The 144,179-nt window shown below is 45.8% G+C and overlaps 1 long non-coding RNA gene and 1 pseudogene across 2 annotated transcripts; one reads left to right on the top strand and one right to left on the bottom strand.

The window, feature by feature from the left end:
• Nucleotides 1-42,776: 42,776 nt before the first annotated feature.
• LOC309621311 lies at nucleotides 42,777-45,997 on the bottom strand. Its single transcript, XR_014239911.1, has 3 exons — nucleotides 45,964-45,997; nucleotides 44,854-45,190; nucleotides 42,777-43,660 (listed from the first exon to the last, which is right to left on the bottom strand). It is a non-coding gene; the product is annotated as an uncharacterized lncRNA (long non-coding RNA).
• A 2,392-nt stretch (nucleotides 45,998-48,389) lies between these two features.
• LOC309621317 (thimet oligopeptidase-like) lies at nucleotides 48,390-122,630 on the top strand (annotated as a pseudogene). The gene is made up of 8 exons: nucleotides 48,390-48,413; nucleotides 119,208-119,343; nucleotides 119,544-119,919; nucleotides 119,999-120,194; nucleotides 121,194-121,251; nucleotides 121,358-121,486; nucleotides 122,123-122,261; nucleotides 122,475-122,630. The product of its transcript is annotated as a thimet oligopeptidase-like (transcript).
• The last annotated feature ends 21,549 nt before the right edge of the window (nucleotides 122,631-144,179 follow it).

The following is a 144,179-nucleotide window of genomic DNA, read 5'->3' as shown; positions in this document are numbered from 1 at the left end:
TAAGTGGGATGTAAACTGGTAACGGCCAATAATAGGAACAGAATGGCAGCGCATTTAAAGGTAAAAATTGAGTCACCATATGATCCGGAAGTCCCACTATTGGGCCTTTCACCTGTGAAAGTCAGAATCAAAAAGACACGGGATGGGGCTTCCCTGGTGGTGCAGTGGTTGAGAGTCTGCCTGCCAAGGCAGGGGCCACGGGTTCGATCCCTGGTCTGGGAGGATCCCGCATGCCGCGGAGCAATTGGGCCCGTGAGCCAAAGCTGCTGAGCCTGCGCATCTGGAGCCTGTGCTCCGCAGCGGGAGAGGCCGCGATGGTGGGAGGCCCGCGCACCGTGATGAGGAGTGGCCCCCACTTGCCGCAACTGGAGAAAGCCCTCGCACAGAAACAAGGAACCAGCACAGCCAAAAATAAATAAATAAATTCATTAATTAATTTAAAAAAAAATCTTAAAAAAAAAAAGACACGGGATGGAAAATCGTGTATTGCAGCAGTATTTACAATAGCCAAGACATGGAAGCAAACAAAATGTCCATCAACAGATAAATGGACACAGAAGAAGTGGTACACATACCGAATGGAAGAGTAGCCTCGGGAAAAAAATGAACAATGCCGTTTTCAGGACTACACATGAGCCTAGAAATAATCATATTAGCTTAAGTAAGTCAAGAGGGAATGATAAATATCCTATGATATCTTGTATACATGTTAGCCTAAGATTGCTACCAATAAACATATTTTCACAGAAAAAGACACTCACAGACTTATAAAACAAACTAATGGTTAGCCAAAATGAAAGGTGGGAGGATGGATAAATTAGGACTATGGGGCTAACATAGATATACTAATGTATGTTAAATGTATATAAACATATAACATATAAACCATATGAATTATATACTCACCAATACATATAAAATATATAAAGACAAAACACCTACCAAATACCAAGGGAGGTCTACTCAACTTTCTGTAATAACATACAAGGTAACAGGATCCGAAGATGAACAGACATATGTATGAATCATTGAGCAGATTCTGTACAGCCAGAAAACCACAACACTCTAATCAAATTTACTCCGATAAGAAATAGAAATTAAATTTAAAAAACAAACATAAGTAAGGTGACATAAACTTCTGGGGGCTTGTCCCAGCACATTCCACTCTAATTTACAACCTTGGAACACTACTTTCAGGAAGACTCTTTTGCACTAGTAACAAGCGTTGAGAACGTAATAATGCTGCCGCCTTGTGGTTGTTTCCCATAACAGCAGCTTTAAACCAAGTGCTAATGGTTGCTTAATAGTCACAAGGACTGCAGGGCTGTAAATGACACCTGCCCTCAACAAATGCCCTGGGGTAGGGAATAGGCAAGAAAATTCTACACATTACAACTTTTTCAAGAAGTCAATACGAAGAGGGAAGTTGTAGTCACTCTTTAAAAAAGAAGGAAAAGAAAAAAGAGGACATGCCTAAAGTTCAGTATAAGGAATTATTAGCCACATGCAAATCCAACGTGAAAACGTTTCAGCTCACACCAGTCAAATGACCATCAGCAAAAAGTCTACAAACTATAAATGCTAAGGGCTTTTAGAGAACTCTGTAATTTCTAGATGCTGGTGGAATGTAAAGTGGTAACAGCACTAACGAAAACTGAACGGAGCTGCTTTAAAACGTAAAAATTGAGCTACCATATGATGCGGCAGGGCACCTTTTGGGCCTATAACCTAAGACCACAAGAATCGGAAAGACAGAGGCAGGCAAATGTGCACTGCAGCAATACTGAAATAGCCAAGACATGGAAACACAAAAAAGGTCCATAATCAGATGAATGGACAAAGAAGAAGTGGTAATATGGACAGAATGGAATATCCGTCACGGAAAAAAATAAAAGAATGGCGTATGCAGCACCACAGAGGAGCCTAGAGATAATCACACAACGTGAAGTAAGTCAGAATGAGAAAGACAAATGCCCTATGATGTCCCTTATGTTATCTGAAAATTCATAAAAATGAACATATTTCCATAGAGAAAGGCAATCTCAGATTGAGAAGACAAACTTATGGTTAAGCCAAAGAAAACGTGTGAGGAATGGATAAATTAGGATATTGGGGTTAACACACATATACTAATACATATAAAATATATAATCCCCAAAGACCTATGGAATACCAAGAGTGGTCTACTCAACACTCTGTAACAACCTACATGGAAAAGGACCCAAAGATCAATAAATATAGGTATATGTGTAAATGAACAAGATTCTGTACTCCTACAAAAAAAAATTTTTTTTCAATCAAATTTGCTCTGATAAAAACTACAACTTAAAGAGACAGACAAGAATTACGGAGGTTAAACTTATGGGGGTTTGTCCTGGCACATTCCACTCTAATCTGCAACCTAAAACCACAACTTGCAGCGAAGTTCTGTTTCCCTAGCAAGCAGAGTTGGCAACGTAGAAATCCTGCCACCCAAAAGCCGTTTCCTCAAACAGCAGCTTTAAATCTACTGCTAATGGTCACTAATATTCACAAGGACTGCAGGGCTGTAAATGACTCATGCCCTCAAAAAATGTCCTGGGGAAGGGAATGGCCAAAAAAATCCAAACGCAGCAAATTTTTCAAGAAGGCAGTTAGAAGTTGTACGTTTCGCTCAATCTTAAAAAAAAAGTGAAAAGGACACTGATAAACGCAAAACATCAGGAAATATGAGACGCATGCAAATCCAATCTACACAAAGGTATCACCTCACACCAGTCAGAATGACCATCAGCAAAAAGTCTACAAACAATAGATGTTGAAGAAGTTGTGGAGAATAGCGTAACCTCTCGGTCTAAGTGGGATGTAAACTGGTAACGGCCAATAATAGGAACAGAATGGCAGCGCATTTAAAGGTAAAAATTGAGTCACCATATGATCCGGAAGTCCCACTATTGGGCCTTTCACCTGTGAAAGTCAGAATCAAAAAGACACGGGATGGGGCTTCCCTGGTGGTGCAGTGGTTGAGAGTCTGCCTGCCAAGGCAGGGGCCACGGGTTCGATCCCTGGTCTGGGAGGATCCCGCATGCCGCGGAGCAATTGGGCCCGTGAGCCAAAGCTGCTGAGCCTGCGCATCTGGAGCCTGTGCTCCGCAGCGGGAGAGGCCGCGATGGTGGGAGGCCCGCGCACCGTGATGAGGAGTGGCCCCCACTTGCCGCAACTGGAGAAAGCCCTCGCACAGAAACAAGGAACCAGCACAGCCAAAAATAAATAAATAAATTCATTAATTAATTTAAAAAAAAATCTTAAAAAAAAAAAGACACGGGATGGAAAATCGTGTATTGCAGCAGTATTTACAATAGCCAAGACATGGAAGCAAACAAAATGTCCATCAACAGATAAATGGACACAGAAGAAGTGGTACACATACCGAATGGAAGAGTAGCCTCGGGAAAAAAATGAACAATGCCGTTTTCAGGACTACACATGAGCCTAGAAATAATCATATTAGCTTAAGTAAGTCAAGAGGGAATGATAAATATCCTATGATATCTTGTATACATGTTAGCCTAAGATTGCTACCAATAAACATATTTTCACAGAAAAAGACACTCACAGACTTATAAAACAAACTAATGGTTAGCCAAAATGAAAGGTGGGAGGATGGATAAATTAGGACTATGGGGCTAACATAGATATACTAATGTATGTTAAATGTATATAAACATATAACATATAAACCATATGAATTATATACTCACCAATACATATAAAATATATAAAGACAAAACACCTACCAAATACCAAGGGAGGTCTACTCAACTTTCTGTAATAACATACAAGGTAACAGGATCCGAAGATGAACAGACATATGTATGAATCATTGAGCAGATTCTGTACAGCCAGAAAACCACAACACTCTAATCAAATTTACTCCGATAAGAAATAGAAATTAAATTTAAAAAACAAACATAAGTAAGGTGACATAAACTTCTGGGGGCTTGTCCCAGCACATTCCACTCTAATTTACAACCTTGGAACACTACTTTCAGGAAGACTCTTTTGCACTAGTAACAAGCGTTGAGAACGTAATAATGCTGCCGCCTTGTGGTTGTTTCCCATAACAGCAGCTTTAAACCAAGTGCTAATGGTTGCTTAATAGTCACAAGGACTGCAGGGCTGTAAATGACACCTGCCCTCAACAAATGCCCTGGGGTAGGGAATAGGCAAGAAAATTCTACACATTACAACTTTTTCAAGAAGTCAATACGAAGAGGGAAGTTGTAGTCACTCTTTAAAAAAGAAGGAAAAGAAAAAAGAGGACATGCCTAAAGTTCAGTATAAGGAATTATTAGCCACATGCAAATCCAACGTGAAAACGTTTCAGCTCACACCAGTCAAATGACCATCAGCAAAAAGTCTACAAACTATAAATGCTAAGGGCTTTTAGAGAACTCTGTAATTTCTAGATGCTGGTGGAATGTAAAGTGGTAACAGCACTAACGAAAACTGAACGGAGCTGCTTTAAAACGTAAAAATTGAGCTACCATATGATGCGGCAGGGCACCTTTTGGGCCTATAACCTAAGACCACAAGAATCGGAAAGACAGAGGCAGGCAAATGTGCACTGCAGCAATACTGAAATAGCCAAGACATGGAAACACAAAAAAGGTCCATAATCAGATGAATGGACAAAGAAGAAGTGGTAATATGGACAGAATGGAATATCCGTCACGGAAAAAAATAAAAGAATGGCATATGCAGCACCACAGAGGAGCCTAGAGATAATCACACAACGTGAAGTAAGTCAGAATGAGAAAGACAAATGCCCTATGATGTCCCTTATGTTATCTGAAAATTCATAAAAATGAACATATTTCCATAGAGAAAGGCAATCTCAGATTGAGAAGACAAACTTATGGTTAAGCCAAAGAAAACGTGTGAGGAATGGATAAATTAGGATATTGGGGTTAACACACATATACTAATACATATAAAATATATAATCCCCAAAGACCTATGGAATACCAAGAGTGGTCTACTCAACACTCTGTAACAACCTACATGGAAAAGGACCCAAAGATCAATAAATATAGGTATATGTGTAAATGAACAAGATTCTGTACTCCTACAAAAAAAAATTTTTTTTCAATCAAATTTGCTCTGATAAAAACTACAACTTAAAGAGACAGACAAGAATTACGGAGGTTAAACTTATGGGGGTTTGTCCTGGCACATTCCACTCTAATCTGCAACCTAAAACCACAACTTGCAGCGAAGTTCTGTTTCCCTAGCAAGCAGAGTTGGCAACGTAGAAATCCTGCCACCCAAAAGCCGTTTCCTCAAACAGCAGCTTTAAATCTACTGCTAATGGTCACTAATATTCACAAGGACTGCAGGGCTGTAAATGACTCATGCCCTCAAAAAATGTCCTGGGGAAGGGAATGGCCAAAAAAATCCAAACGCAGCAAATTTTTCAAGAAGGCAGTTAGAAGTTGTACGTTTCGCTCAATCTTAAAAAAAAAGTGAAAAGGACACTGATAAACGCAAAACATCAGGAAATATGAGACGCATGCAAATCCAATCTACACAAAGGTATCACCTCACACCAGTCAGAATGACCATCAGCAAAAAGTCTACAAACAATAGATGTTGAAGAAGTTGTGGAGAATAGCGTAACCTCTCGGTCTAAGTGGGATGTAAACTGGTAACGGCCAATAATAGGAACAGAATGGCAGCGCATTTAAAGGTAAAAATTGAGTCACCATATGATCCGGAAGTCCCACTATTGGGCCTTTCACCTGTGAAAGTCAGAATCAAAAAGACACGGGATGGGGCTTCCCTGGTGGTGCAGTGGTTGAGAGTCTGCCTGCCAAGGCAGGGGCCACGGGTTCGATCCCTGGTCTGGGAGGATCCCGCATGCCGCGGAGCAATTGGGCCCGTGAGCCAAAGCTGCTGAGCCTGCGCATCTGGAGCCTGTGCTCCGCAGCGGGAGAGGCCGCGATGGTGGGAGGCCCGCGCACCGTGATGAGGAGTGGCCCCCACTTGCCGCAACTGGAGAAAGCCCTCGCACAGAAACAAGGAACCAGCACAGCCAAAAATAAATAAATAAATTCATTAATTAATTTAAAAAAAAATCTTAAAAAAAAAAAGACACGGGATGGAAAATCGTGTATTGCAGCAGTATTTACAATAGCCAAGACATGGAAGCAAACAAAATGTCCATCAACAGATAAATGGACACAGAAGAAGTGGTACACATACCGAATGGAAGAGTAGCCTCGGGAAAAAAATGAACAATGCCGTTTTCAGGACTACACATGAGCCTAGAAATAATCATATTAGCTTAAGTAAGTCAAGAGGGAATGATAAATATCCTATGATATCTTGTATACATGTTAGCCTAAGGTTGCTACCAATAAACATATTTTCACAGAAAAAGACACTCACAGACTTATAAAACAAACTAATGGTTAGCCAAAATGAAAGGTGGGAGGATGGATAAATTAGGACTATGGGGCTAACATAGATATACTAATGTATGTTAAATGTATATAAACATATAACATATAAACCATATGAATTATATACTCACCAATACATATAAAATATATAAAGACAAAACACCTACCAAATACCAAGGGAGGTCTACTCAACTTTCTGTAATAACATACAAGGTAACAGGATCCGAAGATGAACAGACATATGTATGAATCATTGAGCAGATTCTGTACAGCCAGAAAACCACAACACTCTAATCAAATTTACTCCGATAAGAAATAGAAATTAAATTTAAAAAACAAACATAAGTAAGGTGACATAAACTTCTGGGGGCTTGTCCCAGCACATTCCACTCTAATTTACAACCTTGGAACACTACTTTCAGGAAGACTCTTTTGCACTAGTAACAAGCGTTGAGAACGTAATAATGCTGCCGCCTTGTGGTTGTTTCCCATAACAGCAGCTTTAAACCAAGTGCTAATGGTTGCTTAATAGTCACAAGGACTGCAGGGCTGTAAATGACACCTGCCCTCAACAAATGCCCTGGGGTAGGGAATAGGCAAGAAAATTCTACACATTACAACTTTTTCAAGAAGTCAATACGAAGAGGGAAGTTGTAGTCACTCTTTAAAAAAGAAGGAAAAGAAAAAAGAGGACATGCCTAAAGTTCAGTATAAGGAATTATTAGCCACATGCAAATCCAACGTGAAAACGTTTCAGCTCACACCAGTCAAATGACCATCAGCAAAAAGTCTACAAACTATAAATGCTAAGGGCTTTTAGAGAACTCTGTAATTTCTAGATGCTGGTGGAATGTAAAGTGGTAACAGCACTAACGAAAACTGAACGGAGCTGCTTTAAAACGTAAAAATTGAGCTACCATATGATGCGGCAGGGCACCTTTTGGGCCTATAACCTAAGACCACAAGAATCGGAAAGACAGAGGCAGGCAAATGTGCACTGCAGCAATACTGAAATAGCCAAGACATGGAAACACAAAAAAGGTCCATAATCAGATGAATGGACAAAGAAGAAGTGGTAATATGGACAGAATGGAATATCCGTCACGGAAAAAAATAAAAGAATGGCATATGCAGCACCACAGAGGAGCCTAGAGATAATCACACAACGTGAAGTAAGTCAGAATGAGAAAGACAAATGCCCTATGATGTCCCTTATGTTATCTGAAAATTCATAAAAATGAACATATTTCCATAGAGAAAGGCAATCTCAGATTGAGAAGACAAACTTATGGTTAAGCCAAAGAAAACGTGTGAGGAATGGATAAATTAGGATATTGGGGTTAACACACATATACTAATACATATAAAATATATAATCCCCAAAGACCTATGGAATACCAAGAGTGGTCTACTCAACACTCTGTAACAACCTACATGGAAAAGGACCCAAAGATCAATAAATATAGGTATATGTGTAAATGAACAAGATTCTGTACTCCTACAAAAAAAAATTTTTTTTCAATCAAATTTGCTCTGATAAAAACTACAACTTAAAGAGACAGACAAGAATTACGGAGGTTAAACTTATGGGGGTTTGTCCTGGCACATTCCACTCTAATCTGCAACCTAAAACCACAACTTGCAGCGAAGTTCTGTTTCCCTAGCAAGCAGAGTTGGCAACGTAGAAATCCTGCCACCCAAAAGCCGTTTCCTCAAACAGCAGCTTTAAATCTACTGCTAATGGTCACTAATATTCACAAGGACTGCAGGGCTGTAAATGACTCATGCCCTCAAAAAATGTCCTGGGGAAGGGAATGGCCAAAAAAATCCAAACGCAGCAAATTTTTCAAGAAGGCAGTTAGAAGTTGTACGTTTCGCTCAATCTTAAAAAAAAAGTGAAAAGGACACTGATAAACGCAAAACATCAGGAAATATGAGACGCATGCAAATCCAATCTACACAAAGGTATCACCTCACACCAGTCAGAATGACCATCAGCAAAAAGTCTACAAACAATAGATGTTGAAGAAGTTGTGGAGAATAGCGTAACCTCTCGGTCTAAGTGGGATGTAAACTGGTAACGGCCAATAATAGGAACAGAATGGCAGCGCATTTAAAGGTAAAAATTGAGTCACCATATGATCCGGAAGTCCCACTATTGGGCCTTTCACCTGTGAAAGTCAGAATCAAAAAGACACGGGATGGGGCTTCCCTGGTGGTGCAGTGGTTGAGAGTCTGCCTGCCAAGGCAGGGGCCACGGGTTCGATCCCTGGTCTGGGAGGATCCCGCATGCCGCGGAGCAATTGGGCCCGTGAGCCAAAGCTGCTGAGCCTGCGCATCTGGAGCCTGTGCTCCGCAGCGGGAGAGGCCGCGATGGTGGGAGGCCCGCGCACCGTGATGAGGAGTGGCCCCCACTTGCCGCAACTGGAGAAAGCCCTCGCACAGAAACAAGGAACCAGCACAGCCAAAAATAAATAAATAAATTCATTAATTAATTTAAAAAAAAATCTTAAAAAAAAAAAGACACGGGATGGAAAATCGTGTATTGCAGCAGTATTTACAATAGCCAAGACATGGAAGCAAACAAAATGTCCATCAACAGATAAATGGACACAGAAGAAGTGGTACACATACCGAATGGAAGAGTAGCCTCGGGAAAAAAATGAACAATGCCGTTTTCAGGACTACACATGAGCCTAGAAATAATCATATTAGCTTAAGTAAGTCAAGAGGGAATGATAAATATCCTATGATATCTTGTATACATGTTAGCCTAAGGTTGCTACCAATAAACATATTTTCACAGAAAAAGACACTCACAGACTTATAAAACAAACTAATGGTTAGCCAAAATGAAAGGTGGGAGGATGGATAAATTAGGACTATGGGGCTAACATAGATATACTAATGTATGTTAAATGTATATAAACATATAACATATAAACCATATGAATTATATACTCACCAATACATATAAAATATATAAAGACAAAACACCTACCAAATACCAAGGGAGGTCTACTCAACTTTCTGTAATAACATACAAGGTAACAGGATCCGAAGATGAACAGACATATGTATGAATCATTGAGCAGATTCTGTACAGCCAGAAAACCACAACACTCTAATCAAATTTACTCCGATAAGAAATAGAAATTAAATTTAAAAAACAAACATAAGTAAGGTGACATAAACTTCTGGGGGCTTGTCCCAGCACATTCCACTCTAATTTACAACCTTGGAACACTACTTTCAGGAAGACTCTTTTGCACTAGTAACAAGCGTTGAGAACGTAATAATGCTGCCGCCTTGTGGTTGTTTCCCATAACAGCAGCTTTAAACCAAGTGCTAATGGTTGCTTAATAGTCACAAGGACTGCAGGGCTGTAAATGACACCTGCCCTCAACAAATGCCCTGGGGTAGGGAATAGGCAAGAAAATTCTACACATTACAACTTTTTCAAGAAGTCAATACGAAGAGGGAAGTTGTAGTCACTCTTTAAAAAAGAAGGAAAAGAAAAAAGAGGACATGCCTAAAGTTCAGTATAAGGAATTATTAGCCACATGCAAATCCAACGTGAAAACGTTTCAGCTCACACCAGTCAAATGACCATCAGCAAAAAGTCTACAAACTATAAATGCTAAGGGCTTTTAGAGAACTCTGTAATTTCTAGATGCTGGTGGAATGTAAAGTGGTAACAGCACTAACGAAAACTGAACGGAGCTGCTTTAAAACGTAAAAATTGAGCTACCATATGATGCGGCAGGGCACCTTTTGGGCCTATAACCTAAGACCACAAGAATCGGAAAGACAGAGGCAGGCAAATGTGCACTGCAGCAATACTGAAATAGCCAAGACATGGAAACACAAAAAAGGTCCATAATCAGATGAATGGACAAAGAAGAAGTGGTAATATGGACAGAATGGAATATCCGTCACGGAAAAAAATAAAAGAATGGCATATGCAGCACCACAGAGGAGCCTAGAGATAATCACACAACGTGAAGTAAGTCAGAATGAGAAAGACAAATGCCCTATGATGTCCCTTATGTTATCTGAAAATTCATAAAAATGAACATATTTCCATAGAGAAAGGCAATCTCAGATTGAGAAGACAAACTTATGGTTAAGCCAAAGAAAACGTGTGAGGAATGGATAAATTAGGATATTGGGGTTAACACACATATACTAATACATATAAAATATATAATCCCCAAAGACCTATGGAATACCAAGAGTGGTCTACTCAACACTCTGTAACAACCTACATGGAAAAGGACCCAAAGATCAATAAATATAGGTATATGTGTAAATGAACAAGATTCTGTACTCCTACAAAAAAAAATTTTTTTTCAATCAAATTTGCTCTGATAAAAACTACAACTTAAAGAGACAGACAAGAATTACGGAGGTTAAACTTATGGGGGTTTGTCCTGGCACATTCCACTCTAATCTGCAACCTAAAACCACAACTTGCAGCGAAGTTCTGTTTCCCTAGCAAGCAGAGTTGGCAACGTAGAAATCCTGCCACCCAAAAGCCGTTTCCTCAAACAGCAGCTTTAAATCTACTGCTAATGGTCACTAATATTCACAAGGACTGCAGGGCTGTAAATGACTCATGCCCTCAAAAAATGTCCTGGGGAAGGGAATGGCCAAAAAAATCCAAACGCAGCAAATTTTTCAAGAAGGCAGTTAGAAGTTGTACGTTTCGCTCAATCTTAAAAAAAAAGTGAAAAGGACACTGATAAACGCAAAACATCAGGAAATATGAGACGCATGCAAATCCAATCTACACAAAGGTATCACCTCACACCAGTCAGAATGACCATCAGCAAAAAGTCTACAAACAATAGATGTTGAAGAAGTTGTGGAGAATAGCGTAACCTCTCGGTCTAAGTGGGATGTAAACTGGTAACGGCCAATAATAGGAACAGAATGGCAGCGCATTTAAAGGTAAAAATTGAGTCACCATATGATCCGGAAGTCCCACTATTGGGCCTTTCACCTGTGAAAGTCAGAATCAAAAAGACACGGGATGGGGCTTCCCTGGTGGTGCAGTGGTTGAGAGTCTGCCTGCCAAGGCAGGGGCCACGGGTTCGATCCCTGGTCTGGGAGGATCCCGCATGCCGCGGAGCAATTGGGCCCGTGAGCCAAAGCTGCTGAGCCTGCGCATCTGGAGCCTGTGCTCCGCAGCGGGAGAGGCCGCGATGGTGGGAGGCCCGCGCACCGTGATGAGGAGTGGCCCCCACTTGCCGCAACTGGAGAAAGCCCTCGCACAGAAACAAGGAACCAGCACAGCCAAAAATAAATAAATAAATTCATTAATTAATTTAAAAAAAAATCTTAAAAAAAAAAAGACACGGGATGGAAAATCGTGTATTGCAGCAGTATTTACAATAGCCAAGACATGGAAGCAAACAAAATGTCCATCAACAGATAAATGGACACAGAAGAAGTGGTACACATACCGAATGGAAGAGTAGCCTCGGGAAAAAAATGAACAATGCCGTTTTCAGGACTACACATGAGCCTAGAAATAATCATATTAGCTTAAGTAAGTCAAGAGGGAATGATAAATATCCTATGATATCTTGTATACATGTTAGCCTAAGGTTGCTACCAATAAACATATTTTCACAGAAAAAGACACTCACAGACTTATAAAACAAACTAATGGTTAGCCAAAATGAAAGGTGGGAGGATGGATAAATTAGGACTATGGGGCTAACATAGATATACTAATGTATGTTAAATGTATATAAACATATAACATATAAACCATATGAATTATATACTCACCAATACATATAAAATATATAAAGACAAAACACCTACCAAATACCAAGGGAGGTCTACTCAACTTTCTGTAATAACATACAAGGTAACAGGATCCGAAGATGAACAGACATATGTATGAATCATTGAGCAGATTCTGTACAGCCAGAAAACCACAACACTCTAATCAAATTTACTCCGATAAGAAATAGAAATTAAATTTAAAAAACAAACATAAGTAAGGTGACATAAACTTCTGGGGGCTTGTCCCAGCACATTCCACTCTAATTTACAACCTTGGAACACTACTTTCAGGAAGACTCTTTTGCACTAGTAACAAGCGTTGAGAACGTAATAATGCTGCCGCCTTGTGGTTGTTTCCCATAACAGCAGCTTTAAACCAAGTGCTAATGGTTGCTTAATAGTCACAAGGACTGCAGGGCTGTAAATGACACCTGCCCTCAACAAATGCCCTGGGGTAGGGAATAGGCAAGAAAATTCTACACATTACAAATTTTTCAAGAAGTCAATACGAAGAGGGAAGTTGTAGTCACTCTTTAAAAAAGAAGGAAAAGAAAAAAGAGGACATGCCTAAAGTTCAGTATAAGGAATTATTAGCCACATGCAAATCCAACGTGAAAACGTTTCAGCTCACACCAGTCAAATGGCCATCAGCAAAAAGTCTACAAACTATAAATGCTAAGGGCTTTTAGAGAACTCTGTAATTTCTAGATGCTGGTGGAATGTAAAGTGGTAACAGCACTAACGAAAACTGAACGGAGCTGCTTTAAAACGTAAAAATTGAGCTACCATATGATGCGGCAGGGCACCTTTTGGGCCTATAACCTAAGACCACAAGAATCGGAAAGACAGAGGCAGGCAAATGTGCACTGCAGCAATACTGAAATAGCCAAGACATGGAAACACAAAAAAGGTCCATAATCAGATGAATGGACAAAGAAGAAGTGGTAATATGGACAGAATGGAATATCCGTCACGGAAAAAAATAAAAGAATGGCATATGCAGCACCACAGAGGAGCCTAGAGATAATCACACAACGTGAAGTAAGTCAGAATGAGAAAGACAAATGCCCTATGATGTCCCTTATGTTATCTGAAAATTCATAAAAATGAACATATTTCCATAGAGAAAGGCAATCTCAGATTGAGAAGACAAACTTATGGTTAAGCCAAAGAAAACGTGTGAGGAATGGATAAATTAGGATATTGGGGTTAACACACATATACTAATACATATAAAATATATAATCCCCAAAGACCTATGGAATACCAAGAGTGGTCTACTCAACACTCTGTAACAACCTACATGGAAAAGGACCCAAAGATCAATAAATATAGGTATATGTGTAAATGAACAAGATTCTGTACTCCTACAAAAAAAAATTTTTTTTCAATCAAATTTGCTCTGATAAAAACTACAACTTAAAGAGACAGACAAGAATTACGGAGGTTAAACTTATGGGGGTTTGTCCTGGCACATTCCACTCTAATCTGCAACCTAAAACCACAACTTGCAGCGAAGTTCTGTTTCCCTAGCAAGCAGAGTTGGCAACGTAGAAATCCTGCCACCCAAAAGCCGTTTCCTCAAACAGCAGCTTTAAATCTACTGCTAATGGTCACTAATATTCACAAGGACTGCAGGGCTGTAAATGACTCATGCCCTCAAAAAATGTCCTGGGGAAGGGAATGGCCAAAAAAATCCAAACGCAGCAAATTTTTCAAGAAGGCAGTTAGAAGTTGTACGTTTCGCTCAATCTTAAAAAAAAAGTGAAAAGGACACTGATAAACGCAAAACATCAGGAAATATGAGACGCATGCAAATCCAATCTACACAAAGGTATCACCTCACACCAGTCAGAATGACCATCAGCAAAAAGTCTACAAACAATAGATGTTGAAGAAGTTGTGGAGAATAGCGTAACCTCTCGGTCTAAGTGGGATGTAAACTGGTAACGGCCAATAATAGGAACAGAATGGCAGCGCATTTAAAGGTAAAAATTGAGTCACCATATGATCCGGAAGTCCCACTATTGGGCCTTTCACCTGTGAAAGTCAGAATCAAAAAGACACGGGATGGGGCTTCCCTGGTGGTGCAGTGGTTGAGAGTCTGCCTGCCAAGGCAGGGGCCACGGGTTCGATCCCTGGTCTGGGAGGATCCCGCATGCCGCGGAGCAATTGGGCCCGTGAGCCAAAGCTGCTGAGCCTGCGCATCTGGAGCCTGTGCTCCGCAGCGGGAGAGGCCGCGATGGTGGGAGGCCCGCGCACCGTGATGAGGAGTGGCCCCCACTTGCCGCAACTGGAGAAAGCCCTCGCACAGAAACAAGGAACCAGCACAGCCAAAAATAAATAAATAAATTCATTAATTAATTTAAAAAAAAATCTTAAAAAAAAAAAGACACGGGATGGAAAATCGTGTATTGCAGCAGTATTTACAATAGCCAAGACATGGAAGCAAACAAAATGTCCATCAACAGATAAATGGACACAGAAGAAGTGGTACACATACCGAATGGAAGAGTAGCCTCGGGAAAAAAATGAACAATGCCGTTTTCAGGACTACACATGAGCCTAGAAATAATCATATTAGCTTAAGTAAGTCAAGAGGGAATGATAAATATCCTATGATATCTTGTATACATGTTAGCCTAAGGTTGCTACCAATAAACATATTTTCACAGAAAAAGACACTCACAGACTTATAAAACAAACTAATGGTTAGCCAAAATGAAAGGTGGGAGGATGGATAAATTAGGACTATGGGGCTAACATAGATATACTAATGTATGTTAAATGTATATAAACATATAACATATAAACCATATGAATTATATACTCACCAATACATATAAAATATATAAAGACAAAACACCTACCAAATACCAAGGGAGGTCTACTCAACTTTCTGTAATAACATACAAGGTAACAGGATCCGAAGATGAACAGACATATGTATGAATCATTGAGCAGATTCTGTACAGCCAGAAAACCACAACACTCTAATCAAATTTACTCCGATAAGAAATAGAAATTAAATTTAAAAAACAAACATAAGTAAGGTGACATAAACTTCTGGGGGCTTGTCCCAGCACATTCCACTCTAATTTACAACCTTGGAACACTACTTTCAGGAAGACTCTTTTGCACTAGTAACAAGCGTTGAGAACGTAATAATGCTGCCGCCTTGTGGTTGTTTCCCATAACAGCAGCTTTAAACCAAGTGCTAATGGTTGCTTAATAGTCACAAGGACTGCAGGGCTGTAAATGACACCTGCCCTCAACAAATGCCCTGGGGTAGGGAATAGGCAAGAAAATTCTACACATTACAAATTTTTCAAGAAGTCAATACGAAGAGGGAAGTTGTAGTCACTCTTTAAAAAAGAAGGAAAAGAAAAAAGAGGACATGCCTAAAGTTCAGTATAAGGAATTATTAGCCACATGCAAATCCAACGTGAAAACGTTTCAGCTCACACCAGTCAAATGGCCATCAGCAAAAAGTCTACAAACTATAAATGCTAAGGGCTTTTAGAGAACTCTGTAATTTCTAGATGCTGGTGGAATGTAAAGTGGTAACAGCACTAACGAAAACTGAACGGAGCTGCTTTAAAACGTAAAAATTGAGCTACCATATGATGCGGCAGGGCACCTTTTGGGCCTATAACCTAAGACCACAAGAATCGGAAAGACAGAGGCAGGCAAATGTGCACTGCAGCAATACTGAAATAGCCAAGACATGGAAACACAAAAAAGGTCCATAATCAGATGAATGGACAAAGAAGAAGTGGTAATATGGACAGAATGGAATATCCGTCACGGAAAAAAATAAAAGAATGGCATATGCAGCACCACAGAGGAGCCTAGAGATAATCACACAACGTGAAGTAAGTCAGAATGAGAAAGACAAATGCCCTATGATGTCCCTTATGTTATCTGAAAATTCATAAAAATGAACATATTTCCATAGAGAAAGGCAATCTCAGATTGAGAAGACAAACTTATGGTTAAGCCAAAGAAAACGTGTGAGGAATGGATAAATTAGGATATTGGGGTTAACACACATATACTAATACATATAAAATATATAATCCCCAAAGACCTATGGAATACCAAGAGTGGTCTACTCAACACTCTGTAACAACCTACATGGAAAAGGACCCAAAGATCAATAAATATAGGTATATGTGTAAATGAACAAGATTCTGTACTCCTACAAAAAAAAATTTTTTTTCAATCAAATTTGCTCTGATAAAAACTACAACTTAAAGAGACAGACAAGAATTACGGAGGTTAAACTTATGGGGGTTTGTCCTGGCACATTCCACTCTAATCTGCAACCTAAAACCACAACTTGCAGCGAAGTTCTGTTTCCCTAGCAAGCAGAGTTGGCAACGTAGAAATCCTGCCACCCAAAAGCCGTTTCCTCAAACAGCAGCTTTAAATCTACTGCTAATGGTCACTAATATTCACAAGGACTGCAGGGCTGTAAATGACTCATGCCCTCAAAAAATGTCCTGGGGAAGGGAATGGCCAAAAAAATCCAAACGCAGCAAATTTTTCAAGAAGGCAGTTAGAAGTTGTACGTTTCGCTCAATCTTAAAAAAAAAGTGAAAAGGACACTGATAAACGCAAAACATCAGGAAATATGAGACGCATGCAAATCCAATCTACACAAAGGTATCACCTCACACCAGTCAGAATGACCATCAGCAAAAAGTCTACAAACAATAGATGTTGAAGAAGTTGTGGAGAATAGCGTAACCTCTCGGTCTAAGTGGGATGTAAACTGGTAACGGCCAATAATAGGAACAGAATGGCAGCGCATTTAAAGGTAAAAATTGAGTCACCATATGATCCGGAAGTCCCACTATTGGGCCTTTCACCTGTGAAAGTCAGAATCAAAAAGACACGGGATGGGGCTTCCCTGGTGGTGCAGTGGTTGAGAGTCTGCCTGCCAAGGCAGGGGCCACGGGTTCGATCCCTGGTCTGGGAGGATCCCGCATGCCGCGGAGCAATTGGGCCCGTGAGCCAAAGCTGCTGAGCCTGCGCATCTGGAGCCTGTGCTCCGCAGCGGGAGAGGCCGCGATGGTGGGAGGCCCGCGCACCGTGATGAGGAGTGGCCCCCACTTGCCGCAACTGGAGAAAGCCCTCGCACAGAAACAAGGAACCAGCACAGCCAAAAATAAATAAATAAATTCATTAATTAATTTAAAAAAAAATCTTAAAAAAAAAAAGACACGGGATGGAAAATCGTGTATTGCAGCAGTATTTACAATAGCCAAGACATGGAAGCAAACAAAATGTCCATCAACAGATAAATGGACACAGAAGAAGTGGTACACATACCGAATGGAAGAGTAGCCTCGGGAAAAAAATGAACAATGCCGTTTTCAGGACTACACATGAGCCTAGAAATAATCATATTAGCTTAAGTAAGTCAAGAGGGAATGATAAATATCCTATGATATCTTGTATACATGTTAGCCTAAGGTTGCTACCAATAAACATATTTTCACAGAAAAAGACACTCACAGACTTATAAAACAAACTAATGGTTAGCCAAAATGAAAGGTGGGAGGATGGATAAATTAGGACTATGGGGCTAACATAGATATACTAATGTATGTTAAATGTATATAAACATATAACATATAAACCATATGAATTATATACTCACCAATACATATAAAATATATAAAGACAAAACACCTACCAAATACCAAGGGAGGTCTACTCAACTTTCTGTAATAACATACAAGGTAACAGGATCCGAAGATGAACAGACATATGTATGAATCATTGAGCAGATTCTGTACAGCCAGAAAACCACAACACTCTAATCAAATTTACTCCGATAAGAAATAGAAATTAAATTTAAAAAACAAACATAAGTAAGGTGACATAAACTTCTGGGGGCTTGTCCCAGCACATTCCACTCTAATTTACAACCTTGGAACACTACTTTCAGGAAGACTCTTTTGCACTAGTAACAAGCGTTGAGAACGTAATAATGCTGCCGCCTTGTGGTTGTTTCCCATAACAGCAGCTTTAAACCAAGTGCTAATGGTTGCTTAATAGTCACAAGGACTGCAGGGCTGTAAATGACACCTGCCCTCAACAAATGCCCTGGGGTAGGGAATAGGCAAGAAAATTCTACACATTACAAATTTTTCAAGAAGTCAATACGAAGAGGGAAGTTGTAGTCACTCTTTAAAAAAGAAGGAAAAGAAAAAAGAGGACATGCCTAAAGTTCAGTATAAGGAATTATTAGCCACATGCAAATCCAACGTGAAAACGTTTCAGCTCACACCAGTCAAATGGCCATCAGCAAAAAGTCTACAAACTATAAATGCTAAGGGCTTTTAGAGAACTCTGTAATTTCTAGATGCTGGTGGAATGTAAAGTGGTAACAGCACTAACGAAAACTGAACGGAGCTGCTTTAAAACGTAAAAATTGAGCTACCATATGATGCGGCAGGGCACCTTTTGGGCCTATAACCTAAGACCACAAGAATCGGAAAGACAGAGGCAGGCAAATGTGCACTGCAGCAATACTGAAATAGCCAAGACATGGAAACACAAAAAAGGTCCATAATCAGATGAATGGACAAAGAAGAAGTGGTAATATGGACAGAATGGAATATCCGTCACGGAAAAAAATAAAAGAATGGCATATGCAGCACCACAGAGGAGCCTAGAGATAATCACACAACGTGAAGTAAGTCAGAATGAGAAAGACAAATACCCTATGATGTCCCTTATGTTATCTGAAAATTCATAAAAATGAACATATTTCCATAGAGAAAGGCAATCTCAGATTGAGAAGACAAACTTATGGTTAAGCCAAAGAAAACGTGTGAGGAATGGATAAATTAGGATATTGGGGTTAACACACATATACTAATACATATAAAATATATAATCCCCAAAGACCTATGGAATACCAAGAGTGGTCTACTCAACACTCTGTAACAACCTACATGGAAAAGGACCCAAAGATCAATAAATATAGGTATATGTGTAAATGAACAAGATTCTGTACTCCTACAAAAAAAAATTTTTTTTCAATCAAATTTGCTCTGATAAAAACTACAACTTAAAGAGACAGACAAGAATTACGGAGGTTAAACTTATGGGGGTTTGTCCTGGCACATTCCACTCTAATCTGCAACCTAAAACCACAACTTGCAGCGAAGTTCTGTTTCCCTAGCAAGCAGAGTTGGCAACGTAGAAATCCTGCCACCCAAAAGCCGTTTCCTCAAACAGCAGCTTTAAATCTACTGCTAATGGTCACTAATATTCACAAGGACTGCAGGGCTGTAAATGACTCATGCCCTCAAAAAATGTCCTGGGGAAGGGAATGGCCAAAAAAATCCAAACGCAGCAAATTTTTCAAGAAGGCAGTTAGAAGTTGTACGTTTCGCTCAATCTTAAAAAAAAAGTGAAAAGGACACTGATAAACGCAAAACATCAGGAAATATGAGACGCATGCAAATCCAATCTACACAAAGGTATCACCTCACACCAGTCAGAATGACCATCAGCAAAAAGTCTACAAACAATAGATGTTGAAGAAGTTGTGGAGAATAGCGTAACCTCTCGGTCTAAGTGGGATGTAAACTGGTAACGGCCAATAATAGGAACAGAATGGCAGCGCATTTAAAGGTAAAAATTGAGTCACCATATGATCCGGAAGTCCCACTATTGGGCCTTTCACCTGTGAAAGTCAGAATCAAAAAGACACGGGATGGGGCTTCCCTGGTGGTGCAGTGGTTGAGAGTCTGCCTGCCAAGGCAGGGGCCACGGGTTCGATCCCTGGTCTGGGAGGATCCCGCATGCCGCGGAGCAATTGGGCCCGTGAGCCAAAGCTGCTGAGCCTGCGCATCTGGAGCCTGTGCTCCGCAGCGGGAGAGGCCGCGATGGTGGGAGGCCCGCGCACCGTGATGAGGAGTGGCCCCCACTTGCCGCAACTGGAGAAAGCCCTCGCACAGAAACAAGGAACCAGCACAGCCAAAAATAAATAAATAAATTCATTAATTAATTTAAAAAAAAATCTTAAAAAAAAAAAGACACGGGATGGAAAATCGTGTATTGCAGCAGTATTTACAATAGCCAAGACATGGAAGCAAACAAAATGTCCATCAACAGATAAATGGACACAGAAGAAGTGGTACACATACCGAATGGAAGAGTAGCCTCGGGAAAAAAATGAACAATGCCGTTTTCAGGACTACACATGAGCCTAGAAATAATCATATTAGCTTAAGTAAGTCAAGAGGGAATGATAAATATCCTATGATATCTTGTATACATGTTAGCCTAAGGTTGCTACCAATAAACATATTTTCACAGAAAAAGACACTCACAGACTTATAAAACAAACTAATGGTTAGCCAAAATGAAAGGTGGGAGGATGGATAAATTAGGACTATGGGGCTAACATAGATATACTAATGTATGTTAAATGTATATAAACATATAACATATAAACCATATGAATTATATACTCACCAATACATATAAAATATATAAAGACAAAACACCTACCAAATACCAAGGGAGGTCTACTCAACTTTCTGTAATAACATACAAGGTAACAGGATCCGAAGATGAACAGACATATGTATGAATCATTGAGCAGATTCTGTACAGCCAGAAAACCACAACACTCTAATCAAATTTACTCCGATAAGAAATAGAAATTAAATTTAAAAAACAAACATAAGTAAGGTGACATAAACTTCTGGGGGCTTGTCCCAGCACATTCCACTCTAATTTACAACCTTGGAACACTACTTTCAGGAAGACTCTTTTGCACTAGTAACAAGCGTTGAGAACGTAATAATGCTGCCGCCTTGTGGTTGTTTCCCATAACAGCAGCTTTAAACCAAGTGCTAATGGTTGCTTAATAGTCACAAGGACTGCAGGGCTGTAAATGACACCTGCCCTCAACAAATGCCCTGGGGTAGGGAATAGGCAAGAAAATTCTACACATTACAAATTTTTCAAGAAGTCAATACGAAGAGGGAAGTTGTAGTCACTCTTTAAAAAAGAAGGAAAAGAAAAAAGAGGACATGCCTAAAGTTCAGTATAAGGAATTATTAGCCACATGCAAATCCAACGTGAAAACGTTTCAGCTCACACCAGTCAAATGGCCATCAGCAAAAAGTCTACAAACTATAAATGCTAAGGGCTTTTAGAGAACTCTGTAATTTCTAGATGCTGGTGGAATGTAAAGTGGTAACAGCACTAACGAAAACTGAACGGAGCTGCTTTAAAACGTAAAAATTGAGCTACCATATGATGCGGCAGGGCACCTTTTGGGCCTATAACCTAAGACCACAAGAATCGGAAAGACAGAGGCAGGCAAATGTGCACTGCAGCAATACTGAAATAGCCAAGACATGGAAACACAAAAAAGGTCCATAATCAGATGAATGGACAAAGAAGAAGTGGTAATATGGACAGAATGGAATATCCGTCACGGAAAAAAATAAAAGAATGGCATATGCAGCACCACAGAGGAGCCTAGAGATAATCACACAACGTGAAGTAAGTCAGAATGAGAAAGACAAATGCCCTATGATGTCCCTTATGTTATCTGAAAATTCATAAAAATGAACATATTTCCATAGAGAAAGGCAATCTCAGATTGAGAAGACAAACTTATGGTTAAGCCAAAGAAAACGTGTGAGGAATGGATAAATTAGGATATTGGGGTTAACACACATATACTAATACATATAAAATATATAATCCCCAAAGACCTATGGAATACCAAGAGTGGTCTACTCAACACTCTGTAACAACCTACATGGAAAAGGACCCAAAGATCAATAAATATAGGTATATGTGTAAATGAACAAGATTCTGTACTCCTACAAAAAAAAATTTTTTTTCAATCAAATTTGCTCTGATAAAAACTACAACTTAAAGAGACAGACAAGAATTACGGAGGTTAAACTTATGGGGGTTTGTCCTGGCACATTCCACTCTAATCTGCAACCTAAAACCACAACTTGCAGCGAAGTTCTGTTTCCCTAGCAAGCAGAGTTGGCAACGTAGAAATCCTGCCACCCAAAAGCCGTTTCCTCAAACAGCAGCTTTAAATCTACTGCTAATGGTCACTAATATTCACAAGGACTGCAGGGCTGTAAATGACTCATGCCCTCAAAAAATGTCCTGGGGAAGGGAATGGCCAAAAAAATCCAAACGCAGCAAATTTTTCAAGAAGGCAGTTAGAAGTTGTACGTTTCGCTCAATCTTAAAAAAAAAGTGAAAAGGACACTGATAAACGCAAAACATCAGGAAATATGAGACGCATGCAAATCCAATCTACACAAAGGTATCACCTCACACCAGTCAGAATGACCATCAGCAAAAAGTCTACAAACAATAGATGTTGAAGAAGTTGTGGAGAATAGCGTAACCTCTCGGTCTAAGTGGGATGTAAACTGGTAACGGCCAATAATAGGAACAGAATGGCAGCGCATTTAAAGGTAAAAATTGAGTCACCATATGATCCGGAAGTCCCACTATTGGGCCTTTCACCTGTGAAAGTCAGAATCAAAAAGACACGGGATGGGGCTTCCCTGGTGGTGCAGTGGTTGAGAGTCTGCCTGCCAAGGCAGGGGCCACGGGTTCGATCCCTGGTCTGGGAGGATCCCGCATGCCGCGGAGCAATTGGGCCCGTGAGCCAAAGCTGCTGAGCCTGCGCATCTGGAGCCTGTGCTCCGCAGCGGGAGAGGCCGCGATGGTGGGAGGCCCGCGCACCGTGATGAGGAGTGGCCCCCACTTGCCGCAACTGGAGAAAGCCCTCGCACAGAAACAAGGAACCAGCACAGCCAAAAATAAATAAATAAATTCATTAATTAATTTAAAAAAAAATCTTAAAAAAAAAAAGACACGGGATGGAAAATCGTGTATTGCAGCAGTATTTACAATAGCCAAGACATGGAAGCAAACAAAATGTCCATCAACAGATAAATGGACACAGAAGAAGTGGTACACATACCGAATGGAAGAGTAGCCTCGGGAAAAAAATGAACAATGCCGTTTTCAGGACTACACATGAGCCTAGAAATAATCATATTAGCTTAAGTAAGTCAAGAGGGAATGATAAATATCCTATGATATCTTGTATACATGTTAGCCTAAGGTTGCTACCAATAAACATATTTTCACAGAAAAAGACACTCACAGACTTATAAAACAAACTAATGGTTAGCCAAAATGAAAGGTGGGAGGATGGATAAATTAGGACTATGGGGCTAACATAGATATACTAATGTATGTTAAATGTATATAAACATATAACATATAAACCATATGAATTATATACTCACCAATACATATAAAATATATAAAGACAAAACACCTACCAAATACCAAGGGAGGTCTACTCAACTTTCTGTAATAACATACAAGGTAACAGGATCCGAAGATGAACAGACATATGTATGAATCATTGAGCAGATTCTGTACAGCCAGAAAACCACAACACTCTAATCAAATTTACTCCGATAAGAAATAGAAATTAAATTTAAAAAACAAACATAAGTAAGGTGACATAAACTTCTGGGGGCTTGTCCCAGCACATTCCACTCTAATTTACAACCTTGGAACACTACTTTCAGGAAGACTCTTTTGCACTAGTAACAAGCGTTGAGAACGTAATAATGCTGCCGCCTTGTGGTTGTTTCCCATAACAGCAGCTTTAAACCAAGTGCTAATGGTTGCTTAATAGTCACAAGGACTGCAGGGCTGTAAATGACACCTGCCCTCAACAAATGCCCTGGGGTAGGGAATAGGCAAGAAAATTCTACACATTACAAATTTTTCAAGAAGTCAATACGAAGAGGGAAGTTGTAGTCACTCTTTAAAAAAGAAGGAAAAGAAAAAAGAGGACATGCCTAAAGTTCAGTATAAGGAATTATTAGCCACATGCAAATCCAACGTGAAAACGTTTCAGCTCACACCAGTCAAATGGCCATCAGCAAAAAGTCTACAAACTATAAATGCTAAGGGCTTTTAGAGAACTCTGTAATTTCTAGATGCTGGTGGAATGTAAAGTGGTAACAGCACTAACGAAAACTGAACGGAGCTGCTTTAAAACGTAAAAATTGAGCTACCATATGATGCGGCAGGGCACCTTTTGGGCCTATAACCTAAGACCACAAGAATCGGAAAGACAGAGGCAGGCAAATGTGCACTGCAGCAATACTGAAATAGCCAAGACATGGAAACACAAAAAAGGTCCATAATCAGATGAATGGACAAAGAAGAAGTGGTAATATGGACAGAATGGAATATCCGTCACGGAAAAAAATAAAAGAATGGCATATGCAGCACCACAGAGGAGCCTAGAGATAATCACACAACGTGAAGTAAGTCAGAATGAGAAAGACAAATGCCCTATGATGTCCCTTATGTTATCTGAAAATTCATAAAAATGAACATATTTCCATAGAGAAAGGCAATCTCAGATTGAGAAGACAAACTTATGGTTAAGCCAAAGAAAACGTGTGAGGAATGGATAAATTAGGATATTGGGGTTAACACACATATACTAATACATATAAAATATATAATCCCCAAAGACCTATGGAATACCAAGAGTGGTCTACTCAACACTCTGTAACAACCTACATGGAAAAGGACCCAAAGATCAATAAATATAGGTATATGTGTAAATGAACAAGATTCTGTACTCCTACAAAAAAAAATTTTTTTTCAATCAAATTTGCTCTGATAAAAACTACAACTTAAAGAGACAGACAAGAATTACGGAGGTTAAACTTATGGGGGTTTGTCCTGGCACATTCCACTCTAATCTGCAACCTAAAACCACAACTTGCAGCGAAGTTCTGTTTCCCTAGCAAGCAGAGTTGGCAACGTAGAAATCCTGCCACCCAAAAGCCGTTTCCTCAAACAGCAGCTTTAAATCTACTGCTAATGGTCACTAATATTCACAAGGACTGCAGGGCTGTAAATGACTCATGCCCTCAAAAAATGTCCTGGGGAAGGGAATGGCCAAAAAAATCCAAACGCAGCAAATTTTTCAAGAAGGCAGTTAGAAGTTGTACGTTTCGCTCAATCTTAAAAAAAAAGTGAAAAGGACACTGATAAACGCAAAACATCAGGAAATATGAGACGCATGCAAATCCAATCTACACAAAGGTATCACCTCACACCAGTCAGAATGACCATCAGCAAAAAGTCTACAAACAATAGATGTTGAAGAAGTTGTGGAGAATAGCGTAACCTCTCGGTCTAAGTGGGATGTAAACTGGTAACGGCCAATAATAGGAACAGAATGGCAGCGCATTTAAAGGTAAAAATTGAGTCACCATATGATCCGGAAGTCCCACTATTGGGCCTTTCACCTGTGAAAGTCAGAATCAAAAAGACACGGGATGGGGCTTCCCTGGTGGTGCAGTGGTTGAGAGTCTGCCTGCCAAGGCAGGGGCCACGGGTTCGATCCCTGGTCTGGGAGGATCCCGCATGCCGCGGAGCAATTGGGCCCGTGAGCCAAAGCTGCTGAGCCTGCGCATCTGGAGCCTGTGCTCCGCAGCGGGAGAGGCCGCGATGGTGGGAGGCCCGCGCACCGTGATGAGGAGTGGCCCCCACTTGCCGCAACTGGAGAAAGCCCTCGCACAGAAACAAGGAACCAGCACAGCCAAAAATAAATAAATAAATAAATTAATTAATTTAAAAAAAATCTTAAAAAAAAAAAGACACGGGATGGAAAATCGTGTATTGCAGCAGTATTTACAATAGCCAAGACATGGAAGCAAACAAAATGTCCATCAACAGATAAATGGACAAAGAAGAAGTGGTACACATACCAAATGGAATAGTAGCCTCGGGAAAAAAATGAACAATGCTGTTTTCAGGACTACACATGAGCCTAGAAATAATCATATTAGGTTAAGTAAGTCAAAAGGGAATGACAAATATCCTATGATATCATGTGTACATGTTATCCTAAGATTACTACCAATGAACATATTTCCACAGAAACAGACACTCACAGACTTATACAACAAACTAATGGTTAGCCAAAATGAAAGGTGGGAGGATGGATAAATTAAGACTATGGGGCTAACATAGATATACTAATGTATGTTAAATATATATAAACATGTAACATATAAACTATATGAATTATATAGTCACCAATACATATAAAATATATAATGACAAAACACCTACCAAATACCAAGGGAGGTCTACTCAACATTCTGTAATAACATACCTGGTAACAGGATCCGAACATGAACAGACATATGTATGAATCATTGAGCAGATTCTGTACAGCCAGACAATCACAAAACTCTAATCAAGTTTACTCCGATAAGAAATAGAAATTCAATTTAAAAAGCAAACATAAGTAAGGAGAAATAAACTTCTGGGGGCTTGTCCCAGCACATTCCACTCTAATTTACAACCTTGGAACACTACCTCCAGGAAGACTCTTTTGCACTAGTAACAAGAGTTGAGAACGTAATGATGCTGCCGCCTTGTGGCTGTTTCCCACAACAGCAGCTTTAAACAAAGTGCTAATGTTTGCTTAATAGTCACAAGGACTGCAGGGCTGTAAATGACACCTGCCCTCAAAAAATGCTCTGCGGTAGGGAATACGCAAGAAAATTCAACACAAGACAAATTTTTCAAGAAGTCAATAAGAAGAGGGAAGTTGTAGTCACTCTTCAAAAAAAAGGAAAAGAAAAAAAGGACATGCCTAAAGCTTAGTATAAGGAATTATTAGCCATATGCAAATCCAATGTCGAAAAAGGTTTCAGCTCACACCAGTCAAATGACCATCAGCAAAAGTCTACAAACTATAAATGTTCAAGGGGTTTTAGAGAACTCTGTACCTTCTAGCTGCTGCTGGGATGTAAAGTGGTAACAGCACTAACAAAAACTGAATGGAGCTGCTTGAAAAGGTAAAAATTGAGCTACCAGATGATGCGGCAGGGCACCTTTTGGGCCTATTACCTAAGACCACAAGAATCGGAAAGACAGAGGCAGGCAAATGTCTAAGTCTGTATCTGTTACCATGTTACCATGTTACCATGTCTTTAACGAGGAAATGTCAGAACTGACTTACCAAAAAAAAGTGTTTTGTTTGTTTGTTTTAATTACAGTCACGGTGAGTAAGACGTAGCTCAGAACAGCTAATGTGACTTAGTGATTCTCTCATCAGGAAATACAGTTTCTACTTCCCTGTTTATTCTCCACATCCTCTAGTAAGCAAAGTTTCAATGAAAGATAAATCTACAGGGCGAAAAGAAAAGAAAACTTACATGTGTTGATAAGATCATTTTGACAGGTTGTACCACGTATGTTAGTGTTTCTGGGGGTGGACACAAGCCAGAGCTCCTTACTCTGACATTTTCACTGATGTCATTCCCTTTGATCCTCAATTTGAAAGTGGATAAAAATGTTTTCTATGTTTTCTTCTTTAAGAAATTAAATAAAGAATGCTTTCTAGACATGACTCTCTAATGATTTTCAGTCAGTGGTCACCAACGGAGGTAAAGCACAGAATCTCATCACCACAGAAGGGTGACATTCAGTCAGGTAAGAAAATTCTACCCGAAATCAGAGCTTCATCTTTAACATGAAATCAAAGGCTTTCACAGGTTCTTCATCATTCTGCACTCAGCCCTACCATATGGGATTGGCTCTGAGAATCTCACATCAGATGACTGACAAACATGTCATAGTACACTGATCTGGTACCAGATCCTACCTCTGTTAATGATCTCCTGCAGGGACATTGGAATATTCTAGGATATTTCCTGGAGCCCTCTACTCTATACAGGTACACTTCTAAGTAGAAACAGAAGCTTTGATTTTCACTGGGACCCCTGCTCTGTCCAACCAACCTCTCTAGAACTATGATGTTCTAATGTCTCCTGATTAGAACATTTCAAGGTCTCTCCCTGTGCTAATTTAGTAAAGGTAAAAGAGAAACAAGAAAGAGCAAACGGGCTTCCCTGGTGGCGCAGTGGTTGAGAGTCTGCCTGCCAATGCAGGGGATGCGGGTTTGAGCCCTGGTCTGTGAAGATCCCACATGCCGCGGAGTAACTGGGCCCATGAGCCACAATTACTGAGCCTGCGCGTCTGGAGCCTGTGCTCCGCAACAAGAGAGGACGCGATGGTGAGAGGCCCGCGCACCGCGATGAAGAGTGGTCCCCACTTGCCACAACTGGAGAAAGCCCTCGCACGGAAACAAAGACTCAACACAGTCATAATTAATTAATTAATTAATTAATTAATTAATTAATAACGTGAATTTCTTTAAAATAAAAAAGAAAGAGCAAATTATGCAGGGAGCAATATATAAGATTCCTTTACTTAATGTATTTACCTGATATACCCAAATATTGAGAAATATAGATTCATTTCATAATGGTCAAGAAAAGAGGAGGAGGAACCTCCATGCCAACAGTATATATAAAATGGAATCAATATTGCATAAGCTCCAGCTTAAGCTTAGCTACGAGGTACTAACTCTTCTCATAAAGAAACAATAGTTCTCCATCATTTGAAGCACACTGAGGACTCAGACAGCTGGACACTGAGGGTGTAGTCTCCTCACTCGAATTCTGTACCTGCATCACAGAGCCATGAAATATTCCCAAAGAATTATTACGGATGAGGTGGGGGGCCGAAATGAAAAAGATGAACCCATAGTCTGCCCTACCATCTGTTCTGCTGGATATTACCACCATCTTGGCCCAATATGACCTTCCCACTTCTCTCTGGGCCTCCCTACTTTCCACCTCCATCCTCTCATTATATCTTACCTACACTTGGAAACGACTCTAGTTTTTCCACTTATCTTTATCAACAAGTAATCCAAATAGCAACTGTGTATATAACTCCTTAGAAACCTCAGGTCTGACTCACTAATACATGACCTTCGAAGTCCACAGTTTTCCTAATTCCCTTTATTATTTTTTTCTAATTTCCATGTACTTACACTCTCAGGACCTTCACTGTTCTCAAGTTCGTCTTCCCTGCAAAATCTGTCAACCTAGACATAGACTTAAGTACCACCATCTAATTATCTCCTAGGGAATCCAGTTTTTAAAAAAGCCTCAGCAAGCCTTATGGACTTTATTAAAGACTCTTTAAGATAACCCATGGGAGATAGCAGTGTACCCATAGATATCTATTTAATACACCCTCAGAGTAATTTTTTTTTATAAAGTCTCTTCTGGCCAATGAAGACTCTCAGTTCTTCTTCTTCAACATATGCAGGGTCTCACCCTTCTGATTACTCTCTGCTCTACCCCAGGTCCACTCCCTTTCCTGATATTACATTCTTTCCCAATTGTGTATGTTGGTAAAATCAAATAACATAAAATATAACATGTTAATTATTATAAAGTGCACCGTTCATTTATATTAAATACATTCATATTATTGGGTGATCAACATCACCATTTATCTTTCTAATTCTTTTCTACGTTTTAAAACTGTAACTCTGTATCCTTTAAACATAACTTTCCTTTTTGTTCCATAACCACCTGAAAAGCATCATTACCCCCCCAATTTCTATGGTTTTGACTACACTAAGTACCCCATATAATTGAAATAAGTAGTTATATTGTTATGACTCACTAAAAGTCACAAAAAATGGCATTTTTGGTAGCTAAATTTCCTCAAGATTCATCCATGTTGTAGCATATTCCTAGATCTTTTCCTTCTTAAGGCTGAATAATATTGTGTTATATGGTTATACCACACTTTGCTTATCCAGGAACTAGTGGATGAACACTTAGGTTGCTTTCATATTTTAGCTACTGTGATTATTACTGCTCTAAACACTGGAGTACAAATATTTAAGACTCTGATTTCAATTCCTTTGGGTATACCTCATAGTAAAATTCTTGGATCATGTAGTAATTCTATTTTTCAATATCTGAAAAATTGCCATATTCTTTTGCAAAGCAGCTGTATCATTCTACATGCCCACTGACATAGCACAATGGTTCCAACTCCCTCACATCCTCACCAATACTTGCTTTCTGCTTGTGTATGTGTGTGTGTGCTTGTGTGTGTATGCATGCACACAAATATATAAACATGCATTTAGTGATATGGAGCATCTATTCAAGTGCTTAGTCATTTGTACATCTTTTTGAAGAACCATCCATTCAAGTCTTTTATCCATTTTTGAATCAGGGTGTTTGCTTTTTGTTGAGATGTAGGAATTCTCTGTATATTCTGAATAGAAATCTCTTGTCAGATACATGGCTATCAAATATTTTCTCCCATCTTGTGGGTTGCCATTTTATTCTGTTTACATTTCTTTGATACACATTTTTTTTTTAAATTATGTACTGCACATTTTTAATTGTTTTGTTAGCTGTACCTTTGTTGTTCCGTCGTTTCATATTGAGGAAAACACTGCCAAATCCAATGTCATAAAGCCCTTGTCCTGTATCTTCTAATAAGACTTTTTATTTTATTAGGTCTTATAGTTAGTTTCTTGATACGTTTTCATTAATTTTTGCATATGATGTTAGGTATGGGTCCATCTTCCTACTTTTGCATGTTGACAACATGACTTCTCAGCACCATTTGTTGAAAATACTATCCTTTCTACTTTGAAAAGTCTTGGCAACTTGTCAAAAATCATATGGCCATATATCAGGGTTTATTTCTGGGTGTTCTATTCTATTCTATTGGTCTTAAATAAGGGAGAAAATAGTATAACCTATCCAGGTTGATGAAGAACATAAAGAAAGACCAGGACTGAGAATTAGGAGGGCAATATAAAACAGCAGGGAGTAAAAGACAGTGTGAGAGAAGGTCTTGTATTTGCGAGTTCATGGAAATAGGATCATGCTAAAACCACTAAACGCCTGACTTTGAACAATACGGTAAATGTGCTAGCAAGAAACATAACACTTACCCATCTCTGGGAAATATAGTATGGGCATAAAGATAAACTACACACAAATATATTAAACAGGGAAGGGTTTTCATGGTGTGAAAATACTGTGGGATTTGAAATACAATTCACTTCTGTTCTACCATTGTCTCTAAAATTTATCAAAGTGTATATACAAACAATTCCAATTCTAGTAATGTGCTTGACAGGTTTATATATGAACTCCAGCAGACCACTAAATGTACATTCATAGTAGGACTCTTCCCTAAACCAAAAAACAAAACTCAAAAACTCGAAAGACTAGAGTTCACTTTGTCAACACACATACAGATGCAATGATGGTTAATGGTCCAAAAAAAGAAAGTGAGCATGGGTGCAAGAGGTTAATCCCCAGGCTGGGGTGGGGTGCAGAGTTTGAGGGTAACACAGGTAGAAAAGGCTTTTGTCCTATCCTTGATTTTTGAGGTATGGAAATTCACAGGTCACTACCTTCATTTCAAAATGAATGAATGCACTATTCAATTTCTTTAAACAGGCGAAGTAAACATGAGTGATAATAAATTTCAAACTGTCGCTAATCAAATAAGATACTAAGAAAAATTAAATAATATGATTTAAGAATGAAGTGGACAGATTGTCCAATATGGTAGCATTCAAAGACCCAGAGCTTGATGCCTCTCATGGGCACACCAAAGTCACAACAGTTTACAGAACAGCAATTGATGAAAAAAACCGGGACCTACCGTAAAAGATGTTTTACAGCTAAAGACATAAGGACGGCACCTCGACAAGACAGGAAGGAAGGGCAAAATCTCAGTAGAGTCAAGACCCATACCACCAGGTGGGTGGCCCACAAATGGGAGAATAATTACAATTTCAGAGGTGCTCCCAGGTAGCAAGGGGTATGAAGCCAACATCAGGCTCCCAAGCCCAGGGATCCTGTTCTGGAAAGAAGAGTTCCTAGAAAGTTGGGCTTTGAAGACCAGTAGTACTTATTTTCCAGAGAGCCAGAGGGTTGTGGGAAATAGAGATTCCACTCTTAAAAGATGCTCACAAAATCCCACATGATCCGAGAATCAGAACAGAAGCAGTCATTTGAAAGGATCCCGGGTCACACCTACCTCCTGATCTTGGAGAGTCTCCCAGAGAGGCAAGAGGCAACTACAGCACAGCCTCAGGGACAGAGACACTGGCAGCAGCCATTCGGGGGAGCTCCTTCTACCTCGTGGACACTGGTACCAGCAAGCATAATTTCAGAATCCTCCCTCTATCTTTTTAGCCTCAAGACCTAGCCCTACCCATTTCCACCAGACTAGAGACACAAGTACTAGGATGCTGCAGGCCAAGCAACTAACTGAGCAGGGGCATAGCCCCACCCACTGGCAAACAGGCTGCCTTCAGACCCTCTCAATGCACAGCTGCCCCTGGACATGGGCCCAGCCACCAAAAGCCCCAGGACCAGCCTCCACACCTCAGTGGACAGGCACCAGCCCCAGAGTCCCTGGCCCCTCTGACAAGTGAGCCTACTCTGGCCTTGGAGTCAGCCTCACCATCGGCAGGTGATAACTGCACAGGGACTGGATGGAGCTTGGACCTACCCAACAGCAAACCTGCTCTAGCATTGGGATCAGCCTCATACACCAACAGGCACACACCAGCTCCAGGAATACCACAGCTCAGCAGCCTGTGTGACCAGAACACTCACTTGCAGGCCAGAAGCAGCCATGGACTCAGCTGGGTCCTGACCCTGCCCACCAGAATGCCAACACAAGATTAGGGATACCCCAGACCCTGGAGATAGCTGTGTCAGGAACAGTGATCCAACACCAACTTTGCGACTCCTGGGCCCTGCAGCCAGAACTCAGGACCTGTCTCTTCCTCCCAGTAGCCAGCATAGCCCCAGGACCAGTGACTGGGCACTAGCCCTGATTATCACCTGGACTGCAGTTCTACCCATAAGTGAACCAGCACTAGATTTGGTGTCCCCCAGAGTTGTGCAGCCAGCTGCCTTATGATTTAGTCTCACCAAGCAGCACAGACAGCCTCCATACTAGGCAGAGCCTGGCAAACGAGCAGTCTGGGGGCAGCCAAGCCTACCAGACCACCCACAGTAGTCAGCCCACCACAACAGAAGAGCCCAAGCAGCCCACATAGGGGGTACACCTAGAACATATAGTTCTAGTGACCAGGGGACACTGGGTTGCTGGGACACATAGGACCTCTCCTACAAAAGGCCACTTCTCCAAGGTCAGGAAATGTAACGAACCTACTACATACATAGCAATAAAAACAGCAAGTTAAGAAAAATGAGGTGACACAGAAACACGATCCAAATGAAGGAACAAGATAAGAACTCAGAAGAAGATCTAAGTGAAGTGGAGATAGCCAATCTACTCAAGAAAGAGTTCAAGGTAATGACGGTAAAGATGATCAAAGAACTCAGGAGAAGAATGGACGACCAGAGCAAGAAGTTAGAAGTTTTTAAAAAAGAGTTAGACCATTAAAGAACAACAAAACAGAGATGAGGAATGCAATAACTGAAATGAAAAATACACTAAAAGGAAACTACTGTAGACTAAATGATACAGAGGAATGAATCAGAAAACTGAAGGACAGAGTACTGGCAATCACTGAAGATGAACGGTAAAACAATAGATTAAAATGAAATGAGGAAAGTTGAACAGACTTGTGAAACAACATCAAGTGTACTAATATTTGCATTATACTGGTCCCAGAAGCAAAAGGGAAGAGAAAGCAGTGTAGAACCTACCTGAAGACATACGAGCTGAAAACTTCCGTAACCTGGGAAAGAAAACAGACATCCAAGGCCAGTAAACACAGTAAGGCCAAAACAGGATCAACCCAAAGAGGACCACACCAAGACTCACTGTAATTAAAATGGCAAAAAAAATAAAGATAAAAAGACACTATTAAAAGGAGCAAAGGAAAAGCAACAAGTTACAAACATGGGAACTTGCATAAAGTTATCAGCTGACTTTTCAGGATAACCTCTGCATGCCAGAAGGGAGTGGCATGGTATATTTAAAGTCATGAAAGGGAAAAGCCCATAACCAAAAATACTCTACCCAGCAAGGCTCTCCTTCAGATTTGATGGAGAGATCTAAAGTTTTACAGAGAAGCAAAACTAAAAGAGCTCAGCATCGCCAAACCAGCTTTATGAGAAATCTTAAGGGGGCTTTTCTAAGTGAAAAAGAAAAGGCCACGACTGAAACATAAAAATTAGGAAAGGAAACTTACTAAAGGAAAAACCTCATTGGTTAAGGCAAATATTCAACAAAGGTAGTAAATCAACCATGTACACAGCTAATAGGAAGGATGAAAGAAAACAGCAATAAAACCATCTATATTCACAATAAGAAGTTAAGGGACACACAAAACAAGTAGATGTAAAATATAAGGTCAAATTCAGTAACTGTGGGGGAGGAGAGTAACAATGCATGGTTGGTAGTGTCCATGTGAAATTAAGAGCTCAGCAACTTAAATAATCACACACATACACACTCACACAAAACTGAAAGAAATCCAAACATAATATTAAAGATAGTCCTCACGTCACAGATGAAGGGAATAAACAGGGAAGAAAGGAACACTGAAGAAATTAAAGAGGGATTCTAAAAATACCCAAGACAAATGAAAATGAACACACAATGATCCAAAATCTATGGGACACAGCCAACGCAGTTCACGGGGGAAGTTATAGTGATACAAGCTTTTTCTTAGGAAACAAGAAAAATATCAAATAAACAACCTAACACTACACCTGAAGGAATTAGAAAAAGAAGAAAAAACAAAACCCAAAGCTGTCAGAAAGAAAAATTAAGAAAACTATGCCATATGCAATCACATCAAAAAGAATAAGATACCTAGGAATAAACACACCTAAGCAGGTAAAAGACATGTGCTCAGGGCTTCCCTGGTGGCGCAGTGGTTGAGAGTCTGCCTGCCAATGCAGGGGACACGGGTTCGAGCCCTGGTCTGGGAAGATCCCACATTCTGCGGAACAGCTGGGCCCGTGAGCCACAACTACTGAGCCTGCGCGTCTGGAGCCTGTGCTCCGCAACAGGAGAGGCCACGATAGTGAGAGGCCCACGCATCGCGATGAAGAGTGGCCCCCGCTTGCCGCGGCTGGAGAAAGCCCTCGCACAGAAACGAAGACCCAACACAGCCAAAAAATAAATAATAAATAAGTAATAAATAAATTAAAGAAATCACTATAAAAAAAAGACATGTGCTCAGAAATCTATCAGCCATTGGTGAAAGAAGTTGAAGGCAACACAAAAAGATGGAAAAACATAGCATGTGCATGGACTGGAAGAATTAATACTCTTAAAATAACCATACTACCAAAGACAGTCTTAATGCAACAGATTTAATGCAATCCCTATCAGAATACCAAAGCATTTGCACAGAACTTGAAAAAGTAATTTTAAAATTTGTATAGAAACACAAAGGCCCCAAATAGCCAAACAATCTTGAGAAAGAACAGAGCTGGAGGCATCACGCACCTTGACTTCAGACTATACTGCAAAGTGACAGTAATCAGAGAGAATCGTACCAGAGCAAAAACAGACACAAAGATCACTGGAAGAGAACAGAGATCCCAGAAATAAGCCCACACACTTATATTTAATTGATTTATGACAAAGCAGGCAATATGGAGAAAAAACTGTCTCTTCAATAAGTGGTACTAGGAAAACTGGTCAGCTACATGGAAAAGAATAAAATTAGATTATTTTAGAACACCATATATAAAATAAATGCAAAACTGAATAAACACCTAAATGTAGGACCAGAAACCATAAAACCCCTAGAGGAAAATATAGAACATTCTTCAACATAAATGATAGCAACAGTTTTAAGTTCAATCTACTAAGGCAAATGAAACAAAAGCAAAACTAAAAAAATGGGACTTCACTAAACTTAAAAGATTTTGCACAGCAAAGGTAACCAAAGACAAAATGAAAAGACAACCTGCTGAAGGAGAGAAAATATTTGCACATGATAAGAGGTTAACACCAAAAAGATGACTAAGCAAGGGTTCATAGCTAAACTACAGAAAGAGCACATACAACTCAGTATCAAAAAAACACCCAAAATCTTTTTTTTTAAATGAGAAGACCTAAATAGACACTTTTCCAAGGAAAATATACAGATAGACAGCCAGAACTCACAAAGATGCTAAACATAGCTAATCGGCAGTAAAATGCAAATCAAAACTATGAGATATATCACCTCAGTCTTGTCAGAATGGCTGTCATCAAAAAGATCACAAGTAACAAAGGTTAGTGAGGATGTGGAGAAAGGGAAACTCTTGTACACTCTTGATTTGAATGTGAATTAGTGCAGCTACTGTGGAAAGCAGAATGGAGGTTCCACAAAAAACTAAAAATAGAACTACCATAATATCCAGCCGTTTCACTCTTGGGTATATCAGAAGAAAACAAAAACACTATTTCAAAAAAATAACTGCACCCCAATGTTCATAACAGTGTTATTTGCCATAGCCAAGATACAGAGTCAAAGTAAGTGTTCATCAATAGCTTAGTGGATAAAAAAGATTTTTTATGATGACTTCCGCAAAAAATGAAATTTTGCCATTTGCAAGAACATGGATGGACTTGGAGGGTATTATGCTTAGTAAAATAAGCCGCAGAGAAAACAAGCATGGTATGTTATGAGAAAAAAAGCATGGTATGTTATGAGAAAACAAGCATGGTATGTTATCATTTACACGTGGCATCTAAAAATTTGAATACAACACAAACAACAACAACAAAAAAACAGACTCACAGATTAAAGAACAGACTAGTGGTTACCAGCAGGGAGAGATAGGGTGGAGGAGCAAAATAGTGGTAGGAGATTTTGAGGTACAATCCACTATGTATAAAATCAATAATCTACAGTGGTGTACTGTATAGCATGGGGAATATAGCCACTCTTTTATAATAACTATAAATGGAGAAGAACCTAAACATTTATGAATCACTGTTGTACCTCTGAAACTAATATAATAATGTAAATTAACTATAGATCAATAAAATATAAAGTAAGAAACAATAAAGGGGAGACAGATTATTAGATAGAAATCAATTAAATAAACACAAGTTTTGGAAATCAGGAATTAAAACACAACATGTAAGACACAACATTGGCATTTAAAGTGTACAATCTATTCATTTAAAAGAAATCATTTAAGTGGTAAAAAATGGTACCCATTCTCACAATTTTGTATATCTAGGATAAATTATTATCTACAAAAATATGTTACAAATATTCACTCAAAAAGAAAGAGAAAATTTGGATAAACCCATTTCAGTATACAAATTTAATATCAAAGTCTCTAGGTAAAATTGATTTGAATAAGTTCTGTTAGCCACTTCTAGTTTCTTTGTGATGTAAAATCTTTTAAAGCATAAAAATCAGCCTTTCTACATTATTCCACTAGACATACATGGAAGTTAAAAGAAATGAGAAGAGAGAACAATCAACCAGGAAGGTGAATTTACTGAGAAACAGTCATTCGTTCTCCCTCCTCCTTTTCTTTTCCTCCTTTTCCAGGTCTCTTTCGGTTCCAATCAAGAGAAGTCTTGAGAGTTCTGAGAATATTTCTTTGACGGCTTCAAATCACCATACCTACATCCTCTGACACAACTACACACACGGGAACAAAAATAAACCTCTGCTATCTACTCATGTAGGAGGGATTCATGCAAAATTAACTCCTACATGGAGACCAACAGGTGAGTTTTCTACCTGTTCTTTATAATGTCCTTCCATTATAGTAAATCCCACACATTATGAGGCAGAAGTGGTTACGTGAGCTTTTCCTTGAAGTCAAAAATCTTGCATTCATTTCAAGCACCTGGTGATCATAGGGTACAGCCAGGGAAGGTGCCATCCCCCCTGGGGGTGGGGGGTGGCGGTGAATGGGCTCCCACACCCATGCACCTCCTGATGTACAGATTCTGGAGAAAAGAAGGGCGATCATACCGCAGTCAGCCTGTCAGGCTGTCGGGCCACTGGGCGACCCGACCAGCCTGGAAGTGTCCCATCAGTTGCTGAAAGCAAAACTCTGCCCCCCCCCTGTGACGTCAGGCAATTTGGGCCAGAGAGTCAGAGGATAATCAAATCAGAGAGTCAGAGGATACTCAGAGGTAATCAACTCCTCCTCTCTGCTCACCTCCTTGGGGTTACAGCAACCCCATCTCCAAACCCAAATCTGACCCTGGAGTGCCAAACTGGGAGTGGCAGTTGGGCTCTGCCCGTGCTTCAGCGCCCTCTGGAGGTTGTCTGCTCTAAAGCCAACTCTCAGCCCTTCCTTCTCCTTCCCTAGTCATGAGGGCTGCCTTGGTCTCCTGCAGCTGCTGGCCTGATTTCATTCTTCTTTTTTCTCCAATTACAATGAAGTGTCTTACAGAAGTTTGGAATCTCTTGAAGAAGGAAGATCTTTTAGTCAATACACCTTAACTGTGAGAAGTTGGTATCAAGAATGAACCTGAAATACTGTATTTTTCTCCTGATGATTCCAAGGAGAGACAGCACAAGTTTTCTAAATCATAAGAAGAACCAAGGTAAATATGATATTCTGAGCCAGAGATGAAAAAGCAGTTTCTAGCACCCCTTCCTCATGTCATTTAACTGGGATTTAAATCAAACAACTGCCACTGGTTTTTAAATCACATGACCCAACTTTAAATCAATCAGCTGCTTCCCTGTAACTCACGTGACTTGGCTTTGAATAGTAAGAAATTCAGAGGTATAAAAAGGATGTTCTGAACAATAAATGGAAAAACAACATTTTAGAAAGTTTTTTTCTTTTCGAATGGACAATTCATTGCCTACAGAATAAAGGATTCTCTTGTGGATTTCTTGAACTATAAACACATACAATGTCTCCGTTGGCTTGATTGACTTAGATTTGGGTTTTTTTTGTTGTTGCTATTGTTAACATATTTCTTGGAGTATAATTACTTTACCTTGTTGTGTTAGCTTCTGCTGTATAACAAAGTGAATCAACTATTCGTATACATATATTCCCATATCCTCTCCCTCTTGTGTCTCCTTCCCACCTTCCCTAACCCACCCCTCTAGGTGGTCACAAAGCACTGAGCTGATCTCCCTGTGCTGTATGCAGCTGCTTCCCAATAGCTATCTATTTCACCTTTGGTAGTGTATATATGTCCATGCCACTCTCTCACTTCATCCCAGCTTACCCTTGCCCCTCCCTGTGTCCTTAAGTCCATTCTCTACAGCTACGTCTTTATTCCTCTGCAGCGACTCCTGCTAGGGATGGATACTTCCTTCTATGCTCAGGGAAAGCCCCTAGTTTGAATATGACTTGAATTTGATCCTGTGAAACCATCAGAACTTCCCACCAGAGATAAATGAGGAGATTCTGGCCTTTATTAGTATGCACGATGAACACGGGTGTCCTGGCTGTACTTGCCAACCCTCCTATTTACCCACCTATTTTTATCCACCTTCCTCCCTGTGAGTACCTTTGACCAACCCTGAGCTCAGACTCCTGACCTATTCCAGTGACTTTGTCAGTCTTTCTTTAAAAATGGACAGGTAATGAAATGAAATTAACCTAGAAGCAGCAGCTCAGTAAGGGAAATAAAATCATCAGAAGTTATCTAATCACAGCCACAGCCATCCAGGGCTCTGTCTTATCTCCTGGGTCATAAGAATGGTACCTTCCTAAACTTGAAGGACATCCAATCAACTAAGCAAAGGTGTTGCTCACCTCTGGCTCTTGGAGGGATTGCTAGGCACTCTACCCAGTGTATACTAACTGCAAAACACTGTCATGGTTGTGAAACACCTATGATCCAGGAAAGCTTTTTGGGGTGCATGGGGAAGGTTTCTTTTTGACATCAAGCAAAAAATAAATCACCAAGCTCTTTGAGCACAGGGGTTCTTAAGAGGGCAGTAGAAGGAAGAAATGGGCAGAAAAGATGATCTCCAATGAAGTTAAGGACATTTTCCCAAAAGAGTAGGATTTAGTCTCAGTTTAAGGAGAACACTTTTAAATAGCTGGGACAGCTCCAAACTGCAGTTTAGGGAACGAGTGCTTCAAAAGAACAGTGCTTTAAAAGTCCTGGCAAGGCAGCAAGAGGATGAAGAGTTGGTTTTGCATAGTTTTGAACACAGGAGTAAAGAAGCAGAGGCATCTCTGACTAAAAGGCCCTGAGATCCTATGGCATCAATGGGTCAGTTGCAGGGGCAGGGGTGTGGGGGGCGATATTTCTCTCTCAATGTCTCCCAGGGCAGCCACCCCTCCCGACCCTAACCCCCAGTCCCTTCACCCTTCCTCCCTCCACTGTTGGGTCCCCAGGGACAGCACTTCTTACGCTGGAGTGCTCAGGCACCATTTCTGCAGTCTGGATTCTTCCTGGAGCCTGGCAAGTTCTGGGACAGGAAGACAGGTCTGCAAGCCCGCTGCGGTGCAGTCGGACCTGGAGGCCTGGAGAGGAACTGGAGCCCTGAAGCCCACCCACGTCCTTGAAGCCGAAGGAGGAACACATCCTCCTAACAGTACTTCTCAGGGGTCAGCGTGCTCCCCACCCGACGGTGATCCATACTCACTTGAGGCAGCAAGCACTGCCTCTAACTGGCCCCCTCGATTCCGCCTTAAGGGTCCTCGCACACGTGTGATAGCGCAGGCCCCGGATCTCTTTAGTCAGCTGAGGCCAGTGCTGCCGGGATCGCTCCAGTCCCATCCCCCAGCCCCTCCCTCTCGGACTGTATGTAATAGAAGAAAGAGCACAGAGGAATAGGCTGAATCAAGGGATCTGGGAGCCTGGGTATGAGTTTGAAGACGGAGAACCTAAGGCGCAATTACATATTACTGAAAACTCTTGTGGGGTGTGTGAGGGGAGGTTAGGGGGCTGAGAGGCTGAGTCAACCTGGTGAGTCCAGCCCCAGGACACCACACAGCCCCGCCCCCCTTTCCTTGCCATCAGACAAGGGTGATGCAACTCCAGCTGGGACTCTGCACTTCCCCCTCCCTGATTCTCCAGAAGAGCAGGTGGCCCCCCTCTGAGGGCAGGGGCAAGACCACGGACCAAGTCCCCCTGCACTAAGGCACTACTGGAAGCTCTTCCTGAACAGCAGTCCTGGCTTGGAGCGAACCCGTGCACCGCCAAAGCTGGTCTCGTCTTGCAGCTGAGGGACGCAGGCTTTAAGTCAGCTGCCTTGGCTTTAAATCAATCAGTCCCCCCTTTAAGTCAGGTGACCTGATTTTAAATCACTGTATGCCCCTCAAGCCTGCAACTTCAAAAGTTGGGAACTTCACTTTGATCCCAGCACCTCACACAGCTGAATGCACACTGTAGTCACCCCCAACCCTGGCTTAGAGGCAGGATATAAGGTAAGGGGATGGGCGTGCACACATGGTGATGAGGGTGTACTTCATGTACCAGAAGGGTCCAGGTACTCTGGGCACAGCAAGCAGTGCACGATACAGCAGCTCCCTGGCAAAGCTGGTGATGCACAGGGGGAGCAGGCACACCCAGGCATGCAGAGGTTCCAGGGCGGGAGCTGGGGCACAGCCAGCCGGGAGGGTGTGAAAGAGGAGGATCTGAGCCTTCTGGAGAAAGGCAGACACAGAATATGGATGAGAAACAAAGACCAGATGAAACATGGATTTGAAAAACACACCATGCTCTTGAAATTGGGGTGGGGGGCACCCCAGATTTGAGTCTTCTTACTCCCCAGTAGCTAGTGCTTTGGCATTTGCCCAATTACTTATAAAATGTGACTGATAATATCTAACCCATAGAATACAGCATTTGGAGTGGTTTGCGTGTTTATGTTTCTATAGGGGAATAAACTTTTCTACAAGAAAAATGTATATTTTCTGAAATAAATTAAAACCCCTTTTTAAAAAGTACTATATTGGACTTCCCTGGTGGCGCAGTGGTTAAGAATCTGCCTGCCAAGGCAGGGGACCTGGGCTCGAGTCCTGGTCAGGGAAGATCCCAAATGCTGCGGAGCAGCTAAGCCCATGTGCCACAACTACTGAGCCTGGAGGCCACAACTACTGAAGCCTGCGCGCCTAAAGCCGGTGCTCCACAACAAGCGCAACAAGAGAATCCACCACAATGAGAAGCCCGCGCACCGCAACAAACAGTAACCCCCGCTCACTGCAACTAGAGAAAGCCCACACGCAGCAACGAAGACCAAACGCAGCCAAAAATAATTAATTTTTTTAAAAAACTACTATATCCTTCTATACATCTTCTTGGGGAAGAACAGAGGGAAGGAGTGGGAGAGTGAGAAAGACCAATACTTAGTACACATCCCTGATGCAGGTGCTCTGCTGGCTCAGATAGTTTTATCCCCACTTTACAAAGGAGGAAGTAAGCTCAGAGAGGTTTAGTAATTTTCCCAAAGCCAAACAGCTATTGAGTGGCAGAACCAGGATCTGAACCAAGTCTGTAACCTTCAAAGCCTAAGCCCTCATCACAACAAAACTCAATTAATATTTACATTTATCAAATTACATTGCAACCTGGGGAGTTCTTGGCACAGTCCTGAATAAGAGTGAGAAAGAAAGAAATAGCGTTGTTCATCCAGTCAACCAAAATTTTTTTTTTATTTTTTATTTTTTTAATGCTATTCTTGTCTGCTTACATTCTTTTTATGTATGTATGTATGTATGTATGTATGGCTGTGTTGGGTCCTCGTTTCTGTGCGAGGGCTTTCTCTAGTTGTGGCAAGCGTGGGCCACTCTTCATCGCTGTGCGCGGGCCTCTCACGATCATGGCCTCTCGTTGCCAAGCACAGGCTCCAGACATGCAGGCTCAGTAATTGTGGCTCACAGGCCGAGTTGCTCCGCGGCATGTGGGATCTTCCCAGACCAGGGCTCGAACCCGCGTCCCCTGCATTGGCAGGCAGATTCTCAACCACCGCACCACCAGGGAAGCCCAACCAAAATTTTTGAAGCAGCTGCTAGATGCCTGGCCCTGTTTGGAGTTCAGCAGTGATCAAGACAGGAAGAGTCCTACTTTCATGAACCATGTAGTGGGGAGGAGAGACAGGTGCAACTTAGGTGAGGGATTTCACCTTGCTGGGCCTCTGTTTTCTCATCTGGAAAATGGGATGGGTGTTTCTCATTTTCTGGGATTGTCCAGCCCTCACATTCTCTGATTCCATAAGAAGCATTTGTTTTCCTGTTTCTTTAAAATTCAATCAGGCCATGAGCTGTGATGAATGTCGTTAGCTGCTCCCCAAATCACTCTATTTCCACCCATTTCCTGTGATCAGGTCTATCCCCCAACATGACTCAAAATCAATCAAGTCACAGAAGCTAAGGGGCACCCAGCAGAAGAATTCCAACCCTGGCTTCTCAGGAGCTCTGCGGTCTACCTGGCCAGGTAAACTTCACGCACCTGGCACAAGGTGGCCATCCCTGGTTTCACATCAACATGATCTCAGGCACAAACCTCCTTGTTTTTCCATTTTGTCTTTAAGTTACTTGCTGAAACAACTGCACAAATATGAAAAAGATATAAAAATCAGGCATCCTCTGCCCTCACTGCCTACTAATAAATGATTTTCTGCCACTTTAATGATAAAGATACAACATTTCAGCATTCCGTTGCCCTTATTATTTTTCATTTTGTTGATATTTCTACTGAATACATCTTTCAATATTTTAACAATGGAACATGTATTTAGGTTGTTCCACACACAGCCTTTGGTGGTAAGGGTTTTGTTGTTATATTTCTATTATGTTTCCTTTAAAAATCATTATCCTGTTTAAATGGATTACGTCAACTTTATAGGCATTTATCATATGATATTGATGAAATTAATACATAGAGGGCAGTAGTACAAATTGATTGGAATTGAGAGCCTCTATTAGCACAGTTAAATATAAATATTTTATATATATATATATATATATATATATATATATATATATATATATATATATGCCAAATTACATGCTGAGTGAGATTCTCCTACTCTTTTTCACTCTCTGCCCCTCAAGCCTGTAAGAAATGGAATATTTCTTGCCATATCAGTAAAAAAAGGATGTCACAGTCATCAGCACTTGCAGCCCTCCAATGTGAGCCGGTGGGCCCTGAGGAACTCAGGATATGCAAATACAGAATGCTGGCCCCAGAGAGCTGAGGTGCATATCAAAGGAAGGATTTCAGTGAGCCCAGACGCTTGCATCTTCCCATACAAAGAAAAGCGCTACATTCCTCACCTTGGGAGAGCTGGTTTTCCTTAGTTAACAATCACCTTTTGATGTTCCCCATTACCTGCGCCATTCCCCTCCCCTGTCCCCTCCCCCCAGTACTTTAGCTCAGGGAGGAAGGAGCGCAGAGAGACTCGGCTGAACAAGGGACCTCCGAGCCTGGGGATGCGTTTTCAGCCGCTTTCCCCGCAGTCAGGAGGAGGGGCGCTGACGCTCCAACCGGACCCTGGGCCTCCCTTGCCCCGTTTCCCCTCAGGACGCTCAGGCCGACCCACTCCCCACGCCCACCAGGCCCCGCGAGCCAGGCCGAGGGCAGGGGCGAGAGAAGGGACCGACATTCCCCGGGACCAGAACGCTAGGGGCTGCTCTTTCTGCACAGCAGCGGTGGGTGGCAGCGAACCCCTGCCCCTCAGAAGCTGGTCTTGCACTGACGCCCGGGCACCAGACCAGGAGGAGGGTTGGCGCCCACTTACCCGGCCCGCGGTCCCCAGGACTGTCGCGGCTTTGGCGGCCGGGGCCCCTCCAGAGCCGGCAGCCTCAGTGAGGCCGCCCTCCCCTCGGGCTCCGGGGCACTTTAGTGACGGCGGAGGCAAGAGACCCCGAGCCGGGAGTTCCAGCTCTGCGGAAACGCGGGATCGTTCTGGGCGAGGAGGTGGGACCGCTCTGCCCCCAGGCCTTCCGGGAGGGAGGGCGGCGCCGGGGGAGGAGCCGCCTGGAGCCTCCAGGAGCCCTTCCGGGGGTCCTGGAGGGGCGGCCCGGCCTGGGGGCCCCGCCCACTGTGGCCGCAGCCCAGGCCTTTTTCCTGGAATCCTACACAAGAAAGAAAGATACAGTCTATAGTAAATATTCACAAATGATTGTTGCTGCTGTGCTTACTATTCTATTAAAGGTGTAAAATCCATAAAACACTTTAAGTTCAAAGTTAAATACGAATTTTTACCTTTCTAATTATGTCTCTGCTATTCCCAACTGTGGTTAATGAATCAGAGACTGTGGCATCACTAGTTAAAAATGAGCTTGAGGAAAAAATAGAACTCAGGCCCACCAGACCTACTGAATCACGATCTGCACTTTTACAATCTCCCCAGTGTACTTGGGTACCCATGAATAGTTGAAAGGTACATTTCTACCTCGACATGTCTTTTCTGTCTGAGAAATACACACATTTTATCCAGTTTGATATAAATAAAACACTCAAAAATGCATATGCCTGTGTTGAAACCATCATTTTATCATTTCTTTTCCAGATAAGTATAGTCTCTACACTGGTTTTGTGGATCACATGCCATACTCTTTTCTTGTAGTTACAAATAAGGTAGAGAAAGTTACTTTGTAAATATATATATATTAGTGGATAATTGAAGACAGTCTTCTAAATTAAAAGCACTTCTCTTAACTTGCTGTTTTCTTCTTGGGTCACATTATGAACTCTTCCCGTGGCCACATGGCATGTGTACTTTTAATTTCAGGGACTGCTGCCATTCCAGGATGTGGCCATAGATTTCTCTCAAGAGGAGTGACAATGCCTGGACCAAGATCAATGGGAATTGTACAGGGGTGTGATGTTAGAGAAGTATAGGAACCTGCTCTCCTTGGGTGAGGATACCTTCCTTCCAGAATCCCTTTTCCAACCACAGGGTTTAGAGTCCTTCATTTGTAGAATGTCTCCTGGAATCTTCTGCTTCCTACAATAGGGTTTCAGATTGCAATGTTTCAGGAAAGACTAGGAGTTTGTGGGTATAATTTATCTTATTTTTTTAAAATCGCAGTCTCCCTTTTAATATACTTTGTAACTGCTTGGGATGTGTCTATATGAACTGTGTATTATATGCTTCTGTTATAGTCCTTACAATATTTTTTTGTCTTATTTTCTGTAACAATTTTCCATGGATTCTTTGGGCTTAAGGTATATTAAAAGGGAGACTGCGATTCTGGGACTTCCCTGGTGATGCAGTGGTTAAGAATTCGCCTGCCAATGCAGGGGACCCGGTTCGATCCCTGGTCTGGGAATTTCCCACGTGCCACGGAGCAACTAAGCCAGTGGGCCACAACTACTGAGCCTGCGTGCCACAAGTACTGAAGATGGTGTGCCTTGAGCCCGTGCGCCATTTATTTTTTGGAGAATAAAACTGCCTCTGAGTGATTAAAATCTAGACCAGCTAGTCAAAATGCTTTATCACCTGTTCTTCTAAACCACTGATCAACGGAACAAGTTTTACTAGGGATAATAGAGTAATTGTATTCTGGAGTTCATATCGGCAATATGTTTTATGACCTTGATGCTGGATCACGACATTTCAATGGCATAACTGCTATTAACTGTCTGTTTGTTCAACGATTAAAGTCTCACGTGATCTGAGTTCAGACTGGAGTCATCCTGGTTGGTTTCTGTCTATTGCAGATTTCTTCCAGTATGAAAGGACAAGAGCAATACGGCTTACTTTACAAAATGTCTTCAAACCAAATGATGATATAATCTACATTCAGTTAATTTATACATACCCTACTGTAGAACAGGGTTTGTTACGGTGGCAGAGCCCGGTAATTAGGTAAAACTGAAACATTTATCTGCAGTGGTTCAAGTTCTCTTCCTAAGAATATGTTTATAATCAACATTCTTTCACAAAGTACCCAATTTAATTCACCATAGCAGTCCTCATATTAACTAAATGGAGAATCCTAGGCTATATACAAATCCAGAAAGGGCCAAAAGTCATCAGCCCCTATGGATTATTACAACCCATTACTGAGACATTCAAATTATTTCTTAAAGAACCACCATGACCATCAACATCATCAATTTATATATTATTGCCCCAATGCTAGCCTTAACCATGGCTCTCACAACATGAATTCCTCTTCCCATATCTTATCCACTAATTAATATAAATGTAGGCATACTATTTATGTTAGCCATATCAAGCCTAGCCATTTATTCCATCCTCTGATCTGGTCGAGCTTCAGATTCAAAATACTCACTCACTGGAGCTCTACGGACAGTAGCACAGACAATCTCATATGAAGTCTTGCTGGCAGTTATTCTATTCTCAGTCCTAATGCTAAATGGATCATTTACACTTTCAACAGTAATTATTACACAAGAACACCTATGACTAATTTTCTCCTGACCCTTACCCAGAATTTGATTATCTCCGCAGTAGCAGAAATCCAATGAAGCCCCACTTGATTTAACAGAAGTAGAATCAAAACCTGTATATGTCTTCAATGTAGAAAATGTAGCAGGCCCATTCACCCCGTCCTTCCTAGAGAATATGTCAATTTCCTTATAATAAACATTTTCACAACATTCTATTTTTAGGAGCATTTGACAATCCCTACGTGCCAGAATTATATACAGCCCAAGTCATCATTAAAACACATCTAACAATCTCCTTTCTATGAATTCAAGCATCCTACCCACAATTTTGATATGATCAACGTATACATCTCTTATAAAAATATTTTTTACTACTAACATTAGCCCTATGTATATGAGAGTTTTCACTACCTGTCATCATACCAGGCAACCCACAGCAAACTTAAGAATTATGTTTGACTAAAGAGTTACTTTGATAAAGTAAATGATAGAGGTTTAAATGCGCTTATTCCTGGAATTGAACTTATTTCTAAGAATTTTACATTCTCCATGCTACCACATTACACCACAATGCTATATAGTAAGGTTCTCTAAGAAAGCTTCAAGGCCCATACCCCCAAAATATTGTTGTATATCCTTCCTGTACTAATAAACTCTCATTGTTTTTACTATCATTCTACTGACCATTATTTCAGGAAATATAATTGTAGTAACAAGCTCACACTGGTTAATGGTATCCCCATTCTAATAAAAAACATGAACCCATAAGCTACAGAAGCATCCAACAAATATTTTCTAAAACAATCCACCACATCAATACTACTTATAATGGCTATTATCATTAATCTAATATACTCTGGTCAAAGAACACAATGAATTACAAAAATCTTTAATCCAGCAGCATCCACTATCATGACAATCGTCCTTGTCACAAAAGTAGGACATTCCCCATTTCACTTCTGAGTGCCCGAAGTAACTCAAGGCATTCCATGAACAGCAGGCCTGATGCTATCAACATGACAAAATTGCACCCCTATCAGTTTTATACCACATGTCACCATCCATCAACCTAAACATACTGTTAATCATAGTGATATTATAAATCATAGTTGGACGCTGAGGCAGACTTAGCCATACTCACCTGGAAAAAATTACAGCCTCCTCATCAGTTGCCCATATAGGATGAATAACAGCTATTATAATGTATATTCCAAGTATAACAATCCTAAACATACTAATTTATATCATAACAACACTATCTTCTTCCTATTTATACCCAGATCATGTACTACAAGGGTATCATTATCACACACATGAGATAAAACACCTCCCATCAGGATCCTTATCCTCAGCATTATAGTGTCATTAGGAGGTCGCCCACCATTATCAGGGTTTTGACCCAAATGAATAATTATCCAAGAGATAACAAAAATGATAACATCATTCTACCAACACTAATAGCCATCACAGCAGTCCTCAGCATATATTTCTACTTGCAGCTAACATACTCCACATCACTAACTATATTCCCTTCATTAAACAACACAAAAGTACAACAATTTGAACATACAAAACAAATAACTTTCCTATCATTACTCATCATAATAGCCACACGGTTACTACCCATAACACCCATCCTATCAGTGCTGGACTAGGAATTTAGGTTAGTTTAGACCAAGAGCTTTCAAAACCCTAAACAAGTACAATTTACTTAATTTCTAAAAATAAGGACTGCAGGACTTTCTCCTATATCAATTGAATGCAAAGCAAACACTGTAATTAAGCCAAATCCTTACGAGATTGATGAGTTTTAACCCCAGGAAATTTTAGTTAACAGGCAAATCCTCTAGTCAACTGGCTTCAATCTACTTCTCCTGCCTTTGAGAAAGAAAAAAGAAGAAAAAAAAAGGCAGGAAAATCACCAGCAGAATTGAAGCTGCTTCTCTCAAGTTACAATTCAATCTGTTGATTCACCACAGGGTTTGCCAGAAAGAGGGCTCAATCTCTGTCTTTAGATTTACAGTCGAATGCTAGCTCAGTCATTTTACCTCTGTTCATACACTGCTGATTATCTTCAATAAATCACAAAGATATCGGCATTTTATCTTTACTATTTGGTGCTTGAGCTGGAGTAGCAGGCAGCGCCTTAAGTATATTAATCCTGGCTGAGCTATGCTAACCTGGAGCGCTACTTGGAGATGCCCAAATCTGTAAGGTAGTCATAACAGTCCCTGCACTTGTAATAATTTTCTTTATAGTTGTACCCATTATGATTTCAGGGTTTGAAAACTGACTTGGGCCACTAATAACTGGGGCACCTGAGGTAGCATTTCCCCCAATATATCATATAAACTTTTGACTACTTCCCCCATCATTCTTACTCCTACTCATATCACCAATAGTAGAAGCTGGTTCTGGTACAAGTGGAACCCTATATTCAGCTCTAGCCTGCAATCTGGCCCATGAAGGAGCCTCTGTCGACCTAACCATTTTCTCCTTACATTTAGCAGGTGTCTCTTCAATTCTTGGTGCTATTACTTTTATTACTATAGTCTTTAATACAAAACTAGCAGTCATATCCCAATACCAAACACCAGTATTTGTTTAATCTTTCCCAACTATAGACATATTACATAATTACCACTCTCAGTCTGAGCAGCCAGAATTGCCATATTGTTAAGAGATAGAAATCTAAACACTACTTTCTTTGACCCTGCAGGAGGAGACTGAATCCTATACCAACAGCTATTTTGACTCTTTGGTCACCCTGAAGTCTGTATTCATGGCCTACCAGGCTTTGTTATAATCTCACATATCATTACATACTATTTAGGACAAAAAGTGCCTTTCAGCTATTTGGGACTAGTATGAGTCATGTCCACTGGCTTTTTAGGATTTCTCTTGTGGGCCCATCATATGTTTACCATAGGGATAGCTGTTGACTCAGGAGCATACTTTGCATCAGCTACCGTAATTACTTCTATCCCTACAGGAGTAAAAGTATCTAGCTGATTAGCAACTCTTTATTTAAGTTTTCTTTCTCGTTTCTTTTTTTTTTGGCTGCGTTGGGTCTTGGTTGCTGCACGTGGGCTTTCTCTGGTTGCGGTGCACGGCCTTTTCATTGCAGTGGCGTCTCTTGTTGCAGAGCACAGCCTCTAGGCGCGTGGGCTTCAGTAGTTGTGGCTTGCGGGCTCTAGAGGGCAGCTCAGTAGTTGTGGTGCACGGGCTTTTTGCTCCGCGGCATGCGGAATCTTCCCAGACGAGGGCTCGAACCCATGTCCCCTGCATTGGCAGGCGAATTCTTAACCACTGTGTCACCAGGGAAGTCCCTGGTTAGCAACTGTTCACGGAGGTAATATTATATGACCTCCCACTATACTATGAGTTTTAGGCTTTAGTTTTTCTTTTTACAGTAGGTGGTTTGACAGGAATCATCTTAGCCAACTCATCCCCAGACATTGTCCTCCAGGATACATACTATGTAGTAGCACACTTCCATGACCTAATGTCCATGGGAGCAGTCTTCACTATTATAGGAGGCTTCCTACACTGATTCCCACTATTCTCAGGTTATACAGTTAACTCAGCATGAGCAAAAATTCACTTCACAAGTATATTTGTAGTAGTAAATATGACTTCCTGCAGCACTTTCTTGGCCTCTCAGGGATGTCACTACATTAGTCTGAGTACCCTGAGGCACACACAACATGAAATATTTTATCTTTAGGCTCATTCATCTCAGTAGCAGCAGTAATGCTAATAATCTTCATACTTTGAAAAGCATTTGCGTCTAAACAAGAAGTCTTAGCAGTGGAAATTGCTACTCCTAACCTAGAATGGTTACACGAATGCCCTCCACCATATCCTATGTTTCAAGATCCTACCTATGTAAATGTAAAATAAGGAAGGACTCAAGTCCTTCTCAACCAGTTTCAAGCCAACACCATAACAATTATGTCTTTCTCAATAAATGAGATAAAAGTAAAAAGTGATGTAGCTTTGTCAAAGTTAAATCATAGGCTAAAATCCTGTATATCACTAAGGCATATCAGTTTCATCTAGGCTCTCAAGATACAACATCACCGATTACGGAAGGACTTTTACATTTTCATCATCACACATTAATAGTGATTTTTAAAATAAGTTCTCTAGTCCTCTATATCATTTCACTAATATTGACATCTAAACTAACTCATATGCATAGAATAGATGCACAGGTAGAGAAAATGTGAACAATTTACTAGCCATTATTGTAATCTTAATTGCCCTATCATCATTGTGAATCCTTTACATGACACATGAAATCAATAACTCTTCCCAAACCATAAAAACTATGGGTCAGTAATGATACTGAAGCTACAAATACACAGATTATGAAGATTTAAATGTTGACTCCTCTGTAATCCCCACATCAGAGCTAAAACCAGGAGAATAATGACTAATAGAAGTCAACAACCGAGTAGTTAGAGATAGTCATTGAATATCAGTTTCATCTGAAATTGTTGTACACTCCTGAGTTGTTCCTTCTCAGGCCTAAAAAGAGCTATCCCAGGATGCCTAACTTAAAGAATCCTAATACCAACAGGACCAGGCCTATGTTGTGGACAAGAGAGCTCGTTTTCCTGAGTTCAAAGACAGGACAGAGGGATATGGCTGAGATATGGGGTGAATCTGGAGCCCATGGGGATGCACTTTCCAAGCTCCAGGATAGGAATGGGGCCTCTAGGGTCCCAGGCCACCCACCACACCCTCCCGAGCAGGATCTGGACAACATTCCCTGTCAGTGATGAGGCAGCCCTAATACTGGTCATGCCCCGATGTTGTGTCCTATGTGGGCCCCATGCTCTTGGGACCACATCCCACACTCTGCAGGTCCATGCTACAGGGTCCTTCGTGCCTCAGGAGTACAGACCACACAATAAGCAGTTCCCTCCCCAACCAGCAGGAGGAGGGGAGGAGAGCAGGGGCACCAGGGGAATCTCACTCAGACAACAACACCCCAGGGGTGCCAGCGGGGACAGTGATGATGCAGATGAGGCACAGACCAAGAGATGGGACCAGAGGACACAAAAGGCAGCTGGTCAGGTCCTGGCTCATCTGCACCCAGGACACCTTTGTCCCATACACCCCCTTCCTCATACACCCTCTCCTTAAATGCAGATTCTTCAGATGCAAACAGGCAGAGCTTCAGACTGAAAGTCAGCTCTTCCAAAATGACCCATCAGCAAACACTGCAGGATTCCACTCCCTGTGCTTTGTGGCTGCTTCCCACTAACTATCTAGTTTACATTTGGTAGTGTATATATGTCCATGCCACTCTCTCACTTCATCCCAGATTACCCTTCCCCCTCCCTGTGTCCTCAAGTCCATTCTCTATGGCTGAGTCTTTATTCCTGTCCTGCCCCTAGGTTCTTCATAACCATTTTTTCTTTTTTTTTAGATTCCATATATATGTGTTAGCATACGGTATTTGTTTTTCTCTTTCTGACTTACTTCACTCTGTATGACAGTCTCTAGGTCAATCCACCTCACTACAAATAACTCAATTTCATTTCTTTTTATGGCTGAGTAATATTCCACTGTATATATGTGCCACAGCTTTATCCATTCATCTGTCGATCCTGCCAACACTTTTACTTTACTCAACTGAGACCAATGTCAGACTTGTAAGGTAATAAATTTACGATGTTTTGAGTCACTCAATTTGTGGTAATTCGTATGAAAGCAATAAAAAACAAATACAGAGGTCCTACAAGAGCCAGGCTATATATTTATATTTAAGTATTTCTAAAATGAATTTAACCCTGTGATTCACAGCAGCAGCAGCTTCCAAGGGATCCCACCACACACCTGAGGCGAAAGCAGCCTAATAAAGAAGCAGTGACAGCAGCAGGTCACTGCCCCACACTTGGGGTAGAGGGGGATTTGATCGACTGTAGCAGCAGCATAGCCTGAATGGGAATGCATCCTCCTGTGGCACTAGTCCCATCAGCATTAGTCTAATCTGCTAGCATCTGCTGTGCCAACAGGCCCAACGTATACAAACCCTCCAACTCAGTAGCATTAAGTGAGCCAGGCTCAGTGTTTCCTGAAACTCATATCCAATGGCACTGGAAAGCCCAGATATCACCTAGTGTTATGAAAACATAAAAAAAAAACAATAACAGAAGACTGGCAACTTCAGAAAGAAAAGGGGAACAATGGAATGGGTGAAAACAAGTGGGATAAATATAAGAGACTATCATTAGTCTCATGAGTTTCTTAAATTCCCTATGATGGTCAAAGCAAAAATTATGACACCATCTGATGTGGTTCTCAATGTATATAGAGGAAATACTACAGAAAATCATACTTTAAAACTGGGGACTATTAAGAGACCTAAATGGAAGTAAAATTTTGAAACTTCACTTGAAGTAATAAAAGACAGATTCCAGTAGGCTATGATAAGTTACATATGTATAGTGTAAGGCCAAAAGCAACCACTAAGAAAACTATACAAACAGTATACACAAATGATTATAAATAAATTAGATTAAAATGGACTTACCAAAAAATGTTTAAGTAACCCACAAGAAGGCAAAATAAGAGAAACACAGGATTGAGAAACTAAGGTAAAAGACAAAACAAAAAATAAAATGGTAGACCTAATCTTTAACATAGCAATAATTACATTAACTGTAAATGATCTAAATAACCAAGTCAAAGACAGAGATTGGAAGAGTAGATGAAAAAATCACAAGCATGATCCAACTCTATACTGTCTATAAGAAGCTTACTTTAAACATCATGATATAGGTAGTTCAAAGTAAAAGGATGAAAAAGGTATATCATGTGAACATTCATCAGAAAAAGCAGGAATGGCTATATTAATATCAGATAAAGTAGATTTCAGAGCAAAGGAAATTATTAGGGGCAAAGAGGGTCATTACATAAAGATAACAGGAATAATCCACCTAGATGACCTAGTGATACTAAATGTGTGTGCACCAAACAACAGAACTTCAAAACACATGAAGCAAACACTGAAAAAGGTAAAAGGAGAGAATTTCAAATCCACAATTATTATTTGAGACTTCAACACAGCAATTTATAGAACTCCCAGAGAGAAAAATCAGCAAGGGTATGGAAGAACTGAAAACATCATCAATCAACAGGATATAACTGACATTTAAAGAACACACTCAATAAAAGCAGAATACATATTCAAGTGTCCATGGAACATTCACTCATATACCATACACTGGGTGATAAAAAAAAAACATTAGCAGATTTAAAAGAATTAAAATCATAGAGAGTATATTCTCTAGCCATAATGGAACCAGACTAGAAATCAATAACAGAAAGACAACAGGAAAATCTTCAATCACATGAAAACTAAACATCACAATTCCAAATAACTCATGGGTAAAAAGTCAAGGAAAAATTTTTAAATGCATAGAATAAAACAAAATGGAGATATAACAGATCAACATTTGTGGAATAAAGTGAAAGCAATGCTGAAAGGGAAGTTTATAGCACTAAATTGGGAAAGAAAATATTTCAAAGAAATAGTCTAATTTTCTATATTAAAATAGTAAAAACGGAAGAGGAAAAAACACTAAACAAGCAGAAAGAAGGAAATAATAAAGATGAAACAAAAATCCATGAAACTGAAAACAGGAAAATGGGGGGGGAGGAAATCAATGAAACAAAAGGCTGGTTCTTCAAAATAAACAATCTCATCAAGAAAGATGTAGCAAGACTGATAAAGATAAAAAGAGAGATGGCACAAATCACAGATATCAGAAATGCAACCAGGGATACCATGACATATCCTGCAGGTTAATAAGGGACAAGTTATTATGAACAAGTCTACACTATAAATTCAAAAATGTGGATGAAATGGACCAATGCGTCTACACCCAAAACTACCAAAACTCAGCCAAGATGAAAGAGACAATCTCAATTTTCCTGTAACTATGAGAAACACTGATTTTTCATTTAAAAACTCCCAAAAGAAATATTCAGGCTTAGATGTTTCACTTTTACCCAAGACTTAAAGAATTAACACCAATTTTACATGACTTGATAAGAAACAGAAGTAGAGGGAACAGTTCCTAATTAATTTTATGAAGCCAGTATTACCTTGATACCAAAACCAGACTGGGATAGTATAGAAAGAAGAAAACTACAGGCCAGTATTTTTTATGAAATTGGCTGTAAAAATCCTCAGCCAAATATTAGCAAATTAACTCCAGAAATATATAAAAAGAATAATATACCATGACCAAGTGGTATTTATTCCAGTTATGCAAAGTTGGTTAAATATTTGAAAATCAAACAATGTAATCTACCATATCCAATAGACTAAGGGGGAAAAGTCATGTGATCCTAATCATTAATGCAGAGAAAGCATTTGACAAAATCCAATCCCATTCATGATTTTAAAAAAAGAAGAAAAGAAACTCCAAGCAAACTAGGAATAGAAAAGGAACATACTGAAACTCATAAAGATGATCTACAAACAACCTATACCGACATTATATTTAACTGTGAAAGACTGAACGCTTTCTCTGTAAGATCAGAAACAAGGCACCGATATCTGCTCTCACCACTTTTATTAAATATATTACTGGAGGTTCTAGTAAGAAAATAAAGCAAAAATAAATAAACAGATAAATTTAAAAGTTAAATTTTTAAAAAGTTTATTTAAAAGATGAAAGAACTATTCCTACTATGTTGAATAGGAAGGAATATATCCTCCTGAATGTTGAATAGTAATATATCCTATTATATTGAATAAGGAAAACTAAAACTGTCTGTATCTGAAGATGAGATGATAATCTAAATGGAGAAAATACCAAGGAATCCACATAAAGCTTGAGAAATAATATTAGTTTGTAAATGTTTTAGAGTACAAGATCCACACAATTTTATCAAATTATATATTAATAACAAATGTGTAGAAGCTTAAATAAAAATATGTGATGCCATTTACAACTGACCTAAATAAATACTTAAATAGAAGCCCAATAAGACATTTATAGGACCTCTATACTGAAAATTACAAAATGCTGATGAAGAAAATTTTAAAAGTCCCAAACAAATAGGGAGACATACCTTGTTCATAGATTAGAAAACACAACATAATAAAGCTGTCAATTCTCCCCAAGTTAAGAGGCTTAACACAATTACTCTTAAAATGCCCTCAAGGTTTTTGTGGATATAGACAAGCTTATTCTAAGATTTATATGGTAGGAAGAGGCTGAAGAACAGCTAAAACAATTTGTAAAGGAAGATTAAAATGGGAGGAATTAATCTACCCAATTTCAAGATTTCGCAGTAATGATGGAGGGTAGATACATAGATCAATGGAATAGAACAGAGAACCCAGCAATAGACTGACACAAATACATTTAACTTGGTTTTGACAGCAGTGCAAAAGCTATCAAGGAAGAATAGACTTTTCAAAAAATGGTACTGAAACAGTTGGACATCCCTCGACAAAAACAAACAAACAAACAATGAACCTTAACCTAAACCTTACACATCTTACACAAAAATTAAATCAAAGTGGATCATAATCTTAAATGTAAAAGCAGGACATTTTTAGAGAAAAAAAATAGGAGAAAATCTTTGGCATCTACAACTAGGTGAATAATTCTTAGACTTGACACCGAAAGTATGATCAATAAAAGCAAAAACTGATCAATTGGATCTCATCAAAATGAGTTAAAAATGCTTCATAGAAGATCCTTTTAAGTGGATGAAAACTCAAATTACACAGTGGGAAAACATATTTGAAAATCCCATAGGAGACAAATGACTTGTATCTATAATATACAAAGAACTCTCCAAACAACTTTAAAAAATCCAACTAGAGAATAGGCAGAAGACAGGAACAGACATTTCATGGAAGAGAATATACACATGGCAAAGAAGCACATGAAAAGATGTTCAACATCGTTAGCCATCAGGGAAATGCAAATTAAGACCATAATGAGATATCAGAGAATAACTAAAATTAAAGTATAGTGACAACATCAAATGCTAGCGAGTACGTAGAAAAATTATATCACATCACTGGTGGGAAAATAAAATGGTTTAGCCACTCTGAGAAACAGCTTGACAGTCTCTTTTAATCCTAAAAGTAGATTCACCCTACAATGCAGTAATTGTACTCTTGAGCATTTATCCAAAAGAAACAAAAACTTAATGAAGTTCCCACAGAAACTTACACATAAATGTTCATAGCAGTTTTATTTCTAATAGCCACAAACTGGCAACTCCCCAAATGTCTTTCAATGGGTGAATGTTGAAACAGATTGTGATAAAATCTTATGATAGAATACTACCGAGCAACAACAAGGAACAAATTATTAATATATGCAAAAATTGAAATGAACTTCAAGGGAATGATGCCGAGGGAAAAGTTTTTAAAAGCCAATCTCCGAAGATTAAGTAATTCATGATTATGTTTACATATTATTCTTAAAATAACAAAACTGTGGAGATGGAGAACAGATTACAAGTTGCCAAGGGTTAGAGATGGGGGTAGAAGGTACAGCGGGGGAACTTTGTGAGGTTTTTGTGGTCCCAGTACAAATAATACAGCAATCTTGGTTTTAATCCCTAAAGATTTTTAAAAGCAATTCCTAATAAGAGGTGTCCAGATATTTAGCAATGGCAGCAGATTAGAGGTATAGCTCCCCAACATGACAACTTCGAAAGAGATCTATACTATCAATACTAATTTAATGCATATGTTAATTTTTAAAAGGCCAGTCACAATACTTAAATGGTACATATCTTAACGATATTACTCTGGGTATCCAGCTATACCAGATGGACTAGCAGGATTTTCTGTCCATTCAATCTTATTTAAGACAGTAAATCTTATAATAAGACAGTTAAAAAAAGAAAAAGAAAAACAACAAACCTCAACTACAGTTGGATATTCTCACAGCAAGATGAGGTGAAAATACATAGCAGCGGTTCAAAAGCTTAAGCAGTGGCACCTAAATTTGGCTGCACATTAGAATCCTCTGAAGCACTTTTTAAAAACCCTCACACCGACGGTTGGTCATGCTAGACCAGTACAATCCTTTTAACTCTCCTCAGACGATGCCAATGTCTAGCCAGAACGGAGAACCAGCGGACTAAGCAGAAGGGGATGTTTCTACAAAGATTTCTTAACAATAAGTCCTCTCACCCAATCAAGATTTACCTCCCCGCAAAGGGGTAAAGAAGGCTAGATGTTGTCCATACTTGCTTAGCTTTAATTAGCACTTGTGACTTGCCCAAAACCTAGATCATGTTTCCCCTAAATTTCATGTTATTCCCTAAGTTTTTCAAACCCAAGGCTAAGGGGTTTGCCAGGATGAGATTTTAAGCGCTCACACAGGGGAAGTCCCTGGCAAACCAGGACAGCGGTCACTCTACACTGCAATGTAAAGCATCCTAAATAACCCTGCCACTGCTCCCAGATACTAGTCTGTGCCAACCAGTGGAGAAAAGGCATTCTCCATTACTACCATGGCAAATGCTACTGTACTTACCTTGGCTAGTCCCTATCTTTTCCAGGCGCCACTCCCCTTCACCTGCTGGTGGACGCTTCGGCCAGCTGACAATGCAGATATTTTCAAACTTTAAGGTGAATAAAAATCATCTGGAGGGCCTGTTGTAACAGAGATCACTGAGCCCCACCAGAGTTGCTGATTCCATAGGGCTGGGACCAGGCCCTAAAACTTGAATATCTAACACATTATCAGGGGATGCTGGGAAAGCTGGTCAGGTAATGGTAAAGCTGGCCAGGAAAAAGAAACCCGACATGTCAGATCATAAAGTACGGAAGGGCAAGCCCGCCGGCAGTCCAGGCCGGGGGGCGGGGGGGCGGACCTGGGTCCCCAGCCCTACAGGGCCAACGGCAGACCGGCTCGGGCGCCCCTCGGAAGCGCGGGGTCCCCGCTGCCGAGTCTGTGGCCCCGGCCGGCCCCGGCTCCCCTCTGCCCACCCTGCGCGCGGGGGCTGGAAACGGCCGCGGAGAACCAGGCAGGGCGGGAAGGGGGGCTCCAAAGAGGGTCTGGCGACTCGAGTCGCTCCGTTACTCGGTGGGCTCAGCGCGCGCCGTGGGGGAAGAGAGGTGGAGGTCCGGGAAGAGGGGACGGGGGGCACTCACGTAGACCAGCAGCAGCCATGGGTAGACGGCGGGCTCGGCCACCACGGGCGACTCCAGCCTCAGCTTCTCCCCCACGTTTTCGCGCGCGGCCCCCGCACCAGGCTAGTCTGGCGGTTGGGGGAGGGGCGGGGCGCCGCCGGCGGGGGCGGGACAGGCGGGCGGGCGGGAGGCTGAGGGGAGGGAGCCTGGCCTGGGCCTCAGCCGGCGCCGCCGCCGCCGCCGCCGGCCTGCTCCCGTCCGGCCCCCGGCTCCCTCTTTGTGGTCACAGGCCCGGGGCCTCCAGCGCTGCTGCCAACTGGGGCCGGCGTGAGGCAAGCACAATGAGCCGGGGCCCAGCTGAACCACTCACACGCGGCGAGCGCCTCCCGCCCCGTGGACCCGCCCCCACGCACGCACGCACGAACGCACGCACGTACGCACGCAAGCATGCACGCACGTCTTCAGCTGCCCCCCGGCCACACCCACCGGCCCGAAGTGGAGACCCGGGGAGACCCCTCGGGGCCTGGGGTGGCGGGTTCGACTTCCCCCCTTGACGTACCGTGACACCTCCCCCCCAATATGTTTCTAGGTATTATATGTATATATGAATATATTATTATATACACACTTGCGTATGAATTTATATGTGTATGTACATGCGCATATTTACATATAGGTGTGTGTGTGTACACATTGTATATATGTATGTGTATATATCTTATATATATGATATATGTATGTATATATACGATGAATTTCTATATACAGTACACATATATTTTTATGCTATATGCTTTTATATGTAGGTGTATATGTGTGTCTATATGTATGTACGTGTATGTATTGCATATATTATATGTGTATGTATGTATACTGTCTATATGCACACCTAAATATCTTTGTATGTGTGTATATATGTATGTGTGTATTGTATATACTATATGTGTATATGTGTGTACGCATACTGCATGTGTACACAGCTGTATATTTTTGTATGCTTGTACATATGTACATGTGTGTGTATATACACACACACCCCATATGGATTCTGTTTGTCTGGAGAACCCTCACTGATACGGACACTTATGACAATTGAGTACCTGCTCTTTGCCAGCCAGGGAGCCAAAGGCTTGTCTTTTGGTGTCTCCCTTAAGTATCACGAGTCCCAGGAGGGAAGGTGATGCTGCTCCTACCAGTTGAGGTGCCTCAGGGTCAGTTAGGTGGACAGGGCGGGGGGCTGGAGCCTGGTGGAGCCCAGGTGGAGTTCTAGCAGCAGTACAGCCTAGCAGTCCCACTTCCCCGGGTGCTTCTCACAAAGACGCCGAGGGAGAGTCGGGACCTGAAGGAGGGAATGAGGAAGCTTCCGTGGGTCCGCAAGCCCAGACCAAGGCTGACTCGTCAAGAGTGTTAGAGGTCAGGACTGTGGTTACCCTGGGGGTGGGCTTACACAGAGCCATTCATATCCTGAAAAAGTATCCATTCTGCTCTTGTTTGTATGGTTACCCCCCTCCCCCAAATCTTTTAAAAACAGATTCTCTTGGTTGCTGGGAACACACACGGGGAAGTTGTGTGTGAGGGGGTATGATCCAGGGGACAGGGAGGATAAGCCCCCCACTCGTAGGGCAAGGAGTGGCTCAGCTTTGTGAGCTGAGGATGGCCCACGAGGTTCCAGAGAGAAGGGTCCCTGCTCCGTTCCTGCTCTGTGCACCCCATTCCCAGCCTGAGAAGCCCAGAGCCACCCACCCCCCCGCAACACACACACACCAGGGAGGAGAGCCAGTCACCCTGGCTCCCAGCCTCCGGCTCCAAGGCTCCCGGCACTAGGAGCTATTTTCAGCTTTCATGCCCTAGGACACGGCCAGAGCTATTGTCTCCGGAAACTCTCTGTCTGTCTCTCCCCCGGCCTCCCTCCCTTCCTCCCTCCCTCCTCCGCTTCTTCCCCTCCAGCTCCATCTGTCCTCCCCTCCACCCTGCATTTCTACCCAGGATGGCTCACAGACAGCTGCTCCCCGTGCCCACCTGCCACCATTCCATGGATGTCAAAGCAAGCCCTGGGGACTTCCCTGGAGGTCCAGTGATTAAGACTCCGAGCTTCCACTGCAGGGGACGCGGGTTCGATCCCTGGTCAGGGACATAAGATCCCACATGCCACACAGCACGGCCAAAACAAAATGAATAAATAAAGTTATAGTGATGAAACAGCCCTAGTGGTGCAAGGATGGGACGTATAGCTCTATGGTATAGAAAAAAGGTCCAGAAACAGATATATGAGAACTTGATATGATAGAAAGTGGGGAAATTAAGGAGTTTTCAATAAATGGCATTAGGACAATTGCATATCCATGTGGGGAAAAGTAAATTAGAAAAAAAAAAAGCAAGCCCTGGTCAGGTGTGACCTTGGGCCCAGGGCCATTGGCACAGGTTGTCATGTGGGATGTTCTTCCTTAGACTCCTCCCTCCCTCCTGTGTCACTGTCACTTCCTCCAGAACCTTCCTGGACTCCCCTCCACAAGCCCGGGGTGTGCCCTCACCCGCCCTGGATCACCAGAATTCCAATCCCGGCCCACCCTTCCCCGCCAGGTAGAGAACTGTGCATGGTCAATAAGACCGTAGAGGTCATTGGCCATTGCTATTGCAGCTGGAATTGTTACTGTGTTTAGATAGGGTGACCAACACCCGCCCCCAGTTTGCCCAGGACCGCTCAGGTTTGAGCGCTGGAACTCTGGGGAAACTCTCAGTCCCGGGGAACCCCAGAAGGCTGGTCAGCCTATTTAGGACAGATCTTTCACTTGATCTCCCAACCCCCGAGAGCCAGAAAGGGAATCTCCCCCCTCCTTCCATTGTAACCTTCATTCATTCATCCACTCATCCCTTTATTCAACTCCTTTATTCAGCAAGTATTTATGAAGCATCTACTACACAGCAGACACTCTTCTAGGTGCTGGGGACATAACAGCATCCCTGTCCTCAAAGAGCTCACATTCTAGCGAGGGCAGCAAACAGTAAACTGAGAAGGTGTGATTTATTACATGGGGATGATGTCTCGGAGACCACTGCAGGGCAGGGGAGGTGGGAGAGGAAAGGGGCAGTTCTAAATGCAGGCGCTGACGGGATTGGGGCAGACCTTGCCCTGGGCCAGGCTGGTTGCTTCAACACAGCTGTCCTCGCCCAGAGCCATCCTGCCCCCGCCTCACCCAGTTCTTCCGTGATGTGTGGGGAAAATCTGTGGTTGTCACAACTGGGAGGGAGGGCCCCTGGAATCAAATGGGTGAGGCCAGGGATGCTGCTAAACCCCACACAGTGCCCAGGAGGGGCCCTCAGCAGAGGATGACCTGCCCCGAATAACCCCAGTGCCACGGGGGAGACCCTGCACTAATATTATTCAGACCCGCTGGTGCCCCGATTCCTGCACAGGCAGGGACTCTAACCGGCTCACCTCTGTATCCCGAGGTGACCTAGAGTGGGGCAGCCACGAGGGCTGAGATGAGTATCAGGGGTGAAATGACAAACCTCTGCACCCACTCTCCCCTCCGCACCCCAGGGGCGATGGTCTCTATCTCCTCCCCGTGCAGGTAGCTTTTCCCTGAGCCATTTCTTGTCAAGGTCCCTGTCGCAGGTTGGGTTCCCCGAAGATGACGTTGAGAGCAAGGATTGGAGTGCAGGTGGTTGATGTGAGGCGTGCAGGAACAGATACAGCTGCCATAGGGTCCCACAATTCCACTCCCGGGCATAGATCCGGAGAAAACTCTAATTCAAAACTATACATACACCCCTGGCATTTCCCTGGTGGTCCAGTGGTTAAGAATCCACGCTTCCAGTGCAGGGGGCGTGGGTTCCATCTCTGGTCAGGGAACTAAGATCTCACATGCCGTGTGACAATAAAAGAAGAAAGAAAAAAGAAAGAAAGAAAGAGAGAAAGAGAGAAAGAGAGAGAAAGAAAGAAAGAAAGAAAAAGAGAGAGAGAGAAAGGAAGAAAGGAAGAAGGAAAGAAGAAAGAAAGATACATGCACCCCAACGTTCATTGCAGCACTATTTACAGTAGCCAAGACATGGAAGCTACCTAAATGTCCACTGATGGATGAATGGATAAAGAAGATGTGGTACATATATACAATGGAATATTATTCAGCCATAAAAAGAATGAAATAATGCTATTTGCAGCAACGTGGATGGACCTAGAGATTATCATACTAAGTGAAGTAAGTCAGAAGAGAAAGACAAATATCATATGATCTCACTTATATGTGAAATCTAAAATACGACACAAATGAACTCGTCTACAAAACAAAAACAGACTCACAGACATAGAGAACAGACTTGTGGTTGCCAAGGGGGAGAAACAGTGAGGGAGGGTTGGATTGGGAGTTTGGGGTTAGCAGATGCAAACTATTAAATATAGGATGGATAAACTACAACGTCCTACTGTCTAGCACAGGGAACTATATTCAGTATCCTGTGATAAGCCATAACGGAAAAGAAAAAAGTTTTATTTATAGGTTCCATCCCTAACTGAGCTGGCCCATCCCCTCCCATGTTTCTAAGTGCAGCCCGAGGCTGCAGACTTCCCACCGTGGTCTTCAGCTCCAGAGCAAGCCACCTGCGAACCACCCACATCTTCCCAGCGGCTGGCAACTCTCCTTTGCTACTGATTCCAAGACACATCCAAATAGCAAAAATGTGACCATGAAAAGAAACTCAGGCATGTTCAAATCAGGGAAATAACATTCTTAGCTCTGTTCAGTACTCGCTTAATTTTACAAGAGCTTAGAGTTACAAAAAAGTTGCAAAGATCTGTACAGAGTGCCGTGGACCCTGACCCAGTACCCCTATTTCCAACTCGTTAGTACCTTAGTACGAGATGTTTATCCAACTAAGGAACCAAGATGGATACATTGTTATTAACTAAAGTCCACATTTTATTAGAATTTCCCTAGTGTTCCCCTAACATCCTTTTTCTGTCCCAGTCTCCTCTGGGCTGTGACATTTCTCAGACGTCGCTGGGTTTTGATACCTTGAAAGTTTTGAGGACTGGTCAGGTGTTTTGTCCCTCAATTTGTTTGTCTGTTTGTTTTCTGGTGTTTTCTTATGGTTGGTCTGGAGTTATGGGGTTTGGGGCGGAAGACCCAGACAGAGATAAAAATGCCATTCTCCTCAGGTCACATCAAGGATACACACCATCAACGGGACTTATGACAAACGATTTTACCCTTGATCACCTGGCCAGTATCGTCTTTTTTTTCTTGCTGCGTTGGGTCTTCGTTGCGTGTGGGCTCCAGTAGTTCTGGCTCCCAGGATCTAGAGTGCAGGCTCAGTAGTTGTGGCCCACGGGCTTAGTTGATCTGCGGCACCTGGGATCTTCCCGGACCAGGGCTTGAACCTGTGTCCCCTGCATTGGCAGGCGGATTCTTTTCTTTTCTTTTTTTCTTTTGCAACCAAAACTTTAATCCCAAGGATTCTCACAAAACATATTACAAATGACAGCATGAAAAAAAAAATTGCACAGTAACTCAAAGTTCAGCTCTACAATATACTCTTAATCTGGCAGGACATTGGTATCTTGATAATCTCAAATTTCCAAAAAATATTACAAAGAGCTATGTATTCATGTACAGCAATCACAGAGGGGACGTATGACCTAACTCAAAGGTAAACTAACTTCCTTGAAACTTCTTAGATTTTAAACTCCCTGGACAACCTCTTGTCCGGTGTGAAGACTAGTGGAATTTTTAAACCTCTAATCTAGGGTAAGGGTGCGGCTTTCATTTTTACCTGCTGGCTTGGGTTCACAGCACCTTTTAAAGACTGCTTGCTTAACTACAGCTGCATACCATATCCCAGCTACAGAAAGTCTTTTCAATGTTTGCCAGTGTTGTTTCCATAATAGTAAACATCACACTTTAGGTGGGCAGGAGTTAGAGTTTTATTATCAGTCTAGGCAAGACCAAAAATTCAAAGCAAGTTCAATTTTGCTTAAGGGAACATTGTAAGGTAACAATTCTTCATATTACATGCCTCACAGGACCCATTTCAAACCATAGAGAATGACACCTTTATGTGTCACTGTCCCAAGAGACAAACAAATGTGAACAACTAAAACATTTAAAAAGTGCACCAAGCTTCGGAAGTCTCAAACAAAACTTGAATTTTCTGTACATACTCCTGCCAAATGAAGTTATTGCCTGTACACCACTCCTCTTGCAAAGTGGTCTTCTATTTCCTTTCATCTGACCTAGATCGGCTAGGAGACCTAGAGAAAGATCAGGACGGCTTGTGATTTCTCTCTTGGGACAGGGATCTCTCTCTTCTCCTATATCTAGAAAGGGACCTGCTCTGGCTGACGGAGAAGGCTCTCCATCTTGGAGATGTGTGGGAGGTGGAGGACTCCTCCTCCCATAATCATCTCGAGGGCGACGACCCCAAGAAGGAGGCAGTCACGATTTCGACTTCTCTTTTCCCATTCGACAGGTCCACTCTTACTCGGCAGCCACATAGTGTTCTCCCATCTAGTTCTCGGACAGCATCGGCTGCATCTCGGGGATCTTCACATTCAACGAGAGCGAAGCCGGGAGGGTTTTTAGCAACCCACACACTTCAGAGTGGTCCATAATAGCCTAAAGCTCGTTCCAATTCAGCCTTGTTACCACTGTTTCCAAGATTCCCTACATAAACTTTACAGTCCAACGGACAGGAATCACGTTGCAAGACTCTCGTGGCTCCTGGGTTTCACGGGCCACAGGGTGGTCCCGGGTCTCTAGAATCTGGTAGCTGAATCTGCTCGCACAAGCTGTCCTGTGGGGATGCGTTTCCCCCTATGTGTCCAGCCCGGGGCCCTGCTGTCTTGGCCCGGCCTCCCGGGTGAGAGGGTGAACCCCAGCTCCCTGGAGCAGACACTCAGAGCCCTGGTGACCGGACTCACGGCTGATGGGGCTGGAGCGGTGGCTGGATGCGTGTGGCCAGCCTGGTGGTGTTTGGCCCCGTCTGCAGTTCCAGCTCCAGCTGAGAAAGAGCCTCCCTGTGTTACTTTCTCCTGGTTGTGTAAGGATCCCCGGTGTCATTTGACAGAAATGTAGACGGTGTGTTCTTTCTCTCTTTTCTCCCTGCTTCCTCTCCTCCCTCTCTGCCTCCCTCTCTCCCTGTACCTCTTTCCCTGTTCCGCTCTCCCTCTACCTCTTTCCCACTCCCCCTCTCTCTCCCTCTCTGTCTCTTCCTCTATCCCTCCCTCTCTCCCTCTCCCTCCCTCTCCCTCTTTCCTCTCCCTCTCTCCCTCTCCCTCTCTCCCTCTTCCCTCTCTCCCTCTTCCCTCTGCCTCTTTCCTCTGCCTCTTTCCTCTCCCTCTTCCCTCTCCTCTTTCCCTCTCCTTCTCTCCCTCCCCTCTCCCTCTGGGAGGGAGTGAGGGAGATGGAGAGATGGAGGGAGCGGGAGAGTTAGACGGAGAGGGAGAGGGAGAGGGAGAAGAGGGAGGAAAGGGAGGGAGGAAACGTCTCTCCCTCCCTCCCTCCCTCTCCTCCCTTTCCCTCTCCCTCCGTCTCTCCGTCTCCCTCACTCCCTCTCAGAGAGGGAGAGACGGAGGGAGAGGCAAAGACAAGAGAGAGGGGGAGAGGGAGAGAGGGAGGGGGAGAGAGAGGGGGGAGAGAGGGAGAGCTCTCTTCCTCCCTTCCTCTCCCTCTCTCCTCCTTCTCTCCCTCTCTCCCTCACCCTCTCTCCCTCTACCTCCCTCCATCACTTTCCCTCCTTCTCCCTCTCCCTCTCTCCCTCCCAGAGAGGGAGAGACAGAGGGAGAGGGAGAGGGGGGAGACAGGGACACGGAGAGGGAGGGAGGGAGGGAGGGAGGGAGACAGAGAGGGAAGCAGGCACCCTCTCGCCTTCTCCCTCTCCCTACCTCCTTCTCCGACTCCCCCTCTCCTCTCCCTCTGTCTCTCCCTCTCCCTCCCTCCCTCTAGGAGAGGGAGAGGGAGAGGAAGGGAGGGAGAGGGAGAGAGGGAGGGGGAGGGAGACGGAGAGGGAGAGACGTGTCGCCCTCCTTCCCTCTCCCTCCCTCGCCCTTTCCCTTCCTCTCTCCCTCTCCCTCCCTCTGTCTCACCCTCTCCCTCCCTCTGTCTCTCCCTCTCCCTCACTCCCTCCCAGAGGGGGAGAGATGGAGGGAGAGGGAGAGACGAGGGAGAGGGGGAGAGGGAGAGAGGGAGGGGGGAGAGAGGGAGGGGGGAGAGAGGGAGAGAAGGAGGAGAGAGGGAAAGGGAGGAATAGACCTCTCTCTCTCTCCCTCTCTCCGTCTCTCCCTCTCTCTCCCTCTCTCTCCCTCTCCCTCTCCCTTGTCTCTGCCTCTTCGTCTCTCTGTCTCTGGGAGGGAGTGAGGGAGATGGAGAGACGGAGGGAGAGGGAGGAGAGGGAGCGAGGAAGAGGGAGAGAGGGAGGGAGGGAGGGAGAGAGGGATAGAGGGAGGGAGGGAAAGATGTCTTTGTCTTTCCCTCCCTCCCTCTATCCCTCTCTCCCTCTCCCCCCTCCCTCTCCTGCTCCCTGTCCCTCTCCCTCCCTCTATCCCTCTCTCCCTCTCCCCCCTCCCTCTCCTGCTCCCTGTCCCTCTCCCTCCACCTCCTTCCCTCTCTGGAGAGGGGAGGAGGTGGAGGGAGAGGGAGCACGAGAGGGAGAGAGGGAGAGGGAAAGAGGTATAGGAAGAGCGGAACAGGAAAACAGGGACAGGGAAAGGGGGACAGGGAGAGAGGGAGAGGGAAAGAGGGAGAGGGAGAGGGAGAGCAGAGCAGGGAAACAGGGACAGGGAAAGAGGGAGGCAGAGAGGGAGATGGAAACGGGGAAAGGGAGGGGGGACGGATAGAGGGAGAGGGAGAGAGGGACAGGGAAAGAGAGACAGGGATGGAGGGAGGGAGAGAGGGACAGGACAGGGCAAGAGGGACAGGGAGAGAGGGAGGGAGAGAGGGAGGGAGAGAGGCAGAGGGAGAGATGGAGGGAGAGTGAGAGGCAGGGAGGTAGAGGGAGGGAGGGAGGGAGGGAGACAAAGACGAAGACAGAGAGGGAGACAGGGAGAAGGGCTGATGGGGGCTCCCTCCCCCTCCCATCCTCTGCCCACTGCTTTCTCTTTTTTCTGCTTCAACAAACACCAGGCGCCTTTCAGATCAGCCCTGAAGTCAACGTTGATGCTTGGGACGGCCTGACCTCCCCGCTACCTTCCAGCCCAGGACCACAGCTGGGAGATGAAGTCTGCGGGGCCCTGGGGGGGCGGCGGCGGCGGAGGTGGTGGAGGCAGGCACCTCCTCTGACGCCCAATCTCTCCTCGTTTACGAGGCAGCCGCCAGCTCCCCTCCCTGACTCCCCAAGATTTGGGGCCATTTTAATATGTGTCGATAATGCCATGAGCTACTATTTAACTTTTCCACGAGGACCCATCTCCCGAAATGCAGTGGTTTTCAGGCTTGGCTGCACTAGAGAACCCCCAGGGAAAGGAGAGACGTCTGTACCTCCCTCTCTCTCCCTCTCCCTCCGTATCTCCTTCTGGCTCTCTCCCTCTCCTTCTGGGGTGATGCCCGATGAGCTCAGATTCGCAGATGTTCCCCCCATCCCCTCTCTGTGCCTTGCGTGGGGCCTGGGCCTTCTCACTGTGGCCCGGGAACAGCCTCGACATTCAGACATCGGTTCCTGCAAGGACACTTGCGTTTGGTCCATACCGCATGTGGCTGCAGTCTGTGCTTCTCCCGTTTAGCATCTTCAGTAGATGGGGGCTGTGCATGAGCCCTTCATCTTCCCCGCAGACACCACTGGTGCTTGCTCGGCCTCGCGGGTGATGTCCACGGGGGACAGACCTGTGTCCCCACCTTCTTGGGCTGCAGACAGGCCACATTGGTCCTGTGGTGATTGGGGGCTCCCAGGAGAACCCCACCGCAGACCCAGAGAGGTGGCCCCAGAGAAGGTGGCGTACGCCTGGGGCCAGGCCTCACCAGCCAACCACGGGGCACCTGCAGCAACAGGTCTCTCGCCGTCCAGGGGCTGGGTGTTCGGGCGCCGTGGGGATGAGCTGCTGTCTGCACGGCAGCCAAGTTTGTATTGTTGAGCCCGGGGAGGCCCCTGGGTGGCTCCTGGAGAGCCTGGTCACATTTCTTCCTGCCCTTGGCCTTAGAGCTCATCATGGTTCACGCCGTTTCTGGTTCCAAAAGGACCTGTGTTCATAAAGACCACATGTTAGGACAGCACCAAAGTGTCTAGAAATCCAGGCCAGGAGGAGGAGGGAGGGGGTTTGGCTGTGCCCGCCAGTGGCCTGAGAGCCCTCCCACCCACAGAGACCTGGCCCGGGGCCTGTGGGGAGGGCGTGGCCCACGGTCCCCAGCGCTGGCTGTCTCTGGGTTCCAGGAGAACTGCGCGATCCTCGGGGAGCTGGTAAGGCTGCAGGCTCAGAAGTCCCGCCTGCTGGGATTCAGCACGCGTGCCGACTCTGTGCTGGAGATGAACATGGCCAAGACCAGCCAGGTGGTGGCCACTTTCCTAGGTAACCCCGCCTCCCCAAGTCCCAGTGGGGACGGGGGTCAGGTGGACCTTGACTGGACGTGGTGCTGCCTGAGACCCCACTGTGTCAGCCCTTGGGGGTCGCCTTCCCCAACCCTTCATTCTGCCTCGAGGGGCGTGGGGTGGGGGGCGGCTGGGCGGCTGCCACAGGGACATAGCTGAGCCTCTCCCCTCCGCCCGCAGATGAGCTGGCCCAGAAGCTGAAGCCCCTCGGGGAGCAGGAGCGGCCGTGATCCTGGAGCTAAAGAAGGCTGAGTGCCAGAGGCGGGGCCTGCACTTTGACGGGCCCATCAACGTCTAGGACCTGCGCTACTACATGAACCAGGGGGAGGAGACGCGCTACCACGTGGACCAGTACCTGCTCAATGAGTCCTTCCCCATGCAGGTGGTCATGCGCGGGCGGCTGGGCATCTCCCAGGAGCTGCTGGGGCTGACCTTCGACCTGGAGGAAGGCGCCAACATGCGTCACGAAGATGAAGATGTGAGGCTCTACACGGTCCGGGACGCGGCCTCGGGCAAGGTCATCCATCAGCAAGTTCTACCTGGACCTCTACCCTCGGTGCATGTGTGGGGGAACCTGTCGGCCGTGGGCCGGGGCTCCTCTGTGGTAGCGGGGCCTCACCCGCGTCCCTCCCCAGGGAAGGGAAGTCCGGGCACATGGCCTGCTTTGGCCTGCAGCCGGGCTGCCTGCAGCAGGACGGGAGGCGCCAGATTGCCATCGCGGCCATGGTGGCCAACTTCACCAAGCCTACGCCCAACCCGCCCTCCCTGTTCTAGCATGATGAGCTGGAGACCTACTTCCATGAGTTCTGGCAAGCGATGCACCAGCTCCGCTCCCAGGAGGGTGCGGGCGAGGGGCTGAAGGCAGGGGGCGGGGAGGGCCCGGGCTCTCCCGTGGTCCTCAGGCAGGCCCTCGCCACGGGATTCTTCCGCTGATGTCACCCCGCACGAGGAGACGCCCTCGGTGTCAGTTTCCATCATCAAACCCCACGCACTGGGCGCGTAAACAACGGAAGTGGATGTCCTCGAGACTCTGGAGGCTGGAAGTCCCAGATCAAGGAGTCAGGACTGGTTCCCTGCATGTTAAATACAGGTATTCAAGAGTTGCCTTTAAAAAAGACAAAATAGAAGAAAGGAACGTTGCATGCAAGGCTGGTGAGTGATGAGTGATGAGAACCAGAGGTTAGGCTCTGGGGCCGGGAGCACCACGCCCTGTGAGGCCCTGGGGCTGCTGCCAGTCTCGGTGGAGGCTCAGCAAGTCCCAGTGACTTCCCAATGTGGGGGGGGTCCCCAGCTGAGCGTCTGGGCCCAGGACCCAGTGCTCGTTCAGTCTTCCTGCAGTCAGCCCTTCGTCCTGAGAGCGATGCTCTCACAGACTGCAACCGGAGCGCGTGGGGACACTTTACTGAGCTGTGCAGCCGTCACTACTGCCCTGTTCTGGAACATTTCCCTCACCCCAAAAAGGTCCCTCACGCCCTTAGTTATCATTCCCTCCCCTCCCCTGTCCCTGACAACCAGGAACCCACTCTGACTCTGTGGATCTACCTGTTCTGGACGTTTCCCCTCAGTGGGGTCACACCCTGTGTGTCCTTCTGTGTCTGACTTCTCTCGCTGAGCATCGTGTTCTCAGGGTGCATCCACGTGGCAGCGAGTGGCAGGGCTTCACAGCTTTGCGTGGCTGCGGGCCGGAAAAAAGACAAACGAAAAGAAGGGCACGTTGCCTGCGACTCTGGTGACAGCCGGGGATGAGAACCAGAGGGTAGGCTCTGGGGCCGGGAGCGCCGCGCCCTGTGAAGCCCTGGCGCTGCTGCCAGTCTCGGCGGGGCACGGGCAGCGCCGTCCCCCAGGAGCTGCTGGACAAGCTCATCAAGTCCCGGCTGGCCAACCCCCGTGCGGCCGGGCCGAGGGAAAGGAAAGGGGCTCCCGGACCGCCTGGCTGGAAAGCACGGCCTGGACACAGTGCCAGCGCCCCCGTCTCCTTCCTCCCGCCCTCCAGGCCTCTTCAACCTGCGCCAGATCGTCCTGGCCAAGGTGGACCAGGCCCTGCACATGCAGACGCCCTCGGACCCGGCCTAGGACAATGCCCGCCTCTGCCAGGAGATCCTCAGGGTCCCAGCCACGCCAGGTAGCCAAGCACACGCCGGGCCCACCTTAGCGGTCGGTTGGCGGCTACTGCCCAGTTCAAGAGGATCCTCTGGTGGTGTGTGAAGGGGGACCGACTGACGGGCTCTGGTCGAGGCCCGCTGACCTCTGGCCTCTTCCTGCCTGGGTTCCTGGGCTGGTCCCTCCAGCTGTGGCGCGCGGAGTCCGAGGGTGGGCTGGGCCTATCTGCACGTGCTTTCTGGAGAGCCTGGAAGAGGCAGGAGAGGGCTTCATACCCCGGACGGAACGCGTCGACGAGGTTTGCCCGTGCGTGTCGGTGCGGAGACGCAGTTCACTCCCTCGTGAGCGCTTTAACCCGCGCTCTCCCCGTGCTGGAGGGCGAGCCCTGACTCATCCCTCGGAGCCTCGGGCAGCTGTCCCTGTAAGAGGCTTAGGGGTGAACCCTCGTGAGCTTCAGCAGAAAGTCGGCAAAGATTGAATTGTGTCCCTCCACTGAGTTGCCAGCAAGGTCCCCGTTTTCTAGAAGTGTTGGGCCAATACTCCCTCTAGTGGCAGGGGACTCAGACAGGGCTGCTTTGAGGCCCCAAGCTCTGGGCTCTGGGGAAGGGGCACGGAGCGGCCAGGGGGCCGGGCAGGAGCCTCTCCGCGTGTGTCCCAGGGACCCACCTGCCTGCGACTTTCGGCCACCTGGCAGGAAGCTACGACGCCCAGTCCTATGGCTACCTGTGCAGCGAGGTGTACTCCGCGGACACGGTCCACACACTCGTTTCAAGCAGGAGGGCGTCCTGAGTGGCAAGGTGAGAGGCCGGCCTGCCGTGCAGACCAACACGGAGGTCCTTGGCCTGGGCCTAGATGCTTGTGCCGCCCGCCTGGGCCTGCCAGGCTCTGAGGGCCCTGCCCAGAACCCCCTGCTCCCCTGCCCTTTGTTGAGTCACAGCAGAGGTGGCCACACCCACACCCTCTGTGAAGGGGGTGCTCCACCCTCCTGCAGCCCCGCCCCCTCTCCTCAGGTTGCCATGGACTACAGAAGCTGCATTCTGAGGCCAGGGGGCTCCGAGGATGCCAAGGGCATGGTGAAGCTCTTCCTGGGTTGTGACCCCATGCAGGACGCCTTCCTCCTGAGCAAAGGGCTGCAGGTTGAGGGCTGCAAGCCGCCGGCCTGCTGACGGCACGGGGTTTTGCCCCCCCGGGCGGGCCGGGTGCCTTAGCGCCCCGTCGGGGCGGGGGAGGGGCCGTGTGTCCTCCCAGCCCCCGAGTCCCCGGCGGCCGGCCTAGGCCAAAAGTCTCCACCTGGAAGTGTCTGGAAAGCCTGGCATCAAGGCTCCCCCTTGTTGCACTAATGCAATCCCTTCCTGGGGAGCTTTCCTGGTAACAAAACGGTTCTTTGAAAACGCAGCCATTAATAAAAAAGACTCTACTCCTGGTCTCTGCCTGCCGTCCCTTCCACCACAGGAGTGGCATGGGGGCCGTCACACTGGGGGGAGTTCTGACCTTGGTCGGGGATCAGCCCTGGGGCCGTGGTGACGCGTCTGGGTCACTGGGAGACGGCTGAGCTGTGGGGTGAGTTCAGACGGGGATGGTGCCCCGCACCCCGACCGGGCAGGCTCTCCAGTGAGGGGGTGTCAGTTTCCTGCCGGCCTCTCGCCCGTCACTGTTTGGCATCTCGGGGGCTGTGACTGGCTGGAGCTGGTTCTGGCGGTGGGCACAGCTGCGGGAAGCCCGGCTGTGGCTGTCCCTGTCCCCGTGTCCTGTCCTCCTGCTCACGGCCGGCCGGCTGGCTCCCTCTGGTCATCGGCAGCTGCTGAAGTCTGGACCACAGCAAGGGGCCGCCTTCCTGGGTCCTAGCAATTCTTCCCAAAGGCCTTAGGGATGTGTTTTGGTGGCAGTAGGAATTCAGAGAGGGTGCTGCACCACTGGAGCGGTAGGGTGGCTCTGGACCGTCCCGTGTGTCCTTCCCTGGCCTTTGAGCTCCTTGGGAGCCCTGCCTCCACAAAGGACGCCAGGCAGCGGAACGAGGGCGCGGGCGGCGCCCCGACCTTCTCCCCGTGGCCCAGGCGGGCAGGCCGTGCCACGCTCTGTCCTCCCCTCAGCCTGCCCGCCCGTTCTGTTGTTATTTTACCGAAGAGGACACAGACATTCAGAGAGGCTAGGGTCCATGCCTGAGGTCTCATATCCAGTAAGTGTCAGAGCCGGGGTTTGAACCCAGCCTGTCCCGGAGACCGCGCCCTTACCTCTACACAAACCACCTCCTGGTTCCCTTTATTAGCACAAGACTCATTTCCCTGACAAGCCCAGGCCCCATAAAGGCAACCCTGCCTCCCCCACGTGACCAGCCCTTGCCAACTACTTACCCCAGTGGCAGAGGGACGAGCCACACAGGGGACCCGCCCATCTTGGCCATGGGGACACAGACACCCACTCACACCCAGAAGGACCTCCTCTTTACCTTAGGCCACACGCCCATGCCGAAGGAGCTGCTGTCTGCCAGCTGGTGCAGGTACAGTTCTGTCCTGGAAACAGAGAAGGGACCAGAAGTAAGGGAGGACCCACCCACACCAGTGGCCTGGCAGGGCAGGTGGGCATCATGGCACGGGGCTCCACAGAGTGCCCCAGGTGGCCCCGGGGTCTGCCTCAGGCCCTGGCCCTGCCTCCCGAATATTCCTCACTTGCTGCCCTCAATGGGCCCTTCTTAAGTGAAGGCCTTCCAGAAGCTTCCTTACTCCTCAGTTACCCTGCTCTGAAAACTGGGAGTTTCCTCCCTAATCTGCCCTCTCTCCAAAGGGTAAGGTGCCCCTCTGGCCTTAGCCAAGAGGCTCAGGACAGGTTGGGCCTGCCCTTCAGACGGGGGTGGAAGGCAGGAGACAAATGATGGGGGACGCAGAGGCAAATTGAAAATTATCACCCCTCGCCTGGGGTGAGCACTCCCTGGAGCTTCACTAGATAGAACCTTACTCATTCGTTCAACAGATGAGGAAACCAAGGCTCAGAGACAGGGAGCCACATGTCCAAGAATTCCCAGGAGTCAGCGAGGGGCAGAGATGACTCCCTGGGCCACCTCCCCCAGAAGGCCCTCCCAGATGAGTCTTGTGGCTTCTCTGCTGTTCCACCTGGTGCCTCCTCGCCCTGAGCTACCTCAGGTGCACCCAAGGCTCTCACAGAGTTTAGGAGCTTCTGGAAGATTTGGGGTCTGCTGTTCCTTGCCCACCTCCCACGCTGCTGTCAGAACCTGTACCAAAATGTCACCGTCACAGCAGACACCCACCACCACCCCCCAGCGTGTATAAAGAGCCATATGTGAATTATCTCACTTAATCCTGTAAGGTCAGCAGTCAAGGTACTATTTCCACTTTACAGAGGAAGAAACGGAGGTTCAGAGCAGGTGACACCTGGCCAGGTTCACCCAGCCCAGGAGCAGTACCAGGCAGCAAGAATCAGAGGCCAGATTCCTAACCACTGGGCTCCACTGCCTCTCACCTCTGGGCAGAGGCAGGGCTGGGGCCCTGGAGAGCGGAGGCCCTTTGTCTCACTGCCCTCGGCTGTCCCTGCTCAGCCCAGTCGCTCACCTGAGAGCCAGGTCCAATCCGGATAGCATCTGGGAGAAAACCTCGAAATTGCCTTCCCCTTCCAGCTGCGGGGCCACGTGGCTCTTCTCCAACAGCATCGTCTGCCAGGGGAGAGGACAGGCGCCGGTCAGCACGAGGCCCCGCTAGGCTGCCCGCACACCCCCACCAACCCCCAGGCCCACTCTTCGAGGCAGCACCTCAGGCCCCAACTTGGCTGGACGCCTCCAAATCAAAACGTGCCAGGCCTTTGTCTCACTCAGAGTCCACGCAGGCAATCAACGAATGCAACGGGCTCATTCCGATGAAGGAATCCAAGGGTACTAACAATTAACCCAGAGCCGCCCTCCAACACACTCTTATGCAACCGAAGCCCTTAATAACTTGACCCACATGGTGATGCACGGTAGACTTTCAGGGCCGGGACAGAAAGGGATTTATCGTGCACCAGCGAGTCTGGGTATTCTCCTAGCTCCACATACAAACAACCCTTCTAATAACCTAATCCTGTTTTCTGTTCAAACAGAATGTTGGTGGGGGCGGGGGGGGGGGAAGGGGAGGAGCCAGGTGATTTCAGAGAGAGGAACAAACAGGCCATGTGCCTGTCACACACGGGCTGCCGCAGAAGGCCAGCGAGCGCCTGTTTAATTTCAGCTTACGCTTTTAAGACCCAGCTAATGAGCGGCTGAATTATGTATCTACTCATGAATATTTCATCCCTGTGATACTCCGAGGCACAGACGAGCTGGCCTGCTCCAGGAGGAGATGTCTGGGCACTGAGTGAGGTGGGGAGGAGCTGGCCTTGGCCTGGGGAGCGATGACCATTTAGACACATTCCAGGGTCCCAGCTGGAGGCGTGGGCCCTGCTGAGTGGGGCTGAGGCTACTGCAGCCCTAAAGAGCCCCCTCTCCCTCCCACCCAGAGGCCTCACCTGGAGCTGGGCGGCCGTGACTCGGCCTGTGGCGTTCAAGTCCAGTGACATCACCATGGAGCACCGGGTGGCATGGCGGCTGTGGCCGGTGAACACGGAGCCAAAGGCCCGGAGGACAGTGAAGGTGGCTCGAATCTTCTCCACTGGTGGGGCACAGACAGGGCATCACCCGTGGCCCAGGTGCTGCCACCCCCACCTCTCACAGGACCCCATTCTGGCCCCAGGCCCCAGCAGGGGCCCCTCCACTCCCCCAACTCAGCTCTAAGCCACACCTCTTCCGCTGCTGGGCTGGCCCTGTGCTGCAAGCAGGGGCGCGGGGTGAGCAAGAGTGAGCCCAGAAGGGGAGATACACACACCTAGGATTGGTACGATCTGAGTGACAAGGGCTGCCCTAGGGCCTCCTGGGCCTGGTGGAGTCTAGGAGGAGGGCAGAGCATTAACATTCTTCGACCTGCTCTCGGGGAACGCCCATCACAGCCAGCTCAAAAAGCCCAGCAGTCCCAAGCTTTTTAACATAACTATTTAACAAGCACCCACTATGTGCTAGGCACCTGGATACAGCCTAGCCTGACTCCCACTCCCCCAACACACACTTTCAGCAGATCTACATTCTGGGAGGGCCTCTCCTTGCTGTATCCCCAGCTCCTCACAGGGCTCTAACCTGGGCCAGGTGCAGAACAGGTGATCAATAAAGCATTGGAATAAGCCCAGTGATGAAGCAGGATAGTACAATGGTTAAACAAGCTTGAATATGGCCTCTCCCCGTTGTTAGTCACCTGATTTGGAGCGAATAAATTAACCCCCCTGTGCCTCAGATACCCCATCTATAAGATGGGGGTAATAATAGTACTTACTTACCTCATGTGGTTGCCACAAAGACTAAAAGCTTTAATAATGTAAAGTGCTCAGAACATGCTCCAAATGTGGTGGTGTTAGTATTGTTTGTTATTATTAGAAAAGCAATACTGCCTGGGCCATATATTCTCAGCAGGGGGAATACTGCCCCCAAGAGGGCAGAAACTGATTCTTGAGGATGGGGGCAGTTTTCCTTTCTTATGTATAGAATAGAGCACAGATACACACACACACACACACACATGTCTGTGTGTGTCTGTATATATATACACACATACACACACACTGCATAAACAAATATATGGTGAATCTATGGCATTAACTTTTCACGGTGGGAGACGATTAGGAGAAAGAACAACTAAAAAGGCTCCTCAGAGGGGCAACAATACATTGAGGACACTGGCCCAGGGGTAACAGCTCTGGAGCCAAACTGTCTGTGTTTGAATCTCGGTGCTAGGATGTATGAGCTGTGTGGCCTTGGGCAAGCTGGTTAACCTCCCTGCGTTTTAATGGCCTCATCTATAAAATTCAAATAATAATAATGTCTACCTTATAGGGATGTTTTAAATAATAAATAAGTTAACCTGCTTGGAATAGAGCCTGGCGCGTAAGTCCTCAGCAAGCATTTACCACGATCCCCATCAATATTGTAATTATTATCACCAACTGACACTATTTTTTATTGAAGTATAGTTGATTTACAATGTTGAAACTCTTTCTTTAATGCCCAGCTCAAACATCATTTCCTCAAGGAAGCCCCCCGGCCCCTTCTCTGTGCTCCCTCCGCCTCTCCCCTCCCCAGCTCGGCCAGCAAGCGGTGCAGAGCACTGGAGTCTGGCACAGATGTGCAGCTGAGTCTCCCTTCCGGCTGTCAGTGCCTCCTTGTCTTTGTTTTTACTTATCGGGTCCTCTGCACAGTCCAGTGGGCTGTGCGCTGCACAAGGACACCACACCTAAGGGCACAGCATTTATATCAGATAGCCATAGGCCTGTATACTTATTAGGATGATGGCCCAGAACGTGGTGGTCAAGTGTTTGGTTCTAACAATGTCAATGCGTGACGACGGTTCCACATGTGGCAGTGAGTGTCTTAGGCAAGGAGTACCTGTTTCTAATTCACACAAAAGTACCCAACAGACTAGGGGTGGCCCTGCCCAGAAGCCAGCACAGGGTCTGCACACAGGTGCTCAGTGAACGCTAGCTGAGCAGATATAAGAAAGAGCCGCCCAGCACCCCCTCTGACTCTCCCTTCCCTTCCCCCACGCCACCGCCCCCACCACGTCCCAGCTGCACGTCACCTGGAGACCACTGTACCTGAGACCCTGCCATCCACACTGCCTGCCATCCCCACCAGGTGCTCCAGGACCTGCTCGCAGCAGGTGGTCTTGCCAGCACCGCTCTGGCCCAGGGCCACGATGCTCTGGTCCCTCTGCTGGCTCAGCAGAGCCCAGTACGCCCGCTGGGCCAGGGAGCCAACGTGGGCGGGTAGGCCATCCCAGCAGCTCCTGGGCACCTGCAGGAAGAGCGCCGGCATCAGCCTTCCCACCCGGCCGGGGCCCAGGGAGCACTCCACAATGCTCCAACCCGGCCTCAAGCCCAGATCCACGTCCATGCCTCCCATCCTACTCCAGCCTTGTCAGAGACGTCGTGCATTTTTCTGGGGAGAGCCCAGCCTGGAGATCTAGTCCTGCCACTGGCTCGCTGTGAGTCCTTGGGCAGCCTTGGACCCTGCTCTGAGCCTGGCCTCTTCTTCAGCCAATGAGAGGCTTGAACTAAAGCTGCATTAGCTCATGGGGCTCATCTCACTTGCTACACAAAGGACTGGATCGTACCTGTCTGAAATGAAGCAGGTGGATAAAATGGCTCAATTGATGAGTGACGTCTGCCATGGAAACAGAATGGGGCATGGGGGAATTGGCGGTACGTGTGCTATGTATTTGCTATAACAGATTTAGATACCGGAAGCCCCTTTGACTTCATTCATTCATCCATCCATACATTCATTCACTCAGTAAAAAAAAAAAAAATTCATTGAGTGTCTACTACATAGCAGGCACTAACCCAGGCACTGGGGGCACAACACTACTCAAGGCGAATAAAGGAAATCTCTGCCAACCGTGAGGAGATATCATTATACACCTATTAAGATGGCTAAAAAACCGGTTTTTAATTTTTTTTGACACACTACCAAGTTCTGGTTAAGATGCAGAGCAAGTGGAATTCTCCCACAATGCTACACAATACAGCCACTCTGGAGAACAGCTTGGCAGCCTCTTTTACAGTGATACGTACACTCGTCATCCAACTGAGCAACCCCACTCCTAGGTATTTACCCAAGAGAAATGGACATTTGTGTTCACCAAAAAACCCTCTGTCACTGGTTATATTGAGTAGGTATTCAAAATCATCAACAACCTAGAAACAACCCAAATGTCCCTCAACTAAAGAACTAAGATAACCAACCACCCTGGTTTTAGCACTGAAAGTCCCATGTCCCAGAAAAACCATTCCCTCCCACGGAAACCAGGACAACTGGTCCCCCTCCGAACAGATAAACAAAGCTGTGCAATAAAATACAATAGAATAAAAGAACTAACGGCTCACAGCTGCAACAATATGGGTGAATCTCAAATGCGCTGTGCATTGTGATAAGTGGAAGAAGCCGATTCCAAAGGTTACACGCAGTACAATCCCATTTATATGACTTTTCAGAAAAGGCACAACTAGGGAAAAGGGACAAAAGAACAGATTAGTGGCTGCCCAGGGCGGGACATGGGGGAGGGGATGACCACAAGGGTATGGAGAACTTTTGGGGGTGATGGGAACTGTCCTGTAATTGACGGCAGAGACAGTTTCACAACTATACGTGTTTGTCAAAAACTTACAGAAGTGAACACTAAAAAGGGTGACATTAACTGTATGTAAATTATACCTTAATAAACCTGACTTAAGACAAAAAAAGCCCTGCCTGTAGAGCTTGCTTTCCTTTGGGAGAAGACAGATGATAAAAAACCAACTAATTAAATTATACTGAACGGGAGTCATTTGAAAGCCATGAGCTTGGATGAGATCACCAAGGAAGTGGGCGTTTAAAGAGGGAGACAGAAGAGGTGTAGGGATGGGGCACCCAGACTTGGAGAGATCAGGGACCAGCAAAGGAGGCTGAGAGGGAGGGCCAGCGGGACAGAAGGAAAACCAGGAGAGCGGAATTCCTGAGCTGCGGAAGGGAGTGATGGCAGGAGGAGGGAAGGACCAGCCCCTGAAGTGCTGCTGAGGGTCAAGTCAGAGGAGGCCGGAGAATTGTCCACTGGGCTTGGCAGCATGGAGGTCACTGTGACCTTGACAAATGTCTGCTTAGCGTGGTTTTCAGGGAGAACGGAAGAGGGCGGTGGAGGTAGTGAGGGCAGTAGAAAGGCACCAAAGGGAGCAGGGAAACGGGCCTGGCTGGAGGAGGACCTTGGAAGCCCAGGATGCTAAGCGGGTGACAAGTGGGCTAGCATCCACCCTCCCAGTGGCTTGGCAGGACCAGGGGCACAAACTCCGGTGTGGCGGCCCTCCCCCTCCCCGAACCCCCAGCCTGGGGCTAAGGAGCACCCCCAGTGCACTGTTGGCCTTTCCTACCCCGAGGCCCCCAGGAACAGCAATGAGTCCCCATCCTGACACAAATCAAAAGGCTCACAGACCTACTAGAGAATGGACCTGAGGATATGGGGAGGGGGAAGGGTAAGATGTGACAAAGTGAGACAGTGGCATGGACATATATACACTATCAAACGTCAAACAGAGAGCTAGTGGGAAGCAGCCGCAGAGCACAGGGAGATCAGCTTGGTGCTTTGTGACCACCTAGAGGGGTGGGATAGGGAGGGTGGGAGGGAGGGAGATGCAAGAGGGAAGAGATATGGGAACATACGTATATGTATAACTGATTCACTTTGTTACACAGCAGAAACTAACACACCATTGTAAAGCAAGTATACTCCAATAAAGATGTTAAAATAAATAAATAAATAAAAAAGGCTCAGCAGGACCCCAAACCTGGCAAAGTAGGACAAGCCGCCACACTGGCTGGACACAGCCTAAGGGAACGCAGCGGGCAGGGGGTCCTGAGGTCCGAGCCTCGGAGCCACCTGCCGCTTTGGAAACATAAAGTTCAAGGGCCAGGCTATCCCAATCGTCAGCCTTCTCAGGCCTGCAGGGGAACAGGGAGGATTCTGCAGACCCAGGCCCCACAGTCACACACAGGTACCCCCTGCATGCTTGCACACGGGCATGCTCAAGGGCACACGCACCCAACAGCTGCAGAGGCCTCTGCACACAGGTGTGCCCATCTACACCCCACGCAGTCACAGCACACTCACCCCAAAAGAGGCCTGCACCCCCAGGCACGCACCCAGCTCCCAGCCACCCGGCAAGCCCAGACCCCCAGTGAGAGAGGCCCCCAGCCCTGCCTGGAGCCCTCCTAGCCCATCTTCAAGGAGGCCTCAGTCCCAGCCTCACCGCAGGTCTCTGCTCCCACCTGGTGGCCATTTGAGGAACCAGAGGGGACTCAGCCAAAGACAGAAGGAAGCTGTGGGTGTGGGAGGCAGCGTGACTTGAGGGGGACCCACGCCCACCGCAGGGTTACAGGGGCTTAGGGGGATCACGGGACTCAAGTTCCTCCTACCAGGTTGGGTCCCAATCCCCGCACTTTTAGGCTCTTTGACCCAGGCCGTGTAGCAGACGCCGCAATCGAGGACAGTCACGGTCGAGAGAACTGGGCTTGCGGAGAGACCTGTGACAAACACCCCTCCCAGGGGCCCCTAAGGAACCAGAGCAGGCTCTCGGGGCCTTGGGCTGCAGTAACAGAAGCACAGCCTGCCTGGCAACGGAGGGGAGAGTGCAGCGTCGCCCTTCCAGGCTAATGAGAACCTACTGTATAGCACAGGGAACTCTACTCAATGCTCTGTGGTGACCTAAATGGGAAGGAAATCCAAAAAAGAGGGGATATATGTATATGTATAGCTGATTCACTTTGCTGTACAGCAGAACTACGCTCAAATAAAATTAATTTTTTAAAAAAGGTGCCTTTTGTTATGTTAATGAGGTGACTTTTGGAAAGCCAAATATATATGAGATGACCAAATATATATATATATATATATATAATATTTTTTTTTCCTTTCTAGATTACCAGTTTATTATAAAAAGATCTAACTCAGGAACAGCCATATGGAAGAGACGCACAGGGCAAGGTATGGGGAAAGGGGTGCAAAGCTTCCATGCTGTCCCACCTGGCACCTCCCTGGGTACACCAATCCAGAAGCTCTCCAAACTCCATTCTTTTCTTTTTTTTTTTTTTTAATAATTTTGAAGAACGTTTTTTTAAAATTATTTATTTATTTATTTATTTTAGTTGTGTTGGGTCTTCGTTTCTGTGCAAGGGCTTTCTCTAGTTGTGGCAAGCGGGGGCCACTCTTCATCGCGATGCGCGGGTCTCTCACCATCGCGGCCTCTCTTGTTGCGGAGCACAGGCTCCAGACGCACAGGCTCAGCAGTTGTGGCTCACGGGCCCACTTGCTCCGTGTCATGTGGGATCTTCCCAGACCAGGGCTCGAGCCCGCGTCCCCTGCATTGGCAGGCAGACTCTCAACCACTGCGCCACCAGGGAAGCCCCAAACTCCATTCTTTTAATTTCACTGAAGCTTCGTTATGTAGACAGGATTAACTGATTCAACCTCAAGCCCCTCTCCCCTTCAAGGGGGTGGGGGGGAGGGTGGAAGAGACTGAAAGTTCCAATCCTCTAATTCTGGTTGGTTCCCCTGGCAACCAGCCCCTTCCTTAGGGGCTTTCCAAAAGTCACCTCATTAACACAAACTCAGGTGTGGTTGAAAGGGTTTTGTTATGAATATCAAAAGACACTCCTATCTGGAAATTCCACGGGGTTTAGAAGTTTTGTGCCAGGAATGAGGGACAAAGACCAAATATATATTTTATTATACCTACTGCCTAATACTAAATCTTACTGCTAATAAGGTAAGTACAATTAAAACGATAGTGAAATACCATTTTCACCTATCAAATTGGCCACATGGAAAAGTCTGATATTACTCTGTGTTGGTGAGGATACTGGGGAACAGGCAATCTCATACACTGCTAGTGCAAGTATGAAGGGCAGCATCTGCTGAAATTTTCAATGCATATTTCCTTTAATCCAGCAAGTCCACTTTTGTGGGCAATTCAGAACCCTCTCTAGAATAAGGGTCCGCAAATTTTTTTTTTCCAAAAAGGGCGAAAATGTAAATATTTTAAGGTTTGGGCCACGTGGGAGATGGCCAAATATATATTTTTGGTCTGAATGACCAAATATGTATTTTTCTTCATAAATCACAATATTGCACCCAGCTCAATAAAAATCTCCAAATGCTTTGCACATCAGCTGGCTTTGACAAGTCTTCACCTCTCCCCCCACCCCCTTCCTCTCTCCCTAAATCATGCTCTGAGTGTTTCTTGAAGAAATAGAAAAATCTTGGCTCCTCCAGCACATTGCCTCTCCACTCTCCATATTTGTGGTTGCCTCACTGACCCAGGTTGGCCACACGTCCCTTGCCAGCCACCTTACAGCCTGGTGAGATCCTGGACCTCCCAGATGGGCCTCCTGGCCTAGGGATGACCAGTAATATTTCTCTCAAATGCTAGCATCTACTGATCTGTAGTTGGGGACTGCCTGGAGTGTTGTATTGAGAAGGATCCTGAGCTATGGCTGAACTAGCAAGAAAGTGTGTGGTGATTGACTAGCAGTGTCTGCCATGGGCGCAGGAATGGTTCGGAGTGGTGCCTGTGCCAAGTATTTGCCATTTCCAGCCTGGGGCTTCCCCTGCCACAGTGAGGCAAGAGGCTGGTCAGTCTTTTGCTGGGAGGCTCCCCTGACTGCTCCATCACAGGGCTGTCTTTCTACCCCTGCTCCCTTGCTACCTGGAGTTTTGCTGTCTAATACGGCAGCCACTAGCCACATGGGGCTATTTCAATTTAAATGAATTAAAATTAAATTAAAACCTCAGGGGCTTCCCTGGTGGCACAGTGGTTAAGAATCCGCCTGTCAATGCAGGGGACACGGGTTTAAGCCCTGGTCCGGGAAGATCCCACATGCCTCGGAGCAACTAAGCCCGTGCACTACAACTACTGAGCCTGCGCTCTAGAGCCGGTGAGCCACAACTACTGAAGCCCACGCACCACAACTACTGAAGCCCGCGTGCTACAGCCCGTGCTCTGCAACAAGAGAAGCTACCACAGTGAGAAGCCCTCACACCACAACGAAGAGCAGCCCCCGCTCGCCGCAACTAGAGAAAACCCGTGCACAGCAACGAAGACTCAACGCAGCCAAAAATAAATAAATAAATAATTTAAAAAACACACACGTAAGATGATTTTTTTTAAAAAAGATCTGTATGTAGAACACTGAGCACCTAAGGGCTCGATTATGGGCTGTTATCATTCAAACGGGACTGATACAGAACTTTTCAAAGCTTCTGCTTCTGAGGTTTACACGTGCTGCTATGCCTAAGCCGGAAACTGATCATCACCATCTTTACATCACTTTGTGAAGTCATAACAATGGTGTTATGCATCTAGGGTTTTACAGGCAGTCCCAATTTCACATATTTAACACATTCTCCTGCCAAGAACCAAATACTTTATTTCAAAAATAAAATTACACTTCAGAACATAATATGGTAACCAGAGCCGAACCTAAGCTCCCACAATAACAACCAGAAAACTGGACAAAGTATATGAAGTAACTGTTTTCAGACACAGAAGGGGCTAGAGTCCCTGAAAGAAGGGAAGCAAGCTAGGAGGACCCCAGGCTGCGTCAGCTCTTCGCCTGGAGGCACTTTCTGAAATGTGGTGCTGGGAGGGGGACCCAAGCAGACCATGGTGGTCCTGCCGAGGCAAAGGCACCAGGAGTTCACGGAAGACGAGGTGCCTGGAAACACCAGAAAAATAAATGAAATGAAGAGCTATATAGCTATTATAAGCCAGTGGTGATGACAACTTACTAGGATATACTCAATCCAAAAGAAGACTGGAGAAGAAAAAAGCAACAAGGAAACAAATAATACATACGAGATTTAAATCCAACTAAACTGGTAATTATTCAAGTGTAAATGGTCTAAATAGTCTAATTACAAGGCAGAGGTCAGAGAACAGACATACCATGCAAACACCAATATCAAGAAAGCTCGAGTGATTATAACAATATTAGACAAAGTAGACGTCAGAACAAATATATTATTACCAGGACAGACTTCTCATCATGATAAAAGTGGTAGATTCATCAAGATGACATAACAATCATAATGTGTGTGTACTGGGAATTCCCTGGCGGTAAGTGGTTAGGGGTCCATGCTTCCACTGCAGGGGGCACAGGTTCAATCTCTGGTCGGGGGACTAAGATCCCGCAAGCTGCATGGTACGACCAAAAAACAAAAAAATACCGTGTGTACCTATCACAGGAGATGCAACAATGCCTCTCCTAGGCACTTACCAAAGAGAAATGACAGCATTTGTTCACAACAAGACTTGATGAAAAATATCCATAGCAGCTTTACTCATAATTTCCCTGAACTGGAAACAACCCGATGTCCATGAAAAGTGAAGTGTGTTAATAAGTCCATACATTGGAATACTATTCAGCAATAAAAGAAACAAAAACCCCAACACAAGCAACATGATAATGAACCTCAAGGAAGAACATGGTGCTGAGGCAAAGGGGCCAGACCCAAAAGAGTGCATAGGATTTGATTCTATTGATAGGATGTTCTAGAAAAGGCAAATATAATCTATTGTGACTGGAAGCAGAAGCAGATCAGTGTTTGCCTGGGGCTGGGTGGGATGAGCTATTTAGAAACGGGCCCAGAGTGTACTTTTTAAAGTGATGGAAATGGTCCATATATGGATCGTGGTAACAGGTACGCGGGTGCACACTTTTGTCAAAACTCAAACTCTATACTTAAATTGGATGTATTTTATTGTGAGTGTTTTATACCTCAATAAAATTGCTTTTTAAAAGAACAAAAGCATACAGCATATTTATCAGTAAACAAAGAAAAATTAAGTAACAACTGGATCCTTAGACATGTGGTATCTCACGAGAAGGAAATCAGGCATATTCTGAAAGAGATAAGCTAAAAAGTTAACACTAGAAGAAAAGGGCCCAAATCAATGTTCCCAATAAGCTATCCTATTTCAAGTTCTCTTCCATCACCAATTCTGAACCCACTTCTTGGTTTAAAAGTAGAAGCCACAAAACAAACCTAATTTCAATCTTCTGAAATAGTCATAGATTATATGGTAAGCAAATGAATTCTGAAAGAGCAAACTTTGAAGACAATGAATTAAAAAATAAAATCAAAGCAGTGAAATATTTCCAGTAAGGAAAAAAAAAAAAGATTTCTTTGGAGAGTAAGTGCCTCTTACAAGGGAAGAAAGAATATGTGCTTCTTGAAGAAGCTGTCCTAGTTGCTCTCACTGTGTTCTACTGTTATAAACAGTCTCTTTGAGGGACTAAAGCAATTCTCTCTGCCCCCACCTCCATCCACACTTTGCTGGGATTTCTCTTGGAAACCACCAAATCACAAGAATCTTCTCTGTTCATCAGCGAGCAGAGTTGGGACAAAGCTCTGAACTCTAAGGCTGACCTAAAAGCATCACGCAGAACACAGAGCGGGTGTGACAATACTCTTCAGCAGACGGCCCACTGTGCAAAGCAAGCAAGTCATCTTAATTCCGAGATGCATGAACACAGTCATCGCCCTACACCCTCAGGCTCTTGCCTGAGCCTTTCTTTCACCTTCTGACCCCAGCTGAACCCAAGCACATGGTACCCTGCAAGCCCCTGTGCCTCCCACCCGCTTTTGTACCACAGCACAATTCACTGCAAATCTATCCTCCCATCTTCAGATGACTTCTCACCACCTCCACTGCTGGCCGCTGGTCCCAAAGCCGGGATCATCTCTTGCTGAGCGCTGCAGCATCTCCTGCTTCTTGCTTCCACAGCACCGAGACGATGCTGCATGAGCACTTGAGTCAGGGTGTGCCGCCCCAGTGCTCAAACTTTCCTGTGCCCCATCCCAGGACCAGTAAAAGTGGAGATCCTCGTGATTGCCTAAAAAGCCTCGCCAACCACCCCCCACCTGTCTCGCGGTCCCTCGCACTCAGCCCCTTGGCTGCAGCCACCTTGCTCTTCCTCCACCACGTGGTTCCAGTCTTAGGGTCTCTGCCCTGCTGAGCCCTCTGCCTGGACCCACTTCCCCCCAGTACACAGGGGCTCAGCCCTCACACCTCCCCAGGACGCTGTTCAACCGTCCCTTTATAAGTGGTGCCTTCTCCAAACACCCTTTTGAAACTGCCGCACATACCGGCAAGCCCTGCCCCCCTCTGGCCTCTACAATTCTCCACAACATTTACTACTGTGCGGACAGTGTGTATTCGTTGGTCTGTCTCCCGCCCCCCCCCCAACCCCCCGGTAGAATGTTAGCTCCAGGGACTTCCCTGGTGGTCCAGTGGCTAAGTGCAGGGGGGCCCGGGTTCGATCCCTGGTCAGGGCACTAGATCCCACATGCCACAACTAAGAGTTCGCATGCTGCAACTAAAAGATCCCACGTGCCACAACTAAGACCCAGCGCAGCCAAATAAATAATTAAATAAGTATATTAAACAAAGAATGTCAGCTCCATAGGGGCACCCATAGCAGTACTACTCACGGATGCATGGTACACAGTGAAAGTCACTGAACGAAGGACGGAATTTTTAGTAGATTTCAAACAAAGCCCGAGAACCACCTCATAGCATATCTCTACATTTCCTGGTCTTGACTTTGACTAGAAGTAGGAATACTAAAATAAATCAAAAATAATGTATAAAACCCTCAGAAAAGGTATCTCCCAAAGAGCTAAAACCAGGGGATATTAATGACAGTGCACTGCCACCTGGAATTTCAGGCGTTTGGGGCTCCTAAAGTCCTAAACCCGCCCAATCATCCCTCTACTGTCAGTTCAAAAAGCTGACGGTCAACTTTTCCAGTAGAGGTGATGTTTCCTGGGTCCTTAGAACTCTCTAGGAATATATATTAAGACCCCAGCTTTGCTAATATTGCTAGAGCATGTAGCATTTTCCCTTAATTATGTGGACCCAGGCAACGAGACAGCTACAAAGTTGAGTCAGTTGCAGATGTTGGCTGATTGGCTAGACTTTCCTTTTGGCTAAGAGTGGTTTCCCCACACTTGCCGTGGGATCTAAACTCATGGCTCTGAAACATCACCAGTAGCCCCTTCCAAGAATTTCGGAGACTTCTGGGCAGTAGTAAACACTCCTTACAGCTGTCTGATACTGGCATGCCAGAGGTCTGTGGGTTTCACATCCATCCTTTTGCAGAGTGAGCTGGTGGCAGGTGGAAAGTCCTCTGTGGCCTGACGCTGTTCTAGTCTCCCCTATGTGCTGTTTTGTTTAATAAGACATTTCCAGTGGAGCACTTAATATATATTAGATTCTCAATGTCTCATTCAACAAAGCACATAAAGCAGAGACCTGTGCACTGCCCCCAAATTCTGGATTTTAGTATCATGATATATTAACTAGGAATTGTATAGTTTATATGCTTTTTTAAAAAACAAACTCCAGCACTACTTACAATAGCCAAGACATGGAAGCAGCCTAAATGTCCGTCCACAGATGAATGGATAAAGATGATGTGGTATATATCAATATATACACAATGGTATATTATGCAGCCATAAAAAAGAATGAAATAATGCCATTTGCAGCAACATGGACGGACCTAGAGATGATCATACTAAGTGAAGTGAGTCAGACAGAGAAAGACAAATATTACATGGTATCACTTATACATGGAATCTAAAAAAATGATACAAATGAACTGATTTACAAAACAGAAATAGACTCACAGACATAGAAAACAAACTTATGGCTACCGAAGGAGAAACGTGGGGAGGGATAAATTAGGAGTTTGGGATTAACAGATACACACCATTATATATAAAATAGATAAACACAAGGACCTACTGTATGGCACAGGGAACTACATTCAGTATCTTGTAATAACCTATAATGGAAAAGAATCTGAAAAACAATATATATATGTATAGCTGAATCACTTTGCTGTACACCTGAAACTAACACAACATTCTATCAACTATACTTCAATTAAAAAAAACCCCAGGGCTTCCCTGGTGGCGCAGTGGTTGAGAATCTGCCTGCCAATGCAGGGGACACGGGTTCGAGCCCTGGTCTGGGAAGATCCCACATGCCGCGGAGCAACTAGGCCCGTGAGCCACAACTACTGAGCCTGCGCGTCTGGAGCCTGTGCTCCGCAACAAGAGAGGCCGCGAGAGTGAGAGGCCGGCGCACCGCGATGAAGAGTGGCCCCCGCTTGCCGCAACTGGAGAAAAGCCCTCGCGTAGAAACAAAGACCCAACACAGCCAAAAATAAATATAAATAAATAAATTTAAAGAAAAAAATAAAATAAAAAAAAAAACCCCGAGGCGTGCTCATTTCCCCACTAACTTTTCCTGGTGACAGACGGAAAATAGCAGTTGTGAAGTGCCTACCTCCTATTCAGGCTCTGCTTTTTGGGGGATGGGCAAACTTGGTCACATTATTTTAACTAGCATAGAAAATACTAGTGCTGTGTTTAGTACACAGGTGGCCATCACTGTCTTAAACCAACAGTAATTCCCATCAACCACGGGCTCAGAAGAGCTCAGGGAAAATTAAATAGCAACCACCTACAAGATCAGAGAGAGAGTTGCCAGCCTGCAGATCAGGGGTCTGGTGGTCACATGCCAGGGTTCCTATAGTTCTAGTGATTAGCAGATGTTAAAGGATTGTGCCATTCCAGCAGAAGTGTAGCTCTTCTGAATTTTTCTGGGAAGAGATAATCATGGCTGATCTTAGAACCTGAATGATGTCTTGTAAGAGGAAAACCGGCCCAAATAAACTGGTTTAAAATAAACGAACAAAAAAGACAACGAAATTTCTCATAGGACTGGTTTAAGCCTTTTTACTCTCTTTGAAAGCTGCCACAATTTTCTCAGATGTCCCCAGTTTTCAGAGCCGCAGAGGCTGCGTGGCAGGGCAGGTGGCGTCTCCAACCCGGGGCGCCAATACCCAGGCTTGTGGGAGCCAACACAGATAAGGAGTCAGCCCAAAGGACTGCCTACCAGTGGGGTTTGGACTCACAGCCTTTCCCTCTTCTTCAGTGTCTTTCCTCTCTAGGCGGCATTTCTGTCTAGAGATGCAAGTTGAAAGTGCAGAATCTGTGTCCATCATTTCTGTGGGTTCCTCACCACCCGTTGCCTGTGGCTGCCTGGCCTCTTCAATTGAAAATCCAATCAGCTGTGCTTAGCCAAGTGTTTACCTCTGCTGTTTGAAAGTTTAAATGGATCTTTAACTCTTTCCCTCACTAGAAGTCTCCACAAAGCCATGGATAATTGATGCAGGGTTGAATGGGGCCTCAGGTTTTCTTCCCTTTTGGGGCTGGTGGCTCTCAGCTGGAGGAAGTTTTACACGTCAGACAGGGTGGGACGGCGGCCATCTGTGACTGTCAATCAGGGAGGCTGTTTGTCTGGGGAAGGCCCTGCACAGGGACACAAACAAACTCTTCCAAACAAAGGTGGAAACAAAAGAGAAAACAAAGCCTGAAGGGGGGTTCCCAGGTTAAGATTTCCCTCTCTACGACCACAAGCAAAAGGGCTCGATGTTCTATCATTTAACTCTGCTCTTCAAGTCAGAAGTTGCACAGAGGTTAAGTATTTGCAGATTTTAGCCACCTACCATGTTTTGAAGCACAAAGCACTTCGAGCAATAATTTTATAATCATACAATAGGCTGGTAACTTTGTTCCTTGAAACTGACAAAAAAGTAAACCTAAAATGTTTTCCTCTGTGTCGCTTATTTTTTTTTCAGTACTTCTGTGGTCCTGTATTTTGCATATAATTACCAAATTAAAAAAAGAGGTCTCTAGGTCATGTCTGTGTCCATCTTTCTTTCTACAGGCCTGCTTAGAAAATCCTTTTAAAAAGAACTTTGGGGCTTCCCTGGTGGCGCAGTGGTTGAGACTCTGCCTGCCAATGCAGGGGACACAGGTTCGAGCCCTGGTCTGGGAAGATCCCGCATGCCGCGGAGCAACTAGGCCCGTGAGCCACAACTACTGAGCCTGCGCGTCTGGAGCCCGTGCTCCGCAACGAAAGGCCACGATAGTGAGGCCCACGCACCGCGATGAAGAGTGGCTCCCACTTGCCGCGGCTAGAGGAAGCCCTCGCACAGAAACGAAGACCCAACACAGCCAAAAATAAATAAATAAATAAATAAATAAATAATAATTTAAAAAAAAAGAACTTTGTAAGATAGCAATTTGTCTTTCCAATGTATCCTTTTTATAATGAAACATACATTTTTTTTTCAAAGTCCATGGCAAGTATATTTCTTATGCCTTAGCCCCAAACGCCAAATATAATTTATGCATTCTTTCAACCCGAATGTTCTTTGAAAGCATGCTAAATATGTTTGAGACCAACGTTAATAAATATTTAAGAAATTAAAGTGAAAAGTAAAAATCGAAAAGAAAAGGCACCAGACTGGAAAGAAAGGAGTACATTTGTTTTTATTCAGAGACAGGATCTTACATGTAGAAAATCCTGAAGAACTCACACACATACACACATACACAAATCTACTAGAACTAATAAATTAGTTCAGCAAGATTGTAGGATACAAGATCACCATACAAAATCCAATTCTATTTCCATGTACTAGCAATGAACAACCAAAAATGAAATTAAAGAAACAATTTCATCCATAATAGCATCAAAAACATTAAAATATTTGTGAATAAATTTAAGAAGACACATAAGACTGAAAACTACAAAGCACTGCTGAGAGAAATTAGGGACGACGTAAACAACTGTAGAGACATTTCATTCATGGATTGGAAGACTTAATGTTGTTAAAATGACAGTTGTCTCCAAATCTATACATTCAACAAAATCCCTACCAAAATCTGAGTAGGCTTTTTTTTGAGGGGGGGCAGAAATTGAAAAACTGATGCTAAAATTCATATGGAAATGCAAAGGATCCAGAAGAGCCAAAAACAAGTTTGAAAAAAAAAAAAGAAAGAAAAGAATAAAGTGAGAAGATTTTTATTTCCTGATTTCAAAACTTACTATAAAGCTACAGTAATCAAGACACTGTGGGACCAGCATAAGGACAGACATATACATCAACAGAACAAAACTAAGAGTCCAGAAATAAGTCCTTAAGTTTATGGTCAATCAATTTTCAACAAAGGTGCCAAGACAATCCAACGGGGGAAGAAAACGTTTTTATCTTCAAACAAAAAAACAAACATTTTTCAGACAACTAGATAGCCACATGCAAAAAAAGATGAATTTAGACCCTTACCTCACGTTATACATGACAACTCAAAAATCAAACAAAGACCTAAGAGCTAAAATGCTAAAACACTTCTAGAAGAAAAAGAGAAAAAAATCTTTGGGGAATTCAGTTAGGCAAAAAGTTCTTAGATAAGACACTAAAATTCATTCCAAAAAGTTGTAAACTGGACTTCAAAATTAAAACCTTCTGTACTTCAAAAGTTACTATGAAGAAAATGAAAAAGAAGCCACTGACTGGGAGGAAGTATTTGTGAATTATACACATGATAAATAACATAAATAAAGACAATCAATTTTTTAAATGGGCATAAGATTTAAATAGATATTTCACCAAAGAAGATATAAGAATGGCTAATCACCACAAACATGTCCAATATCACTAACTGTTAGGGAAATGCAAATCAAGACCCCAATGAAGCACCACTTCACACCCACTAGGAAGGCTAGAATCAAAGACAACAGCAAGTGTTGATGAGGCTATGGCAAACCCGGAACTCTCATAAAATGATGGTGAGAATGTAAATGTAGTATAATTTAGAAAGCAACTAGTGATTCCTTAGAAAGTTAAACATGAATTCACCATACAGCCCAGCAATTCCACTCCTAGTTACATACCCAGGAGAAATGAAAACATACATCCACACTTGTACGTGAATGTGAACACAGCAGCATCGTTTGTAATAGACCAAAAGTGGGAATAATTCAAATGTCCATCAACTGGCGAAGGGATAAACAAAATGTGGTCTATCCACGTAATGGAATATTATTCAGCAACAAAAGGGAACGAGAGACCAGAACACACAACGTGGATCAACCTCCAAAACCTGGTGTTAAATGAAAGAAGCCATGTGCAAAAGACAAACAGTCTACAACCTGTAAGATTCCACTCATATGAAATGTTCAGAAAAGGAAAATTACTATAGAGACAGAAAGCAGATTATTGGTTGCCTGGGGATGGGAGCAGGAAGTGACTACAAGTGGGCACAGGGGGTCTCTTTGACACATGGAAATGTTTTAAAATTAGACTGTGGTGCTGGCTGCACAACTCAGAGTTTACTAAAACTCATCAAATTTACACTCATAGTGAGTGAATTTTATAACATGTAATAGCATGCCTCGATAAAGCTGTTTTTCAAAGAGTAAAAGTTGCAAAATTTTGTTTTGACCAAAACCATGTTTCAAAGACACCAATTCTCACACGAATTCAAAAAGATCAATATTCAGACTCTGGATTAAGCTCTGAAGTCAGTGTGAGAAAATGAAATGTCTTCCATGGCAATAATGATGTGACGTCATAGTACTTTAACCATGATGTTCTTTATATATGAGAGTAACATTTGCATACTTTATGAATTAAGCATCTATTTTGGAGTCTCCTTATAATCGGAAACATCCTTCTCTAACAGGAGAGGGTATGCAGTCAGAGAAGTGAGTAGATTGTCAACAGACAGATGGAATTTATCAAATGTTATGTGCCCCACTTGCATATGATGAAATTATTTCAGTATATCACAGAAGAAAATGGTAGCAAAACATCTTAACCATACAAATTGATTTTAACCGACAAATTGATTTTACTGTCTATTTGATAACCAGTATCCCTTTAAAACCATTCTTTCAATGAGCCAAACCCAGGACACTTGTCAATCTCTAAATGAGTAAGTTTTACTGACAGCAAATTAGGAATCCACTTCATTGATGTCCGTTAAGACGTATGGTTTCTATGTAAGGATGAGGAAGATAAAGGCAGCTGTCATTTACTTAACCTTTTTTATTCTGGAAACCGGCAATTAAAAACAAAGAAGTTAAGCATTGATCCTGCTCTATTAGTCTTCTATTGCTGTGTAACAAACATCCACAAACTCAGTGACTTAAAAACACCGCTAATAAATACCTCCCAGTTCTGGAGGTCAGAAGTCCTGGCTGGCTCTGCTGGGTTTTCTGCCTAGGGGCTCACAAAGCCAGAATCAAGGTGCTGGCAACCTGGGTTCTTATCTAGAGGCTCCAGGGAGGAATCTGCTCCCAAACTCATTCATGCTGTTGGCAGAATGCAGTTCCGAGGGCTGTAGGACTGAGGTCCCCGTTCCCTTGCTGCCTGCCAAGGAGGAGGGGTCACCCTCAGCTCCTCGACACACTCACAATCCTTCTCATGGGGCCCCCTCCACCTGCAAAGTTGCCAAGGGTGCGTCCCACCTTTCTCCTGCTTCAATCTCTCTGACTTCTGCTGCCGGCCTGAGGACATTCTCTGCTTTTAAAGGGCTGGTGTGAGCAAATTCAACCCACCCAGAACACAACCTTAATTATATCTGCAAAATCTCTTTCAGCGGGTTACCCCTGGGAGTAACCCCTGGAGGCTTTTAAAAGTCACGGGAGACGTCGCAGAAATCTGCCAACCGCACCTGACTGTCTTTACAGGCAAATATATAGCGCAAGTGGATGAGTAAAAAGCAGTCAACGTGGAAGGAATGGCATGATTAGCAAACTCACCGCTTCCTAACTTCCTAATAAAATAATCGATTTATGCAGAGATCGTCAGTGAAAATGAAACGAATGGCAGATGACAGCTGAATGAGGAGCCGGAGAGCTGAGCGCACCTGAGCCCACTTTAGAGAAGTGACGGACGGCAGAGCGGCCCCTACGTGTCATGTGCCTCTTGCTACAAAGTCCGAACCTAACACGCTAATCCAGCTGTTGGAGCTGGCTTTCAGCTCATAGGAAATTTAGGAAGCAGAAGTGCAATTTAAATGACACCACGAAAAAGCAAACAGAGAAATCCAGAATGTGGAACACTCTACAGCCGGCCCAGTTTCTTCAATACGTCAATTACCTGGGGGTGGGGGTGGGGGTGGGGTGGGGGGCTGTTCTGGATTAATGGGATGTTATTACCAATTACAATACAAGAACAATATTTGGATCCTGATTCAAAAAACACAAGAGTAAAAGGACATTTTAAAGTTAATCAGAAAAACCTGAATATGGACTCAGTATTAAAGTAAGAATCATCATTTTCATTGGTTGGCATAAAGGTCTTAAGGTTGTATGAGAAAACATTCAGATTTTTTAGAGACGCACATAGGGCTGAAATGCTACGAGGGGTTTGCTAATTGCTTTAAAATATTCCGGCAACCACAAGAAGAGGGGATGGACAAAGCAGGTACACAAAATGTTGAAACATACCGAATCTGGCTGATGTATATGCATGGGGGCTCATTGTTCTGGTCCACTTTTACCCCGGACTAAACATTTTTATAATAAACGATTTCATTTAAGAGATTTCATTCATTGAGCATCTGCTGAGAATCAATCACTGTGCTCAGGGCTTCGCATCCACTTCCTGCTGGATCCTCACTACGGCCTTATGAAGCAGGTACCATTTGTATCCCCACTTTTATAGCTAAGAATATGAAACAACGACCAGTGTGGGGTGTAGCCGACAGGCCTGCCAATTGCCCGCCACCCCAGCGAAGCCTCAGAGGCCAAGGAAATGAAAGATTTCTACATTTTTTGGTTTCACAAAGCAGTCTGACAAGTCGCCTGCAGCCCGCGTTGGAGGGCGATCCCCCAAACCATGCGCCAACCGCAGCACAGGGGATGCTGGAAGGTTCGGAAGGAGACAAAAGGCGGAGACAGGTAGAGGGTGAAAGAGAAACAGAGGGACCACAGAAAAGCAACAAGGTGGAAACACACGGAGACAGTCACGGAAAGGGGTGGAGGGAAGAGATGGGGAGACAGTGGGGAAGAGGGATGTGCTTGAAGGGGGATGTCACAGACCTAGAGTCAGACAAAGCTACTGCAACCTTGGTCCACCTTCCACTCTGCCCCACCCCTCACACCAACCAGAAAACGGGAACGCCTCGGAGCAAAGGAGGGACCAGACACGTTCAGTATAGAGCTCTGTCCACGTGTAGTTACAGATCCGTGTCAGGCACGGTTACCTTGTCCTCTCTCCCCATCCCCCAGCCCCCATCCCGTGACCTTCTCCCCAGACAGTTCACCAGCTCCAAGCTCAGAGTCAGGAGGAAGGGAAGGAGGAGTTATTTATTTATCTAAACCATGTTTCAGTTTTTTAACGGCCTAACTGAGATAAAAGTCACAGACCCTCAGTGCCCAGCAAAGCTGTTCTCAGCGGGGAAAGTCTGTGAGGCTGAAGTTAATAGCACGAGGGCCACGTTAATGCCACTAGGGGGTTCAGATCAGAGGCTCCTGGAGGCGGCTTCAGGTGACGGTTTAATCACAACGGAAAAAACGGGTCTGGGGTTTGCAACGTGTGACTGGGGGGGTGGGGGGAGTGGGGATGGCAGAAAGGGGTTACAGGAGGGAGCGTGGGGAGCAGAAAACACAAAGGAAGACAGAATCCTCAAACAGAATCCTCAATGCCTTTCAGAGACTGGAACTAGACCTGCAGAGGAGGGCAGCCCTGTCACACCGACCCCCCACCCCGCCCCGGGCATGTTAATAACACGGAACCACTTGCTCAAATTACACGTTAAAAAACACCTTCTTGGCCTTCCCTGGTGGCGCAGTGGTTACGAATCCGCCTGCCAACGCAGGGGACACGGGTTCGAGCCCTGGTCCCGGAAGATCCCACATGCCGCGGAGCAACTAAGCCCGTGCGCCACAACTACTGAGCCCGCGTGCCACAACTACTGAAGCCCGCGCACCCTAGAGCCCGTGCTCCACAATAAGAGAAGCCACCACAATGAGAGGCCTGCGCACTGTAACAAAGAGTAGCCCCCGCTCACCGCAACTAGAGGAAGCCAGTGCGCAGCAATGAAGACCCAACACAGCCAAAAATAAAATAAAATAAAAAATAAAATAAATTAAATTTAAAAAAAAACTGTAAATGACGCCTGCCCTCAAAAAATGCCCTGGGGTAGGGCATAGGCAAGGAAATTCAACACATGACAAATTTTTCAAGAACTCAATATGAAGAGGGAAGGTGTAGTCACTCTTTAAAAAAAAAAGGAAAAGAAAAAAAAGGACATGCCTAAAGTTCACTATAAGGAATTCTTAGCCATATGCAAATCCAACGTCCAAAAAGGTTTCAGCTCACACCAGTCAAATGACCATCAGCAAAAAGTCTACAAACTATAAATGCTGAAGGGCTTTTAGAGAACTGTGTACCTTCTAGCTGCTGGTGGGATGTAAAGTGGTAACAGCACTAACACAAACTGAATGGAGCTGCTTGAAAAGGTAAAAATTCAGCTACCATATGATGCGGCAGGGCACCTTTTGGGCCTATAACCTAAGGCCACCAGAATCGGAAAGACAGAGGCAGGCAAATGTGCACTGCAGCAATATTGAAATAGCCAAGATATGGAAGCAAAAAAAAGGTCCATAAACAGATGAATGGACAAAGAAGAAGTGGTATATAGACAGAATGGAATATAAGTCACGAAAAAAAGTAAAAGAATGGCATATGCAGCACCACACATGAGCCTAGAGATAATCACACAACGTGAAGTAAATCAGAACGCGAAAGACAAATGCCTTTTGATATCACTTATGTTATCTGAAAATTCATAAAAATGAACATATTTCCACAGAGAAAGGCAATCTCAGATTGAGAAGACAAACTTATGGTTAAGCCAAAGAAAAGGTGTGAGGAATGGATAAATTAGGATATTGGGGTTAACACACATATACTAATACATATAAAATATATAATCCCCAAAGACCTATGGAATACCAAGAGTGGTCTACTCAACACTCTGTAATAACCTACATGGAAAAGAACCCAAAGATCAATAGATATATGTATATGTGTAAATGAACAAGATTCTGTACACCTAGAAAAAAAGACATTTTTCAATCAAGTTTGCTCTGATAAAAACTACAACTTAAAGACACAGACAAGAATTAAGGAGGCTAAAACTTATGGGGGTTTGTCCTGGCACATTCCACTCTAATCTGCAACCTAAAAGCACAACTTGCAGCAAGGTTCTGTTTCCCTAGCAAGCAGAGTTGGCAACGTAGAAGTCTTCCCACCCTAAGGCCGTTTCCTCAAACAGCAGCTCAAATCTACTGCTAATGGTCACTAATATTCACAAGGACTGCAGGGCTGTAAATGACTCATGCCCTCAAAAAATATCCTGGGGCAGGGAATGGCCAAAAAATCCAAACGCGGCAAAGTTTTCAAGAAGGCAATTAGAAGTTGTAAGTTTAGCTCAATCTTAAAAAAAAATGAAAAGGACATTGATAAACGCAAAACATCAGGAATTGTCAGACGCATGGAAACCCAATCTACACAAAGGTATCACCTCACACCAGTCAGAATGACCATCAGCAAAAAGTCAACAAACAATAGATGTTGAAGAAGTTGTGGAGAACAGCATAACCTCTCGGTCTAAGTGGGATGTAAACTGGTAACAGCCAATAATAGGAACAGAATGGCAGTGTGTTTAAAGGTAAAAAGTGAGTCACCATATGATCTGGAAGGCCCACTATTGGGCCTGTCACCTGTGAAAGCCAGAATCCAAAAGACACGGGATGGAAAATCGTGTATTGCAGCAGTATTTACAATAGGCAAGACATGGAAGCAAACAAAATGCCCATCAACAGATAAATGGACAAAGAAGAAGTGGTATACGTACCGAATGGAATAGTAGCCTCGGGAAAAAAATGAACAATGCCGTTTACAGGACTACAGATGAGCCTAGAAATAATCATATTAGGTTAAGTCAGTCAAAAGGGAATGACAAATATCCTATGATATCATTTATACATGTTATCCTAAGATTGCTACCAATGAACATATTTCCACAGAAAAAGACACTCACAGACTTATAAAACAAACTAATGGTTAACCAAAATGAAAGGTGGGAGGATGGATAATTTAGGACTAAGGGGCTAACATACATAGATTAATGTATGTTAAATGTATATAAACATATAACATATAAACTATATGAATTATATAATCACTAATACATAGAAAATATATAATGACAAAACACCTACCAAATACCAAGGGAGGTCTACTCAACATTCTGTAATAACATACATGGTAACAGGATCCGAAGATGAACAGACATATGCATGAATCATTGAGCAGATTCTGTACAGCCAAACAATCACAACACTCTAATCAAATTTACTCCGATAAGAAATAGAAATTAAATTTAAAAAACAAACATAAGTAAGGAGACATAAACTTCTGGGGGCTTGTCCCAGCACATTCCACTCTAATTTACAACCTTGGAACGCTACCTCCAGGAAGACTCTGTTGCCCTAGTAACAAGAGTTGAGAACGAAATAATGCTGCCACCTTGTGGCTCTTTCCCACAACAGCAGCTTTAAACCCAGTGCTAATGGTAGCTTAATAGTCACAAGGACTGCTGGGCTGTAAATGACGCCTGCCCTCAAAAAATGCCCTGGGGTAGGGAATAGGCAAGGAAATTCAACACATGACAAATTTTTCAAGACGTCAATATGAAGAGGGAAGTTGTAGTCACTCTTTAAAAAAAAGGAAAAGAAAAAAAAGGACATGCCTAAAGCTCAGTATAAGGAATTATTAGCCACATGCAAATTCAACGTCAAAAAGGTTTCAGCTCACACCAGTCAAATGACCATCAGCAAACACTGCAGGATTCCACTCCCTGTGCTTTGTGGCTGCTTCCCAATAGCTATCTAGTTTACATTTGGTAGTGTATATATGTCCATGCCACTCTCTGACTTCATCCCAGATTACCCTTCCCCCTCCCTGTGTCCTCAAGTCCATTCTCTATGGCTGAGTCTTTATTCCTGTCCTGCCCCTAGGTTCTTCATAACCATTTATTTCTTTTTTTTTAGATTCCATATATATGTGTTAGCATACGGTATTTGTTTTTCTCTTTCTGACTTACTTCACTCTGTATGACAGTCTCTAGGTCAATCCACCTCACTACAAATAACTCAATTTCATTTCTTTTTATGGCTGAGTAATAGTCCATTGTATATATGTGCCACAGCTTTATCCATTCATCTGTCGATCCTGCCAACACTTTTACTTTACTCAACTGAGACCAATGTCAGACTTGTAAGGTAATAAATTTACGATGTTTTGAGTCACTCAATTTGCGGTAATTCGTATGAAAGCAATAAAAAACAAATACAGAGGTCCTACAAGAGCCAGGCTATATATTTATATTTAAGTATTTCTAAAATGAATTTAACCCTGTGATTCACAGCAGCAGCAGCTTCCAAGGGATCCCACCACACACCTGAGGCGAAAGCAGCCTAATAAAGAAGCAGTGACAGCAGCAGGTCACTGCCCCACACTTGGGGTAGAGGGGGATTTGATCTACTGTAGCAGCAGCGTAGCCTGAATGGGAATGCATCCTCCTGTGGCACTAGTCCCATCAGCATTAGTCTAATCTGCTAGCATCTGCTGTGCCAACAGGCCCAACGTATACAAACCCTCCAACTCAGTAGCATTAAGTGAGCCAGGCTCAGTGTTTCCTGAAACTCATATCCAATGGCACTGGAAAGCCCAGATATCACCTACTGTTATGAAAACATAAAAAACAATAACAGAAGACTGGCAACTTCAGAAAGAAAAGGGGAACAATGGAATGGGTGAAAACAAGTGGGATAAATATAAGAGACTATCATTAGCCTCATGAGTTTCTTAAATTCCCTATGATGGTCAAAGCAAAAATTATGACACCATCTGATGTGGTTCTCAATGTATATAAAGGAAATACTACAGAAAATCATACTTTAAAACTGGGGACTATTAAGAGACCTAAATGGAAGTAAAATTTTGAAACTTCACTTGAAGTAATAAAAGACAGATTCCAGTAGGCTATGATAAGTTACATATGTATAGTGTAATGCCAAAAGCAACCACTAAGAAAACTATACAAACAGTATACACAAATGATTATAAATAAATTAGATTAAAATGGACTTACCAAAAAATGTTTAAGTAACCCACAAGAAGGCAAAATAAGAGAAACACAGGATTGAGAAACTAAGGTAAAAGACAAAACAAAAAATAAAATGGTAGACCTAATCTTTAACATAGCAATAATTACATTAACTGTAAACGATCTAAATAACCAAGTCAAAGACAGAGATTGGAAGAGTAGATGAAAAAATCACAAGCATGATCCAACTCTATACTGTCTATAAGAAGCTTACTTTAAACATCATGATATAGGTAGTTCAAAGTAAAAGGATGAAAAAGGTATATCATGTGAACATTCATCAGAAAAAGCAGGAATGGCTATATTAATATCAGATAAAGTAGATTTCAGAGCAAAGGAAATTATTAGGGGCAAAGAGGGTCATTACATAAAGATAACAGGAATAATCCACCTAGATGACCTAGTGATACTAAATGTGTGTGCACCAAACAACAGAACTTCAAAACACATGAAGCAAACACTGAAAAAGGTAAAAGGAGAGAATTTCAAATCCACAATTATTATTTGAGACTTCAACACAGCAATTTATAGAACTCCCAGAGACAAAAATCAGCAAGGGTATGGAAGAACTGAAAACATCATCAATCAACAGGATATAACTGACATTTAAAGAACACACTCAATAAAAGCAGAATACATATTCAAGTGTCCATGGAACATTCACTCATATACCATACACTGGGTGCTAAAAAAAAACATTAGCAGATTTAAAAGAATTAAAATCATAGAGAGTATATTCTCTAGCCATAATGGAACCAGACTAGAAATCAATAACAGAAAGACAACAGGAAAATCTTCAATCACATGAAAACTAAACATCACAATTCCAAATAACTCATGGGTAAAAAGTCAAGGAAAAATTTTTAAATGCATAGAATAAAAGAAAATGGAGATATAACAGATCAACATTTGTGGAATGAAGTGAAAGCAATGCTGAAAGGGAAGTCTATAGCACTAAATTGGGAAAGAAAATATTTCAAAGAAATAGTCTAATTTTCTATATTAAAATAGTAAAAACGGAAGAGGAAAAAACACTAAACAAGCAGAAAGAAGGAAATAATAAAGATGAAACAAAAATCCATGAAACTGAAAACAGGAAAATGGGGGGCGGGGAGGAAATCAATGAAACAAAAGGCTGGTTCTTCAAAATAAACAATCTCATCAAGAAAGATGTAGCAAGACTGATCAAGATAAAAAGAGAGATGGCACAAATCACAGATATCAGAAATGCAACCAAGGATACCATGACATATCCTGCAGGTTAATAAGGGACAAGTTATTATGAACAAGTCTACACTATAAATTCAAAAATGTGGATGAAATGGACCAATGCGTCTACACCCAGAACTACCAAAACTCAGCCAAGATGAAAGAGACAATCTCAATTTTCCTGTAACTATGAGAAACACTGATTTTTCATTTAAAAACTCCCAAAAGAAATATTCAGGCTTAGATGTTTCACTTTTACCCAAGACTTAAAGAATTAACACCAATTTTACATGACTTGATAAGAAACAGAAGTAGAGGGAACAGTTCCTAATTAATTTTATGAAGCCAGTATTACCTTGATACCAAAACCAGACTGGGATAGTATAGAAAGAAGAAAACTACAGGCCAGTATTTTTTATGAAATTGGCTGTAAAAATCTTCAGCCAAATATTAGCAAATTAACTCCAGAAATATATAAAAAGAATAATATACCATGACCAAGTGGTATTCATTCCAGTTATGCAAAGTTGGTTAAATATTTGAAAATCAAACAATGTAATCTACCATATCCAATAGATTAAGGGGGAAAAGTCATGTGATCCTAATCATTAATGCAGAGAAAGCATTTGACAAAATCCAATCCCATTCATGATTTAAAAAAAAAGAAGAAAAGAAACTCCAAGCAAACTAGGAATAGAAAAGGAACATACAGAAACTCATAAAGATGATCTACAAACAACCTATACCGACATTATATTTAACTGTGAAAGACTGAACGCTTTCTCTGTAAGATCAGAAACAAGGCACCGATATCTGCTCTCACCACTTTTATTAAATATATTACTGGAGGTTCTAGTAAGAAAATAAAGCAAAAATAAATAAATAGATACATTTAAAAGTTAAATTTTTAAAAAGTTTATTTAAAAGATGAAAGAACTATTCCTACTATGTTGAATAGGAAGGAATATATCCTCCTGAATGTTGAATAGTAATATATCCTATTATATTGAATAAGGAAAACTAAAACTGTCTGTATCTGAAGATGAGATGATAATCTAAATGGAGAAAATACCAAGGAATCCACATAAAGCTTGAGAAATAATATTAGTTTGTAAATGTTTTAGAGTACAAGATCCACACAATTTTATCAAATTATATATTAATAACAAATGTGTAGAAGCTTAAATAAAAATATGTGATGCCATTTACAACTGACCTAAATAAATACTTAAATAGAAGCCCAATAAGACATTTATAGGACCTCTATACTGAAAATTACAAAATGCTGATGAAGAAAATTTTAAAAGTCCCAAACAAAGAGGGAGACATACCTTGTTCATGGATTAGAAAACACAACATAATAAAGCTGTCAATTCTCCCCAAGTTAAGAGGCTTAACACAATTACTCTTAAAATGCCCTCAAGGTTTTTGTGGATATAGACAAGCTTATTCTAAGATTTATATGGTAGGAAGAGGCTGAAGAACAGCTAAAACAATTTGTAAAGGAAGATTAAAATGGGAGGAATTAATCTACCCAATTTCAAGATTTCGCAGTAGTGATGGAGGGTAGATACATAGATCAATGGAATGGAACAGAGAACCCAGCAATAGACTGACACAAATACATTTAACTTGGTTTTGACAGCAGTGCAAAAGCTATCAAGGAAGAATAGACTTTTCAAAAAATGGTACTGAAACAGTTGGACATCCCTCGACAAAAACAAACAAACAAACAATGAACCTTAACCTAAACCTTACACATCTTACACAAAAATTAAATCAAAGTGGATCATAATCTTAAATGTAAAAGCAGGACATTTTTAGAAAAAAAAAATAGGAGAAAATCTTTGGCATCTACAACTAGGTGAATAATTCTTAGACTTGACACCGAAAGTATGATCAATAAAAGCAAAAACTGATCAATTGGATCTCATCAAAATGAGTTAAAGATGCTTCATAGAAGATCCTTTTAAGTGGATGAAAACTCAAATTACACAGTGGGAAAACATATTTGAAAATCCCATAGGAGACAAATGACTTGTATCTATAATATACAAAGAACTCTCCAAACAACTTAAAAAAATCCAACTAGAGAATAGGCAGAAGACAGGAACAGACATTTCATGGAAGAGAATATACACATGGCAAAGAAGCACATGAAAAGATGTTCAACATCGTTAGCCATCAGGGAAATGCAAATTAAGACCATAATGAGATATCAGAGAATAACTAAAATTAAAGTATAGTGACAACAGCAAATGCTAGCGAGTACGTAGAAAAATTATATCACATCACTGGTGGGAAAATAAAATGGTTTAGCCACTCTGAGAAACAGCTTGACAGTCTCTTTTAATCCTAAAAGTAGATTCACCCTACAATGCAGTAATTGTACTCTTGAGCATTTATCCAAAAGAAACAAAAACTTAATGAAGTTCCCACAGAAACTTACACATAAATGTTCATAGCAGTTTTATTTCTAATAGCCACAAACTGGCAACTCCCCAAATGTCTTTCAATGGGTGAATGTTGAAACAGATTGTGATAAAATCTTATGATAGAATACTACCGAGCAACAACAAGGAACAAATTATTAATATATGCAAAAATTGAAATGAACTTCAAGGGAATGATGCCGAGGGAATAGTTTTTAAAAGCCAATCTCCGAGGATTAAGTAATTCATGATTATGTTTACATATTATTCTTAAAATAACAAAACTGTGGAGATGGAGAACAGATTACAAGTTGCCAAGGGTTAGAGATGGGGGTAGAAGGTACAGCGGGGGAACTCTGTGAGGTTTTTGTGGTCCCAGTACAAATAATACAGCAATCTTGGTTTTAATCCCTAAAGATTTTTAAAAGCAATTCCTAGTAAGAGGTGTCCAGATATTTAGCAATGGCAGCAGATTAGAGGTATAGCTCCCCAACATGACAACTTCGAAAGAGATCTATACTATCAATACTAATTTAATGCATATGTTAATTTTTAAAAGGCCAGTCACAATACTTAAATGGTACATATCTTAACGATATTACTCTGGGTATCCAGCTATACCAGATGGACTAGCAGGATTTTCTGTCCATTCAATCTTATTTAAGACAGTAAATCTTATAATAAGACAGTTAAAAAAAGAAAAAGAAAAACAACAAACCTCAACTACAGTTGGATATTCTCACAGCAAGATGAGGTGAAAATACATAGCAGCGGTTCAAAAGCTTAAGCAGTGGCACCTAAATTTGGCTGCACATTAGAATCCTCTGAAGCACTTTTTAAAAACCCTCACACCGACGGTTGGTCATGCTAGACCAATACAATCCTTTTAACTCTCCTCAGACGATGCCAATGTCTAGCCAGAACGGAGAACCAGCGGACTAAGCAGAAGGGGATGTTTCTACAAAGATCTCTTAACAATAAGTCCTCTCACCCAATCAAGATTTACCTCCCCGCAAAGGGGTAAAGAAGGCTAGATGTTGTCCATACTTGCTTAGCTTTAATTAGCACTTGTGACTTGCCCAAAACCTAGATCATGTTTCCCCTAAATTTCATGTTATTCCCTAAGTTTTTCAAACCCAAGGCTAAGGGGTTTGCCAGGATGAGATTTTAAGTGCTCACACAGGGGAAGTCCCTGGCAAACCAGGACAGCGGTCACTCTACACTGCAATGTAAAGCATCCTAAATAACCCTGCCACTGCTCCCAGATACTAGTCTGTGCCAACCAGTGGAGAAAAGGCATTCTCCATTACTACCATGGCAAATGCTACTGTACTTACCTTGGCTAGTCCCTATCTTTTCCAGGCGCCACTCCCCTTCACCTGCTGGTGGACGCTTCGGCCAGCTGACAATGCAGATATTTTCAAACTTTAAGGTGAATAAAAATCATCTGGAGGGCCTGTTGTAACAGAGATCACTGAGCCCCACCAGAGTTGCTGATTCCATAGGGCTGGGACCGGGCCCTAAAACTTGAATATCTAACACATTATCAGGGGATGCTGGGAAAGCTGGTCAGGTAATGGTAAAGCTGGCCAGGAAAAAGAAACCCGACGTGTCAGATCATAAAGTATGGAAGGGCAAGCCCGCCGGCAGTCCAGGCCGGGGGGCGGGGGGGCGGACCTGGGTCCCCAGCCCTACAGGGCCAACGGCAGACCGGCTCGGGCGCCCCTCGGAAGCGCGGGGTCCCCGCTGCCGAGTCTGTGGCCCCGGCCGGCCCCGGCTCCCCTCTGCCCACCCTGCGCGCGGGGGCTGGAAACGGCCGCGGAGAACCAGGCAGGGCGGGAAGGGGGGCTCCAAAGAGGGTCTGGCGACTCGAGTCGCTCCGTTACTCGGTGGGCTCAGCGCGCGCCGTGGGGGAAGAGAGGTGGAGGTCCGGGAAGAGGGGACGGGCGGCACTCACGTAGACCAGCAGCAGCCATGGGTAGACGGCGGGCTCGGCCACCACGGGCGACTCCAGCCTCAGCTTCTCCCCCACGTTTTCGCGCGCGGCCCCCGCACCAGGCTAGTCTGGCGGTTGGGGGAGGGGCGGGGCGCCGCCGGCGGGGGCGGGACAGGCGGGCGGGCGGGCGGGAGGCTGAGGGGAGGGAGCCTGGCCTGGGCCTCAGCCGGCGCCGCCGCCGCCGCCGCCGCCGGCCTGCTCCCGTCCGGCCCCCGGCTCCCTCTTTGTGGTCACAGGCCCGGGGCCTCCAGCGCTGCTGCCAACTGGGGCCGGCGTGAGGCAAGCACAATGAGCCGGGGCCCGGCTGAACCACTCACTCGCAGCGAGCGCCTCCCGCCCCGTGGACCCGCCCCCACGCACGCACGTACGCACGTACGCACGTACGCACGCACGCACGCACGCACGCAAAGAACGCACGCACGTCTTCAGCTGCCCCGCCCCCCCCCCCGGCCACACCCACCGGCCCGAAGTGGAGACCCGGGGAGACCCCTCGGGGCCTGGGGTGGCGGGTTCGACTCCCCCCCTTGACGTACCGTGACACCTCCCCCCCCAATATGTTTCTAGGTATTATATGTATATATGAATATACTATTATATACACACTTGCGTATGAATTTATATGTGTATGTACATGCGCATATTTACATATAGGTGTGTGTGTGTACACATTGTATATATGTATGTGTATATATCTTATATATATGATATATGTATGTATATATACGATGAATTTCTATATACAGTACATATATATTTTTATGCTATATGCTTTTATATGTAGGTGTATATGTGTGTCTATATGTATGTACGTGTATGTATTGCATATATTATATGTGTATGTATGTATACTGTCTATATGCACACCTAAATATCTTTGTATGTGTGTATATACGTATGCTATATATGTACCTAGGTGTGTATATTGCATATGTTATACGTATGTGTACATACTGTATACATACCAACTATGCATTTTATATGTGTGTATGTATAGTGTATATGTATGTGTGTATTGTCTATATTGTGTGTATATGTGTGTATACATACTGTATATATACGAACTGCATTTTATATGTGTGTATATATGTATGTGTGTATTGTATATACTATGTGTGTATATGTGTGTACGCATACTGCATATGTACACAGCTGTATATTTTTGTATGCTTGTACATATGTACGTGTGTGTGTATATACACACACACCCCATATGGATTCTGTTTGTCTGGAGAACCCTCACTGATACGGACACTTATGACAATTGAGTACCTGCTCTTTGCCAGCCAGGGAGCCAAAGGCTTGTCTTTCGGTGTCTCCCTTAAGTATCACGAGTCCCAGGAGGGAAGGTGATGCTGCTCCTACCAGTTGAGGTGCCTCAGGGTCAGTTAGGTGGACAGGGCGGGGGGCTGGAGCCTGGTGGAGCCCAGGTGGAGTTCTAGCAGCAGTACAGCCTAGCAGTCCCACTTCCCCGGGTGCTTCTCACAAAGACGCCGAGGGAGAGTCGGGACCTGAAGGAGGGAATGAGGAAGCTTCCGTGGGTCCGCAAGCCCAGACCAAGGCTGACTCGTCAAGAGTGTTAGAGGTCAGGACTGTGGTTACCCTGGGGGTGGGCTTACACAGAGCCATTCATATCCTGAAAAAGTATCCATTCTGCTCTTGTTTGTATGGTTACCCCCCTCCCCCAAATCTTTTAAAAACAGATTCTCTTGGTTGCTGGGAACACACACGGGGAAGTTGTGTGTGAGGGGGTATGATCCAGGGGACAGGGAGGATAAGCCCCCCACTCGTAGGGCAAGGAGTGGCTCAGCTTTGTGAGCTGAGGATGGCCCACGAGGTTCCAGAGAGAAGGGTCCCTGCTCCGTTCCTGCTCTGTGCACCCCATTCCCAGCCTGAGAAGCCCAGAGCCACCCACCCCCCCGCAACACACACACACCAGGGAGGAGAGCCAGTCACCCTGGCTCCCAGCCTCCGGCTCCAAGGCTCCCGGCACTAGGAGCTATTTTCAGCTTTCATGCCCTAGGACACGGCCAGAGCTATTGTCTCCGGAAACTCTCTGTCTGTCTCTCCCCCGGCCTCCCTCCCTTCCTCCCTCCCTCCTCCGCTTCTTCCCCTCCAGCTCCATCTGTCCTCCCCTCCACCCTGCATTTCTACCCAGGATGGCTCACAGACAGCTGCTCCCCGTGCCCACCTGCCACCATTCCATGGATGTCAAAGCAAGCCCTGGGGACTTCCCTGGAGGTCCAGTGATTAAGACTCCGAGCTTCCACTGCAGGGGACGCGGGTTCGATCCCTGGTCAGGGACATAAGATCCCACATGCCACACAGCACGGCCAAAATAAAATGAATAAATAAAGTTATAGTGATGAAACAGCCCTAGTGGTGCAAGGATGGGACGTATAGCTCTATGGTATAGAAAAAAGGTCCAGAAACAGATATATGAGAACTTGATATGATAGAAAGTGGGGAAATTAAGGAGTTTTCAATAAATGGCATTAGGACAATTGCATATCCATGTGGGGAAAAGTAAATTAGAAAAAAAAAAAAGCAAGCCCTGGTCAGGTGTGACCTTGGGCCCAGGGCCATTGGCACAGGTTGTCATGTGGGATGTTCTTCCTTAGACTCCTCCCTCCCTCCTGTGTCACTGTCACTTCCTCCAGAACCTTCCTGGACTCCCCTCCACAAGCCCGGGGTGTGCCCTCACCCGCCCTGGATCACCAGAATTCCAATCCCGGCCCACCCTTCCCCGCCAGGTAGAGAACTGTGCATGGTCAATAAGACCGTAGAGGTCATTGGCCATTGCTATTGCAGCTGGAATTGTTACTGTGTTTAGATAGGGTGACCAACACCCGCCCCCAGTTTGCCCAGGACCGCTCAGGTTTGAGCGCTGGAACTCTGGGGAAACTCTCAGTCCCGGGGAACCCCAGAAGGCTGGTCAGCCTATTTAGGACAGATCTTTCACTTGATCTCCCAACCCCCGAGAGCCAGAAAGGGAATCTCCCCCCTCCTTCCATTGTAACCTTCATTCATTCACTCACTCATCCCTTTATTCAACTCCTTTATTCAGCAAGTATTTATGAAGCATCTACTACACAGCAGACACTCTTCTAGGTGCTGGGGACATAACAGCATCCCTGTCCTCAAAGAGCTCACGTTCTAGCGAGGGCAGCAAACAGTAAACTGAGAAGGTGTGATTTATTACATGGGGATGATGTCTCGGAGACCACTGCAGGGCAGGGGAGGTGGGAGAGGAAAGGGGCAGTTCTAAATGCAGGCGCTGACGGGATTGGGGCAGACCTTGCCCTGGGCCAGGCTGGTTGCTTCAACACAGCTGTCCTCGCCCAGAGCCATCCTGCCCCCGCCTCACCCAGTTCTTCCGTGATGTGTGGGGAAAATCTGTGGTTGTCACAACTGGGAGGGAGGGCCCCTGGAATCAAATGGGTGAGGCCAGGGATGCTGCTAAACCCCACACAGTGCCCAGGAGGGGCCCTCAGCAGAGGATGACCCACCCCGAATAACCCCAGTGCCACGGGGGAGACCCTGCACTAATATTATTCAGACCCGCTGGTGCCCCGATTCCTGCACAGGCAGGGACTCTAACCGGCTCACCTCTGTATCCCGAGGTGACCTAGAGTGGGGCAGCCACGAGGGCTGAGATGAGTATCGGGGGTGAAATGACAAACCTCTGCACCCACTCTCCCCTCCGCACCCCAGGGGCGATGGTCTCTATCTCCTCCCCGTGCAGGTAGCTTTTCCCTGAGCCATTTCTTCTTGTCAAGGTCCCTGTCGCAGGTTGGGTTCCCCGAAGATGACGTTGAGAGCAAGGATTGGAGTGCAGGTGGTTGATGTGAGGCGTGCAGGAACAGATACAGCTGCCATAGGGTCCCACAATTCCACTCCCGGGCATAGATCCAGAGAAAACTCTAATTCAAAACTATACATACACCCCTGGCATTTCCCTGGTGGTCCAGTGGTTAAGAATCCATGCTTCCAGTGCAGGGGGCGTGGGTTCCATCTCTGGTCAGGGAACTAAGATCTCACATGCCGTGTGACAATAAAAGAAGAAAGAAAAAAGAAAGAAAGAAAGAGAGAAAGAGAGAGAAAGAAAGAAAGAAAGAAAGAGAAAGAGAGAGAGAGAAAGAAAGAAAGGAAGAAAGGAAGAAGGAAAGAAGAAAGAAAGAAAGATACATGCACCCCAACGTTCATTGCAGCACTATTTACAGTAGCCAAGACATGGAAGCTACCTAAATGTCCACTGATGGATGAATGGATAAAGAAGATGTGGTACATATATACAATGGAATATTATTCAGCCATAAAAAGAATGAAATAATGCTATTTGCAGCAACGTGGATGGACCTAGAGATTATCATACTAAGTGAAGTAAGTCAGAAGAGAAAGACAAATATCATATGATCTCACTTATATGTGAAATCTAAAATACGACACAAATGAACTCGTCTACAAAACAAAAACAGACTCACAGACATAGAGAACAGACTTGTGGTTGCCAAGGGGGAGAAACAGTGAGGGAGGGTTGGATTGGGAGTTTGGGGTTAGCAGATGCAAACTATTAAATATAGGATGGATAAACTACAACGTCCTACTGTCTAGCACAGGGAACTATATTCAGTATCCTGTGATAAGCCATAACGGAAAAGAAAAAAGTTTTATTTATAGGTTCCATCCCTAACTGAGCTGGCCCATCCCCTCCCATGTTTCTAAGTGCAGCCCGAGGCTGCAGACTTCCCACCCCACCGTGGTCTTCAGCTCCAGAGCAAGCCACCTGCGAACCACCCACATCTTCCCAGGGGCTGGCAACTCTCCTTTGCTACTGATTCCAAGACACATCCAAATAGCAAAAATGTGACCATGAAAAGAAACTCAGGCATGTTCAAATCAGGGAAATAACATTCTTAGCTCTGTTCAGTACTCGCTTAATTTTACAAGAGCTTAGAGTTACAAAAAAGTTGCAAAGATCTGTACAGAGTGTACAGAGTGCCGTGGACCCTGACCCAGTACCCCTATTTCCAACTCATTAGTACCTTAGTGTGACATGTTTATCCAACTAAGGAACCAAGATGGATACATTGTTATTAACTAAAGTCCACACTTTATTAGAATTTCCCTAGTATTCCCCTAACATCCTTTTTCTGTCCCAGTCTCCTCTGGGCTGTGACATTTCTCAGACGTCGCTGGGTTTTGATACCTTGAAAGTTTTGAGGAGGACTGGTCAGGTGTTTTGTCCCTCAATTTGTTAGTCTGTTTGTTTTCTGATGTTTTCTTATGGTTGGTCTGGAGTTATGGGGTTTGGGGCGGAAGACCCAGACAGAGATAAAAATGCCATTCTCCTCAGGTCACATCAAGGATACACACCACCAACGGGACTTATGACAAACGATTTTACCCTTGATCACCTGGCCAGTATTGTCTTTTTTTTCTTGCTGCGTTGGGTCTTCGTTGCGTGTGGGCTTCTGTAGTTGTGGCACGGGGGCTCAGTAGTTCTGGCTCCCAGGATCTAGAGTGCAGGCTCAGTAGTTGTGGCCCACGGGCTTAGTTGATCTGCGGCACCTGGGATCTTCCCGGACCAGGGCTTGAACCTGTGTCCCCTGCATTGGCAGGCGGATTCTTTTCTTTTCTTTTTTTCTTTTGCAACCAAAACGTTAATCCCAAGGATTCTCACAAAACATATTACAAATGACAGCATGAAAAAAAAAATTGCACAGTAACTCAAAGTTCAGCTCTACAATATACTCTTAATCTGGCAGGACATTGGTATCTTGATAATCTCAAATTTCCAAAAAATATTACAAAGAGCTATGTATTCATGTACAGCAATCACAGAGGGGACGTATGACCTAACTCAAAGGTAAACTAACTTCCTTGAAACTTCTTAGATTTTAAACTCCCTGGACAATCTCTTGTCCGGTGTGAAGACTAGTGGAATTTTTAAACCTCTAATCTAGGGTAAGGGTGCGGCTTTCATTTTTACCTGCTGGCTTGGGTTCACAGCACCTTTTAAAGACTGCTTGCTTAACTACAGCTGCATACCACATCCCAGCTACAGAAAGTCTTTTCAATGTTTGCCAGTGTTGTTTCCATAATAGTAAACATCACACTTTAGGTGGGCAGGAGTTAGAGTTTTATTATCAGTCTAGGCAAGACCAAAAATTCAAAGCAAGTTCAATTTTGCTTAAGGGAACATTGTAAGGTAACAATTCTTCATATTACATGCCTCCCAGGACCCATTTCAAACCATAGAGAATGACACCTTTATGTGTCACTGTCCCAAGAGACAAACAAATGTGAACAACTAAAACATTTAAAAAGTGCACCAAGCTTCGGAAGTCTCAAACAAAACTTGAATTTTCTGTACATACTCCTGCCAAATGAAGTTATTGCCTGTACACCACTCCTCTTGCAAAGTGGTCTTCTATTTCCTTTCATCTGACCTAGATCGGCTAGGAGACCTAGAGAAAGATCGGGACGGCTTGTGATTTCTCTCTTGGGACAGGGATCTCTCTCTTCTCCTATATCTAGAAAGGGACCTGCTCTGGCTGACGGAGAAGGCTCTCCATCTTGGAGATGTGTGGGAGGTGGAGGACTCCTCCTCCCATAATCATCTCGAGGGCGACGACCCCAAGAAGGAGGCGGTCACGATTTCGACTTCTCTTTTCCCCATTCGACAGGTCCACTCTTACTCGGCAGCCACATAGTGTTCTCCCATCTAGTTCTCGGACAGCATCGGCTGCATCTTGGGGATCTTCACATTCAACGAGAGCGAAGCCGGGAGGGTTTTTAGCACCCCACACACTTCAGAGTGGTCCATAATAGCCTAAAGCTCGTTCCAATTCAGCCTTGTTACCACTGTTTCCAAGATTCCCTACATAAACTTTACAGTCCAACGGACAGGAATCACGTTGCAAGACCCTCGTGGCTCCTGGGTTTCACGGGCCACAGGGTGGTCCCGGGCCTCTAGAATCTGGTAGCTGAATCTGCTCGCACAAGCTGTCCTGTGGGGATGCGTTTTCCCCTATGTGTCCAGCCCGGGGCCCTGCTCTCTTGGCCTGGCCTCCCGGGTGAGAGGGTGAACCCCAGCTCCCTGGAGCAGACACTCAGAGCCCTGGTGACCGGACTCACGGCTGACGGGGCTGGAGCGGCGGCTGGACACGTGTGGCCAGCCTGGTGGTGTTTGGCCCCGTCTGCAGTTCCAGTTCCAGCTGAGAAAGAGCCTCCCTGTGTTACTTTCTCCTGGTTGTGTAAGGATCCCCGGTGTCATTTGACAGAAATGTAGACGGTGTGTTCTTTCTCTCTTTTCTCCCTGCTTCCTCTCCTCCCTCTCTGCCTCCCTCTCTCCCTGTACCTCTTTCCCTGTTCCGCTCTCCCTCTACCTCTTTCCCACTCCCTCTCTCGCTCTCCCTCTGTCTCTTCCTCTCTCCCTCCCTCTCTCCCTCTCCCTCCCTCTCCCTTTCCTCTCCCTATCTCCCTCTCTCCTCTCTCCCTCTTCCCTCTTCCTCTCCCTCTTCCCTCTGCCTCTTTCCTCTGCCTCTTTCCTCTCCCTCTTCCCTCTCCTCTTTCCCTCTCCTTCTCTCCCTCCCCCTCTCTCCCTCTCCCTCTCTCTCCCCTCTCTCTCCCTCTTCCTCTCTCCCTCTCCCCTGTCTCTGCCTCTCCCTCCGTCTCTCCCTCTGGGAGGGAGTGAGGGAGATGGAGAGATGGAGGGAGCGGGAGAGTTGGAGGGAGAGGGAGAGGGAGAGGGAGAAGAGGGAGGAGAGGGAGGGAGAAGACGTCTCTCCCTCCCTCCCTCCCTCTGCCTCCCTCCCTCTCCTCCCTTTCCCTCTCCCTCCGTCTCTCCGTCTCCCTCACTCCCTCTCAGAGAGGGAGAGACGGAGGGAGAGGCAAAGACAAGGGAGAGGGGGAGAGGGGGAGAGGGAGAGAGGGAGGGGGAGAGAGAGGGGGGAGAGAGGGAGAGCTCTCTTCCTCCCTCCTTCTCCCTCTCTCCTCCTTCTCTCCCTCTCTCCCTCACCCTCTCTCCCTCTCCCTCCCTCCATCACTTTCCCTCCTTCTCCCTCTCTCCCTCCCAGAGAGGGAGAGACAGAGGGAGAGGGAGAGGGGGGAGACAGGGACACGGAGAGGGAGGGAGGGAGGGAGGGAGACAGAGAGGGAAGCAGGCACCCTCTCGCCTTCTCCCTCTCCCTACCTCCTTCTCCGACTCCCCCTCTCCTCTCCCTCTGTCTCTCCCTCTCCCTCCCTCCCTCCCTCTAGGAGAGGGAGAGGGAGAGGAAGGGAGGGAGAGAGAGAGAGGGAGGGGAAGGGAGACGGAGAGGGAGAGACGTCTCGCCCTCCTTCCTTCTCCCTCCCTCGCCCTTTCCCTTCCTCTCTCCCTCTCCCTCCCTCTGTCTCACCCTCTCCCTCCCTCTGTCTCTCCCTCTCCCTCCCTCTGTCTCTCCCTCTCCCTCACTCCCTCCCAGAGAGGGAGAGATGGAGGGAGAGGGAGAGACGAGGGAGAGGGGGAGAGGGAGAGAGGGAGGGGGGAGAGAGGGAGAGGGAAGAGGGAGAGTGGGAGAGAGGGAGAGAAGGAGGAGAGAGGGAAAGGGAGGAAGAGACCTCTCTCTTTCTCCCTCTCTCCGTCTCTCCCTCTCTCCCCCTCTCTCTCCCTCTCCCTCTCTCCCTCTTCCCTCTCTGCCTCTTCCCTCTGCTTCTTTCCTCTGCCTCTTTCCTCTCCCTCTTCCCTCTCCTCTTTCCCTCTCCTTCTCTCCCTCCCCTCTCCCTCTGGGAGGGAGTGAGGGAGATGGAGAGATGGAGGGAGCGGGAGAGTTAGACGGAGAGGGAGAAGGAGAGGGAGAAGAGGGAGGAAAGGGAGGGAGGAAACGTCTCTCCCTCCCTCCCTCCCTCTCCTCCCTTTCCCTCTCCCTCCGTCTCTCCGTCTCCCTCACTCCCTCTCAGAGAGGGAGAGACGGAGGGAGAGGCAAAGACAAGGGAGAGGGGGAGAGGGGGAGAGGGAGAGAGGGAGGGGGAGAGAGAGGGGGGAGAGAGGGAGAGCTCTCTTCCTCCCTCCCTCTCCCTCTCCCCTCCTTCTCTCCCTCTCCCTCCCTCCATCACTTTCCCTCCTTCTCCCTCTCCCTCTCTCCCTCCCAGAGAGGGAGAGACAGAGGGAGAGGGAGAGGGGGGAGACAGGGACACGGAGAGGGAGGGAGGGAGGGAGGGAGACAGAGAGGGAAGCAGGCACCCTCTCGCCTTCTCCCTCTCCCTACCTCCTTCTCCGACTCCCCCTCTCCTCTCCCTCTGTCTCTCCCTCTCCCTCCCTCCCTCTAGGAGAGGGAGAGGGAGAGGAAGGGAGGGAGAGGGAGAGAGGGAGGGGGAGGGAGACGGAGAGGGAGAGACGGAGAGACGTCTCGTCCTCCTTCCCTCTCCCTCCCTCGCCCTTTCCCTTCCTCTCTCCCTCTCCCTCCCTCTGTCTCACCCTCTCCCTCCCTCTGTCTCTCCCTCTCCCTCACTCCCTCCCAGAGAGGGAGAGAAGGAGGAGAGAGGGAAAGGGAGGAAGAGACCTCTCTCTCTCTCCCTCTCTCCCCCTCTCTCTCCCTCTCCCTCTCTCCCTCTCCCTTGTCTCTGCCTCTTCGTCTCTCTGTCTCTGGGAGGGAGTGAGGGAGATGGAGAGACGGAGGGAGAGGGAGGAGAGGGAGCGAGGAAGAGGGAGAGAGGGAGGGAGAGAGGGAGAGAGGGATAGAGGGAGGGAGGGAGAGATGTCTTTGTCTTTCCCTCCCTCCATCACTCTCTCCCTCTTCCCCCTCCCTCTCCTGCTCCCTGTCCCTCTCCCTCCCTCTATCCCTCTCTCCCTCTCCCCCTCCCTCTCCTGCTCCCTGTCCCTCTCCCTCCACCTCCTTCCCTCTCTGGAGAGGGAAGGAGGTGGAGGGAGAGGGTGAGGGAGAGGGAGCACGAGAGGGAGAGAGGGAGAGGGAAAGAGGTATAGGAAGAGCGGAACAGGGAAACAGGGACAGGGAAAGGGGGACAGGGAGAGAGGGAGAGGGAAAGAGGGAGAGGGAGAGGGAGAGCAGAGCAGGGAAACAGGGACAGGGAAAGAGGGAGGCAGAGAGGGAGATGGAAACGGGGAAAGGGAGGGGGGACGGATAGAGGGAGAGGGAGAGAGGGACAGGGAAAGAGAGACAGGGATGGAGGGAGGGAGAGAGGGACAGGACAGGGCAAGAGGGACAGGGAGAGAGGGAGGGAGAGAGGGAGGGAGAGAGGCAGAGGGAGAGATGGAGGGAGAGTGAGAGGCAGGGAGGTAGAGGGAGGGAGGGAGGGAGGGAGACAGAGAGGGAGACAGGGAGAAGGGCTGATGGGGGCTCCCTCCCCCTCCCATCCTCTGCCCACTGCTTTCTCTTTTTTCTGCTTCAACAAACACCAGGCGCCTTTCAGATCAGCCCTGAAGTCAACGTTGATGCTTGGGACGGACTGACCTCCCCGCTGCCTTCCAGCCCAGGACCACAGCTGGGAGATGAAGTCTGCGGGGCCCTGGGGGGGGGGGCAGCGGCGGCGGAGGTGGTGGAGGCAGGCACCTCCTCTGACGCCCAATCTCTCCTCGTTTACGAGGCAGCCGCCAGCTCCCCTCCCTGACTCCCCAAGATTTGGGGCCATTTTAATATGTGTCGATAATGCCATGAGCTACTATTTAACTTTTCCACGAGGACCCATCTCCCGAAATGCAGTGGTTTTCAGGCTTGGCTGCACTAGAGAACCCCCAGGGAAAGGAGAGACGTCTGTACCTCCCTCTCTCTCCCTCTCCCTCCGTATCTCCTTCTGGCTCTCTCCCTCTCCTTCTGGGGTGATGCCCGATGAGCTCAGATTCGCAGATGTTCCCCCCATCCCCTCTCTGTGCCTTGCGTGGGGCCTGGGCCTTCTCACTGTGGCCCGGGAACAGCCTCGACATTCAGACATCGGTTCCTGCAAGGACACTTGCGTTTGGTCCATACCGCATGTGGCTGCAGTCTGTGCTTCTCCCGTTTAGCATCTTCAGTAGATGGGGGCTGTGCATGAGCCCTTCATCTTCCCCGCAGACACCACTGGTGCTTGCTCGGCCTCGCGGGTGATGTCCACGGGGGACAGACCTGTGTCCCCACCTTCTTCGGCTGCAGACAGGCCACGTTGGTCCTGTGGTGACTGGGGGCTCCCAGGAGAACCCCACCGCAGACCCAGAGAGGTGGCCCCAGAGAAGGTGGCGTACGCCTGGGGCCAGGCCTCACCAGCCAACCACGGGGCACCTGCAGCAACAGGTCTCTCGCCGTCCAGGGGCTGGGTGTTCGGGCGCCGTGGGGATGAGCTGCTGTCTGCACGGCAGCCAAGTTTGTATTGTTGAGCCTGGGGAGGCCCCTGGGTGGCTCCTGGAGAGCCTGGTCACATTTCTTCCTGCCCTTGGCCTTAGAGCTCATCATGGTTCACGCCGTTTCTGGTTCCAAAAGGACCTGTGTTCATAAAGACCACATGTTAGGACAGCACCAAAGTGTCTAGAAATCCAGGCCAGGAGGAGGAGGGAGGGGGTTTGGCTGTGCCCGCCAGTGGCCTGAGAGCCCTCCCACCCACAGAGACCTGGCCCGGGGCCTGTGGGGAGGGCGTGGCCCACGGTCCCCAGCGCTGGCTGTCTCTGGGTTCCAGGAGAACTGCGCGATCCTCGGGGAGCTGGTAAGGCTGCAGGCTCAGAAGTCCCGCCTGCTGGGATTCAGCACGCGAGCCGACTCTGTGCTGGAGATGAACATGGCCAAGACCAGCCAGGTGGTGGCCACTTTCCTAGGTAACCCCGCCTCCCCGAGTCCCAGTGGGGACGGGGGTCAGGTGGACCTTGACTGGACGTGGTGCTGCCTGAGACCCCACTGTGTCAGCCCTTGGGGGTCGCCTTCCCCAACCCTTCATTCTGCCTCGAGGGGCGTGGGGTGGGGGGCGGCTGGGCGGCTGCCACAGGGACATAGCTGAGCCTCTCCCCTCCGCCCGCAGATGAGCTGGCCCAGAAGCTGAAGCCCCTCGGGGAGCAGGAGCGGCCGTGATCCTGGAGCTAAAGAAGGCTGAGTGCCAGAGGCGGGGCCTGCACTTTGACGGGCCCATCAACGTCTAGGACCTGCGCTACTACATGAACCAGGGGGAGGAGACGCGCTACCACGTGGACCAGTACCTGCTCAATGAGTCCTTCCCCATGCAGGTGGTCACGCGCGGGCGGCTGGGCATCTCCCAGGAGCTGCTGGGGCTGACCTTCGACCTGGAGGAAGGCGCCAACATGCGTCACGAAGATGAAGATGTGAGGCTCTACACGGTCCGGGACGCGGCCTCGGGCAAGGTCATCCATCAGCAAGTTCTACCTGGACCTCTACCCTCGGTGCATGCGTGGGGGAACCTGTCGGCCGTGGGCCGGGGCTCCTCTGTGGTAGCGGGGCCTCACCCGCGTCCCTCCCCAGGGAAGGGAAGTCCGGGCACATGGCCTGCTTTGGCCTGCAGCCGGGCTGCCTGCAGCAGGACGGGAGGCGCCAGATTGCCATCGCGGCCATGGTGGCCAACTTCACCAAGCCTACGCCCAACCCGCCCTCCCTGTTGCAGCATGATGAGCTGGAGACCTACTTCCATGAGTTCTGGCAAGCGATGCACCAGCTCCGCTCCCAGGAGGGTGCGGGCGAGGGGCTGAAGGCAGGGGGCGGGGAGGGCCCGGGCTCTCCCGTGGTCCTCAGGCAGGCCCTCGCCACGGGATTCTTCCGCTGATGTCACCCCGCACGAGGAGACGCTCTCGGTGTCAGTTTCCATCATCAAACCCCACGCACTGGGCGCGTAAACAACGGAAGTGGATGTCCTCGAGACTCTGGAGGCTGGAAGTCCCAGATCAAGGAGTCAGGACTGGTTCCCTGCATGTTAAATACAGGTATTCAAGAGTTGCCTTTAAAAAAGACAAAATAGAAGAAAGGAACGTTGCATGCAAGGCTGGTGAGTGATGAGTGATGAGAACCAGAGGTTAGGCTCTGGGGCCGGGAGCACCACGCCCTGTGAGGCCCTGGGGCTGCTGCCAGTCTCGGTGGAGGCTCAGCAAGTCCCAGTGACTTCCCAATGTGGGGGGGGGTCCCCAGCTGAGCGTCTGGGCCCAGGACCCAGTGCTCGTTCAGTCTTCCTGCAGTCAGCCCTTCGTCCTGAGAGCGATGCTCTCACAGACTGCAACCGGAGCGCGTGGGGACACTTTACTGAGCTGTGCAGCCGTCACTACTGCCCTGTTCTGGAACATTTCCCTCACCCCAAAAAGGTCCCTCACGCCCTTAGTTATCATTCCCTCCCCTCCCCTGTCCCTGACAACCAGGAACCCACTCTGACTCTGTGGATCTACCTGTTCTGGACGTTTCCCCTCAGTGGGGTCACACCCTGTGTGTCCTTCTGTGTCTGACTTCTCTCGCTGAGCATCGTGTTCTCAGGGTGCATCCACGTGGCAGCGAGTGGCAGGGCTTCACAGCTTTGCGTGGCTGCGGGCCGGAAAAAAGACAAACGAAAAGAAGGGCACGTTGCCTGCGACTCTGGTGACAGCCGGGGATGAGAACCAGAGGGTAGGCTCTGGGGCCGGGAGCGCCGCGCCCTGTGAAGCCCTGGCGCTGCTGCCAGTCTCGGCGGGGCACGGGCAGCGCCGTCCCCCAGGAGCTGCTGGACAAGCTCATCAAGTCCCGGCTGGCCAACCCCCGTGCGGCCGGGCCGAGGGAAAGGAAAGGGGCTCCCGGACCGCCCGGCTGGAAAGCACGGCCTGGACACAGTGCCAGCGCCCCCGTCTCCTTCCTCCCGCCCTCCAGGCCTCTTCAACCTGCGCCAGATCGTCCTGGCCAAGGTGGACCAGGCCCTGCACATGCAGACGCCCTCGGAACCGGCCTAGGACAATGCCCGCCTCTGCCAGGAGATCCTCAGGGTCCCAGCCACGCCAGGTAGCCAAGCACACGCCGGGCCCACCTTAGCGGTCGGTTGGCGGCTACTGCCCAGTTCAAGAGGATCCTCCGGTGGTGTGTGAAGGGGGACCGACTGACGGGCTCTGGTCGAGGCCCGCTGACCTCTGGCCTCTTCCTGCCTGGGTTCCTGGGCTGGTCCCTCCAGCTGTGGCGCGCGGAGTCCGAGGGTGGGCTGGGCCTATCTGCACGTGCTTTCTGGAGAGCCTGGAAGAGGCAGGAGAGGGCTTCATACCCCGGACGGAACGCGTCGACGAGGTTTGCCCGTGCGTGTCGGTGCAGAGACGCAGTTCACTCCCTCGTGAGCGCTTTAACCCGCGCTCTCCCCGTGCTGGAGGGCGAGCCCTGACTCATCCCTCGGAGCCTCGGGCAGCTGTCCCTGTAAGAGGCTTAGGGGTGAACCCTCGTGAGCTTCAGCAGAAAGTCGGCAAAGATTGAATTGTGTCCCTCCACTGAGTTGCCAGCAAGGTCCCCGTTTTCTAGAAGTGTTGGGCCAATACTCCCTCTAGTGGCAGGGGACTCAGACAGGGCTGCTTTGAGGCCCCAAGCTCTGGGCTCTGGGGAAGGGGCACGGAGCGGCCAGGGGGCCGGGCAGGAGCCTCTCCGCGTGTGTCCCAGGGACCCACCTGCCTGCGACTTTCGGCCACCTGGCAGGAAGCTACGACGCCCAGTCCTATGGCTACCTGTGCAGCGAGGTGTACTCCGCGGACACGGTCCACACACTCGTTTCAAGCAGGAGGGCGTCCTGAGTGGCAAGGTGAGAGGCCGGCCTGCCGTGCAGACCAACACGGAGGTCCTTGGCCTGGGCCTAGATGCTTGTGCCGCCCGCCTGGGCCTGCCAGGCTCTGAGGGCCCTGCCCAGAACCCCCTGCTCCCCTGCCCTTTGTTGAGTCACAGCAGAGGTGGCCACACCCACACCCTCTGTGAAGGGGGTGCTCCACCCTCCTGCAGCCCCGCCCCCTCTCCTCAGGTTGCCATGGACTACAGAAGCTGCATTCTGAGGCCAGGGGGCTCCGAGGATGCCAAGGGCATGGTGAAGCTCTTCCTGGGTTGTGACCCCATGCAGGACGCCTTCCTCCTGAGCAAAGGGCTGCAGGTTGAGGGCTGCAAGCCGCCGGCCTGCTGACGGCACGGGGTTTTGCCCCCCCGGGCGGGCCGGGTGCCTTAGCGCCCCGTCGGGGCGGGGGAGGGGCCGTGTGTCCTCCCAGCCCCCGAGTCCCCGGCGGCCGGCCTAGGCCAAAAGTCTCCACCTGGAAGTGTCTGGAAAGCCTGGCATCAAGGCTCCCCCTTGTTGCACTAATGCAATCCCTTCCTGGGGAGCTTTCCTGGTAACAAAACGGTTCTTTGAAAACGCAGCCATTAATAAAAAAGACTCTACTCCTGGTCTCTGCCTGCCGTCCCTTCCACCACAGGAGTGGCATGGGGGCCGTCACACTGGGGGGAGTTCTGACCTTGGTCGGGGATCAGCCCTGGGGCCGTGGTGACGCGTCTGGGTCACTGGGAGACGGCTGAGCTGTGGGGTGAGTTCAGACGGGGATGGTGCCCCGCACCCCGACCGGGCAGGCTCTCCAGTGAGGGGGTGTCAGTTTCCTGCCGGCCTCTCGCCCGTCACTGTTTGGCATCTCGGGGGCTGTGACTGGCTGGAGCTGGTTCTGGCGGTGGGCACAGCTGCGGGAAGCCCGGCTGTGGCTGTCCCTGTCCCCGTGTCCTGTCCTCCTGCTCACGGCCGGCCGGCTGGCTCCCTCTGGTCATCGGCAGCTGCTGAAGTCTGGACCACAGCAAGGGGCCGCCTTCCTGGGTCCTAGCAATTCTTCCCAAAGGCCTTAGGGATGTGTTTTGGTGGCAGTAGGAATTCAGAGAGGGTGCTGCACCACTGGAGCGGTAGGGTGGCTCTGGACCGTCCCGTGTGTCCTTCCCTGGCCTTTGAGCTCCTTGGGAGCCCTGCCTCCACAAAGGACGCCAGGCAGCGGAACGAGGGCGCGGGCGGCGCCCCGACCTTCTCCCCGTGGCCCAGGCGGGCAGGCCGTGCCACGCTCTGTCCTCCCCTCAGCCTGCCCGCCCGTTCTGTTGTTATTTTACCGAAGAGGACACAGACATTCAGAGAGGCTAGGGTCCATGCCTGAGGTCTCATATCCAGTAAGTGTCAGAGCCGGGGTTTGAACCCAGACAGCCTGTCCCGGAGACCGCGCCCTTACCTCTACACAAACCACCTCCTGGTTCCCTTTATTAGCACAAGACTCATTTCCCTGACAAGCCCAGGCCCCATAAAGGCAACCCTGCCTCCCCCACGTGACCAGCCCTTGCCAACTACTTACCCCAGTGGCAGAGGGACGAGCCACACAGGGGACCCGCCCATCTTGGCCATGGGGACACAGACACCCACTCACACCCAGAAGGACCTCCTCTTTACCTTAGGCCACACGCCCATGCCGAAGGAGCTGCTGTCTGCCAGCTGGTGCAGGTACAGTTCTGTCCTGGAAACAGAGAAGGGACCAGAAGTAAGGGAGGACCCACCCACACCAGTGGCCTGGCAGGGCAGGTGGGCATCATGGCACGGGGCTCCACAGAGTGCCCCAGGTGGCCCCGGGGTCTGCCTCAGGCCCTGGCCCTGCCTCCCGAATATTCCTCACTTGCTGCCCTCAATGGGCCCTTCTTAAGTGAAGGCCTTCCAGAAGCTTCCTTACTCCTCAGTTACCCTGCTCTGAAAACTGGGAGTTTCCTCCCTAATCTGCCCTCTCTCCAAAGGGTAAGGTGCCCCTCTGGCCTTAGCCAGGAGGCTCAGGACAGGTTGGGCCTGCCCTTCAGACGGGGGTGGAAGGCAGGAGACAAATGATGGGGGACGCAGAGGCAAATTGAAAATTATCACCCCTCGCCTGGGGTGAGCACTCCCTGGAGCTTCACTAGATAGAACCTTACTCATTCGTTCAACAGATGAGGAAACCAAGGCTCAGAGACAGGGAGCCACATGTCCAAGAATTCCCAGGAGTCAGCGAGGGGCAGAGATGACTCCCTGGGCCACCTCCCCCAGAAGGCCCTCCCAGATGAGTCTTGTGGCTTCTCTGCTGTTCCACCTGGTGCCTCCTCGCCCTGAGCTACCTCAGGTGCACCCAAGGCTCTCACAGAGTTTAGGAGCTTCTGGAAGATTTGGGGTCTGCTGTTCCTTGCCCACCTCCCACGCTGCTGTCAGAACCTGTACCAAAATGTCACCGTCACAGCAGACACCCACCACCACCCCCCAGCGTGTATAAAGAGCCATATGTGAATTATCTCACTTAATCCTGTAAGGTCAGCAGTCAAGGTACTATTTCCACTTTACAGAGGAAGAAACGGAGGTTCAGAGCAGGTGACACCTGGCCAGGTTCACCCAGCCCAGGAGCAGTACCAGGCAGCAAGAATCAGAGGCCAGATTCCTAACCACTGGGCTCCACTGCCTCTCACCTCTGGGCAGAGGCAGGGCTGGGGCCCTGGAGAGCGGAGGCCCTTTGTCTCACTGCCCTCGGCTGTCCCTGCTCAGCCCAGTCGCTCACCTGAGAGCCAGGTCCAATCCGGATAGCATCTGGGAGAAAACCTCGAAATTGCCTTCCCCTTCCAGCTGCGGGGCCACGTGGCTCTTCTCCAACAGCATCGTCTGCCAGGGGAGAGGACAGGCGCCGGTCAGCACGAGGCCCCGCTAGGCTGCCCGCACACCCCCACCAACCCCCAGGCCCACTCTTCGAGGCAGCACCTCAGGCCCCAACTTGGCTGGACGCCTCCAAATCAAAACGTGCCAGGCCTTTGTCTCACTGATTCAGAGTCCACGCAGGCAATCAACGAATGCAACGGGCTCATTCCGATGAAGGAATCCAAGGGTACTAACAATTAACCCAGAGCCGCCCTCCAACACACTCTTATGCAACCGAAGCCCTTAATAACTTGACCCACATGGTGATGCACGGTAGACTTTCAGGGCCGGGACAGAAAGGGATTTATCGTGCACCAGCGAGTCTGGGTATTCTCCTAGCTCCACATACAAACAACCCTTCTAATAACCTAATCCTGTTTTCTGTTCAAACAGAATGTTGGTGGGGGCGGGGGGGGGGGGAGGGGAGGAGCCAGGTGATTTCAGAGAGAGGAACAAACAGGCCATGTGCCTGTCACACACGGGCTGCCGCAGAAGGCCAGCGAGCGCCTGTTTAATTTCAGCTTACGCTTTTAAGACCCAGCTAATGAGCGGCTGAATTATGTATCTACTCATGAATATTTCATCCCTGTGATACTCCGAGGCACAGACGAGCTGGCCTGCTCCGGGAGGAGATGTCTGGGCACTGAGTGAGGTGGGGAGGAGCTGGCCTTGGCCTGGGGAGCGATGACCATTTAGACACATTCCAGGGTCCCAGCTGGAGGCGTGGGCCCTGCTGAGTGGGGCTGAGGCTACTGCAGCCCTAAAGAGCCCCCTCTCCCTCCCACCCAGAGGCCTCACCTGGAGCTGGGCGGCCGTGACTCGGCCTGTGGCGTTCAAGTCCAGTGACATCACCATGGAGCACCGGGTGGCATGGCGGCTGTGGCCGGTGAACACGGAGCCAAAGGCCCGGAGGACAGTGAAGGTGGCTCGAATCTTCTCCACTGGTGGGGCACAGACAGGGCATCACCCGTGGCCCAGGTGCTGCCACCCCCACCTCTCACAGGACCCCATTCTGGCCCCAGGCCCCAGCAGGGGCCCCTCCACTCCCCCAACTCAGCTCTAAGCCACACCTCTTCCGCTGCTGGGCTGGCCCTGTGCTGCAAGCAGGGGCGCGGGGTGAGCAAGAGTGAGCCCAGAAGGGGAGATACACACACCTAGGATTGGTACGATCTGAGTGACAAGGGCTGCCCTAGGGCCTCCTGGGCCTGGTGGAGTCTAGGAGGAGGGCAGAGCATTAACATTCTTGGACCTGCTCTCGGGGAACGCCCATCACAGCCAGCTCAAAAAGCCCAGCAGTCCCAAGCTTTTTAACATAACTATTTAACAAGCACCCACTATGTGCTAGGCACCTGGATACAGCCTAGCCTGACTCCCACTCCCCCAACACACACTTTCAGCAGATCTACATTCTGGGAGGGCCTCTCCTTGCTGTATCCCCAGCTCCTCACAGGGCTCTAACCTGGGCCAGGTGCAGAACAGGTGATCAATAAAGCATTGGAATAAGCCCAGTGGAGAAGCAGGATAGTACAATGGTTAAACAAGCTTGAATATGGCCTCTCCCCGTTGTTAGTCACCTGATTTGGAGCGAATAAATTAACCCCCCTGTGCCTCAGATACCCCATCTATAAGATGGGGGTAATAATAGTACTTACTTACCTCATGTGGTTGCCACAAAGACTAAAAGCTTTAATAATGTAAAGTGCTCAGAACATGCTCCAAATGTGGTGGTGTTAGTATTGTTTGTTATTATTAGAAAAGCAATACTGCCTGGGCCATATATTCTCAGCAGGGGGAATACTGCCCCCAAGAGGGCAGAAACTGATTCTTGAGGATGGGGGCAGTTTTCCTTTCTTATGTATAGAATAGAGCACAGATACACACACACACACACACACATGTCTGTGTGTGTCTGTATATATATACACACATACACACACACTGCATAAACAAATATATGGTGAATCTATGGCATTAACTTTTCACGGTGGGAGACGATTAGGAGAAAGAACAACTAAAAAGGCTCCTCAGAGGGGCAACAATACATTGAGGACACTGGCCCAGGGGTAACAGCTCTGGAGCCAAACTGTCTGTGTTTGAATCTCGGTGCTAGGATGTATGAGCTGTGTGGCCTTGGGCAAGCTGGTTAACCTCCCTGCGTTTTAATGGCCTCATCTATAAAATTCAAATAATAATAATGTCTACCTTATAGGGATGTTTTAAATAATAAATAAGTTAACCTGCTTGGAATAGAGCCTGGCGCGTAAGTCCTCAGCAAGCATTTACCACGATCCCCATCAATATTGTAATTATTATCACCAACTGACACTATTTTTTATTGAAGTATAGTTGATTTACAATGTTGAAACTCTTTCTTTAATGCCCAGCTCAAACATCATTTCCTCAAGGAAGCCCCCCGGCCCCTTCTCTGTGCTCCCTCCGCCTCTCCCCTCCCCAGCTCGGCCAGCAAGCGGTGCAGAGCACTGGAGTCTGGCACAGATGTGCAGCTGAGTCTCCCTTCCGGCTGTCAGTGCCTCCTTGTCTTTGTTTTTACTTATCGGGTCCTCTGCACAGTCCAGTGGGCTGTGCGCTGCACAAGGACACCACACCTAAGGGCACAGCATTTATATCAGATAGCCATAGGCCTGTATACTTATTAGGATGATGGCCCAGAACGTGGTGGTCAAGTGTTTGGTTCTAACAATGTCAATGCGTGACGACGGTTCCACATGTGGCAGTGAGTGTCTTAGGCAAGGAGTACCTGTTTCTAATTCACACAAAAGTACCCAACAGACTAGGGGTGGCCCTGCCCAGAAGCCAGCACAGGGTCTGCACACAGGTGCTCAGTGAACGCTAGCTGAGCAGATATAAGAAAGAGCCGCCCAGCACCCCCTCTGACTCTCCCTTCCCTTCCCCCACGCCACCGCCCCCACCACGTCCCAGCTGCACGTCACCTGGAGACCACTGTACCTGAGACCCTGCCATCCACACTGCCTGCCATCCCCACCAGGTGCTCCAGGACCTGCTCGCAGCAGGTGGTCTTGCCAGCACCGCTCTGGCCCAGGGCCACGATGCTCTGGTCCCTCTGCTGGCTCAGCAGAGCCCAGTACGCCCGCTGGGCCAGGGAGCCAACGTGGGCGGGTAGGCCATCCCAGCAGCTCCTGGGCACCTGCAGGAAGAGCGCCGGCATCAGCCTTCCCACCCGGCCGGGGCCCAGGGAGCACTCCACAATGCTCCAACCCGGCCTCAAGCCCAGATCCACGTCCATGCCTCCCATCCTACTCCAGCCTTGTCAGAGACGTCGTGCATTTTTCTGGGGAGAGCCCAGCCTGGAGATCTAGTCCTGCCACTGGCTCGCTGTGAGTCCTTGGGCAGCCTTGGACCCTGCTCTGAGCCTGGCCTCTTCTTCAGCCAATGAGAGGCTTGAACTAAAGCTGCATTAGCTCATGGGGCTCATCTCACTTGCTACACAAAGGACTGGATCGTACCTGTCTGAAATGAAGCAGGTGGATAAAATGGCTCAATTGATGAGTGACGTCTGCCATGGAAACAGAATGGGGCATGGGGGAATTGGCGGTACGTGTGCTATGTATTTGCTATAACAGATTTAGATACCGGAAGCCCCTTTGACTTCATTCATTCATCCATCCATACATTCATTCACTCAGTAAAAAAAAAAAAAATTCATTGAGTGTCTACTACATAGCAGGCACTAACCCAGGCACTGGGGGCACAACACTACTCAAGGCGAATAAAGGAAATCTCTGCCAACCGTGAGGAGATATCATTATACACCTATTAAGATGGCTAAAAAACCGGTTTTTAATTTTTTTTGACACACTACCAAGTTCTGGTTAAGATGCAGAGCAAGTGGAATTCTCCCACAATGCTACACAATACAGCCACTCTGGAGAACAGCTTGGCAGCCTCTTTTACAGTGATACGTACACTCGTCATACAACTGAGCAACCCCACTCCTAGGTATTTACCCAAGAGAAATGGACATTTGTGTTCACCAAAAAACCCTCTGTCACTGGTTATATTGAGTAGGTATTCAAAATCATCAACAACCTAGAAACAACCCAAATGTCCCTCAACTAAAGAACTAAGATAACCAACCACCCTGGTTTTAGCACTGAAAGTCCCATGTCCCAGAAAAACCATTCCCTCCCACGGAAACCAGGACAACTGGTCCCCCTCCGAACAGATAAACAAAGCTGTGCAATAAAATACAATAGAATAAAAGAACTAACGGCTCACAGCTGCAACAATATGGGTGAATCTCAAATGCGCTGTGCATTGTGATAAGTGGAAGAAGCCGATTCCAAAGGTTACACGCAGTACAATCCCATTTATATGACTTTTCAGAAAAGGCACAACTAGGGAAAAGGGACAAAAGAACAGATTAGTGGCTGCCCAGGGCGGGACATGGGGGAGGGGATGACCACAAGGGTATGGAGAACTTTTGGGGGTGATGGGAACTGTCCTGTAATTGACGGCAGAGACAGTTTCACAACTATACGTGTTTGTCAAAAACTTACAGAAGTGAACACTAAAAAGGGTGACATTAACTGTATGTAAATTATACCTTAATAAACCTGACTTAAGACAAAAAAAGCCCTGCCTGTAGAGCTTGCTTTCCTTTGGGAGAAGACAGATGATAAAAAACCAACTAATTAAATTATACTCAACGGGAGTCATTTGAAAGCCATGAGCTTGGATGAGATCACCAAGGAAGTGGGCGTTTAAAGAGGGAGACAGAAGAGGTGTAGGGATGGGGCACCCAGACTTGGAGAGATCAGGGACCAGCAAAGGAGGCTGAGAGGGAGGGCCAGCGGGACAGAAGGAAAACCAGGAGAGCGGAATTCCTGAGCTGCGGAAGGGAGTGATGGCAGGAGGAGGGAAGGACCAGCCCCTGAAGTGCTGCTGAGGGTCAAGTCAGAGGAGGCCGGAGAATTGTCCACTGGGCTTGGCAGCATGGAGGTCACTGTGACCTTGACAAATGTCTGCTTAGCGTGGTTTTCAGGGAGAACGGAAGAGGGCGGTGGAGGTAGTGAGGGCAGTAGAAAGGCACCAAAGGGAGCAGGGAAACGGGCCTGGCTGGAGGAGGACCTTGGAAGCCCAGGATGCTAAGCGGGTGACAAGTGGGCTAGCATCCACCCTCCCAGTGGCTTGGCAGGACCAGGGGCACAAACTCCGGTGTGGCGGCCCTCCCCCTCCCCGAACCCCCAGCCTGGGGCTAAGGAGCACCCCCAGTGCACTGTTGGCCTTTCCTACCCCGAGGCCCCCAGGAACAGCAATGAGTCCCCATCCTGACACAAATCAAAAGGCTCACAGACCTACTAGAGAATGGACCTGAGGATATGGGGAGGGGGAAGGGTAAGATGTGACAAAGTGAGACAGTGGCATGGACATATATACACTATCAAACGTCAAACAGAGAGCTAGTGGGAAGCAGCCGCAGAGCACAGGGAGATCAGCTTGGTGCTTTGTGACCACCTAGAGGGGTGGGATAGGGAGGGTGGGAGGGAGGGAGATGCAAGAGGGAAGAGATATGGGAACATACGTATATGTATAACTGATTCACTTTGTTACACAGCAGAAACTAACACACCATTGTAAAGCAAGTATACTCCAATAAAGATGTTAAAATAAATAAATAAATAAATAAAAAAGGCTCAGCAGGACCCCAAACCTGGCAAAGTAGGACAAGCCGCCACACTGGCTGGACACAGCCTAAGGGAACGCAGCGGGCAGGGGGTCCTGAGGTCCGAGCCTCGGAGCCACCTGCCGCTTTGGAAACATAAAGTTCAAGGGCCAGGCTATCCCAATCGTCAGCCTTCTCAGGCCTGCAGGGGAACAGGGAGGATTCTGCAGACCCAGGCCCCACAGTCACACACAGGTACCCCCTGCATGCTTGCACACGGGCATGCTCAAGGGCACACGCACCCAACAGCTGCAGAGGCCTCTGCACACAGGTGTGCCCATCTACACCCCACGCAGTCACAGCACACTCACCCCAAAAGAGGCCTGCACCCCCAGGCACGCACCCAGCTCCCAGCCACCCGGCAAGCCCAGACCCCCAGTGAGAGAGGCCCCCAGCCCTGCCTGGAGCCCTCCTAGCCCATCTTCAAGGAGGCCTCAGTCCCAGCCTCACCGCAGGTCTCTGCTCCCACCTGGTGGCCATTTGAGGAACCAGAGGGGACTCAGCCAAAGACAGAAGGAAGCTGTGGGTGTGGGAGGCAGCGTGACTTGAGGGGGACCCACGCCCACCGCAGGGTTACAGGGGCTTAGGGGGATCACGGGACTCAAGTTCCTCCTACCAGGTTGGGTCCCAATCCCCGCACTTTTAGGCTCTTTGACCCAGGCCGTGTAGCAGACGCCGCAATCGAGGACAGTCACGGTCGAGAGAACTGGGCTTGCGGAGAGACCTGTGACAAACACCCCTCCCAGGGGCCCCTAAGGAACCAGAGCAGGCTCTCGGGGCCTTGGGCTGCAGTAACAGAAGCACAGCCTGCCTGGCAACGGAGGGGAGAGTGCAGCGTCGCCCTTCCAGGCTAATGAGAACTTACTGTATAGCACAGGGAACTCTACTCAATGCTCTGTGGTGACCTAAATGGGAAGGAAATCCAAAAAAGAGGGGATATATGTATATGTATAGCTGATTCACTTTGCTGTACAGCAGAACTACGCTCAAATAAAATTAATTTTTTAAAAAAGGTGCCTTTTGTTATGTTAATGAGGTGACTTTTGGAAAGCCAAATATATATGAGATGACCAAATATATATATATATATATATATAATATTTTTTTTTCCTTTCTAGATTACCAGTTTATTATAAAAAGATCTAACTCAGGAACAGCCATATGGAAGAGACGCACAGGGCAAGGTATGGGGAAAGGGGTGCAAAGCTTCCATGCTGTCCCACCTGGCACCTCCCTGGGTACACCAATCCAGAAGCTCTCCAAACTCCATTCTTTTCTTTTTTTTTTTTTTTAATAATTTTGAAGAACGTTTTTTTAAAATTATTTATTTATTTATTTATTTTAGTTGTGTTGGGTCTTCGTTTCTGTGCAAGGGCTTTCTCTAGTTGTGGCAAGCGGGGGCCACTCTTCATCGCGATGCGCGGGTCTCTCACCATCGCGGCCTCTCTTGTTGCGGAGCACAGGCTCCAGACGCACAGGCTCAGCAGTTGTGGCTCACGGGCCCACTTGCTCCGTGTCATGTGGGATCTTCCCAGACCAGGGCTCGAGCCCGCGTCCCCTGCATTGGCAGGCAGACTCTCAACCACTGCGCCACCAGGGAAGCCCCAAACTCCATTCTTTTAATTTCACTGAAGCTTCGTTATGTAGACAGGATTAACTGATTCAACCTCAAGCCCCTCTCCCCTTCAAGGGGGTGGGGGGGAGGGTGGAAGAGACTGAAAGTTCCAATCCTCTAATTCTGGTTGGTTCCCCTGGCAACCAGCCCCTTCCTTAGGGGCTTTCCAAAAGTCACCTCATTAACACAAACTCAGGTGTGGTTGAAAGGGTTTTGTTATGAATATCAAAAGACACTCCTATCTGGAAATTCCACGGGGTTTAGAAGTTTTGTGCCAGGAATGAGGGACAAAGACCAAATATATATTTTATTATACCTACTGCCTAATACTAAATCTTACTGCTAATAAGGTAAGTACAATTAAAACGATAGTGAAATACCATTTTCACCTATCCAATTGGCCACATGGAAAAGTTTGATATTACTCTGTGTTGGTGAGGATACTGGGGAACAGGCAATCTCATACACTGCTAGCTAGTGCAAGTATGAAGGGCAGCATCTGCTGAAATTTTCAATGCATATTTCCTTTAATCCAGCAAGTCCACTTTTGTGGGCAATTCAGAACCCTCTCTAGAATAAGGGTCAGCAAATTTTTTTTTTCCAAAAAGGGCGAAAATGTAAATATTTTAAGGTTTGGGCCACGTGGGAGATGGCCAAATATATATTTTTGGTCCGAATGACCAAATATGTATTTTTCTTCATAAATCACAATATTGCACCCAGCTCAATAAAAATCTCCAAATGCTTTGCACATCAGCTGGCTTTGACAAGTCTTCACCTCTCCCCCCACCCCCTTCCTCTCTCCCTAAATCATGCTCTGAGTGTTTCTTGAAGAAATAGAAAAATCTTGGCTCCTCCAGCACATTGCCTCTCCACTCTCCATATTTGTGGTTGCCTCACTGACCCAGGTTGGCCACACGTCCCTTGCCAGCCACCTTACAGCCTGGTGAGATCCTGGACCTCCCAGATGGGCCTCCTGGCCTAGGGATGACCAGTAATATTTCTCTCAAATGCTAGCATCTACTGATCTGTAGTTGGGGACTGCCTGGAGTGTTGTATTGAGAAGGATCCTGAGCTATGGCTGAACTAGCAAGAAAGTGTGTGGTGATTGACTAGCAATGTCTGCCATGGGCGCAGGAATGGTTCGGAGTGGTGCCTGTGCCAAGTATTTGCTATTTCCAGCCTGGGGCTTCCCCTGCCACAGTGAGGCAAGAGGCTGGTCAGTCTTTTGCTGGGAGGCTCCCCTGACTGCTCCATCACAGGGCTGTCTTTCTACCCCTGCTCCCTTGCTACCTGGAGTTTTGCTGTCTAATACGGCAGCCACTAGCCACATGGGGCTATTTCAATTTAAATGAATTAAAATTAAATTAAAACCTCAGGGGCTTCCCTGGTGGCACAGTGGTTAAGAATCCGCCTGTCAATGCAGGGGACACGGGTTTAAGCCCTGGTCCGGGAAGATCCCACATGCCTCGGAGCAACTAAGCCCGTGCACTACAACTACTGAGCCTGCGCTCTAGAGCCGGTGAGCCACAACTACTGAAGCCCACGCACCACAACTACTGAAGCCCGCGTGCTACAGCCCGTGCTCTGCAACAAGAGAAGCTACCACAGTGAGAAGCCCTCACACCACAACGAAGAGCAGCCCCCGCTCGCCGCAACTAGAGAAAACCCGTGCACAGCAACGAAGACTCAACGCAGCCAAAAATAAATAAATAAATAATTTAAAAAACACACACGTAAGATGATTTTTTTTAAAAAAGATCTGTATGTAGAACACTGAGCACCTAAGGGCTCGATTATGGGCTGTTATCATTCAAACGGGACTGATACAGAACTTTTCAAAGCTTCTGCTTCTGAGGTTTACACGTGCTGCTATGCCTAAGCCGGAAACTGATCATCACCATCTTTACATCACTTTGTGAAGTCATAACAATGGTGTTATGCATCTAGGGTTTTACAGGCAGTCCCAATTTCACATATTTAACACATTCTCCTGCCAAGAACCAAATACTTTATTTCAAAAATAAAATTACACTTCAGAACATAATATGGTAACCAGAGCCGAACCTAAGCTCCCACAATAACAACCAGAAAACTGGACAAAGTATATGAAGTAACTGTTTTCAGACACAGAAGGGGCTAGAGTCCCTGAAAGAAGGGAAGCAAGCTAGGAGGACCCCAGGCTGCGTCAGCTCTTCGCCTGGAGGCACTTTCTGAAATGTGGTGCTGGGAGGGGGACCCAAGCAGACCATGGTGGTCCTGCCGAGGCAAAGGCACCAGGAGTTCACGGAAGACGAGGTGCCTGGAAACACCAGAAAAATAAATGAAATGAAGAGCTATATAGCTATTATAAGCCAGTGGTGATGACAACTTACTAGGATATACTCAATCCAAAAGAAGACTGGAGAAGAAAAAAGCAACAAGGAAACAAATAATACATACGAGATTTAAATCCAACTAAACTGGTAATTATTCAAGTGTAAATGGTCTAAATAGTCTAATTACAAGGCAGAGGTCAGAGAACAGACATACCATGCAAACACCAATATCAAGAAAGCTCGAGTGATTATAACAATATTAGACAAAGTAGACGTCAGAACAAATATATTATTACCAGGACAGACTTCTCATCATGATAAAAGTGGTAGATTCATCAAGATGACATAACAATCATAATGTGTGTGTACTGGGAATTCCCTGGCGGTAAGTGGTTAGGGGTCCATGCTTCCACTGCAGGGGGCACAGGTTCAATCTCTGGTCGGGGGACTAAGATCCCGCAAGCTGCATGGTACGACCAAAAAACAAAAAAATACCGTGTGTACCTATCACAGGAGATGCAACAATGCCTCTCCTAGGCACTTACCAAAGAGAAATGACAGCATTTGTTCACAACAAGACTTGATGAAAAATATCCATAGCAGCTTTACTCATAATTTCCCTGAACTGGAAACAACCCGATGTCCATGAAAAGTGAAGTGTGTTAATAAGTCCATACATTGGAATACTATTCAGCAATAAAAGAAACAAAAACCCCAACACAAGCAACATGATAATGAACCTCAAGGAAGAACATGGTGCTGAGGCAAAGGGGCCAGACCCAAAAGAGTGCATAGGATTTGATTCTATTGATAGGATGTTCTAGAAAAGGCAAATATAATCTATTGTGACTGGAAGCAGAAGCAGATCAGTGTTTGCCTGGGGCTGGGTGGGATGAGCTATTTAGAAACGGGCCCAGAGTGTACTTTTTAAAGTGATGGAAATGGTCCATATATGGATCGTGGTAACAGGTACGCGGGTGCACACTTTTGTCAAAACTCAAACTCTATACTTAAATTGGATGTATTTTATTGTGAGTGTTTTATACCTCAATAAAATTGCTTTTTAAAAGAACAAAAGCATACAGCATATTTATCAGTAAACAAAGAAAAATTAAGTAACAACTGGATCCTTAGACATGTGGTATCTCACGAGAAGGAAATCAGGCATATTCTGAAAGAGATAAGCTAAAAAGTTAACACTAGAAGAAAAGGGCCCAAATCAATGTTCCCAATAAGCTATCCTATTTCAAGTTCTCTTCCATCACCAATTCTGAACCCACTTCTTGGTTTAAAAGTAGAAGCCACAAAACAAACCTAATTTCAATCTTCTGAAATAGTCATAGATTATATGGTAAGCAAATGAATTCTGAAAGAGCAAACTTTGAAGACAATGAATTAAAAAATAAAATCAAAGCAGTGAAATATTTCCAGTAAGGAAAAAAAAAAAAGATTTCTTTGGAGAGTAAGTGCCTCTTACAAGGGAAGAAAGAATATGTGCTTCTTGAAGAAGCTGTCCTAGTTGCTCTCACTGTGTTCTACTGTTATAAACAGTCTCTTTGAGGGACTAAAGCAATTCTCTCTGCCCCCACCTCCATCCACACTTTGCTGGGATTTCTCTTGGAAACCACCAAATCACAAGAATCTTCTCTGTTCATCAGCGAGCAGAGTTGGGACAAAGCTCTGAACTCTAAGGCTGACCTAAAAGCATCACGCAGAACACAGAGCGGGTGTGACAATACTCTTCAGCAGACGGCCCACTGTGCAAAGCAAGCAAGTCACCTTAATTCCGAGATGCATGAACACAGTCATCGCCCTACACCCTCAGGCTCTTGCCTGAGCCTTTCTTTCACCTTCTGACCCCAGCTGAACCCAAGCACATGGTACCCTGCAAGCCCCTGTGCCTCCCACCCGCTTTTGTACCACAGCACAATTCACTGCAAATCTATCCTCCCATCTTCAGATGACTTCTCACCACCTCCACTGCTGGCCGCTGGTCCCAAAGCCGGGATCATCTCTTGCTGAGCGCTGCAGCATCTCCTGCTTCTTGCTTCCACAGCACCGAGACGATGCTGCATGAGCACTTGAGTCAGGGTGTGCCGCCCCAGTGCTCAAACTTTCCTGTGCCCCATCCCAGGACCAGTAAAAGTGGAGATCCTCGTGATTGCCTAAAAAGCCTCGCCAACCACCCCCCACCTGTCTCGCGGTCCCTCGCACTCAGCCCCTTGGCTGCAGCCACCTTGCTCTTCCTCCACCACGTGGTTCCAGTCTTAGGGTCTCTGCCCTGCTGAGCCCTCTGCCTGGACCCACTTCCCCCCAGTACACAGGGGCTCAGCCCTCACACCTCCCCAGGACGCTGTTCAACCGTCCCTTTATAAGTGGTGCCTTCTCCAAACACCCTTTTGAAACTGCCGCACATACCGGCAAGCCCTGCCCCCCTCTGGCCTCTACAATTCTCCACAACATTTACTACTGTGCGGACAGTGTGTATTCGTTGGTCTGTCTCCCGCCCCCCCCCCAACCCCCCGGTAGAATGTTAGCTCCAGGGACTTCCCTGGTGGTCCAGTGGCTAAGTGCAGGGGGGCCCGGGTTCGATCCCTGGTCAGGGCACTAGATCCCACATGCCACAACTAAGAGTTCGCATGCTGCAACTAAAAGATCCCACGTGCCACAACTAAGACCCAGCGCAGCCAAATAAATAATTAAATAAGTATATTAAACAAAGAATGTCAGCTCCATAGGGGCACCCATAGCAGTACTATTCACGGATGCATGGTACACAGTGAAAGTCACTGAACGAAGGACGGAATTTTTAGTAGATTTCAAACAAAGCCCGAGAACCACCTCATAGCATATCTCTACATTTCCTGGTCTTGACTTTGACTAGAAGTAGGAATACTAAAATAAATCAAAAATAATGTATAAAACCCTCAGAAAAGGTATCTCCCAAAGAGCTAAAACCAGGGGATATTAATGACAGTGCACTGCCACCTGGAATTTCAGGCGTTTGGGGCTCCTAAAGTCCTAAACCCGCCCAATCATCCCTCTACTGTCAGTTCAAAAAGCTGACGGTCAACTTTTCCAGTAGAGGTGATGTTTCCTGGGTCCTTAGAACTCTCTAGGAATATATATTAAGACCCCAGCTTTGCTAATATTGCTAGAGCATGTAGCATTTTCCCTTAATTATGTGGACCCAGGCAACGAGACAGCTACAAAGTTGAGTCAGTTGCAGATGTTGGCTGATTGGCTAGACTTTCCTTTTGGCTAAGAGTGGTTTCCCCACACTTGCCGTGGGATCTAAACTCATGGCTCTGAAACATCACCAGTAGCCCCTTCCAAGAATTTCGGAGACTTCTGGGCAGTAGTAAACACTCCTTACAGCTGTCTGATACTGGCATGCCAGAGGTCTGTGGGTTTCACATCCATCCTTTTGCAGAGTGAGCTGGTGGCAGGTGGAAAGTCCTCTGTGGCCTGACGCTGTTCTAGTCTCCCCTATGTGCTGTTTTGTTTAATAAGACATTTCCAGTGGAGCACTTAATATATATTAGATTCTCAATGTCTCATTCAACAAAGCACATAAAGCAGAGACCTGTGCACTGCCCCCAAATTCTGGATTTTAGTATCATGATATATTAACTAGGAATTGTATAGTTTATATGCTTTTTTAAAAAACAAACTCCAGCACTACTTACAATAGCCAAGACATGGAAGCAGCCTAAATGTCCGTCCACAGATGAATGGATAAAGATGATGTGGTATATATCAATATATACACAATGGTATATTATGCAGCCATAAAAAAGAATGAAATAATGCCATTTGCAGCAACATGGACGGACCTAGAGATGATCATACTAAGTGAAGTGAGTCAGACAGAGAAAGACAAATATTACATGGTATCACTTATACATGGAATCTAAAAAAATGATACAAATGAACTGATTTACAAAACAGAAATAGACTCACAGACATAGAAAACAAACTTATGGCTACCGAAGGAGAAACGTGGGGAGGGATAAATTAGGAGTTTGGGATTAACAGATACACACCATTATATATAAAATAGATAAACACAAGGACCTACTGTATGGCACAGGGAACTACATTCAGTATCTTGTAATAACCTATAATGGAAAAGAATCTGAAAAACAATATATATATGTATAGCTGAATCACTTTGCTGTACACCTGAAACTAACACAACATTCTATCAACTATACTTCAATTAAAAAAAACCCCAGGGCTTCCCTGGTGGCGCAGTGGTTGAGAATCTGCCTGCCAATGCAGGGGACACGGGTTCGAGCCCTGGTCTGGGAAGATCCCACATGCCGCGGAGCAACTAGGCCCGTGAGCCACAACTACTGAGCCTGCGCGTCTGGAGCCTGTGCTCCGCAACAAGAGAGGCCGCGAGAGTGAGAGGCCGGCGCACCGCGATGAAGAGTGGCCCCCGCTTGCCGCAACTGGAGAAAAGCCCTCGCGTAGAAACAAAGACCCAACACAGCCAAAAATAAATATAAATAAATAAATTTAAAGAAAAAAATAAAATAAAAAAAAAAACCCCGAGGCGTGCTCATTTCCCCACTAACTTTTCCTGGTGACAGACGGAAAATAGCAGTTGTGAAGTGCCTACCTCCTATTCAGGCTCTGCTTTTTGGGGGATGGGCAAACTTGGTCACATTATTTTAACTAGCATAGAAAATACTAGTGCTGTGTTTAGTACACAGGTGGCCATCACTGTCTTAAACCAACAGTAATTCCCATCAACCACGGGCTCAGAAGAGCTCAGGGAAAATTAAATAGCAACCACCTACAAGATCAGAGAGAGAGTTGCCAGCCTGCAGATCAGGGGTCTGGTGGTCACATGCCAGGGTTCCTATAGTTCTAGTGATTAGCAGATGTTAAAGGATTGTGCCATTCCAGCAGAAGTGTAGCTCTTCTGAATTTTTCTGGGAAGAGATAATCATGGCTGATCTTAGAACCTGAATGATGTCTTGTAAGAGGAAAACCGGCCCAAATAAACTGGTTTAAAATAAACGAACAAAAAAGACAACGAAATTTCTCATAGGACTGGTTTAAGCCTTTTTACTCTCTTTGAAAGCTGCCACAATTTTCTCAGATGTCCCCAGTTTTCAGAGCCGCAGAGGCTGCGTGGCAGGGCAGGTGGCGTCTCCAACCTGGGGCGCCAATACCCAGGCTTGTGGGAGCCAACACAGATAAGGAGTCAGCCCAAAGGACTGCCTACCAGTGGGGTTTGGACTCACAGCCTTTCCCTCTTCTTCAGTGTCTTTCCTCTCTAGGCGGCATTTCTGTCTAGAGATGCAAGTTGAAAGTGCAGAATCTGTGTCCATCATTTCTGTGGGTTCCTCACCACCCGTTGCCTGTGGCTGCCTGGCCTCTTCAATTGAAAATCCAATCAGCTGTGCTTAGCCAAGTGTTTACCTCTGCTGTTTGAAAGTTTAAATGGATCTTTAACTCTTTCCCTCACTAGAAGTCTCCACAAAGCCATGGATAATTGATGCAGGGTTGAATGGGGCCTCAGGTTTTCTTCTCTTTTGGGGCTGGTGGCTCTCAGCTGGAGGAAGTTTTACACGTCAGACAGGGTGGGACGGCGGCCATCTGTGACTGTCAATCAGGGAGGCTGTTTGTCTGGGGAAGGCCCTGCACAGGGACACAAACAAACTCTTCCAAACAAAGGTGGAAACAAAAGAGAAAACAAAGCCTGAAGGGGGGTTCCCAGGTTAAGATTTCCCTCTCTACGACCACAAGCAAAAGGGCTCGATGTTCTATCATTTAACTCTGCTCTTCAAGTCAGAAGTTGCACAGAGGTTAAGTATTTGCAGATTTTAGCCACCTACCATGTTTTGAAGCACAAAGCACTTCGAGCAATAATTTTATAATCATAAAATAGGCTGGTAACTTTGTTCCTTGAAACTGACAAAAAAGTAAACCTAAAATGTTTTCCTCTGTGTCGCTTATTTTTTTTTTCAGTACTTCTGTGGTCCTGTATTTTGCATATAATTACCAAATTAAAAAAAGAGGTCTCTATGTCATGTCTGTGTCCATCTTTCTTTCTACAGGCCTGCTTAGAAAATCCTTTTAAAAAGAACTTTGGGGCTTCCCTGGTGGCGCAGTGGTTGAGACTCTGCCTGCTAATGCAGGGGACACGGGTTCGAGCCCTGCTCTGGGAAGATCCCGCATGCCGCAGAGCAACTAGGCCCGTGAGCCACAACTACTGAGCCTGCGCGTCTGGAGCCTGTGCTCCGCAACGAAAGGCCACGATAGTGAGGCCCACGCACCGCGATGAAGAGTGGCCCCCACTTGCCGCAGCTAGAGGAAGCCCTCGCACAGAAACGAAGACCCAACACAGCCAAAAATAAATAAATAAATAAATAAATAATAATTAAAAAAAAAGAACTTTGTAAGGTAGCAATTTCTGTCTTTCCAATGTATCCTTTTTATAATGAAACATACTTTTTTTTTCAAAGTCCATGGCAAGTATATTTCTTATGCCTTAGCCCCAAACGCCAAATATAATTTCTGCATTCTTTCAACCCGAATGTTCTTTGAAAGCATGCTAAATATGTTTGAGACCAACGTTAATAAATATTTAAGAAATTAAAGTGAAAAGTAAAAATCGAAAAGAAAAGGCACCAGACTGGAAAGAAAGGAGTACATTTGTTTTTATTCAGAGACAGGATCTTACATGTAGAAAATCCTGAAGAACTCACACACATACACACATACACAAATCTACTAGAACTAATAAATTAGTTCAGCAAGATTGTAGGATACAAGATCACCATACAAAATCCAATTCTATTTCCATGTACTAGCAATGAACAACCAAAAATGAAATTAAAGAAACAATTTCATCCATAATAGCATCAAAAACATTAAAATATTTGTGAATAAATTTAAGAAGACACATAAGACTGAAAACTACAAAGCACTGCTGAGAGAAATTAGGGACGACGTAAACAACTGTAGAGACATTTCATTCATGGATTGGAAGACTTAATGTTGTTAAAATGACAGTTGTCTCCAAATCTATACATTCAACAAAATCCCTACCAAAATCTGAGTAGGCTTTTTTTTGAGGGGGGGCAGAAATTGAAAAACTGATGCTAAAATTCATATGGAAATGCAAAGGATCCAGAAGAGCCAAAAACAAGTTTGAAAAAAAAAAAGAAAGAAAAGAATAAAGTGAGAAGATTTTTATTTCCTGATTTCAAAACTTACTATAAAGCTACAGTAATCAAGACACTGTGGGACCAGCATAAGGAGAGACATATACATCAACAGAACAAAACTAAGAGTCCAGACATAAGTCCTTAAGTTTATGGTCAATCAATTTTTAACAAAGGTGCCAAGACAATCCAACGGGGGAAGAAAACGTTTTTATCTTCAAACAAAAAAACAAACATTTTTCAGACAACTAGATAGCCACATGCAAAAAAAGAAGAATTTAGACCCTTACCTCACGTTATACATGACAACTCAAAAATCAAACAAAGACCTAAGAGCTAAAATGCTAAAACACTTCTAGAAGAAAAAGAGAAAAAAATCTTTGGGGAATTCAGTTAGGCAAAAAGTTCTTAGATAAGACACTAAAATTCATTCAAAAAGTTGTAAACTGGACTTCAAAATTAAAACCTTCTGTACTTCAAAAGTCACTATGAAGAAAATGAAAAAGAAGCCACTGACTGGGAGGAAGTATTTGTGAATTATACACATGATAAATAACATAAATAAAGACAATCAATTTTTTAAATGGGCATAAGATTTAAATAGATATTTCACCAAAGAAGATATAAGAATGGCTAATCACCACAAACATGTCCAATATCACTAACTGTTAGGGAAATGCAAACCAAGACCCCAATGAAGCACCACTTCACACCCACTAGGAAGGCTAGAATCAAAGACAACAGCAAGTGTTGATGAGGCTATGGCAAACCTGGAACTCTCATAAAATGATGGTGAGAATGTAAATGTAGTATAATTTAGAAAGCAACTAGTGATTCCTTAGAAAGTTAAACATGAATTCACCATACAGCCCAGCAATTCCACTCCTAGTTACATACCCAGGAGAAATGAAAACATACATCCACACTTGTACGTGAATGTGAACACAGCAGCATCGTTTGTAATAGACCAAAAGTGGGAATAATTCAAATGTCCATCAACTGGCGAAGGGATAAACAAAATGTGGTCTATCCACGTAATGGAATATTATTCAGCAACAAAAGGGAACGAGAGACCGGAACACACAACGTGGATCAACCTCCAAAACCTGGTGTTAAATGAAAGAAGCCATGTGCAAAAGACAAACAGTCTACAACCTGTAAGATTCCACTCATATGAAATGTTCAGAAAAGGAAAATTACTATAGAGACAGAAAGCAGATTATTGGTTGCCTGGGGATGGGAGCAGGAAGTGACTACAAGTGGGCACAGGGGGTCTCTTTGACACATGGAAATGTTTTAAAATTAGACTGTGGTGCTGGCTGCACAACTCAGAGTTTACTAAAACTCATCAAATTTACACTCATAGTGAGTGAATTTTATAACATGTAATAGCATGCCTCGATAAAGCTGTTTTTCAAAGAGTAAAAGTTGCAAAATTTTGTTTTGACCAAAACCATGTTTCAAAGACACCAATTCTCACACGAATTCAAAAAGATCAATATTCAGACTCTGGATTAAGCTCTGAAGTCAGTGTGAGAAAATGAAATGTCTTCCATGGCAATAATGATGTGACGTCATAGTACTTTAACCATGATGTTCTTTATATATGAGAGTAACATTTGCATACTTTATGAATTAAGCATCTATTTTGGAGTCTCCTTATAATCGGAAACATCCTTCTCTAACAGGAGAGGGTATGCAGTCAGAGAAGTGAGTAGATTGTCAACAGACAGATGGAATTTATCAAATGTTATGTGCCCCACGTGCATATGATGAAATTATTTCAGTATATCACAGAAGAAAATGGTAGCAAAACATCTTAACCATACAAATTGATTTTAACCGACAAATTGATTTTACTGTCTATTTGATAACCAGTATCCCTTTAAAACCATTCTTTCAATGAGCCAAACCCAGGACACTTGTCAATCTCTAAATGAGTAAGTTTTACTGACAGCAAATTAGGAATCCACTTCATTGGTGTCCGTTAAGACGTATGGTTTCTATGTTAGGATGAGGAAGATAAAGGCAGCTGTCATTTACTTAACCTTTTTTATTCTGGAAACCGGCAATTAAAAACAAAGAAGTTAAGCATTGATCCTGCTCTATTAGTCTTCTATTGCTGTGTAACAAATATCCACAAACTCAGTGACTTAAAAACACCACTAATAAATACCTCCCAGTTCTGGAGGT

The sequence above is a fragment of the Balaenoptera borealis genome, assembly GCF_965194805.1.
Source record: "Balaenoptera borealis genome assembly, contig: HAP1_SCAFFOLD_277, whole genome shotgun sequence".
In the NCBI taxonomy this organism is placed as follows: Eukaryota; Metazoa; Chordata; class Mammalia; order Artiodactyla; family Balaenopteridae; genus Balaenoptera; species Balaenoptera borealis.
Note: the sequence above shows the minus strand (reverse complement) of the source record. Positions and strands in the feature narration are given on the sequence as shown.